The sequence below is a fragment of the Cheilinus undulatus genome, linkage group 18 (assembly GCF_018320785.1).
Source record: "Cheilinus undulatus linkage group 18, ASM1832078v1, whole genome shotgun sequence".
Classification (NCBI taxonomy): domain Eukaryota; kingdom Metazoa; phylum Chordata; class Actinopteri; order Labriformes; family Labridae; genus Cheilinus; species Cheilinus undulatus.
In genome coordinates, this window is record NC_054882.1 from 13,419,758 (window position 1) to 13,563,936 (window position 144,179).

Genomic DNA, 144,179 nt, shown 5'->3' on the forward strand with positions numbered 1-144,179 from the left:
GCTCTAATAGAAAAGCAGGGTTACAATGAAGCATTGGTTGAGTCTATGATAACATTCACCAGCCACAGAGGCAAGTTAGCGTCACGCTGGTACCCACCACGGCTGAAATCCACCCACATTTAGCCAGATAGTGTCAAGCCCTGCATTTATAATTATAATCTTATCAAATGTCAGTGTATGTGCTCATTTATCAAGGTCATTGTTATCCAGGGCTTGATCCAAACAGGGACAACTGGATTTGGTTGAGCTCAGCTCTAAAACTGACCAGGGAAAGAGAGAAATCAGAAACGTTCAGCACTGCAGCCCCACTCTCCAAAGTTCCTGGGCCTTTGGATCGTACGACCCCCTGAGCAGAGGCTTGTCAAGGGGGAAATTTTCAATCCCAAAATCTAATTTAGACCCTGGTTCCTGCAGTCGAAAAGCACAGAGCTTCCTAGTTCCCGGGGGAAATTCCTGCTGTCCAAAAGCACCTTTTGATGTAAACCATACACTTAACAAACATCTATTTCACCTCTGCTTCAGGGCCCCTTGGTGCATGAGGCCTACAGCCAAACACAGCACATAGAAAGGTTTAATGGTACAGTATTTAGCAGCTGCTTTAATCAGGAACATGAACCTTAAGTGCTGGACTAATATGTTCTCTTCATTTGTGTGCAGTCTGATGAGGCAGAGGGCGGAGCAGTTTCTGATGATGATTTCCAGAACGAGTCTGTGTTCCTGCTGAAAACCACAACAGCAGAAAGACGGCGAGGGCAACGAGACAAAGCCAAGGTGTGTGCAGTCAGTCCGTATTTTAGCCCACACATCTGATGATTTATGTGTGATGCTCTCTAAATTTAAATACACACACTGCTGTTTGTCTACTTCAAGAAAAACAATCTGTTCAGGCCATTTTATCTCTCCCTGAAAAACACCACCTTCCACCAAACAACAGAAAAATGTCATGTCTATAAATATCTGTCACAAACACCTTCAGCATCTGTCAAACTTGACATTATCCATCATTCCCATCTCAGCACGCCACAAGCCGAAAAGGGCGCCAGTTCCTGGACGACGAAGCAGAGCTGTCAGAGGAGGAGGAGGGAGCAGATGTGTCATCTGATGAAGATGACGGAGATGAGCAGAACCGCTCTCTGGAGGGCTTTGTGGTCGATAATTCGCACTTTTCCCAGGGACTAAATGGTACAGTGTTATTTCTAAGAAGTGTGTTTGGTTGGATATGAAATAGGTGTTCCATTTACACCACCTGTTGTTTCTGGTTGTCAGATTCTGAGATGTGCGGTGTTTACTTGAAGTCAGTGAGGAGCCCTGCTGTCCAGGGCAAGTTTAAAATGTCCTACAGAAATCATCACAACATGGACATTTTTTCTCAGGTTTGAACTTTTCAAATTTGAGCCATAAAACAACAAATACAAAGAATTTTATCTGGGCATTATTAAATCCACCCCATCTTTCTTTGACCCCAGGTGCCTGAGATGGATGAAACGTACGCAGAGGACAGCTTTGTGGTTGGGAGCGAGGTGGAGGAGGTGGAGAGCAGTGAAGAAGACCCAGAGGACATCCAGCTCATCCCTGAGGACTCGTACGTGGATGGACGGAGGCAGTACGCCACCAGACGGCGTGTTTTTATTCACAAAGCCAGAGCCAGAGTTAAGACTGCTGCTCAGTCTGCACCGGTGCAGAGGGCTGAGGTGAAAACCAAACGCTCCAGAGTCATACGCATTCAGGATTCTAGTGAGGAGGAGTTGGAAGAAGTTGGTGGAAAGAAAAGTTGTGTAGCAGAAGAGGATACTGCTGCCACCTTGTGGCCAAAGACTGTGCAGCAGGAGACAAGCAGACCTCAGGAGACGGAGCAGCAGAAGCCCTCCTCCTCCTCGTCTTTCACCATAGCATCAAAGGTGTCAATGCTGAGCAAAAGAATAAAGAGCTCCATGACTGCACAGGAGCAAAATGAGAGGTAAAAAAAACCTGAAAGGTAGCACTTAAATAAATAATTCAACCTTTCAAAATGTCCATCTTCCTGTTTTGCAATGTAGATGCATGCAGATAGATGATTGCATTTCTTCTGACACTTTTTATTCTTTTATGCAACAAATAATAGCACTAGAGAAAATGTAGAGAAAATGTACCTTAACCTCAGGTATTGAGCTAAGTTGTGTTTGTATCCCTCCAAACTCTGCTGGATCGCTGATGATTCATAGCAGTAGCACATGCATTGTTTATATCTTAGGAACCATAAGATGCATCTCTGTGGAGTATATTGTGATCAGAAGCTTACCTTTTTGCTGGTTTATGGAAAGTCCTTGGCATTTAAATCCCTTTCAAAACATTTTTAATCCAGGCCCAAATCATGGTGTTGTTCAGAGCTTGCTAAATCTATGATAATACGACTATTTATTATGGTTTTCGCAATGAAAAACTTAGGAGTGTTGCTATCAATCCTCCATTTTGACACAGAAAGTGAGAGATAAATTCTGAGCCTGTTGGCCAGCCAAAGGTCAACAAGAGACAAGATAGTCATCAGCAAGTTTGGAACGAAAAACAGTTTTTTTATATGGCCCAGATAATGAAAAGAGGAATTCCATGCACAGTTTCTGCACTAGAGTATCACACGTGTGTAAAATTTGCCTTGGTTTTATGGAGATAAATTACATTGTTGGTTTCTGTTGTGTTCGTTAGCAAGTTGTCATTTTTCCTCCTGACAGACAAAGCCTCTAGGAGCTAAATGCACTTGTGAAAGGTCTTAGTCATTGTTGATTTGGTATTCAGTTCGAGATTCAATTTAAAGTGTAAGTGAACACCCAGCTCAGAATTAACTCCACCCACTTCAAGATTTCAAAACATGCACAGAAAGTGAGCAGTTTGGTACTGAGAGGAGGGAGGGGAAAATGTGTTTCTTTTTTTTTTGTTGTTTTTTTTTAAGGACAGGGTTTCTCAGATGAAGTGGAGGTGACAGCGACTCCCCTTGCCAGAAAGTGACACAGAGTCCTGCATCACTGCTGGCTCAGAGTGATTTTTTGAGGTGGAGGATTTTTCCCCTCATGAGTCCCCTGAAGCAGGCTGTGGAGAGGTGGTGGACCATGGTGGTCCTGAGCACTACCTATTTAGGCTGTTGGCTCCAGCACCAGTGTTACTAAAGCCGGAGCTCTCGAAGCTGAAGCAGTACAGGTGTAGGCAGGAGAGGATGGGAGTGGTCCCTGAATGGTAAAGTCAGTTAGAGGTCGTAACATTCTACCTTTCATATAGAGTTTGTGGCGTAGAAACCTCCTATCGTTAGGTTTCCACATCACATAAGCACCGCCTTTTCAGAAAAGAATTTTCAAAGCAGATGTCTGTTTGAGCTGATTAAAAGTCATAAAATGCAGATTTTTATCAGTTTGGTGTAAATGTCAGCATTAACACCAGCATTGATGTGTTTTATCATAATTCAGTCAGATACCTGAGTGTACAGCTGAAAAAAATGTTAAAGTATTCACAACTTCTTTAAGTTTTGTTCGTGTTCTTTCTGGTCATGTTACTCTTGAAAAATGTATCTGACATCCTTGCAGCACACAGATTCTGTTAGTCCAGGTTGTCCTGAAAAATAGATGTCTAGAACTTGATTGTGCCTGACAGGGTCATGATTCTACATGCATTTTTGCATAAAGACAGTCAAAAATAGCAAAGACTGGTGTGGGAATTCAAAGGTTAAAGGTCTCAGTGCTTCTGGGAATATTTTAAGATTCCAAATTAGAAGCTGCATTCAAAGATCGGCAGCACTAACACATCTTTGTATTTTTTATTTTTCCGCAGGTCTCGCCAGAGGATTGAAAATCAGCATTTGCTCTCTGATGAACTCGATTTTGCAGAACCAGAGTCTGAGTTATCCTCAAAGAAACAACCAGAGGTACAGATAACAAACACACAAGGCTTTGGGTCCTATAATCTGGGTAAAACTTATTAGAAAGGAGTCATGAAAACCTGAGGAAGAAGTCATCAAAAAAACGTCAGACACAAAACAGTTTATTCCTGGGAGAAAATTTCAGTCAAAGCATAATGAAATAGGGGTGGGAACTGTAGGGGAACTTCTGTAATGAATGGAACTAAATTATATGATAAGATAATAAATTTAAGGTTTTTTTAGTTTAAAGTCAGTACTCAAGAGATGGAATAATTGTATTAGAAGAGTCAGGAAGGCAATGTTTTTCTATATCTAAATTCTTTATCCACCCTTATTAAGAAGTGTAGAAATATATCCTAACAAATAGGAATAAAATAAGGCAGGAATGAAATATAAGACTGTTGTTTTCCTTTGTCCAGGCCTTTCCTTCCAACTTCTCTGTACCTCAGACATCCACAGCCCAGGACCCCTCCATCAGTGAGTCTTCTCCTCCTCATGGTCCTGTGAGCATCCTGGCTGACAGTCGCTGCATCGGCAGCGGAGTGGAGCTGATGGGCTGCCTTCGCCACCGTCACGCAGCCACGGTCCACATCTGCTCCCTGGATGGCTCCTACTTCATTGTCAGCAACCGCATGGCTGCAGAGAGGCACAGCCAATCAGATTTGGCCTCGATGCAGAACAGAAAGCGATTGGCTGAGAGAGTGAACAGTTTGCAGGGATTGTTTGAGCGGGTCTGTCTGATTGTGGAGAAGGACAGGAGTAAACCAGGTCAGTCATTTATCAGTAAACCTCATCCATGGCTCTGCCTCTCTGAGACTTAGTTTGATTTGTCTTGAGAGAGTAAATTAAGTATTTTGTGTTCTTTGTAACTGTTTTATCTCTGTTTAAGGTGAGGCAGCACGTCCCTTCCAGCGAACGCGTCTCTACGACAACACTTTGACAGCGCTGGTGCGAACAGGGGTGCGTTTGCTGTGGAGTAACGGCCCTGAGGAGAGCGCTGGCCTCCTGGCAGACCTGGCCCGGCTGGAGCAGCGTAAAGGTCAGGGCATCACTGTACCTTTGGAGGTCAAAGGTCAGCACAGACAGCAGACCCTGCAGCTGTACTCCAGTCTGCCTTCAGTCAACTACGCCCACGCCCTCAACATGAGCCACAACTTCAGCTCCATCGCTCAGCTCATTAACAGGTAGAGTGTTTGTCATGGTAGAACTAACCAACCTTTTTCACTTATAATTGTTTTAATTGACCCAAAATAATAAACCTACATACACTTTTTCTTGCTGAGAGATGTATTCATAAACTATCCATTATTAAGACAGTGTATTAGGGCAACTCTAAAAATAAAAACAATAAAGAGGATCTGCTAATCTTTCAAGTTTCCAAAAGTTAGGAGAGAAAAAACTGGAAATTTTTTAGCCTTTAAAGTGGTAAGTTTCTGTGGACCTAATCTTCACATTATTGAGATTATAAAGTTAAAAATCGCTGATTGCATGGAAGAAAATCAGACCAGGTGAAGCCGATTTCTCTGCACAAGTCTTGCAGTTGAGAGCATTATCAATAATACTTTTTCCTGGGACTGACAAAGAAGGAACAACTTGTGATTTTAGCTCAGAATCTTTACATTAGCAATAGCATACGGACTTACTTAGCTGTGCTGTGATCTGCAGGGTAATTGTACTGTGGAGCAAATCGCTCCCTCTCTAGTCAGTTGGAGCAGCTCCACTGTCTGCACGCCAGAATCCGTAAAACTTCAAAATACAACACAATTAACAGACTCCTGTTAGTAAATCATCACTATATCAAAATTACGACTCATCCTGCAGCACAAGCAAAAGGTCATTGTGAGGTCAGAGGGTCACAGATCTACAATGGTGCCACTGATGAGGAAAAGTTAAGCTACAGAATTCAACATTAAACCACAGATTCTTTGTAGCAAACATCATCATCTCTTCCATGGTAGAAGCACAGTTCACAGTTCCCCTGTGATCTCTGCTCCCTTGTGGCTTCAGCTGATCAGGGCTGTGTTGCATTGTGCAGAGTTACAGACATGCTTCTGGTGTGTGAGGTCACTCACCTTTGGTCTGAGCAAAACCGCAGCACAGCCGAGGTTGTGGAAATGATTGGTTGGCAGATTTCTCTAGGTTATCCAACCACTGCTTACAGATTGATTTCTCGAAAATGTACAGATTTTTAACATTGTCAAGTTATGACTTGGAGTTTTTGAGTTTATATTGTCTAAATGTTTGTGTGCTCTAAAGTCAAAAGACTCCTTTAAGTACACGTTGTCTTGGATATTGGTACGTCTTCATTTACATAGCCATTCTCAACAAAATTCCAGATTATCTTTCCTCTTTTTTTAATCCTGAAGGATGGATGTGATTGTTTGACTTTCTGTAGTTTGTTGTTCCCAGAGTCCCTAAAACCCTAGTGAAGACTTTTAAATCCAAACTTTCTCATTGTCACTGTTTTAATGAATGACTTACTGTTTTCATAATTTCATTTATACTGTATGTGTTCGGGTGTATTGGCTGATGAAACTGTGGATTGCTGCCATACTTGGTCAGGTTTCCCTTGAAGAGGTCTCTGGTCTTAATGGGTCTAGCAAGGCCAAATAAAAGTTCAATATATTTAAAAAGTCATGACTTTTTAAAACTTAGGAATGTTTTTTTTCTCGTAAATGTATGTTTTAAACTCAGAAATTCTAAGTTTGCTGGCACGCCAGTAGTCAACTGGTTAAGGCACGCGCTTACGCAGGCGACCTGGGTTCGAACGCGGCCTGTGGCACTATTTCCTGCATGTCTCTCCCCGCTCTCTTCCCTGTTTCCGACTATCCACTGTCCTATCAAATAAAGGCAAAAAGGCCAAAAATAAATCTTTAAAAAAAAAAAAGAAATTCTAGGTTTGCTTTCTTGTTAACCTCAACTCTTCTCTTAAATGTCCACTTTTCATCCATAAAAATTAACAAATCCTCTTTATTTGTTATATTTTAGAGTATTTCTAATAGACCGTCCTATATTATGTTTCCAATCATGATTTTAAAAATATTTGCAGGTCTAATTTTGACGTCAGAACAGAGGGCCCTGCACTCCCCCTGAAATCTTTGGTGCCCCTCCAGGGGTTCCCAGACCCCAGGTTGGGAAGCAGTGCTCTATCCCCATGTTGTTTCATGTCGTAAAACCCCCCTCTTCTCCTCCTGCAGCTCCGTTGATGCCATACAAAAGAGCGGCAGTATGAGCAGATCCAGGGCTGAAGAGGTCTACCGCTTCCTACGTTATTCCTGTGACTCCTTCCTCATGAATGTTTCAAAATCAGGAAAAAGCTGCTAGCGGGGAAGGAGAGAAACCTGTAAGGATTTATGATGCATCTTTACATCCCCTGCTCTCCGTTTGATCTTCTTGCACAATAAAGAGAACACTAATCACCTCCATTTATGTCATATGATACCAAAGAGCTAGTGGTATGATGCTAACTGTCTATTCTTTATAGTATTCTTTTAATTGTTTAGGTGAGCAGTGTTTCCTTTAGACTCATGTTGTGGTTAAAATAGAGTCTGGGCCCATGAGAATTCAATCAATATTTGATTAAAACTTGAATAACTTATTTTTGTCAAATAATGAACACATTTGTTTACAAATCTGCCCTTAAAGAGGGTAATATGGTGACATTTTCCTTAATAAACAGTGCTATTTTTGTACATGGTTGTCTTTAGAAGTATTTTTATGTTGGAGTCTCAAACCTCTGATATTCAGTAAAAATTCCTTCAGTAACCACTAGAGGGCATTCTTTCCTGTCTGAAATGTAATCGACCAAATATAGTCAAGGGTTTCGACAGTCAGTTAAAATATATCTATGATATAAAAGGTTATATTTCACCCAGAAACTCTAAAAAAATGAGTAACAGTAATATAAAAAACACCAGAAAGCATGAGAAAAATGGCTTTTATTCACCTTCCTCTCAAAGAAATACACATTGTGCTTGCTGCTTTGAAACAAAGACCTGTATATAAAGAAGTGCAGAAAACAAAGGCACGATTAAACAATCAAAGCAGCCCTTTAAAGGGACTAATCCTCCACCGGTACGGTCAGACAAGCAGGAAAACACAGAATTGTCATTACAGTAAATCTTAGATAGTCCAAGCATGATGTGAAAAAGACAAATTCACAGTTTGTACATTGCCATGTCTTTGGACAACTTTAAAGCAGATCTGCACTTTAGACTCTACAGAGAAGTAACAGCAGCATCAGTTTGGACAGGCGTGAGAGAGGACAGCTTCACCAGCTGATAATAAACGGGCCACCTGCAGCTTTAAGCCACAAGTTTAAGAGCCTTTTTGGCATTCATGTTCAGTCTGACATCTTAAAGTTTATATTTGATAAATCATAAAGCGCTGTTAAAGATTCCCTTTGTCCTTTAAATGACAGTCCTGGGGATTATAAAGAGGGGTCCTAAAATCCTGTCCTCTCGTTTAAAATGCTGTGTGGGTCAGATTTACAGATGCAGAGGAAACAGAACCATTGGCATAAAAGCTCAAACACCTTTATGGTGCAGAACATTTGAACTCAAGAGCCTGCTGAAATTTATGTTTTTAATCAAGATGCACAAGATTTTTGCTGACACCAGATATGCTGACACAAACTCATTTTAGCCAACCTTATCACTAGGAATGGGCAGGAATACCGTATCCCGACATAGCCACAGTATTGCATTAATTACTGTCATGATGACGGTGCCGTCTAATATGTGCTTGTTTATGATAAATTCCTTAGTGGCGCTGCTAATGGAAACAGACACATATTCCTGTCTGTGTGTGAAGATGCTTTGAAAGTGATCACAGAACTCCTGTTAATGATGTCGGGCCAATTGAGAGACACAGACAGTCATGCAGCACGGCATGGTGCTGGCACAGCTCTGGCACAGTGGTGTGGTCTGCTCTGGAATTAATCTCAGTTAAACTTTCACCTCTGGCTGTAATGGGATGAAGACGTGAGTATAAAACACTTTGATTCTTCTTTTTTCTGTGATGAGTAATAATGAAGTTTACTTATATCCACAGGTGCAGCAGCAAAGCCAGACACCATTAAAACCTCTGTTTTTTTAGAACTATTAAACTTATCTTTACCCCTTTTTATGTGAAATGTAGATGAAGTTAATCACTGCTTGGTGGTTGTTTGAGGCGCTGAAGTAGTCTGTAACTTTTTAGAAGCTCTGTAGTAAACTTACGTCAGGATGGAGCTCGCCATTGAAGCACTAGCCTAATATTTAAGTCCAATACACTCCTTTTTTTATAGTAAAGCACACAAAGGGTCTCCAGTGTTAAGAGAGGCTGAGTTAATCAGAGCTGAGAGAGGAGTGGAAAATTATCACCTGGTAGAAATTTTACATTTGGGGCTTCATTCATAAATGTTCAGAGCTCAAAATGGGCCTCATTGAATGTGTGGCACCCCATAAAACCAACTATACCAGATAGTGCAGTTGTATATTTAGCTGATATATGATTTATACTGCCAATAAGTATGGCTGGTGTGTTGGCTTTAATATCGGTATACATTTTTGAATCTGCCAGTACCAATATCATGCAGATTATACTGTGCATCTCTAGTTTTAAAGAAAAATTCTTGCAGTAAACCACCTAAAAAAAAATGGTTATGGAAAGTTAGTGACTCCCCTGTATTTAACATTTTTCACTGTTCTTGTAAAAGCATGCTTGGCTTAAAACTCAAATATATTTTCAAAGGAGGCACTTCCTTTAACTCAGGGCAGAGATTCAAAACACACTGTTGCTTTAATAAAGCCCACTTTTAACAAATCATCAGTCTACACTGTAACTAAATTTTACATTAGTGGTAAAAATAAAATTCATTAAAGTAGAACTTTGATTGTAAAACTTGTGCTTAATATGACAGCATAAAGTGCTTTCTTTGGACACTGAAATGAGATCCAATCTAGAAGAATGAGAATCTGCATCCCTTTTGGTTTCAGACTGTGTGGGAACAAACCTTATTATTGAAATAAGATATAATAAATTGTTCATTTTGTTTGGCAAAGAGCTGACATCTGAGCTTGTAACCCATTACGAGGACCAAAGTGGAACAAATCTCCAGTTGTAACATCAAATCTGATTAAACTTTAGACAGTATCAGCAGATAAAAATACAGCAGCTTCCCTTTGTAACATTTGTATACCCAGTCATCACCTCAAAAAGAAAAAAAAATTATACATAAATGTGCATGCACAAGAAACACACATTTAGGCTTTCTTTGCATCTGTAACCGTTGAGTAAATCACTAAAATGCCATGTTCACATGTTATATTTCACAAATTTACTCCACTGTTGCTAGTTTGAAAAGAGAAGCATTAATGCTTATAAAAATGCCAAACTCTGCAAACTTGTTTTGGTAACTGTCAGTAAGTGTTTGAAGGTGATAATTTTGACATGGGCTTCTAACGTGCTCCACCATGACCTGAAAGCGTCACTGTTCAGTATGACACAGGAACTGTTGTAACTATTAAGTTTCCTAAATTATTTAAAAGTTAAAAACAAGAATATAAAACCAAGGACATTTAAAAATAGACCATATTTACAAGTGCAGCTTTTCTCTTAAAATATATATTATTTAAATACTACATGTGGTCACTTTGCTGACGCTCCATGGGCAGATGCTTACCTGGGATCAGTTCACCTCTGTGATTACAGAAACCTGTTAACAGACTAAGACCTGCATGAAGCTGCAAACTCCGTCTGGACTCGGTGAACCTGCAGAGGACTGTAGTAATGCTCACTGCTGCACAAATGACTGCGTCTGTGTCTGCAGAGGCTGCAGCTGCGCCTCAGAGTCCTGGATGCTGCACTCCTCTCCTTCTCGCATGTACATCAAAAACAGAGTCACTGTAGCAAACGTGGTCGCATTCACCGGAAACGCACGCAGCAATGTGGAAGTGAGTCCACGTGAGAACACCCTCCATCCTTCCTTCTTTAAGCTCTGCCTGACACAGTCCATGATGCCACTGTACTGGTTGACCCCGCCCACCCCGTCCGCCTGAAGACGCGACTTGATCACATCCACAGGGTAGGTGGAGATCCAGGAAGCGATTCCTGACATCCCACCGGCAAACAAAAGCTTTGGGATCATGTAAGGGTCTTCTGGCTCACATCCCAGAGCACGTGTCAACACGTCATAAGTGAGAAAGTACACGCCGAAACCCGGGGTCTCACGCAGCAGGGTGGTCACCATGCCACGGTTGATGCCTCGGATTCCCTCCTTATTGTAGATTCTCACCAGACAGTCCAGGGAGTTCTTGTACAGTTTCCTCTTAGACTTCTTCTCTCCAGTACCTTGCAGCTGCATGCGCGTCTTAGCGAGCTCCATCGGGCAGCAGATGACACACTGGATGGCTCCGGCGGACGCTCCGGCTAAAAACTGGTTCAGAGGCGTGTCACGGCCGAGTTTGCGCATGGCGTTCCCCTGGACACCAAAAACGATGGCGTTGATGAAGGTCAGACCCATCATTGGTGAGCCGATGCCTTTATACAGACCGAACGCCTGCAGACAGAGAGAGACTAATGAGAACACAGACATCAAAATCTTCACAAAACTGTCTTTACTCGACTGTAGCTGTCTGCCAGGAGGCCTAACAGCTGTTTCAGACTGGGTGCATGTTTGCTGTGTATCAAATGATCCTGTTAAATTAATACAAAAAATGATCTGAGAATATTTAGTCATGCCATGATCTCTGGGTTATATGATTAAAGGCAGGTGCTCGCTGATCATCTGAGTCAGCTGTTGTCTTAGTACAACAGATGAGGATAAAATTAATTAATAATGCCTATAAAGCTTGTGTTAATTTCTAAGATCATTCAGACTACCAGATTAAACTGATTTATTTATTTTGTTTCCTGAACAACCAACTGATCGGTCGGTGTGTGGGTGACCACATTTTTCTTGGGTTGACTACAGGCCTTGTTGAATCCATACAAACTGACCATATTCACAATGCTGTATTTAGGTTGGAAGCTTTCAGTTGCGAAACACAGAAGCTTCCTGGACCATCTGAGAATTGACCTGCACTTATCCAAAGTATAAAATTTCCATTATTATTCAAAAATCTTTTTTTAAGTCATTTCAAAAGTTGTTTTACAAATAAGGTATTTTCTCACCTAATAAACTTTTTTGTTTTGTTTTGATTTATGTTGCAGATCCCTACGTAGTTTGGCAGTATATTCACAGCTCCAGACTGACCTTTATTAAAACCAGCTGTGCTTGTGTAACAAGAGAGGAGAACTTCTAAGAAAGTCAGATGATTGTGTGAAACAAAGTTTTACTAGTTTTTAAGCCTTCAGGCTAACACAGGAGCATTACTGGAATGCTGAACAATGTCTATACTTAAACTTCTCAACCACAACGTCCTGTCTAGTACTCATACTCTCGTCTGTGATCCGTTTCAGTCAGTTAAAACTTGTTGATAATGAAATAGATGTTCTTTATTGGCCAATTTAACTGCTTACACTAAAATTCTTGAAAACACTGATTTTTACCACCTAAAGGATCACCATCCAGTACTTTTATGTGAAACATGATAATCCACTTGGACCAGGCACACTCCCCATAGCTCAAATGGCACCATGTCCAAAGCTTAATTTAGCCTGTGCAGTAATAAAGCCCTCTCTGACCCAGGCTAACAGAAACACACCCCCTAACGCCCCATGTTAGGAACCTGCTGGCTGATGTCTGCAGGCCTGTAACCTGATACTTTTATCAGAGCGGTGGCCATGCTTCCCATTGGCATAGAAAGCTGCAGCACATGGTGACACTACACACCTTACATAACAGCCATGGTGACCATGTCTGAGTGAATGATGTGATTAAAAGGCAGTAAAACATTAGAAGAATCTAAAGAACAAACACTTACAGACTCCTGGCGTATGATTGACTTGAAGCAGTGAAATGTCCCGCGGTACAGAGGTTTGTCCACATTTTGAACTTGTAGTCTCACCTGTTGGTGACAGAGCTTGTCTTAGAGTCAGGCAACAAAATCATAAAGACACCATAACTACAAAATACAAACAGGTTTAAAATAAAGCAGGCAGGCAACAATGGTTCTTTTCAGGGTCAAAATAAGGATGCAAAATGAGGGAGAGAAAATTAACCAAGAATGGAGTTGTACAAAAATATGTCTATGGCTCAAAACAAGACATTGGGTGAAAGGAGGGGGGAAAAAAAAAGACCTTGACCGTACTTACTAGGTCACATTTCCATGGAGAGGTTGTTTATTTCTCTCTCTCATCTACAACACAGTGACACTGCTGCTGTTAAAGACAGCTCTCCCCCAGACACCGGCTCAGGGAGAAATGACATTGAAAGCAAGGAATAAAAACGCCACAGCCTAACCATTTACTATCTCTGTGTTTATGTTAGCGTAAGCTGTAATTTCAAACAATTGAGTGCTATATTTCACTGCCATGGATGATTCAGACATGCGGACCTAGGGAATGCAGCCTTTAAAGCTAGCAGCCATACACAGAATAATTGCAGGTATCAGAGGTCATAAATGTATTTTTAAAATCTGCATTCAGTGAAAAAGTCAATTAAATTTTGACTTTATTCAGTTGCTTGTGAGTAGACTGCAAAAAAATCTATTAATTTACCTTTCAAGTAGTTAAATAACAATATAGTCTAAAAGTTTCTCTGTGAAATGTTGTTTAAAGAAACTAAAGACCTGAAATAGCCCCACTTCTTTTCCTCAAAATATCAAACATACATACCAGAAAATATGATGTATTAATGTCAGTAATAGGTTGCATATCATCAATGATGCTGTCTTTCCATCTAATGATAAAAAGGCCCAACCCTCTTGCTCACCTTTGTCATCTCTGTTCTCAGGTGACTATCTTAATCCTTATCTGGATTCAAATTCAGGCTGCAAACTGTGATTTCTAAATTACAACATTTAAGGTCAAGTGTAGGATCATTTCATTGCCTAATGTAAGTAAACAATGACCAGGACGGAGCACACTCACCTTTACAGTGTCAAACGGATGCCCGACTAAAACACCAGCAGCACCTGAAAAACACAACACCATGTTTGAATACACGGTTTAAAAACCTTTATTGCTCCTCATTTAACCTCTATTCTTAGCCTGAATTAAAAACAGCAGTAGGTTCATATACAGTACAAATGCAGTGCGGTCTTGTTTTCCACCCGGTTTATTTGGGGGTGAGTGGGACTTTTGGTCAGGTGATTCATCTCACATGGGAACAGCAAACAGGCCGTCCCCTCAGACTGATCAGCTGGTCACTGCACTGTACCCAGTGACGACAGCTGAACAGCAGCCTGTCCTTGACTCATGCAAACGAGCAAAAAATCTATTATACCACGGTTACCTTTAACTGTGTCAAGAAGCATCTAACAGACACAAACCCTCTGGACAATCTGTTTGTATTTACATGAGAGGATTTGATTTGGCATTAAAACCAGCAGGAACAGTCCCGTTTAAGATAATAATCAAGGCTTTTTAAACTACAAACAAAACCAAATGTGATATGTTCACATTTAGCAGATTTTTCCTGAAAGGCTGTTAGGTAATGTCATGGGCATATTTTCTTGGTTATCAGGGAAAATGCAGAGAATCATAGTTTTACAGTGCGTATTTCTAAACCCAAAACATACAAATATGACAAAGAAAAAACAACAACAAAAAAGTTTTTACATTACAGGTTTAGAACTTCTACAAAGATACTGCTATTAAAGGCAACAGTAGCACTATTGTAAACTTAGAGGCCTTTCTGCAGGCATTTTTGTGCAGCACTAGCACCTCTAGAACCTCTGTCTAAGAAAATAACATTATGATTTGGCATCACTTAAAAATATTTCATATGGATACAGTAACATTAATACTGACATTTAATCATGCACAGGTCCCTGATGCACTTCTTCGTTTATAGTAAAGTGATCATTTTCAACAGTTGCCAACAGGAGGCTTTTACAGGTTAAAGGTGGGAATTGCAAAGTTTCTCTGATGACCGCAGATGATGTCACAGAGTTAATCTAACCACTAGGGCTGCAACAAACCATGATTTCAATCATTGATTCATTGGATAATTATCAACTTATACTCGATGTTACCAATATAGTCGTTTTATACATCACACTTGGCAAAAGCCGCAATACATTGAGTATACTCAATAAATTGCACAGCCATAACACTCAACAGTCACAGAGTCACTCTGATGATCACTCAACAGTCACAGTGTCACTCTGATGACCACTCAACAGTCACAGTCACATTGATGGCCACTCAACAGTCACAGAGTCACTCTGATGACCACTCAACAGTCACAGTCACATTGATGGCCACTCAACAGTCACAGTGTCACTCTGATGACCACTCAACAGTCACAGTCACATTGATGGCCACTCAACAGTCACAGAGTCACTCTGATGCCCACTCAACAGTCACAGAGTCACTCTGATGCCCACTCAACAGTCACAGAGTCACTCTGATGCCCACTCAACAGTCACAGAGTCACTCTGATGCCCACTCAACAGTCACAGAGTCACTCTGATGGCCACTCAACAGTCACAGAGTCACTCTGATGCCCACTCAACAGTCACAGAGTCACTCTGATGGCCACTCAACTGTCACAGTTACTGTGCAAAATTTAAGACCATTGTTCTGCATTTATGACTACTTTATGCTTTTTAAAAGCCTTAGTTTTTTACTTAATTGACTTGCCAACTTTTAATGCTTTTAAAGACGCTGCAGACACCCTGTATGTTGATTTAAAACTTTTCTTTTCCTTATATATTTATAGCTTTGCAACTGTGATTTTTTTTTGTCAGACTTGACACTTAGATAAGTTTTTCTTTTTTTACTGAATTAAATAGAAAGAGGCCATTTGCTCTAAAATGGGGCTATTATTGGCACTTGGTGTGCTTAATTTCCTAAGGACCTGGCCTTGGACAAAGACAAAACAGCTGCTAAGATTCCCAAGGCTTTAAGGTGAGGCTTGCTGCTTCCATTCTGGCAGAAAGGCGCTATGGTGTAATCTTCAGGTGGTGACTCCCAGACCAGGAATGGTGAGGACTCTTTAACAAAGTAGACTGTCCAATAATCGGGAAAAAGATGATGCAATGTCCCCTTTTAATGCTGAATAACGAAACTTTCATTTTCCGTTAAAGGAATGAGTGCCACTCTAGTTCTTAAGAAAGTATGGTAACTCTCAGTGAGTCGCATATAAATCACCTGGAGGAAAACACCACTCCCTCTGTGAGCCACAGGTATGGAATGTAACATCACAGAGGGAACGAAGCATCCGGTATTTCAACATAACTAACGCTACAAATATAAAACAGTAGAGTCACTACTCCTACATTCTTGGTGCTTGTTATGTTGCTGAAACGTGGCAGCTGTAAACAAACCTCTAACTCTGAAGCTAGAGCTGCCTGAGGGAAACTTGCTAATGCTAGCGTCAACTTGTAAACCCTGCTAACGTTGCTAGCTAACGTCAGTGTAAGCTAACTACTTACCTCCAACGCAGCCCGCAGCGAAATCCAATGCCATTCCCTCTAAAGTCTAAAACTTAAAATGTCGAACTGACCCAGTGGCAGACAAATATAAGCCTTTGGTGTTCACTGTATTGTAAATGTAGTCCAGGACTGTCTTTATCAAGTCCAGGCTTGGTGTCCAGCCAAGCTGCCGAGCCTGTTTTTGTTGCTGATGCTGAGCAGACGTTAGAGCTCCTCTGGCTAAAGCCAATCAATAAACCAGACTGTAAAACTGGACAGTTACTCTGACAGGCGCACTGTGCTGATGTGTCCACACTCTCACTACTGGAAGTGCTCTTTCTGCCAAACCTCTGCTATTTCTGTACCGGAGGAGGAGGCGGAGGATCTGTAGAACAGAGGGGAAGAAACGTGTTTGCTCTTTTTTAAGGCAGCCCAATGGGATTAACCAGAAGGAGACAACTCCCCTAGTGGCTGCTGTCCGCCCCTCACACTCATTGGCTGCTGCCGGCTAGATCAGCCGAGGACACTTTCAAACTGTCAGTGCTCCACAGTCAAAATCAACAGTGTTATCATGGAGTCCGTCATCAGCGTGTCAGTGTCGAACTAGGATACTCGAACAGGGTGATTATTGGGAATATTTACAAGTTCACACCAAACATCACCGGGGGCTCAATAATTTGCGCTGCTCTTATTGTGAAAGGGTAAAGTTTTATGACTTGTATTTGAGTATTTTTTTTATTTTTATTTTTTTTACCCCTATCACACTTGGAAGTATCGCACTTCTTTCCTCTGGCTTCTCAAGACACACACAAAAAGACTCAGAGATGCTCTGTTTTTATATAAGAAAATATCCAATAGCAACAGCAGAATTAAACTTTAAGATTAATATGGCAAAAGGACCTACGTGAATTGGGGAGGATCTATTTCAAATATAGGATGGGCCACCAGAGATGCAGCAGCCAGACTCTTTAACTGGAAGCTATGCTGTTGTGATGGATGTGGTATGTGGTTTAGCACTGTCTTGCTGAAATAGTCCAGGTCTCTTCTAAAAGAAATGTTGTCTGGATGGGAGTATATGTTGCTCTTAAACCTCTATGCACTTTTTAAAAATGGTGATTCACATGACCACATACCAGTTTTCCATTTAGCCTCAGTCCATTTTAAATGAGCTTTGGCCCAAAAGGGACAGCAGTGTTTCTGGATCCCATCACATTTGACTTCTCTCCATGATCCAGCTTTACCTGTCATTTGAGGATGGCATGGCCAATTCTGCTGACAGACAGTGATTTCTGGAAGCCCCTGCAGTGATTTCCAGTCTCAGAATGAGCCGTTTCTGTGTCTGTGGCTTTAAATGGTAATTAGCTGTCTGAGTCCACCCCTGATCACACCCCTCTCAGAAAATGAATGCAGCACTCCTGGTACCAAAGACACTTTTATCCAAAGTTTAAGCCTTGATTGGGATTTAAACCATCAACCTCCAAGACTGTAGTCAGCAAGATAACCCACTGAGCTATCAAGCATCTCAGCTGGTGGGTTAGAGGATCAGTAGAGGAGGGTGGAACTTTCCTCCAAGTGGGGGAGGGCCAACTAAACCTAGGGGCGGGCGCTTACGCTCCTGGTGAGGTCACCAGGAGCAAAATCTGAGAACTGCTTCTCAGGACACTTTTTCTGAAAGGTAGAGAAAGAGAGGAGGAAAAGGAATGGATTTTTGTGGTACTTGAGGGGATTGTGGACAGGCCAGGGGCACATATTTGTGTTAGAAAAGCCTGAAAAAGTGATTTTTGCATAATATGTCTCCTTTAACTTTTTTGTAACTGGGGTTGGAAATTGCAGTCGCTCATTGTACTTTTTGTTCCCTCAAACCCTTACTAAGTCATATTAATTTTATCTACAAGCCAAGCATTTGCATTGAAATTTCCTGTTTATGGGACAAAAATATGATGAATGAAAAGTACACATCAGAATCTCATCTTTGGTTTAGGAGGGTTTGTGGGCCCTAGAAGTTCTTCAGATCTTAAATAGGGCTGCAGCATGCTGAAGTTTGAGAAAGGTTGTTTAGGGCTTCTCTTTAGTTTAGTTGTTTGTCTCCAGCAGACATGGCAATGGTGTGTGAATTGAGTAAAGGGCTATCCCTGGGGGCTCTGGGTTAAACTTTTACTACTATTACTTATTTATTCAAGTAGGTTGTGTAATGTTTTCGTCATTATACTTTTTTTAATGCAGGGTTTATGTTCTTTGTGACACGTTTAGGATGGTGAAGGCTTTTGTGTTTCAACAATTATAAATAAAATAAATCCCTTTTGTTTGATTTTATAAATACATGTGCAGTAGATCCCTTAAAAGCTATGTATTAACATGTGCTCAAATTCATAATAAGATTGATATCCAGTTCTTTTATTCAGGTAAAATTAAGACTTTTTAATGAACATTCTCACAAACGTGGCTGTGGTGTTGTTGGTTATTAAGCATATCTGGCAACAATACACATTTGTACTCAGCTTTGTCATTCATCTTGATGTGATCTCAGGCTGACCAGCATGACGTTGCAGCAGTGCTGCAAACACAAACTGTTTATGGAGATAAACATGTACATTTGGTGCAACATGATGCTAAGAAGTAGACTGACAATTGGCATGACGTGTGGGCAATGCAATGCTTAGTTCAACACAGACAAGTTTATCACCATTCTATACATTAAATTTGTCTCCAGTCCTGATGCAAAATGTCCCTTTTCCTGATGCAAATGACAGATTTTTGAATTTGATCATTTATTTCTTCTTGTACTGAGATTAGTGACTTAATTAACCTTGACATGTTAGCAGCTCAGTTAAGCTACAAGTTAAAATTTAAAGGCCTGGGTGTCATAAATTGCTGGACCATTTCATCGGTGACTTGTTTGCGTCGCTCTTGGTGCTGCGCAATCATTGGCTGCAGAGTTTCGATCAAAATCTTCTTCAGTTCACCAGTTAGGAGAGCTCCACTTGCATAGTCCTGCAGAGGAGGAGATATAATGTGCAGAAATGGATGGAAGAGGGTTTAGTTTTTAGATGGGAGGATGAAAAAGCAAAAAGTCAAGAAAGTAAGAAAAACAATATGTGAGGCAATTATTTTTTTCTGTCCTCTCTGCCTTTACCTCTTTTATCTTTGCCAGCTGTTCATCATCATCTAGGAAGAAGGTCAAGTACATGAAAGAAACATCAACGTCTGGGTTTCCTCCATACTTCCTGTGTTCTTCCACGGTGTCTTTTCCTCCCGAAAATGCATGTTTGTTGATCTGCATGTGTTTACAAAGGTTAAATCAGTCAGTAAAAAACAGGCATGGTAATGTGATCACAAATTATTTATGTCCAACTAATAGAAGCACCTTATTTTTGATTTGTTTTGGTGTGTCAGTGAGGAAAATGGACGAGTTGGCATCACTGGCGCTCATCTTTGTCTGTGCTCCCTGCAGGGCTGGGAAGAAGGTGGAGTGTAGCAGTGCAGGTTTGGGATAGCCGATTCTTGGAGCAACATCTCGGGTCATTCTGAAGTAGGGGTCCTGAACGAGCAAGAGGATCAACACTATTATATATATCTGAAAATATAACCTAGGTACACATGAATCTTTGTTATGCATTACAGTAATGCTGTCATGACCTGGTCAATGGCACAGGGGATGAGACACTGTATATCTTTTCTGCTTCCAAAGACGTGTGGGAAAGAATTACTGAAGGAAGGGGCGGCCTGGATTGCAGGGAAGCTGATCTTTCCTGAAGGGAGGATCAACATGAATGTCAAAAGAACTGACTTTTTTCTGTTTTACAAAGTGTAATATTTCTTCTAATCTCAAATGCAATGCAAGTAGTAATCAATGACTATTCAGTAAAATGACTGGTGCTTTTCAGGTGTCTTACCAATGCAGTCACTGTCTGTAAAGCCAAAAATGCCTTTGACCTGGTTGAATGTCACATGCTTCTGAACTTTCACAACATTCCTGTAGAATTCAGGACAGGCACTGCAAAACAAAGTGAGATTACAACATTAAAAACCTAAAAGAATTCAGACTTAAATTCAAAATTCCTAAATGTTTCTAAATCTCAAACGTGCTTTATTGGCATGAACAAATGCATCATGTTGTTGCCAAAGCAGCACAGAAAAACAATTAACCTGTTACAGTAACTAGCAATTTTAAAATACCAACTATATTACAAGTTTTTTTTTATTTATAATTTACAATTGATTTACTTTTCTTATTATATATACTACTATTTCACAACTATATATAATTTTGTTTCTATTTTCCCCGATAATATTTAAGGATTTATATTGCTCTATTTTACCCCATATAGTCAAGGTCAGAGAAGATAAACGTCTTGTTGACATCAAAGCCACATGCGATGATGTCTTTGGTGTTTTCTACAGCAAAGCGATGGCACTCTTCCAGTGTGAGATCCTTCCACAGATACTTCTCATCATCAGTCAGCTGGATCACCAGAGGGATGTCAAAAACATCCTGTAACCATCTGCAACATAGAGGTAAGTTTCAATTCTATCCTTTGTGTCAGTATTTTATTAATTTCAGCTGTACAAAGAAAGAGCTAGAACATTATTTGAAATAGTGCTTTCAGACAAAACATTTAAATCTGGTAATTGCTTATTTTTGCTAATACATTAAAGGAAGACTCACTTGGTGAAGATGAAAGGGATGAGGTGGCCGACATGCATGGCCTCTGAGGACGGACCTCTTCCAGTGTAGAGGTAAAACGACTTCTGCTTCTCATATGCATCCAGTACCTGATGCATGTCTCTGCCAGACACAGGAGAAGGAGCAATTTAAGGTACATCCTCACCAGCCTCAAAGGTTGATAATTTCATGCTGATATACGTACATTATTTAGCTTAAGGATAAATAAATGAAAGAGACATACAGGTAGAAGGAATGAAAAAAATACAAAGAGATCACTTTGATGAAAATCCTCACCTGTGTGAGAAGAAGATTCCTCTTCTTAGAAAGTGGTGTGGCCTCTGACCAGAGACTTTTTCTATTCTATCCACCAGCTCCTGGTCGATTTTACTGCTTCCGAACCTCACTAAGATAAAAGATAGTTTCGATTTTTCAGTAATAAAAATATATTTTAAATACCACATATTAATAAGTAATAAGCTAGAGGAAGTACGTTTCCCACTTTGGCTATTTAATTGAAAGCCACACTTGAAGCCAGTTTATTTCTTGCCTATGAGTTTGTCGTAATCCACTCCCTTGGCGTTGGTGGTGGAAACGTTCCATGGGTCGACTGTGTCTTCATCGTCAGCGCCGTCTTCTGCAGGCCCGTTGTCAGGGGCCACAGAGTTTTCTGAGGGTGGACAGCCTGCTTTGTAATCCTGACCCGTCATCTGTTTGTAGTCTACTTTCAGCTTTAGCAGCAACTTGACAGCAGCCTCAACTTCAGCCTGGAGAACCAAAACAATTCTGTCAGACACATGCTGAAACTTCCAACACCAACAAAATTAGCTGGGACTGTGGATGCTTTACATGGTATAAATTTTCAATAGTAAATGTACCTACATTGGAAAACCATTAACTCAGATAGTTTTGATTTCAGCTGGTATATGAGATGCAGGTGAATGTTTTGTTTTTACCAGGAAGGCATTAGGTTTTCCTGAGCTAAGAAAATACAAGGAGAATGCCAACTGTTTATAAGAAACTCATGTTGGACAAACACTAAAGAAACTGTATTTTTTGATGGACAGTGACATGTTTTAATCAGTGTTCAGTTTGATTTTGAGTTTATTTGTTAACTGACAAGAGCAAATCATCGCTACATAGATAAAACACAGTCTCAATGATACCCTTCCTACTGAGCAGTGAGGGATAGATTTTTCTGTAGAGAGTTGATGGGAAATTTGAATATACGTTTTGATACCACGGCACCCCTGGAGAGGCCAGAAGACACCCTGGTAGAGAGAGGATGTACTAAGGTACTAGCAAAAATTTAAATACCTGTATACCAAAACTACAAATAAAGAGTAGGAAGAACTGGCTGTGAGACTGCAGGGTATTTTGGGGAGGTCTATGTATCCAAAACATTAAACAACTATAGCATCTACTGCCTTTTAAGTGTTCAACTTCTTACCTTCTCAGCTTTAGCTGTTTTCAAGGCTCTGACTGTGTCTCCTTGTGCTGTCAGTTTCTCATAAAGCTCCACTGGACTCTTGGCTCCTTCTCCCTGACAGTCTGTCATTGTCTTCACTGGCTATGAAGTAACAAGAAACACGTTTAAATATCGTTACTGAACAAATATCTAACACTAATAAAGGTAACGTGTTATGAATATCATCAAGTATGTAGATGTATGAGGCTTTGTCTACTTTAAAATGACTGTATCATCTCTGAACTCAGTTCTACAGAATCCCATATGTGAGCAATTCACAGCTACCGTTAACTTATCAGAGCTTCTGAGCTAGCTAAACCTCTGATATTTTATATTTAACCCTCACTTCTGACTTTAATCAAAAAGAAGAAACAGTGTTATGAGTTAAATTCAGTTAAAGAGATGCTGATGTAAATAATGAGTAAATACAGGCTGAAGCTAGCATACCGTGTAGGTTTCCTCACAGCTGACAGCTCCCTCATTCAACTTGCATCAGCTTGTGTGATTTTGTGTTTGGGTCATTTCCTTCCCTAGCAAACAGACTCTCTCAACAGTTCCGCTATGGAGAAACCCAAGCAAAACGCCATCCTAGGGAGCCTTTCAGATTCTAAATATTATCTTTACAACATTATGACAATTTCGCAAGGAACATAAATCAAATTTATCATAAACTTAAATATTTAAAACGATAGATATTGGAAGAGAGGGACCGCCGTTTCAGTTCCTACTGTGTACCTTCAAAATAAAAGCTTTTGCACTTCGAAAGGGTACGGCTAGAAATGGTAAAAGGAAACATTTGTTTTATTCTGAAGGCTTCCACTAGCTCCGGTGATGTGCGGGATTTTGGACCTGAAGTGTAAGTGTTTACTCGCTCAGTAGTTGGATAATCAAAGTTTAACCAAATTTCAGGTAAAATGGTGAATTGTGGAGTCCCTAGCTGGTCTTTGCTTTCTTCCTGGGATGTGTTAGTTTCGAGGCTGAGCGTAAACTATCGACGTTAGCTTATTTTGCTGTAAAGTAAGCTAACAAATAATGACAGCGTTATTCTTTTCAGTTAAACGCTGAATTAGACACATTTATAGGAATATTGTTACGTGTGATAACTATAGGCCTATAGCCTTAGCCTGCATCCTGTCCAAAGTTCTGTGGATATTGTTTGAAATATGAAATTGTTGGAGAGGTTATAACTTTACTATTTTGATAATCATATTGGTTATAAGCATGGGACGTGCGAATATGGCATGATTATATATCACAACAAAATAACATTCACACTTTCCAGCATGACTTGCCCGTGATACCTCCTCCAATATAACAACTTAATTTGTATAACATCTGTAAAAGCAAGATTTTGATAAGGGCTTTGACATGTGCAGAAGCAAACAGAAAAACAAAACATAAGCTCATAACAATAAATTGATTATCTTGCCTCTCAGCTGAGGTACAGTTAATGCTAATCTGCATTTGAGGACCTGACTGCAATGTCACACAACTTTGAAGAGGACTGTGGATACATGTTGTGTCTGATATACCACCTTACCCAGAATTAAAGAACTGAAAAGACATAATTGAGTGCTGACCTGTCGGTTTTCTTGTGGGTCTTTTTTGGTCCATGCACTGTAAGAAATTGGATTATTAGAGTGTGTTCCTTTTTTCTTTGTTTGTGGGCAAAAAAGGAGCTATGCATTTGTGGGGTGAGTAGCAGTATGTTGGTTGCACCCTTGAAAATGTGCTAAATCTTCTCTGCCAGTGCTAAAAAGCTTGTTTTTCTGTTGCTACTGACTCTTGTTTTGAGCTTCTGGTATCCTCAGAAGCTGCCTGATTGTCATCATTGGAGGTCATCTCAGTGAAGAGATAGGGAGATGAAATTCTACAACCATGGGACTCGGCAGTCCCATATCTCCACAGTCTGGGACTGGACTCTATGCTCCAAGATTATGTAGCTGGCCCCCACATAACAGGGTTTGTCAGAGACTACCTGCCAGCAGTCCTGACCTCAACCCCATTGAACACTTGAGGGATCAGCTTGGGTGTGCTGTTGGTGCCAGAGTGACCAACACAGCCACACTGGCTGACTGGTGACAAATGCTGGTTGAAGGATGGGATGCCATCCCACAGCAGTGTGTGACCAGGCTGATGACCAGCATGAGGAGGAGGTGCCAGGCTGTTGTGGCTGTGTATGGTTCTTCCGAACACTACTAATGCTCCTGTTGGTTAAATAAATACATTATTTGAGTGCCAGTATGTCTTGTTTCTTCAGAATTCATTCACCCAGTCCGTCAAACAACACCAGACAAAAGTCAATGGCAGAATGAGCTGTTTTGCAGAGAAGACTTGACAAATTTTTCATGGGTGCAACCTACATACTTAGCTCTGCTGCTCATCCCACAAATGCATGTTCCTTACAAATGTCTCTCCAATTAAAAGGGAAATAAACAAGATTTCCAACGGTGTGAAATTTATTGCAAAGAACCATTATTACAACAAAGAAATAATCCACCAAACACTAATTTCCTTACTTTCTGTGCTAGGTTTATAAGAAATCAACCTGCAAAGACTACCAGTAGCCTGTAATGATCTGCTAAGGTTAATTACTGAAGAGACCAAGATAGTGTAGTGTGTGTGAATTGTTTGTAACTGCACAAGTTTATACTCTACTTGCTGTACCATGTATTATAAAGTTTTTTTTATATACTGGCATATTTAAATTACAGCGTGTATTGTACCTTTATACAACATTACCTTTTATATGTTGCCTTTTTATCTGGAGCTCAAGTCTGCAATAAAGTTTGAATTTAATTGGATTAAGTTAATTACTTAAGTGACTTTACTCTGTGAGAAGTCACAATGTGGACATTACTGTTAACTATAATTATTTTCAGTGTAAAGTGTTGGCAGTTAAATGGAGTTTCAGTGGTAGCTCACCTCCATAATTGACACAAAGCTTGCATTTCCTCCAAAAAATGATCTTCCTGTCAGCTCTCATTGAAAATAATGAGCCTATAGTAAAGATAGACAGATAGACAGATTTCTACCACAGTCATCTCCACTGTTTCATGAGGTGGTATTTACATTTTTTAAGCATTACTTGCAGCAAATCCCTCCAGATTTATGAACCTGTGATGGAGCTGTGGTACATTAGGTGCACAACTGTGTGCCACCACTAGATGTCCCCATTGTACCTGTCATTGAAAAAGCATGCCAGCATCTCACCTTCTGCCTTTATTTTCAAACAGAGCTCCATCATATGAAGATGTCTTCACTAGTGGCCTATGATGACTCAGAATCTGGGGAGGATTCTCCTGATCAGACAGAGGAGGGAGCATCTGATTCTGCCCAGGCTGGACCATTTAAACTAAAAGAAGAAGTTAGTGTGTGTTGTCCCTCTGGAGTAACACCCAGTTCTCACAGCTTCACACCTGAGTCTGACACTTCAGTTCTGGTACATCATGGAAATACCTCCAAAAGAAATAGCTGGTCTCTACGGCCGCAGAACTATTTTGAGTTGGACAGAAAATACTGCAGTGACAAGACAGCTCGAGAAAACCCTTCTAAAGATACTGCAGCTCATCTGAGTGTCCCTGTGAATCAGGGGAAGATCTCAGCGTTGCAGGATGTTCCTCTCATGCCACAAAGCTTTGGCGGTGATGGTTTAAAACCATCAAAAAGACATCAAACACTCCCCTCTGGTGTTAGACCGTACATCCCCAAGAGACAGAGACTTGCCACTTCAGTAGAGACAGTGAACCCAGAGTCCCCAGCAGATCAAGTCCAAGGGAATCAGACCAGGGAAAGCCAAATTCTCTCTGAAGTGTCGGCTAGAGTAAAGCCGTATCTCTCTCACAAGCCTGGAGCAGCAGGGATACCGAGGAGGCTTCTGATGAGCCTGGGAGGCCACCAGGGCCCAGTCAACACAGTTCAGTGGTGTCCTGCGCCTCATATCAGTCATCTGCTGCTGTCTGCCTCCATGGACAAGACTTTTAAGGTATTAATAGCTTTAGTAAAACTACTTTAAAATTTAATGCACATTGGAAGGGAGGGTTTAATAGTTTCTTTGGTGCAGTACTTCAGAATTCTTTTAAAAACTTCATTATTCTAAACCAACTGATGCAGTCTACTTTATGCCACAGTTCTGATGTTTTTCCTTTATTGAAGATTTTGTCTTCTTTCTGTAGCTGACTGTTCCATAGACGCAATAGTCTGGAACGGGGAAATCCATTTATCAGTATAGTTTCCAGCCAGATGCTTCAGGGAGGTCTGAGGGGATAATCGCTTACCTGACATTCAGTGTAATTGGCACGGCGTTACAGGCGGTGAGATAATATCTGTCCTGCTGCCTCACCTTATAAATGTACCACAAACCACTTTCCTGAGAATCATATCTGTCACTGTCAGTTGAATGTATGTCAGGACCCTTGGGATGTGGTATCTTTCTCCCTCTCTCTAGCTCAGTTTCTCTCTGTCTTTCAGAAATCCCCCTGCCCCCGCTGCTTTTCTATATTTCTCTCCAAGAAAACAATCCCTCATTTTTAGGCAGTAAAGGTTAAGTCATGCAGGTGCCTGCCAGTGACTAAATATTTAAATCCCGGTGCGAAACACCAAGTACCCAAACATATATCCTAAGAGGACTGAATAATTGATCATTTAAATATGCATGAGATCATCTGCATAAGCATACAATGCAGCCTCCTCCTTTGGCACCTGGAGCAGAGGTTTGGAGCAGATGGTAGAAGGCAGTAGAGGAGAAGACTTGTTTGTGTTGTTTCTTTTCTCTCCACCTAAGACTTTGTGGCAAATAGAGAGACAAGTAAAAGAAATACCCATAAATATACACATCTTTTGAGCCTTGTTACGGCACTTTTTTCTCAATGGGCCATTTTTTCCCCACCTAAAAGTTGATACAGTCATGGATGAAAGTATTGGCACCCCTGGAATTTTTCCAGAAAATACACCACTTCTCCCAAAAATTGTTGCAATTACAAATGTTTTTGGTATACAAATGTTTATTTCATTTATGTGCATTGGAACACCGGACAAATTTGTTGGCACCCTCAACTTAATATTTGGTTGCACACCCTTGGGACAAAATAACTGAAACCAATCACTTCCTATAACCATCAACAAGCTTCTTACACCTCTCAACTGGAATTTTGGACCACTCTTCTTTTGTAAACTGCTCCAGGTCTCTCCGATCTGAAGGGTGCTTCTTGCAACAGCAATTTTGAGATCTCTCCATAGGTGTTCAACAGGATTTAGATCCGGACTCATTGCTGGCCACTTCAGCGCTTTGTCTCCAACCATTTCTTGGTGCTTTTTGAGGTATGTTTTGGGTCATTGTCCTGCCGGAACACCCATGACCTCTGATGCAGACCGAGCTTTCTGACACTAGATCCTACATTGTGGCCCAAATTTTTTTGATAGTCGCCAGATTTCATGATTCCTTGCACACAGTGCGAGGAATTTGTAAATTTGTGTGGAAGTTGACTGAGGATGTTTATTCACCATTCCAACTATCCTGTATTGCATTCTTTTGTCTATTTTTCTCTTCCATCCATAGAGATGTGCTACTCTAACTTTACACAGCACTTTAAATGCAATTAGACCAAGTGGAGTAAAACAGACAAATTTACACTGCGTTCCAAATTATCATGCAAATGATATTTTTTTTCAGATTTTTCTAAATAGTTGATGCAAATGACAGTCAGTATAATTTTCAAGTCATCAACCATTAGAGCTAATTCAAATTTTATTGAACAAACCTCCCAATGAGAACTTTTTTTTAAATAAAAAACTCAATGTACTGTTCCACATTATTATGCACAACAGCATTTCAGAACATTTTATAGGTCGTAAAGAACTTAAAATGGTCATTTGTTGAATTTGCAGCATTAGGAGGTCATACTTGCTGAAATCAAAAGCTATTTCAATCAAAAACATCTTAACAGGCCAAGCTACATGTTAACATAGGACCCCTTCTTTGATATCACCCTCACAATTCTTCATTCATCCATTGAACTTGTGAGTTTTTGGTGAGTTTCTGCTTGAATTTCTGTGAGAGATGTCAGAATAGCCTGCCACCTTCTTGTCAGAATTTGTCAGTCAACTAAAGATAAATGCAGCAATGTTACCCGTCACGTGTAAATAATAAAGCCTAACCTTGGATTGAACTGTGCATAAATGTTTGTATAAAAACACAAAGGGTGGAAACCATCAGTTATTTGTAGAAACTGACTTTCAGAACATGTGCCTTATTTTTTATATTTTTGCTTTGGATGTTTATGTTACTGTTATGTTAGACATAGGCTGTGTCTCTTTGTGTTAAGCATAGATTCTAACCTATACTTTATCTTCTTGTCTCAGTAGAGGTATAATTATATTCTACAGGGCTTCCTAGTTCAGAGAAATCCCCTCTATTTACTGGGGCTTGTTTATATTCTTGTTGGATGATGGCTGTCATTGAATATTGATGCTGTCTGACATATTCTACACCCATATCAATTAATTCTTCAGTGCTCATACACTTTAACTGCAGCTCTTCTCCGTGTTAAAGACAGACAGGCGACACACTCTGTCAAGTCTAAAACACTTTCCTCTCGTGTTTCCTCACTGACACCCTTCAGGCTCTCCGCCTCCTCTCCCTCCATCCTGTCTGCTGGTTCCTCTGAGGCTCTCGTCCTTACACTATTATTATTCGGGCCTGTTTGCAGCTGTTGTCGCCATGGCTACGGCAGGTGTAAGGCAGCAGTTTTAAGTTGATAACACGAATACCAATTTAGTTTTAATTACCGAGAGTCATTTAGGAAGAAGATTACCCCAATGAGTCATCGGCGAGGATCCGCTCTGCGTGTCTGTTAAGTGGCCGGTGAAATTAAAGGGGATGCAAATAAACAAGCGCTCATTTCCACCCAAGCTCAGGTCTCGCATTGTACCGGATTATTGCAATTGTGTGAGTTGAATGGAGTTGTTATGGAGGAATATCATTAACGCTGGTATTCATTGGAGACAAGGCTTAAAGGAAACATGCCACTTTGTTGGACTTGTTCTGCAGAAATCTGTGAAAATGTGAAGTTTTGTGTCTGTAGATGCACAGATGCTCGCTCATGTTACCTTGAGATGGCAGTGTTTCCTAAACCTAACAGAGAAGTGGCTGTGGTGTAATAAACAGCTATATTCTTAATAGATGGTTCACCCTAGTATTACGTTTTTAGCAATTAAAGTGTCACTCTGTCTCTTTTTTTCTCCACTTTCTTCCCAGGCCTGAAGGCATCTCTGAAATTCTGTTTGTTAAACCAACGCCAGTGTATTGATATGTCACTCTCTCCCTCGTCCATCCCTCTCTCCTCTGTCTGCCTCCTCCTGTGGGAGGCATGCTACAGAACTTCCCCATGTGTTTGAAATGCAGTATGTAGGAGTCATCTTTAATAATGAAACACAGACAGAGGGATCTGCAGGGCCCCACAGAACTTCAAAGTTCCTCTGTGGCCGAGGCATTGCTGGAGATGCAAAAAAAGTCTTCATCATTAGTGTAATGTGCCAGACCACCCACCAGATTTCAGGCAGAGCTTCTGGGAGAATTTGACTTTTACCATTCCTTATCAAAAAATTAAACTGTCTCTCAGTTTTTTAACAAAAACAAATAAAAAGCTTGTCGCAATAATAAGCAGCCTGTTAATCTGTTGCAAACCCAACAGATTAACAGTTCTTTATATTTCCCCGTCTCCTTTCTGCAGGGATGGAGAAGGTACATGACTACTGTACTCAAGTAAAAGTACAGTTTCTCAGGTTAAATTTACTTAAGTAAAAGTGCTGGTCTATAAATCTACTCTAATAAAAGTCAAATGTATTTATGTTAAAGTTTACTCTAAGTACTGTGTAGATACTAGGACTGAACGATTTGGGAAAATAGTCTAATTGCATGTTTTTTTCCAATATTGCATTTGTGATTTGACATGCAGTTATGTTTTTAAGTTCCTCCTCTTTCAGCATACACAAGCAATAAATCATTCCATCTTAACCAATACAATATAAGATAGATTCAACTGTAGGCGAGACCTGTATGTTAGAATGGTATATCATGATGCATGAATCAGTAGGAATTGCATGTCTTTATTAATCTACTTCAATCACGGTCAGAAACTGACTTCTGTTTAACTAACAGCCTTCTAACCAATCATGATCACTACTAGGACTGGACAATTAAAAAGAAATTGCTGACTGTGATTATTTTGACTCATACTGCAGATGCAGTGTGAATTGCTGTGTTGAAGTCAAGAAGCTTATTATTTTATTCTCATTTTTGAATAAAGAAGTAGGATTTCTTTGCAAACTTTTTGAGACTGGAAACAAAAGCAAGATACTTGTGCTCTAAAGAAAGGATAAGCACTCAGGGAAGAAGTCCCTTCATCCAAACAGTTTTCACACCGTTCAGGGTCGGGTGGGGAGGTGGAGCCTATCCCAGCTGTCTTTGGCTAAGAGACAGGGAGACTGGTTGCCGGTCAATCACAGGGCTGACTTCTAGAGATAAAACAACCGGGTATGCTCACTCTCACAGCCAGTTAAGAGTTACCAGTTACCCTAACGAGCCTGTCTTTGGTAGTGGGAGGAAGCTGGAGTACCCAGAGAGACCCTTAAGACAGACAGGGCTCTGTGCCGTTCCAGTTTCTGAACCTAAATTTGAACTGGCTGGCGTGTTCAAACCAGGAAGAAATTAGTCCTGAGCCTCAAAAGTTGGTTCTCAACTGGAACCAAAAATAGTTGTTTCTTTCTTTGGAACCGTGACATCATCAGGGGGCATATCTCATTCTAGGTTGTGAAGATGAGAAAGAAAAAAAGAAAAAGTGGTCTAGTGAGGAGACAAAATGTTTGGTTGTGATTTGGGCATCGACAGAATCCCAGGTGAAGCTGGAGAGTAGAACAAAGAAGAGTAGCTATATGCTGAACTTGCAGAAAAGATGAGAAAGGCTGGGTTCACCTGAACACCAGACCAAGTGATTAATAAACTCAAGAAACTGAAGAAGGAGTTCTGGGACGGCATGAAAGACTTGCACAAAATTGGAACTGAACGTGGTGATACATGTCCATCATGTACTCCCACTTTTGTTTTGCTTAAACTGGTGTGAACATGGGCTGGTTCGCCAGAAAGCACCAAGGTTCCGAGTCTCCAGAATGGAGCCAGAGCCAGGACCAGAACCATGTCTGTCTGAAAACACCCAGAGAGAACCCATGCATGCGAACCAGGAACCTTCTTGCTGTGAGACAATGTTTGCATGACATGTATAGCTTAAAATCTCTGCTGCAAAACTTCAACTCCTACCATTTGAATTTGAAGAACGTATTTTGATTTAATCTAAATGTCAATTAATTGCCCAGACTTAGCAGCTAAAGCATGAACTTTCCTTGTTGGCAATGACAACATGAGAATATGGATCTCCAACTAGGTTTTTAGGTAAAGCCACACCTTTAAATGAAGTAAAATACAACTGTTGCAGGTAGTGATAAGGAATTATTCTCTCTGTATGGGCTTTTGTGGAGTGAAAAGAGGTGGAAAAAGGTACAAGAGTATAGTACTCCAGTTAAAAGGGCAGTTACTCTGGGTAAAAGAGTAGAGAAGTAAAAGTGCTGATTTAAAAAAGACTTTGACTACTGTAAGTAAATGTCATACTTTGCTCCTCTGCCTTTCTAGCCTTTATTCACACCATAATATCACATTTTAAAGCATTAGATTTTTTTCATGGTAGTCTCAGCAGAACAGAACACTGCTGGGTGCTTTCCTCTCCTGCTTTGTTTATAATCACTGAAACCTTTGACAATATAAAACCATTAAACCTGTTAGAGCTAGGGGGATTGATTTATAGGCACACTTAAAGGTAATTAGGTTGATTAAATAATTATGAAGTGTGTTTTTGTGTTAAGATACACTAATAGACTTGATTTGTATACATATTACACCAAATTATCTAGCGGCAATTTACTAAGTAATCGGTTTGGTTTCGCTACAATTAAATTCACATGGCCTGGATTATATCTTTCTTAGCTGTTGAGAGGGTGCAGAGCTTCTAAAGTCCTCTTACAGAGGTGTTGGAGCGTGTGCACAGGCGTAAAATGACTTTTCTTGCTGCAGTCTAGTTGTGTTTGTGACTTTGGCTTTGATTGGATATGCTCATGTCTGGCAGGTGTGGGATGCTGCAGAGAGCGGGCGATGCCTAGGGGTTTACAGCTGCCATTTGGGAGCTGTGCGAGATGCCTGTTGGACCCCCTGCGGGCAACACCTCCTCACTGGCTCATTTGACAACATGGCTGTGATCACGGACGTGGAGACGGGTGAGCTGTTACACCTATACGGATGAACATGGTGTCACAGAAAAAAAAATACCAAGATAGTTGAATTTAAACTGCATTAAATTCACTTTACGAAACTCTGTTTAAGATATTAAACACATTTTTATAAACTTTTTATAGTTTTAGGTTATAGTTTTTGAGATTCCTAAAAGCCAAAAATCCCCTTGTGAACCAAAACAGTGTTCCAAAGCAGAACAAAGACATCACTTCAGGTTACAATATGATTTCCAGTTTTTCCAGTATTTTTTCTCTTGGTGGCTCTTTGGTAGCATATCTCAAAATAAATGTCAGTTCTTCCATATTATAGATTTCCTGAATTATTTACTTCCATTCAGAAGCTGAATCAGTTTTATCGGCCAAGTATGCTTATGCAGCAAGGAAATTAAGTCTGACTAGCTTTGATCTCAATGTATAGGTATTAAACATAAATAAAAAAAGAGTATAACTGAAAACGCATCAAAAATAAAGATTTAAATACGTACAAGCTCCTGTTGGCATTATTCAAGTTTATATAACTCAGTGTGCATTGATGGTATGGTTGCAAGATGTGCAAAAAGTGCAAGGATGCTGAGTAGACCTAGATCAGAGTTTAAAACATGCAAGCATGTTGGCAGATTTTTATGGGATTGATAAGATAATGAAAGATAGCTGATTAGTGCAAATGTGCATATGAGGTGGGGTATTCTACACAGAGAGCTTGCAGTATTTGAGAATGATAAATAAATGAAATTAAATTAGCCTAGAAATTAGTACAGTGTGTAGTGTGAAATTAGAGCAAATATGCATTAAAAGTGATGCTTTACCACAGTGATTTAAGTTACAGTTATTAGATTTATCAGTGCAAATATGCATAAGGAGTGAGGCTTTTGCTGCAGTGATTTAAGTCACAGTCAATAGATTTATTAGTGGAAATTAGCATAAGAAGTGATGCTTTACCACATTAATTTAAGTTACAGTTAATAGATTTATTAGTGCAAATATGCATATGAAGTAAGGCCTTTGCCACAGTGATTTAATTTACAGTAAATAGAATAATAAGTGCAAATATGCATAAGGAATGAGGCCTTTACCACAGTGGTTTAAGTTACAGTTAATGAATTTATTAGTGCAAATATGTATAAGGATTGAGACTTTTACCACAGTGATTTAAGTTACAGTTACAACAAATCCCACGAACTTCTACTTTTTGGCATTGTCTTCATTCTTATGTTAACTTATTTGTTTGTTGGCAGCAGTTTTGCATTTATCATTGTGTTATTTGGCTGCGTTTCTATTGGTTGGTTGACGTAAGTTGTAGCAGCAGAGCCAGGACTAAATTTATGGCCATGATTTGTCATCTTTGGGGTGGGAAAGCAGCAAAATCACACTGTTGATACCAGTCTTTAGGCACCAGCACTGTTAAAAAGTATTGATTTAGCACTGATATAAGAAAAAACTCATATGATACCCAATCCTAGTTCTACACCTATTCTATAAATAGCCAATGTGCCTCTATCTCCCTATAGTCGTGTCCCATTTCAGAAAAGAGCTTCGAAATCTACATTTCTAAAGTGAATACATTACAAATGGTTAACCATCCCATTTCAAATATTCTTACAAGAAATGCAGCCTTCATTTCCCTTATTTAACTGAAACAAGCTGCATTTCCTTCAAGCCTGTGGTATCATAAAATCCACTGAGGTCCAGACACTTTTGGAATTTGCATTTTATCTGTGTCAGCTCATAAAGTTGCTCCGTTTAAAAGTTCGCACCAATTTTAAAAGAAAAGCAATCCATTACTCTGTCATAATGTGCCAAGCAGTTTGCATAATACAAATAACAAAAACCTCACCACTTTGCAGTGACGTTTTCCTTCGCTGCATTGTTTTCCTGAAATCCTAAAAACCTGCAGTGTAAACAAACAGAGACATAGGTGGGAAGTAAATCCTCTAGATTAAGTTTCATGGGCGCTTTGTACACCTCCAGCAAAATTAACTTTGAGCCAAATCTGCCGGATCATTGTGTTTGCTGGCTCTTTCGTTTGACCACACAAAGCATTCTGAAGGTGACATTAAGAAAAGATCAATAGTTTGGTTTGCTTTGGGAAATGCCTTTTCTCTCTGGATTATTGCACATTCAGCAAGCACAGGAGAAAAGTTGAAGAAAAGTCATGATGACATTCTGAATCAGGATTGTTTAGGAAATCACTTCCTCCTTCTGAAATGATTATTAAACTGGTAAATACCTTTCTCTAAGGCTGAAATTCTGTCGGTAAGAATCTGCAGAAAAGCAGTGATTTTGGCTCTGATTTAGGATATTCAAAAGTCACTGAGAATAATCTAGTTAGCATTTTTGTCCATGCACCAGTGCTCATATGAGCAGAAAAATACCTCAACAGAGAAAGCCAACAAACAATAGACATAGTTTTGAAGCCCCTGTGGCAACAACATCTCCAGGGTCAACGCATTGCTGTGATGACTTGCTGCCGTTTGCACTTCCCCTCTCAGCGTGTCTGTCAATACTGCCAATAAAGCCTACGGATAATAGCTTGGCCAGCCCATTATACACACAGGCAGCTCCAGGAAGGGGATCAATAATGGATACATCACCACGGGAGCAGCCACCGTGACCTTACACCGGAAACGTCACAAACCACAACCATAAACAAACAAATGTTTACTTTGGGCTTGTTCTTCTGCAGCCTGCAGCAGCCGGCCTTGGGGCTGGAGGACTTCAAACTGCCAGCTTTGAAATCATGTAAAAACTCATCCAACATTATTACTGTTTATTTTCATAACTATTATTATTTGAGGATTCATTTAATGTCTTATCTGAGGATGAGGAATCTGCAGATGTGGGGGATGCACTGCTTTGGCTGCATGAGATGACAAAAATGTAATTTAGCTAAATGTTAATTTGGGAGTTGGGAATTCTTACCCAGTTATGCACAGTTGTTGTGGAATTTAACATCATAAGCCTCATTTGTATTTCTGTGGCCAATCTGCATCCTAGCCAGGGTCTACGCCTTCATAAGCACTTCCGTGCAGGGAGGTCTACTGGCAACCAGTCCAGGGTGTACCCCGCCCCTCTCCCGATGCCCTGAACGGGATAAGCCGTGTAGAAAATCAATGGATGGATGGATTATTTGCAGATACCTCAAGAGCCCCTTTTAAACGTTTGTAAAGTAGCAAAATTAAGAACATAATTGTGCTGCTATGCACTGTAAAGACTTGGCCCTGGAGAAAGTTTGTTGAACTAGAAGTTGCTATGAGAGTGGGCTCTCTGATTGGTCAGTCAGAAGACCAATCAGCAAGCCAACAAGGTGTCAGTTTGCATAGAAGAAAAGAGAAGAGACATTGAAAGATATGGAATGTGGGAACGATTGGCAGCGATACCATAAGGTTGTAAACGCAAGTAGTACGATGCTTCTCAGTGGACCAATCACAGGGCTCGTTTGGCATATGCTTACATTTTTAAAGGGGCTGCTTGCCAGGCGACTGTGTGGGTACAGGGCTACACTAACCTATCAATGCAGAACATTAATCAGACTGTACACCTTAGCATCCTGCACTGACACCAGTCAGTCATTTTCAAGAATCAACAGAAGGAGCTGAGCTTCATGATTTTATTCTTAATTTAGATACAGACTGTTACAGTATGCCTTAGAGGATTTATACCATAGACTAATAAAGAAAATTACCTTTTTGAAAAGCTTCCAACATTCATGCAGCATATATGTCCATATTAAGGCCCACTAAGAGTGATGGGAAACTGAGGGATTGCTGCATCAGATGGTGAATGTGATCTTTCTGATCTTGACAGTAATGCACAGCCTCTTAATCTGAACAAGTAAAGCAGCAAGATCCATTCTGTTCAGTCTCTCTAAAGAGGAATGTGCCGGCACTTTAAGGAAAAGCGAGAGCCTGTGGGACATCTGACCCTGTATTTCTCCTCGGGATAACCTAAGCAAATGCTGCACCAATTGGTATGTTTAAAGAGAAATGGAATAATAGAGGAGCCTATGCATTCAAATTGCTGTATGCATAGAAGCCCATTTTCTCTGCCCACCTTTGCTGTTGTTCCTGTGTCCAATTTAATTTGTACAATCTTATATCCACTCCCAGCGGGGCATGCACAGGCAGGCTGTCACAGCTGAATAGCAATAGCAGGAGGAGAGAAGGATATAGGGAAGGGAGAGCAGGTTAAGAGGCGTAATGCAGAGGGGGGTGAGGGAGAATGTGAGAGAAAGAAATGAAAAGAGGCAGAATAAATTCAGAGAAAAGGAAACAGAGAGAGGCTGGAGTCAGGGAGTGGAATAAATGAATTTCATCTGGAGGGCATTAGTGTGAAGTGGCGGCTGTTGTCCGGCTCTTTCTTGCTGTCCTTGGAAAGGCTGATTGGCAGAGGAAAATATGCCTGAATACCTGCAGGCTGCCACAGGCTGATGATGCCCGTTGGTGTGCATGTGTATGCAGAGCTTGAGTTTTCTGCCCAGATCCTTCTGGCACTTAAAGAAAGGAGATTGTTCCTGCTCTGCAAAACCCAATAAGACACGAAGACAGTGCTGGGACCTGAGAGGGCTTTGGTATCACTCTTCCACCTTGCTCTGTCCTTGCAACAGAATATTTGATAAATGTAGTCGGCACGACTTGGCAGCTTTGGCAAAGTTGGAAATGGAGTTTCACCTTATTACAGTTGGGTGTTTTTTTAAGGAATAAACCTCATGTGCCAGTGATTATACATTAGTTAATACTGCTCATCCTTTGGAGGGCTACTGAGGGCTAAAGTCAATCCTAGCTGACACTGTGCACCAGTCAATCACAAGGCTGACACTTGGAGTCAGACTGACACTCTGCTCACAGTCACACAGACAGCAATTTAGAGTTTGTGTTAGAAGTGCAAGGACAAAATAATGAGTCACACTGGGTTATAGAGAGTGGAGTTTGTCCCATGGAAAAAAGAAAGCTTTAAAAATTACACAACAGTAAATACAGTACTATTTGTCCCCCTTTCTGGTTTCAGTGAGTGTCTTTCTCATGTCTGTGGAGGAATGTTGGCCCACTCTTCTCTGCAGAAATGTTTCAATTCAGCCACACTGGAGGGTTTTCCAGCATGAATGGCCTGTTTAAGGTCATGCCACAGCATCTCAATCAGCTCTAAGTCCAGACTTTGACTAGGCCAATACAAAATCTTCATTTAGTTTTTTTTTGTCCATTCAGAGGTGGACTTGCTGGTGTGTTTGGATCATTGTCCTGCTCCATAACCCAAGTGTGCTTGAGCTTGAGGTCATGAGCTGATGGCAGGACATTCTCCTTTAGAATTTTCTGGTAGAGTGCAGAATCCATGGTTCCAAGTCCAGGTCCTGTAGCAAAGCAGCCCCAGCCATCACACTGTAGGTCAGCTTCTTATTGGAAATGCTGTGTTTGTTTAGCTCCAGATTGAATGGGATGCACACGTTGCAGAAAGTTCAACTTTTTTCTGGTCGGTCTGCAGAATACTTTCCTAAAAGTCTTGGGTCTCATCAGGATGTTTTTAGTCAAATGTGAGACGAGCCTTTGTCTTCTTTTTGGTCAGCAGTGGTTTTTTTGCCTTGGAACTCTCCCATGATGCCATTTTTTCTCAGTATCTTTCTTGTTGTGGAGTCATGAACTCTGACCTTAACTCAGTCAAGTGAGGCCTGCAGGTCTTTAGATGTTGTTCTGGGCTCTTTTGGGACCTCCTGGATGACTCGTCCACGCACCCTTGGAGTCACTTTGGTAGGCCGGCTACTCTTGAGATGGTTCACCACAGTTCCAAGTTTTCCCAGTCTGTGGGTAATGGCTCTCACTGAGTCCAAAAGCCTGAGAAATGTCTATGTAACCCTTTACCTTTAGATGGCAATGGCTTTGTTTCTCATCTGTTCTTGAATTTCTTTAGATGGCAGCATGATGTGTTGGAGATCTTTCAGCCTACTTCACTTTGTGAAGTAATCAGGTCTGGGTGTGGAAAGTCAAACTACACTGAACTTTTGTAAAAAATGAAGCTATCCCAGTATGGTAATTCTGCAGTAGCTGGCATATTGCAAGATAGGGATGCATGATGCAAATTATTTTTATTATTCAGTGTTGAAGATTTTATGCCAGCAATTTGCTCATGTATATATCTCATAGGTAAGGACAATAATATATTGCCGCATCTATATTTTGTCTCATCCCTAGTTGGCATTGATGATAATTAGGAGACTTTTAAGATTATACTTAGAGAAATATATTTCCTATAAAGTTTTAGTCAAACCTGCAACATACAAACACAGCTGTACAATCTTCTGTCCAGTTGATTGTAGGGTATTTTCTGTCGCTTATTCTATCCCTTATACATTCTGGGATGTAACCAGTACAGTGTGGCAGTATATACAAACTAAATAATCCCAGCACACCAAGGGAGGATGCATGCAGCGCTGCACACACAGTAGTGCCACCAGCGAACACATATCTGCATTTTGACCTACTTTGGAAGCTTCTCTTCACAGAAGCAACCAGCCACATCACCTTCTCAACAACAGATCCCTTTAAAGATACGGCCTAGATCATTCTGTGATGACTCTTATACTCCTAAATTTGTAAAATGCACAAGTGAAAGTGGTCATCTATGACAGTAAGTCAATGATAGATTTATAAGTTTGATATTTAACTGGGATAATTTCATCCATAAGTATTAAAGAGAGGTTGGGATGTGTTCCAAGACATGCTTTACGTGTTTTCGGGGAAATATTTTCATCTCCATTTATTACACTTTCTAATGAGTGAATGTCAGCAGTATTAAGTGGAGTTAACAACACTTGTGTGTATCAGCAGCCTTCGGTGGGAAAACAGGAGTGATAACCGGAGCCCACTTGTGCTGACTTTTACTCTAATTTATGCTGTTTTTGTAACGGCAGGATGCTAATTGAACACTCAAAAAGACTCTAGCCTTGATTTTTCAAGGTAAATGTGCCATTAAAATGCATAAACACCGTCTTAGTATAGCTAGGTTTGACTTTGTGTGAGAGGTTTGTTTGTGTGTGGATGCTTGACAAACAGCAGGCAGACTAAAATTAATAAAACAAGGTCAACTAATTTTCAAAGCTAATATCTTTTTTTCTAGGCTTCCCTCAACAGCAGCAGTTGTAATGGAGTTTGTTTCGGCTCGTACTTCCTGCCTCGTCAAAGGGATCCCATAGTACCAGCTTTTTTCACAGTGAATATCCACACACATTAGCACATTTATAATAAGGCATGATACTGAAAAGGTATAATATTGGTGTCCCAGTGTGGCGCTCCACTATCAGACATGCACACTCAGATCGCATAAACCCCCGTATTACCTCTGTAGCTACCTCTGATATAGGCACAAAGGTGGAATCACATTTAAATTTAAGGCAAAACATAATTAGATATCAACATTCTGTGATTCTAGTGAAAATAATTCTTGTGTAAATTTCTTATAATATAGCATATAGTACATTTCCCCCAGTATTGTTTTTCTGCAAAGTTTACCTTAAAATTTGCAAAACTGTTCAGAGCAACAGCACTTTAAACCTCAGGTGTGAAAGGACCACATTATACAAGAAGCAGGTTGGACCAAGCACTGACTGATATACATGTGCAAGCATGGCAAAAGGAAGTTTTGTCCAAAGATCATATTACAACCTGCAGTTCACATTTAACAGTTTGACTTTTGGGATGGCCGTAGTGTGATGCGCTCATATACTTGCGCATCTAAAAAGCATGTCCTTTGTATTACAGGCTAGTTATTTGACAGATCATCATTAACAGGATTTAATGATATTGAACTTTTAGAGTATCTTCACACACAGTGGTGCTGCTGCTGGAAAGGAACAGACATTATTAGCCCTCTCATGACCATTGTTGTAAAACTTTTGGACCATAAATCATAGCCACTTACTTTTCTTTCCTCTGAAGCCTTCTGTTGCACCGTTCTAATGATGCTATCCATGCCTTTGTAGGTCTTACAGAGACTTTTCTAGCGAGTCTGGAACTTGGGTGATATTCCAGGGTCATTAGAGGTTAAATCCACACCAGTGACTCTGATTTTGAACATCTTTTTATCCTTTTTTTTTTCAATCCATTTTGGGTAGTTTCTTCCCCTAGCTTAGCATTAGCCACTATACTTAGTGCCCAAAATGGATGTCACAACCAATGGCAGGCATTTGTCAAGTCATCCTTTGCCAAACAGTGCATGTGTATTCAATTTAGAAAAAGCACAGACTTTTTTGTAAAAATGTGAATATTCTTTTTCACTTTTTGGTCCCCAAGAGATGGGAGAATAGGTATGGCACATTTATAGTTTCATAATTTTTTTTTTTAATTCCAGTGACATTAATGCAGCACACATATTCTTAAATCTCTGGTTGTCCTGAAGAAAATGATGCTTAGGGCTTGACTGTGCACCACAGGGTTGATGTTTACAAGCTTTTTAAGAGGAAAGTCCAGGAGATACAAAATGGTTGGAAAAATTAGGGCTCAAAGGGTTAAAGCATTTATTATAAACATTTGCTTTTTATACAGCACTGTCTTCATGATAGTAATTAAAGAATTACCTCGGCTATTTTTAAATACCCCAGGATACCATATTACCACTCATCCCAAGAGCAAATGACCCTGTCTACATAGCCGTATAGCCTAGCTTCTTTGCTGGCTGGTCTCTCCTTAAAGGACCCACATCTCCTGTAGCTAAAACACTTATTTTTGACAAGTGCCTCATACAACCCCACAGTCATACCAAAGCATCCCTTTAAGACTTGAATCTCTGTGTTCAGTGTCCAAGAAAGTACACAAAAAGTTTTTAAAAAACTTCATGGACTCAGGATTCAGCAGTTTCAAGTTCCCTCCTCTTCCTGTTTATCAGGGCAAAACACTTTCTTTAAATGTGGAACATCTTTAAAACATCAAACAAGCAGCAAACATGGGTTATTAAGCATATTTCCAGAGTATCTTTGGGGATACTGCTTAGTAAAACTGGATTCTGTGTTGCTAACCTTTGCTTATGCTGCAGTGACAGCGCCTGGCTTTGGTGGACCCTGTAATGAGGCAGACTCTTTATTTCATCCCAGCTCCCCTTTGCTCTTAGGAGCTCATTCCCACTCTCCCAATCATCCATAATGTCCTCTACTCGTAGTCATCCGCTGCGTGTCAGCTCTGCAACGTGATCGCGGTCCTTTCAGGACTACAAAGTACACTACGGTGAGGGAGGGAAGGATCACTGCTGTCTCCCCTTATCTCCCCTCTCAGGAAGGCTAATTAATCTTGCTTAATTAAAACATGACGAGGCCCTATTTATTACGCGCAGAGTGTTGATTTCTCATCGTCTTGCCAAACATGAGTTTAAAATCTCGATGACAGATCTTTTTTACATCGCCATGGGTAAGCCAATTAAGCAGGAAGTGTGAGCCTGACAAAATTGGCTGTTAAAACTTTGGATCAATGCAACTCAGGAGCGTGCCGGTCCACCATTAAGGGAGTGAAGGTCCGTTTCTGCAGCTTTGACTCATTCCTGTTTCCAAAAATACTGCAAAGGAAGACTTTGCAACACTGGTGTAATGAAGTGCAGTTTTGTTTTGGGTCTTACGCTGTTTTGTGATGAAGTCTTTGTTGTTTGTTCGATGAATTAATGAGAAGCCGTTGAACCCGGAGGTGCTCTGCTTTGCATAGCCTTTGACAGAGCTGCTGGCTCACGGTCTGGCTTTGTTCCTCGTGGAGCCGCCTTCATCGTTATCCCAGGAAACTAATTTTTGGTAGCACCCCGTCAGGCTTAATTATATTTAAGCCCCTCAGTGTTTTTGTTTTCTTTTTAAGTATGACATTTTTTAATTGATTTAGATAAAGCTGCCTCGAGCCAAAACAATGTTTTTATATTCTGTTTCCTCTCCTCCTGCATCACATTGCTCTTAAAAGTTGAGATTATCTTTTTGTCTTGACGAATGTTTAAATCAGACTTATATGTCTGATCAGGCCCATCCAAGGAATAGGCTGGGCGCATGGAAAACTGAGAGAATGGGCCATTCCCAGCTGTGATTTATTGATGATGTCAATCATATATGATCAGTTTTATTGGTGCTGGTGTCCTCCAAACAGTACCTGGTCATGGAGCTGAAAAGAAAGTCAAACTTTTATTGGTTATGATGTTGGAATTATTTACTTGTGCTACTTTTTAACCTGTTTCCCCACTTTCTCCATACATTATTGACACTACTTTTTGCCCCATTTTGCCCAATTTTGGAATTTTTTTTTGCCCTCTATTTGGAACTATTTGCCTTCTTTCACCTTTTGCTATTTTTTTGTCAATTTTTTTTTGCAGATTTTTGTCTTTTCATCCTTTTTTTGCCACGTTTTCTCCATTTATGCCATTTTTACCAATTTTTGCAACTTTCTTACACATTTTAGCCATTTTTGCCCTTTATTGCCTATTTATGCCTCTTCTTTTTGTCACTTTTCACCCATTTTTGCCCCATTTTGCTCAATTTGGCCACCTTTTCAAGCTCTTTAAACACATTTTTTCCCACATTATAACCATCTTTGTAATGGTTTTGCATTTTTCTTGCACATTTTTATGTATTTTGCCATTTTGCCACTTTCCGCCCATTTTTACACTATAGTTTTGCCAATTTTTGAATAAATAAAAATAATTTTTTAGTGCTTATTATTCAGGTTATATCATCATTATATCTTTATCACTCCTTAACTTTAGAGTAACCATGATTTTTCTCACCTCTGTTGGCCCCTCTGTTTGCTGGGCCCCAGAAAGCTCTCCCCCTTATCCCCCCTTATGTACAGACTTGTGTTTGATGGGCCTGAGAACATTTCTGGGAAATATCTCTGCAACCTACCACAAAACAACCTGTGCAAGCTGACAGATTTCTGGTCAGTTCCATCATTAGAGGATGGGAAGGAGACAGATATGACAGATGTTGATTTATTCTGGGGCTATGACTGATAAAAATCCAAAATGTTTTAAGAAGCAGTGGGTGGTCTGGAGCGGGAAAGCTTTTTTAGTGACAGAAAGATCAGAAAGTGACAGATGTAGCCTGCAAACAACATCAGGACCAGAGATGATCACAGAAAGCTTCTCATCCTTTTACTTTAACCATCCCTGCACACTGAGCTGGAAATACTGTATTTGGAGGTGACTTTGAGCCAGATTTACTGGATCTAGGGCTGGTTTTAAAAACAAAGGAAACCACACAATTTAATTATCCACAATGTTTACTACACAGAAAGCTAAGTGGAACCTCAGAGTCTGCTTACTTCAAAAATGAAAGAAAGGTTTCAGCTGAATTTGCATCTCAGGGAAAGTGAAGCTAGAAATTTTACATTTAGAGAAGTAAAGCATGTCCTAACAAGCTTTCAATGTAGCTCAAACTACAACAACTTGTTCCTATTTGTTAGTTGAACAATTCCAAGGCATCTTCTCTGTTCAAATGAAAGTTTTAAGAAAACATGCAACACATTTAGCTCCTTTTATCCTGAAAAATCCATTTATAATCACTTAGTTTAGAAAAAGTCCTTAAAATCATAAAAATATGTCAATTCTGAGTGTATTTTTATGCTTCGGACAGATGTAGCATCAGTAGGAGTGTTTCTAACTTGCCAGAGATTAAACAGCAGTAAGGCGATTTCTCTGCCAGCTCTGGCGACTCAGGGAAAAGCTGGGACCCAGAGAGGAAAGAAACCAGCCAGGGGTCAGGACACAAGTTTCTTAGAGCTGAGTTTGCAACAAACTCTGATGAAAACACTGCAGCCACCTGCAGAGGCAGCCTAGAAGCGTAGCTGTGTCTGTATTTGGTGCATCACAAATAAAAGCAGCGCTTTCAAGAAGTGCTTTATATCTTCTACATCTGTTCTGCATATGAAGGATCTTTTTTTATAGCCACTGTGGGGAGAATTCAGTCAGTTATTAAGCATAATGAATTAACATTGTAGTTTCTGTGTGACATATGAAAGCAACCAAGACCATCAGGGGCAAGGCTGAATCTTTCCTTATAGATATTTTAATGTGTATAGAGTCTGCTGCAACATACAAGCAGGACAAGTAGATTTACACAACCCCACAAAATCACCTTTGTTTACATTTTTGACAGTTGGAGATCATTTATTGTCCAAAGGGGCGACAAAATTGTCACAAACTAAAAACAACTCACAGGAACGGCTTAAGTAAGGCATGTAATGGCAAGTAAGTCCTCCTGAAGGCACCATTAGGCAGGATTGAGGATTGACACAACCCTGGTCATGCTCTGGATTTCTTTGCATATTACCAGGGGCATGGGAAAATAATCCATTGAATTAACAACAAAGTCCAAAGTTGTTCACTAAAGTCGTCTCGATTTGTTAAGGCCAGTTTGACCAAAGATTCAGGATGATGAGTTGAAATTTGCATTTGCCTGTAACCGCTATTCTGCAAAATTCTAAATGTAACAGTTCAAATTGCTGCAACTGGAGGGGACTATATCTATAGCAATGTTTCTCTGAGCTTCAGTTTTCACTTTTGATGCCTGTAGTTACATAAAAGTGTACAGTATAAATGAGGACAGTCATAGTGTTTAATTGCTATGGTTGCAACGCTGCAAAAAAAGTGGATCCACCCATGGGTGCTACAGCGGAATACCAGGGTGCTTACGCCAGTGTATGCAGTGGGTTTATGCCAAAGAAATCCTCTCTATCTCCCAGTTCTCACTTTCACTGTTCAGAGCCTGGCTCTCAACCTGTAGATCGGGACCCGAAAGTGGTTTGCAAAACCATCTTCAGTAGTTTGTGGATATGTGCCAGCAAAAAAGTGGTATGAAGCCGATAAAGTGCTCTTGATACCAGAGAAAAAACAGTAAATTTTAATTACTGATGACTGGTTCATGTGAAGATAAACTGTTAATCAAAAAATCATTTTGTCTGAAAAATGTTAGAAAATAAAGAAAAAAAAGGCCAGTTTTTACAAATCAGAGCCAAAGCCGGTTTTCTCAAAAGTTATCCTTTGTGTTCTTTTGTAAAAGCATTCGATTCTCACACAAAGTTTTTCCTTGACAATTTCTCTGGCTTGCAGAGTACTGTAGATCTAGACCTACTTGAAAATATCCCACACAGTTGACACTGATAAACTGTAACTGTTGTTAGAGATGAATCAACCAGTCTGTCAATATTTGCAGTGCCAATTTATGACAAATGTTTCTCTAGACACAAAGAAAAAGAAAGACTGGATCATCCTCTCTGTTAGTTGCCTAGGCCTACCACAGATTCACTGAGCATTTACCACTCAGCAACATTAGACAACGTTACAGGGCCAAGGAGCACGATCTTTATCAGGTAGAAACCTGAAGTAGAACCAGACAACAACTTTAGGCAGAACCAATATCCTGTTGACTGGACAGAAACCTGGAGTAGAACCAGAGTCATGTTGAACAAGCAGAAACTTGCAGTGGAACCAGACTCTTGTGAAAAAGGCAGAGACCTAGACAAAACTAGACTACTTTATTACAGGTAGAAACCTCAAGCTAACTAACCAGATTAATTTTCATAAAGGCAGAGACCTGGAGAAAAACAAGACCCCTGTTAAATAGACAAAACCCAGAGCAGGACCAGACTTATGTAAAATGGACAGAAACCTGGAACAAAACTGAACTCAAATTAAACTGGGCAGAATTCTGAAACAGAACCATACTAATGTTAAAAAGGAAGAAACCTGGAGCATAACCGACCCATGTTAAACAGGCAAATCTAACAAATCTTGACATTTTGAGTAGACTTAGACTTGTGTTGAAAAGAAACAGACTCATGCCTAACAGGCAGAAACCTTTAAGTCATTTTAATAAGCAGGAACCCTGAGCAGAACCAGACTGATATTGAACAGGCAGAAACCATTGGAAGAAACAGACTCATGTTGAACAGGCAGAAACCATGGGCAAAGCCAGACTCATGTTGAACAGGCAGAAACCATGGGCAGAACCAGACTCACGTTGAACAGGCAGAAACTCTGGGCAGGACCACACCCAAGTTGAACAGGCAGAAACAATTGGCAGAACCAGACTTATGTTGAACAGGCAGAAACCACGGTAGGAACCAGACTCATGTGGAACAGGCAGAAACCACGGTAGGAACCAGACTCATGTGGAACAGGCAGAAACCATGAGCAGAACCAGACTCATGTTGAACAGGCAGAAACTATGGGCAGAACCACACTCATGTTGAACAGGCCGAAACCATGGGCAGAGCCAGACTTATGTTGAATAGGCAGAAACCATGGGCAGAGCCAGACTTATGTTGAATAGGCAGAAACCACGGGCAGAGCCAGACTCAAGTTGAACATGCAGAAACTATGGGCAGAACCAGACTCATGTTGAACAGGCAGAAACTCTGGGCAGAACTAGACTCATGTTGATCAGGCAGAAACCATGGGCAGAACCAGACTCAAGTTTAACATGCAGAAACTATGGGCAGAACCAGACTCATGTTGAACAGGCAGAAACTATGGGCAGAACCAGACTCATGTTGAACAGGCAGAAACCATGGGCAGAACCAGACTCATGATGAACAGCTATCTGCAGAATCTGTGTTGAGGTATGAGAGGATAGATGGAGCTTCAGAAGGAGACAAACAGAGACAACCACATCAATCCTCAACAATAACATTTTTGGTTGCAATGCCAGTAGTTAGACATAATTTAAGGTAAAAGCAGCATGCTGTTGGGACAAAAGGTTTTTTATTTTTTTGATATGTCAGGGAATAAATTAAAACTCATAACATGAAACTGTTTAGAAGCCTTGAATTGAAAGGACAAAAGAAGGAAGCATTGATCTTGTGTCTTTCTCTCCTTGTTATTCCTTCCTTTCTGCAGGACAGCAGGTGGTAAAACTTGACAACCAGTTCAAGGTGATGTGTGTGGTCCTGCATCCCAGCAACCCTGAGGTGTTCCTGTGTGGAGGTTATAGTTCTGTGGTCAAAGCCTGGGACTCCCGCAGCTGCAAGGTCAAACTTATTAACCTCCTCAGAGTAGATTTATCGTTTTTATTAACTCTGGTTCACCAGCTGCCGTTTGACCTTTTATAAATCTAAAGGCAGGTAGGCGTAAAAACACATGCTCCTCATCCACAACCACCCCCCACCTACACTCTGACAGTTTGACACTTGTTCAAACAAGGTAGTTTAGATTTCTTCAAGCACCAGACCCATGCTTTATTACAATGAAAGGCTTATATTGCTGCATGCATAGAGGTAATACTGCAGATTTTCTTTAGATATTTTAATTTGACTTAAAAATCATCCTACTGAAGCTGCAGCCTAATATTGCTATTGAATTTAATGAACTGTTTCATATGATAATCGCGCTCTTTTCCTCAAAATCTAAAGGGCTCAAATGTAACATTTCCCCGACGGTTTACTAAATGGTTTTCCCTGCAGGGTGTCACATTTAATACAGCAGGGATTGCTTCTTCCACTAGGTGTCAATACTAGTTTCAGAGTGAGCGTACACCAAACCTCAGCAAATAGGCTTTTAATGCTCAGGTTCCTGGCTGCCTGTCAGCTGTAGCCCTGGGCTGTGTGTTTCTCGCTTCAGGGTGAAATTACTCCACAAGATAAAAAAGGCCAAGACCCACAGGCACAGTATTAACACACCAGTCTGAAGTCTTTCCATATAGACTCATTAGGTTGTTCTGGATGCAAAAGATTGGTCAATTATTTTCAAACTCAAAGTCAGTGTTAAAAGTTTGGTCGCAGTTACAAATCAGAACGAGAGCAGTCAGTGTAGCTGTTAGGGGCTAAAGGTTAATTTGCCAGTGGAATGAAGCTGCTGTCTTTACTATAGCTCCCTAATGATCCTAATCTTAGTTGTGCAAACTTTATTTAGGGCTAGAGTTTACTTTTTGCTTTGTTTTTCAGTGTCTGGGGGGGTAAACTTTTAAAGTTTTAGGAACTCTGTGCATAAACAGTACCTTTTTTCATCGTCAGTTTCAGAGCACTTTTCTGCAGCACTTAGTATCTGTAAGGTTGTTTTTAAAACTTTAACTGTTTTGGATTGGCTCTGTAAGCCCATGTTAATTTTGACAGCTATTTTTGGTCTTAGTCTTAAGGAAAAATTTTCTTTAGTTTTACGCAAATTTTTATCATTTCTACTGTCTATTGTTTTAGTCAGTGAAAACTAAAAACATCTTAGTCCATAAAAATTAATGAAATCAAAATTAGTAGTCAAAAACATTTAATCTCTTTGCCTGAATCTGGTGTCAAATCCTATATGTATATTCTCTGCACTCTGCCAAACCTGGAATCCTTGCTTTTATTAGCTGAGAGGCATAGTGGCATGACAGCCACTATCGGCTCATATTGAAAGCAAATAGCCTGATATTTACAGCAGATATAGGCTGATATTTACAGCAAAAAATATAGGCTGATATTTACAGCAAATGTAGGCTGATATTTACAGCAAATCAAGGCTGATATTAACAGCAAATATAGGCTAATATTTTCAGAAAATATAGGCTGATATTAGAAGCAAATATAGGCTGAAATTAACAGCAAATATAGGCTAATATTTTCTGCAAATATAGGCTGATATTAATAGCAAATATAGGCTAATATTTTCAGCGAATATAGGCTGATATTAACAGCAAATGTAGGCTGATATTCACAACAAATATAGATTGATATTTACAGCAAATATAGGCTAATATTTTCAGCAAATATAGGCTAATATTTACAGTAAAAATTGGCTGATATTTACAGCAAAATTGGCTGATATTTACAGCGAATATAGACTGATATTTTTAGCAATTGTAGGCTGATAATTACAGCAAATATAGGCTGATATTTACAGCACATATAGGTTGATATTTACAGAATATTTAGGCTGATATTTACAGCAAATATAGGCTTACATTTACAGCAAATGTAGGCTAATATTTACAGCTTAAATAAGTCAATATTAACAACCCCTTTTTGTTGATTTTTTCAACTGATTTAGGCTGATAATTCCAGATTTTTTTACTTTTATTTACTGCTTATTAATGCTGATATTTGCAGCCACCAAAGGCTAATACAGCTGATATGAGCAGATTTTTAAAGCCAATATAAGTTAATATTTACAGCGAATCTAGACAGATATTTACAACCAATGTAGGCTGAGACTTATATTTATGGCTGATATTTATGATGAATGTTGGCCCATATTTACAGCTGATGTTGGCCGATTTTTACAGCCAATATAGGTCAATATCTACAGGTCATCGGCCATTATTTACAACTGATATAGGCTGATGTTTGCAGCCTATCATGGCTGCTGATTCTGATAATTTACTTTTCAATCTAATAGCTGTAGATGCTGTTATCATGCCAGTCATATTGTGCACCCCTATTCTCTAATACTTAAATCTTTATTAAATGTTTCAATGTAGTATTATTTTAAAAGTTTTTTATATTTTTAAACAGTGACTTTTTCTATATAAGGTGACTGAGAAAATGTCCTTTATGCTTTTGCATTTGGCAGGGCTTAATTCCTTAATGCTTCTTGTATTGTGTTTCTGTGTCTGTGTGGGCATGTGTTTCCAGGTGGTAAAAATGTACAAAGCAGGGATCCAGCAGACCTTGGACATCCTGTTTCTCAGAGGTGGTGTAGATTTTATAACAAGCTCTGACTGTGTGAGCAGGGACTCTGCAGACCGCACCCTCATCGCGTGGGACTACCAGACCACAGCCAAGGTCTCCAACCAGATCTACCATGTAAGATGCAAGATAAAACCTGTGTGTGAACCTGAATACCAGCCCCTCTAATCAGCAAAATGTTGAAACTATTTATTTAATTTGGAAGAGTGAGCTGGTGCTGGGTGCTTTCATGATGAATAAACATTCACCACTGAATCAGTTTTTTTGTTCTTAAATCAAGCTTGTACTGTAAAGTAATGGAAGTTTAAGAGGTCTTATAGATTCTTCATACTGAAGTATGCAGGCAAAGATAGATGGTATAACTGAAATAGCATGTTTTATGTGTAATAATCATAAAATATGAAAATCCTCCTGTGGCATCGTCCACCTGCTGCACATGTGAATATGGCACTTATAAATCTCTTGGTCTAGTTGACATGCAGCAAACATCATCAGTAACAGAAAGAAAAGGTCACATAATTAATTAATTTCCCCTCTGAATTTGTTACCCTCCTCTCATTTGGCCACCAGGAGCGGTACACGTGCCCGAGCCTCGCTCTCCACCCAGTGGAGGAATCTTTCATAGCCCAGACCAATGGGAACTACATGGCGATGTTCTCCTCGCAGCAGCCCTACAGAATGAACAAGAGGCGGCGGTACGAAGGACACAAGGTCATTAACGACTGTGGCCCCAGGGGTAGGCCGCGTTGGAGGGGTTACACAGGCCTCATCAATACAGAATGTACACTCACACAACCAACTTCAACATGCACACAAAGGCAGTGAAATAAACCTATACACAAAGGGGAAATGCTCTTTGAATACTAACCAACACAAAGTAGATCCATAGCCTGCAGTGTTTCCTCTTCAGGCACCCCCCATCCCCAAACAAACACACAAACCACAATACAATATTTCCACTGTGGGAGTTAATGAGAGCACAACATGAATGTCTAATATCACAGGAATCATTCTGATCTGCCACACTTGCTTGTTGATTTAAGAAAAGGACAGAAAAATAACAGGTTGCTTACATCCCAGGTCCTCTATATTTCCATTTCTTTGGCCCTGAGGTTCAAAACGCAACGGTCAAATCAACAACACAGAAAACAACAATACAGGAGAGAACAGAATGTTCCAGCAAACACAAGGACATTACATACCTGAACCTTTCTGATGTTTTCTTTACTGCATGGAGAGAAACACTTCAAATAGAGCAGATGTCTAAGAAAACAGTCACTGTGTAGAGAAATGGTTACTGTGAAGTACAGTGTTTTACTGTAGCCTCATAGAAAGAGCCCCTTTTTTAGAAGGCCGACTATTGTTATCAAAAACACTTGGAAACAAAACAGTTATTTTTCAAAGTTCAACTTGATATAAAACTTATGTATTCTGTACAGTGCTGTGAAAGGCTTTTGCCCTCTTCCTGATTTCTTATTTTTTTGCATATTTGTAACACATGTTTCAAATCATCCAACTAGTTTTGATATTAGACAGAGATAACCTGATTAAATACAAAAGTCAGTTTTTTTGATGTTTTCATTTATCAAGGGAAAAAGCCATCCAAACCTATCTGGCCCTGTGTGAAAAAGTCTGAAAAGCTATCCTTGGCAGTCCAGATTTTGACCAGGTCACTCCAAAACTGGGGGAGTGAAATATAGAAAAAGAGAAAACTGGGAGATGCAAAAAGAGAGACGAGGGACTTGTAGAAAGAGAAGAGAGGGAGATGCAGAAAGAAAGGAGGGCAATGCAGAAGAGATATGAGGGAGATGCAGAAGGAGAAAATGAGGGTGATGCAGAAAGAGAGATGAGTGAGATGCAGATAGAGAGACAAGGAAAATGCAGAAAGCAAAAATGAAGAATATGCAGAAAGACTGATGAGGGAGAAGCAGAAAGAGAAAAGGAAAATGCAAAAAGAGAAATGAGGGAGCTGCAGAAAGAGACAAGGAAAATGCAAAAAGAGAGATTAGGGACTTTTACAAAGAGAAGAGAGAGAGATGCAGAAAGAAAGATGAGGGAGGTGCAGAAGAGGTATGAGGGAGATGCAGAAGGAGAAAACAAGGGAGATGCAGAAAGAGAGATGGGCAAGATGCAGAAATAGAGAAGGAAAATGCGGACAGCAAAATGAGGGAGATGCAGAAAGAGAGATGAGGAAGATGCAGAAAAGGAGAAGAGAGAGACAGAAAAAGAAAACAGATGCAAAGGAGAAAACAGGAAGATACAGACAGAGAGATGAGGAAAATGCAGAAAGCAAAAACAAGGGAGATGCAGAGAGACAAAGGAGATGCAGAAAGAGAGACAAGGGAGATGCAGAAAGAAAACAGGAAGATGCAGATAGAGAGACGAGGAAAATACAGAAAGCAAAAACGAGGGAGATGCAGAAAGAGAGACGAGGGAGAGGCAAAAAGGGAGACAAGGGAGATGCAGAAAGAGAGAAAACAGTAATGATGCAGCATGTCATGACTGAAGTTTTAATCAGAGCTTCAATTCTTTTTCATGAGTTGAAATGCAATAAAAATGTTGAAAATTTTTCATCCTACGACAACCACCTCACTCTGTATAGCATTTGATCGCCCACCGTTGAATCCTTGTGGATTCAGTGAAAACCCATGATATTTTAGCTCTAATCCACAGTTGTATTCTTTTAGCCCTTCAGGTGCTCCGTTTAACCACAGTCTCATCAGAACAAATCCACTGACACAGTTGGAGGTTAAGTGTGGTGCTCAGGGCCATCCAGTTGGTTATAATGAGGAAGAGGCTGCATTGCTCTTTCACTTCTTAAGCTCAGATCTGTCATGCTCTTCTGATTATTGAATTAGCAAATATGCTTTTTAAAGCAGACCAGTCTGTAATCAGCTGTATCACAACCAGTTATTATGCTGATATTTATAATGTGTACATTAATCCAGTTTTCAGTGAAAGGTTAATGCATTATAGCTAATGTATCTGCTGTGTTTTCTAGGTGGAAGGATACGCAGTGCAGTGTGAATTCTCTCATGATGGAACAATCCTAGCCTCAGGGAGCTCCACTGGCTCTGCTCACTTCTACGACTACCACAACGCACGAACGCTGCACACTCTCCAAGCCCACAGCCATCCGTGTTTGTGCGTGTCCCAGCATCCCGTTCTACCTGCTACTGCGGCCACCTGTGACTGGGCTGGAGAGATCAAGGTCTGGCACTGAAGACTCTGAGTAGACGAGTAAATATAGACTCAAAAATTAGAAGATGAAAAGATAACAGTTTTACTGTAATCTCATGCACACATCAGTAATCATCTCGTAGGAGAGTGATATTCTGGTAAAACACTGGAAACCAGCTCATCTGCTGAAGAACTAAAAACCTTTTACACTTTGTATCCTGTGTTGCTTTTATTATATTAATAATCACCCATAATTTCTAAATCATTGCTATGAACTCACTGGCAGAAGACAACAGTAACTTTTGGCCTATTTTTTCATTGTTTTCTCATCCTGAATCGGAGAAAGTTGCAGAGCTGGAGATGAAAGGAGGTTTATTTGCAGTTCAAAGAATGAATCGTTGTAATGAGTTTCATCTGAAGTGGCAGGCGAAGGGAATGGATTTTATCTTCACACAAGACCTTTTGCTTTTAAAATCAGGTTTCCACCCCAAAACCTGCTACATTCATCATCGTCACTATTATGATGTTGAGTTTATTTTTGACGCAAAAGAAGGAAATCACTTTGGGCGTTTTCTAATAACTGGTATTTTTCATTTCACACTTTGCACCTGCATCACTCTCCTCTTTGCCTTTTCTGGTTCGCACTGGCTCTGATATGACATTTCCTTTCACACTGACAGCTTAGAGCTTCACAGAGAAACAACAAGAGGAGAGCAGACATCTGTCAAAACATTGCCAGGTCCTTTCAAAAGCCTGCCAGTCAACAACAGAGGTGAAGTGCACACAGATGCCTCTGATCTTTATTCTGTATTTAGTGGAACAGGACTAAAATACACTTTTCTGTTTGGTTCTAAAGAATATTCTGTAGGCAGAATACTTTTTAGCCTTGTGGGTTATTTATACTGCTGTTAATAATAGTTAAATTGACAGTGATTCTGTCTGCCATGACACACTAAGGGTTTGCTACTCTGTTGTTCGACTAAAGCTACTGCTTTTTCATAGCCCTTATTTGTTCTTAGAGAGAAGCAAGAAGGACAGAAGATTAACATCACAAATTTGGCTTAAAAAATCAAAGGCTGAGAGCTTTTAAAACTATTTAACAGGTGCACTGTATGGACAGAAGTATTCCTCCACACCTGTTAATTATAGGATCTATCAGACCTGTTTCCACAGGTGCATAAAATCATCACCTAGCCATGCAGTCTCTATTTACAAACTTTTTTTTTATCCTCTCTGTCGCTGAGAGGAGGATCAGGAGAGGAGGGTGGGACCTTCTTGGAAGTGGGGAGGGTCAACCAAACCTGGGGGCGGTAGTAACTCCCCACATGACACCATGAGGGGAAAATCTGAGAACAGCTTGTTTCAGCACACATTTTCTGAAAGGTGGAGAAAGGGGGTCTGATTCCTGGGGAGATTGTGGACAGGGCAGGGGCACATTTTTGCTATAAAGGCCTGAAAAAGTGTATTTTGCATAGCATGTGACTTTTAAATAAATAAATAATTGAGGAGTGGCCTAATTGAATATGTTTTTTTTTAAATTACAATATTCACTCACTCTGAAACTAATAAAAACTAAACTAAGAAGCATTTTTGCAAAATATAGACTAAACAACACTAACAAATAAGCAGTAAAAACTGATTAAAACTAAACTAAAGTTGAACACAAAAGTGAAAATGAAATAAAAAATGTATGAAAAATCTGAAACTATTACTTACTTTTGGACCTGCTGAATCTATAAATCCCTTAAATAGAAACTGTCTGACAAAGTAGGGTAGACTTAAAGATCACCAACACACCATGGCACCACCTAAACAAATTCAAGAACAGATGAGAAACAAAGTCACTGACATCTATCAGTCTGGAAAGGGTTAAAAAGACATTTCTTAGGCTTTGGGACTTGATGAGAGTCATTATCCACGAATAGAGAAAATTTGGAACAGTGGTAAACCTTCCCAGGAGTGGTTTGCCTACCAAATGACTCCAAAAGCACATGGATGACTCATCCAGGAGGTCCCAAAAGAACCCAAAACAACATCTAAAGACCTGCAGGCCTCACTTGACTGGATTAAAACAATTCTGCAAAGAAGAGTGGGCCAAAATTCCCCCACAGAGATGTGAAAGACTCATGTCAAGTTATCAGAAATGCTTGCTTGCAGTTGTTGCTGCCAAGGCTGGAAGAACCAGTTGTTAGGTTTAGGTTTCAATGACTTTTTCACACACGATCAGGTAGGTCTGGATGGTTTTTTCCCTTGATAAATAAATCACCATTTAAAAACTGACTTTTTTATTTACTCAGGTTATCTTTGTCTAATATTGAAATATGTTTGATGATCTGAAATGTTTAAGTACAAAATATATGCAAAAGAAAAAAAAAATCAGGAAAGGGGAAAATACTTTTTCACACCTCTGTAGGGGGCAAACACGACCTTTAAATAAATGGTCCTTGACGTATTTCCCAACACCCATCTTTATTAAGTAAATAAACATACAACAAAATATATAACCATGCATCAGACAGACACACGTTTGGACATTTAGACAGCTGGCCTGTTGTTCCTGGACAGAGCTGGAGGTAGGACAGGACAGAACCACTTAAGTCTCTTCATTCAGGGTCAAAACATTCGATAAATATATCATTAACTCAAACTGGATTAAAAAGTCATAACATTTGTTTATGCAGTATTTAGTATATCTCTTTTATACATTATTTATGCCTCTTTAAAAATACCTTTTATCCCCTTCATCCCTGTACATTAGTTTTAAATGAAACTTTTTCAACTCTTTATATACTTCTACATTAAACCAAATAAGAATAGGATTAGAGAATAATGTGTTTTATGGGGCAGTTTCACCTTCAATAACAGGACCAGGTCAGAAAGCAGTGATCTATTTTTAAAATCAGTAAAAACCAAATAGATCTGCAGGAACGGGACAGGTAGAAGCATTGCTTCCCAGAAAAATCCATACAGGACCTCTGCAGGGAAAAGCTGAGTTCTCATTATTTCGCTTGTCCTGGGTGCCGTTCCTCTCAGATCTATAGCCACCTACTGTGTGTAGAAAGAAACTCTTGGAGACTGAGCAAGTCAAAGAATGCAAAACTGTCTTCACAAACAAAAACACAGGGTCTAATTGTCACCACCAGGGCAGCACGTCATCGCCACTCTCTATGAGTATAAACACAGGCGTTGACTTTTTCACAGTGTTTTCTCTAATTGAGCATGCTGGTATGAAACAACACACTGACTGTACATGTTTGGTTTCTTTCTACCTTACAAGTACACTTTTTTTATGAACTTTTGTGCATACTTTGCACAAGTTTCAGCTCGTCTGAAAGGAGGATGTTCCAATTAATCCTCCAGAAAAGATCCTGGACTTTCTGGTTTACGGTATGTGCTAGTTGATTTTCTCTCAGGGTGGAGGTTTGGCTGAGTTTGACAGATTTTTAGACAGGGATTAAGCTTTTTTGACTGTATTTAATTTGAATGGAGACCTTCACTTACATAGAAGTGTTAGAACAGACTTAATCCTTTGTGAATAAGATAGATGTGTGCCATGTCTGACAGGAAGAACATTTGCTGTAGCAGTAGTGTACATTTGTAGTAACAATAGTGAAGATATACATACAGTATTTACAACGTTGTTAAGGCAATTTCACAAGTGTCCTGGTAGGAGAGAGACTACTGTGCAGAACAGGCTGAGATTAAATCGGCTCATTTTCATACAAAAATAAGAAAAAAAAACATTTGCAGCTGTCTGTAATCATTCACAAGAAGAGTAGCCAGATTTTTAGCTGTATAATTTAACGGGTGAAGAATGTATTTGTTTAATTGTTTATATATTTACAATCCAAATTCCAAAAATGTTGGGGGACTGTGTAAAATGTAAATTAAAAACAGCATTCAATGATTGTCATATCTCATAAATCCATATTTGATTCACAATAGAACATAAACAACACATAATATATTAAAACTAAGACACTTTACCATTGGTAAAATGTCTCTGTTTATACATCTGATATGTTGTTTGCTGTCTATTTTGAATAACATATGGATTTATGAGATTTGACCATCATCAACTTCTGTTTTTATTTATATTTTACACAGCGCCCCAAATTTTTTGGAATTTGGGCCATTTATTCAAGTGCCCAAAATTTCCACTTACAAAACCTAGCCCCAATTTTTTCAGCGCTGTAAATGCAAAGATGTTTGCATTTGCAATATCTGCAAACATCAACTTTTTTATTTAATAATTTTAAATGATTGGACATTTTCTAAACTGATTTCTCTTCAGGGAGTAGTGGTGGGTTCTGAACCAAGACCAGCTGAGAACCACTGGTTTAGATGGAACATTTGATTGGGGACTGGGGTTTTCATGGGTACATTTTAGAAACAGGACAAAATGTGGGACTTTTTCTTTTTGCACCACTGATAAATGAGGGTCCTGGCATGTAAAAGTTTCCAATTGTGGGGTCTGAGGTCTAACACCAGTAAGGAACTATTAACACAATTGTACCTCTTACTGTAAAGAATACATTGATTTTAAATACAGTATACACTTTATTTAAGACTCTTATTTAGCCAATGAATGAAAGCACTGTTTGTTAGTGCCGTTTGAAGATATTGTCCCCCTGTGAAACAGTTTAGCTGCAAATGTGTGTTTTTACATCGTCTTAATATGCATTATAAAGCATGCATTTGGTTAAGAGAAAGTAGAGGATAAATAAATCTTTTTAACAGCTTGCAGTCAGCAGGGTCCACTATACATAATGGATAAACTCCCTCCCAAACGTGTGATTAAGTCACCCCACTGAACACGCTTTATCCCATTATCTATACTGTGTATTATAGCGCAGGAGTTAATGGTGTTTGCTGGTTTTACTAACAGTACTCGACACTGAAAAAAAGAGTTAATAGCACAGTAAATTCATGTAGCCGGGTGTGTGTTGTATGTCTAATAAACTGTGGCTCTAAATAATCATAACAAAACATACTGAATAGCTGGTTTCAGGTAGCTCCACCTGTGCATGACATACAATATAAAAAGTGATGCAGACTGCATGAAACATGCCTTGGCAAAGAGATACATAAAACAACATCATAATACCCCATTACACCAAGCATGTGTGCTGCAGGAAACTTGTGAGACAAACGGTACAGCACAGTACAGCAAGTTAGGAATCATCATGCATAAAATGAAAAGCTTGCTTCTGCCACTCAGTTCAGCAGCGTACCATAGAGCTGTGCCTTTGTCAAACTGTCCTTTCTCGTCAGTCCCGTGCTGCCAAATTTTTGGTATCTTGGAGACGTCTTCTTTGGGAGTGCAGGGCCGACGCTGACGGCAGAGCTGGAGCTGGGGCGAGGCCTTACACTGGGCCTCGGGCTTGGGTAGTGTTGAAGGCTTGAGGCTTCGAGGGAGCTTTGGCGTAGGGACTCTGGCGAACTGTCCGCACTCAGATTCACATAGTCCTTCTTGGCGCTGCTTGATGCTGTTGCTCCTCCAGCGCTCTCCTTCTCCTTTGAGCTCCCTGAGAGATACAGACTGCACTCTGAGTCTTGACTGTCATCTTTAGCTCTGTACAGCATCGACGTTTTCTCCTGCTTGCGATGCTCCATTGGTTTGCGGCTGGACGAAGGGGAGCCCAAGTCGAAGCACTGGTCCAGCACACGACTGTGGAAGACGTCATCTCCTTCTTGGAAGCTGCTGTAGAGGTTTCCCTTGACCTTAGTGGAAGGGCCCATGGCAAAGTGGTGCTCAGAAAAACTGTATGGAGAAGCCCGGCCTGTGATGTTACGGTAAGAAAAGGTATTGATGTCTTCTACACTGAGCTGTCTCCAGCGGCTGCTTAGGTCGTCTTCAGGCACCCCGATGTCACCTTGACTGTCCAGAGTCCCTCCTCGAGCCTGGCCGAGTCCAGTTGTTGACCCCATGCTGTGAGAGGAAGCCAGGCGAGGCGTGCTGGAATGGTACGGTTCACTGAAGCATGACGCCGTCCTCGTGTATCCTGGTGAGGCGCCTTTCTGCGGACTCTTGGAGGTCGACATGTGCTGGATGCTCAGGGACTTTGGAAAGCTTGGGCTGTCTTTATCATAAGAGGATGTGCTTTTGCGCCCATAGTCCCCACTGCTCCCATCTCGCCACTCCATGTAGAGACCCTGGTGGGAAGAAGATAATGTGCTGCTGGCGGTGGGTCCACAACCACCACTTACTCCTCCCTTGTCATCAGATGCAAGGCTGAAGCTAGAGTACGTGCTAGAGGCAGGGAGGCTACCCGTACCAAACTCATCGTGGTGGAAGGAGGATGGAGGCTCATGGTGGGAGAAGCTTCCAGAATGGTAGGCCTCCTCGTCAGGGTTACTGTCTGTGGAATTCTGAGCATGAAGCTGGAGCAGGTTGGTGCCATGGAGATCGACGCTCTGCCTGCGCTCTGAATCTTGCCATCGCTCGGGGCAGTAGAGGGCCGTATCGCTGCAGTACAGGTCGGATGTTTTGTACGTGATGCGGCGATTAAGGTGATCTGTACTTCCTGTTCCTGTGAGAAAGTCTCCATCCTGTGGCTGCGGGCTTGGTGAGCGTGTCACAGGGCAACTGTTTCCTGGTTCAGGCTTTTCCAGGACCTTGGCAATTATGGCTGTGGGTATGGCATCAGAGTAGTTTGAGTGGGAAACAGCCATGGGGGCTCCGCTACCTCGGTTATGTTTCTCCATGTGGGAACTGATACGTTCCTGGAAGTCCAGAGGAAGCTAAGACAAGGAAAGACGAAGAGTCAAAATTAAGGTGGGAAATAAACACAGAAAAAGATTTTTGGACTCAAACAAGGCCATCCTACCTCTGAGATATTTTTATAAAATAAGCTTACTCTCCTGTGGCAATGTCAAAGATATTACAACCCCAGGAGAGCGGCTTGTTCCTCTGATAACAGTTATTGACTGTGTGTTTGGGTAATAAAGTAAATGCTCTTGTTGTCAATATATATAATCTTTGGTAGATGCTGAAGCCAGAAGGAAATATGGACAACCAACGATCCGCTTGTAAATTTGCCATGAGCAAACGGGAAAATATTCTGTAGACCGACCACACAAAAAAAACTTTTTGGGAGGTGTGCGTCCCATTTCATCTGGAGTAAAACTAACACAGCATTTCATCAAAAGAACATCAGATCAACAGTCAAACATGGCGGTGGTAGTGTGATGGTCTGGGGCTGCTTTGCTGCTTCAGGACCTGGACTTGGAACCATAAATTCTGCTTTCTACCAGAAAATCATGAAGGTGAATGTCCAGCCATCAGTTCGTGACCTCAAGCTCAAGCCCACTTGAGTTATGCAGCAGGACAATTATCCTAAACACACCAGCAAGTCCACCTCTGAATGGACAAAAAAAACCTAAATGAAGGTTTTGACATGGTCTAGTCCAAGTCTTGACTTAGAGCTGATTGAGATGCTGTGGCATGACCTTAAACAGGCTGTTCATGCTAGAAAACCCTCCAATGGGACTGAATTAAAACATTTCTGCAGAGAAGAGTGGGCCAAAATTTTGTCACAGCGATATGACAGATGAGAAACAAAGTCATTGACATCTATCAGTCTGGAAAGGATTGCATTGCCATTTCTAAGGCTTTGGGACTCAGTGAGAGCCATTATCCACAAATGGGGAAAACTTGGAACAGTGATGAACCTTCTCAGAAGTTTTCGGCCTACCAAAATGACTCCAAGAGCGCCATCCAGGAGGTTCCAGAAGAACCCAGAACAACAACTAAAGACCTGCAGGACTCACTTGACTCAGTTAAGGCTGTTTATGCGGGAAAACCGTACGATGTGGCTGAATCAAAACAATTCTGCAAAGAAGAGTGGGCCAAAATTCCTCTACAGCGATGTAAAAGACTCATGTCAAGTTATCAGAAATGCAAGATGGAACAACCACGTAGGTTTGGATGTTTTTGTTCCCTTCATAAATGAAATGATCATTTAAAAACTCTTCCTCTTTTCAATTATATTCTAAGCTTTGCACCAAAGGTATTTTAGGACCATTCCTCAAGGACTTTCATCTATTGCTGTGGTTTGGAAAGTAATTCATCTTTGCTAAGTTCACACAGTCTAGACCACTTGGTGTATCTCAGGGGGACTGCACTACTTGGCCCACCTAATGAATTTGTCAGAAAACTGCTGAATGTAAGATTAATTATTTATTTGTTTGCCTGTCTTTACCCAAGACCCTGTCATTCACTTTCCTATGTTTTATTTCATTTCATTATCTGAATTTATTTTCTAAAACTATCAAAAAGAGGGTAAATCTTGAGCTGTTTGTCCTGTCTTTTATATCATCTTCTCTATCTCTGTTCCTCCTCATACACAGGCAGACAGACCTATAATCTGCTGGACTGGTTCATGTTTGAGGAAAACTGTTCCCATCAATTACAGACTGGTTCTTTGTGCCAATTAAAGATGGTCAGGGTCAGTAGGAACTGTTCCTGCCACTCTGATTCCTCTCTTTTCTTAATCCTTTCATCTGCCTCCTCTTGCTCCACTGCCTTCTCAACCAAAGACTTTTCATTCCCCTCTCTCTCTCAGTCTTTTTTCACTGTCTCTTTATTCTGTCTACCATCAAACACATATCAGCTCCACAGGGAACAGCTTAGAATCAAATTAAACCAGTGCTCCAGGTCTCCAGCTGGGAATAGGGGAAAAAAAGATAAAATACTGACTTGGCTTTGTTAAGAAATAGAAGCTCGGCTCGGCATAAAATAACCTGCATCTTTTAAGTCAGGGCTATTTTTAGCAGCAGCTGCCATTCCCAGAGGGAATAGAGATGGAAAGTAGGTGAGGCTGTGTGAGGGGGATAATATACAGTGTGCTCCGAGTAAGCTAGCTCAGCGTTAGCTGTTATCTCAGGCAGATCTTAATTAAGAGTCACACAGTTTAGCAGTTTCAGTCCACGTGAGGCATGCATGTGGACCCGCTATGCACCATTTAAAGAATAAGGTGTCTAATGGGGGATAATTGAACCAGCGCTTATTATTTAATCATCCTCAACTGCTCTTAAAACCCTTTTTCCTCAAAATATTTCACTTATTCAAGAGATTTTAAATTTTCATGTTTCACAAGCTTTCTTCAACTTGCAGTAACACAGACTAACTTTTTAAAGAATGAAAACGTATTAAAAATGAATGCCTTTATTTATAAGCCATAAAGAGAAACTCTTGTTCATTGACTGCTGATATGCTGCCTTTATAGACACAGCTACCTTTGCCTGTTAACTTGAACTCATCACCTAGTTCACTATAAATCATAAATGGCAGATGTGCAATGATACTGTTAAAAATGGATCTTTAGTCTTATTGGTTTAGCTCAGCTAGAGAACGTGATGTGCTATGCTCAGAGGCTAAAGTTCTTAACATGTTAGCTGCAGGTTTAACTCATGAATTAACCCTTTGATGCACGTCTACTCGACTCTCTTCTCTCTGTTTCCTGTGTCTCCTCAGCTGTCCCATCAATCTCTTATATATTAGTATGCACAATATTATCTGCATGGTATTGTAGACTCAGATATAAGCTTGAAGATAATTAATTAGTTTCAGCAGTTATGACAATTTTTGCTGACATTTACAACCAATATCTTAGCTATACATTTCAGCCTATATCGGATAAAATATCAGCCTATTTCTGATGTCTATATTGGCCTATATGGCATGTAAATATTGGCCTATATCTGATATAAAATAATGGCCTTATATGATGTATAAATCAGCCTATATTGGGTGTAAATATTGGTTTATATCAGATGTGAATATTGGCCTGTATTGTATGCCAATAATCGCCTATGTCTGGTATAACTATTGGCCAGTATTGGATGTAATATCAGCCTAGAACTGGTGTAAATGTCAGCCAATATTGGATTCAAATAATGGGCAATATCTGATGTAAATATTGGCCTAAATCAGATGTAAATATCTGCCTAAAATTGGTGTGAATACTGGCTAATATCAGATGTATGTAGCCTATTGGATGTAAATATTGGCCTATATCAGATGTAAATATTGGCCAATATCAGATGTATATATTGGCCTTTATCAGATGTTATATTCAGCCTACATTTGATGTAATAATTGGCATGTATCTAATGTAAATACTGGCCTATATCAGATGTAAATGTTGGTCTATATCAGATGTAAATATTGGTCTGTATCAGATGTAAATATGGGCCTATATCAGATATAAATATTGGCCTATATCAGATGTAAATATTGGCCAATACCAGATGTATATATTGGCCTTTATCAGATGTTATATTCAGCCTATATTAGATGTAATGATTGGCCTGTGTCTAATGTAAATACCGGCCTATATCAGATGTGAATATCGGTCTATATCAGATGTAAATATTGGTCTGTATCAGATGTAAATATTGGTCTATATCAGATGTAAATATTGGTCTATATCAGATGTAAATATTGGCCTGTACCAGATGTAAATATTGGTCTATATCAGATGTAAATATTGGTCTATATCAGATGTAAATACTGGCCTATATCAGATGTAAATATTGGTCTATATCAGATGTAATAAATTGGCTATATCAAATGTAATATTTAAGCCTATACTGGATGTAATAATTGGCCTGTATTGGATGTTAAGCTCAGTTTCTATTGGATGTTAGTATTAACCTTAGTCAGCCATAATTTATTTCCAATTGTAATGAAATCTACTTCAGTTTATTTTTTTAAATTTTTTTTTCACAGATGCTCAAAATCAAAGACTAAAGCTTCATTTGCTTGTCAGTGGATTCTGAACCAGCTGATGGTCTGTGAGAAGAATTAAATTAAAGGAGCAGAATGTTTGGAGGTGGCTAAAGTATAATTACAGTACTGTCTATTTTAAAACTGTTGGACATGTCTGAGTCCGTTAGCTGTTGTAAATCCAAACCCTCCTCTTTTTCATCTGTTAGACTCTTTGTTAAGCCTTTACTCTCATCTCTGTGATTGTTACCTCACTCACTAATGAGTGGAGAACTTTTCTTCTTGTGTGCATCAGGTGTCTCAGGCCAACCTTTCTTTCATTCATTCATTCATTATGCAGCAGCAGGATGCAGACAGATGGCACCTCAGACTGCAGACTTTCATCAATCTGAATGAAAAGGCCATGAGCACTGTGACTCTGTCCTATTATGAAAACCTCGCACAGAGGCTTTTAATGTTAAAGCCACACAATGCTGTCTCTATTACAAGAAAAACGCAGCATAATGGCTCATATGTACTCTTAATATGTACACAGAAGGTTCATAAAGGATGGTGGCTATCCATGAGGCTGTACTGAGGAGAAGTTTACCGATATTCACCACCTGCTCTGAATTCATTTTAATTCATTTGTATTAGAAATGTTCTTGATATCTAAACCTGCCTTTCAGATGTTCCTGTAAACCTTGTTTCTGAAGAGCTTATTTCTGCACAGATATAATCAGAACTGTTGATGTAATCATTGGGCAGCGTTGGGGAGCAGCAGTGTTGGGGAGCTCACCTCCGACATCTTGTGTGCTCTGTAGTGAGACTTGGAGCACTGCAGCAGCTGGGCTGCCAGGTTGCAGTCTTTCCTGTACAGGTCCTGTAGGAGACAGAGAGAAGTATCTTCAATCACTTGATTCAATCCATAAAAATCTCATTCATTTTGGCAGAGTTAGCTTTTGGCCATGAGGGGATTTTGTTTTAGTACCCCGGGGAAAAATCTATCACACTTTAGATGTCAGCCCTCTAATTGTGGGGTAATTATTTTTTAATTATGGGGGGATAAGTACACATTTTTCATTATATATGCATTGTTGGTGTGTTACTACAGTAACAACAACTCTAATATTTATCAGTAAGAGTTACTGATACATGAATCATGGGGAATATAAACAAGAAGTTGTGCATGACCGGGATGACATTTTCATAGAGAATGGAGTGTTAGGTTTTAATAAGAGGGGTGTACATCCAAAGTGTGCAAAAACATCAGGTTATTAAAAATCTGGCAAAAAGGTGAATTTGTGCATGTTTCCACAAACTACTGTTTGAGACTACTCATGAAAAAAAGTAAAAAACATGGCAGAAGAAGAAGGCTCAATGCCATGTAGAATTATGGTCGATATCTGAGAAGAAGGGATGTGCAGGATGAACAGGTTAGATGACTAAAATCAGATCTTTAGGTAGATGGTACCAGATTACTTGTTGGTTATACTAATGATTTATATTTTTATCAGTTCAGGCCCAAACCACTCCCACCCTGTTTACCAATGACAGCTCTGATCCCCTCTTAAATAAATGGGGTTTAATTTGGACTGTTTTCTGGGTGTTTTCTTGGCTCTAGACTAGTCAACTGAATGCAGATATTTAAAAATTCTTTTATTTCCCTGTACTTGATTTATCTAGTAATATTAATATCAATGCATGCAATGCAGCAATGTCAGATATCATAGCTAGCCACAATGTCAGGATGCATAAGGTTCAAGAAACTAAGACAACTTTTTTTTGGAAAAGAATAGAATAATTGTGAAAAGATACCAATAAATGTGTGAAAAGTGAAAAAAAAATGGTTAAAATAGTTTAAAAAGGAGGCATCAATGGGTAAAGTGGTAAAATGGGGCATAAAGCAGAAAAAAATGGGCCAAAAACATGAAAAGTGGCAAAAATGGATGAAAGTAGCAAAAAAAGTGGCAAAAATTGGCATTAAGTTGCAGAAATGGGTTAAAAATAGCAAAAAAAACCAAACAAACTGCAAAACAGTGGGATAAATGGGCAAAAAGGGGCATAAAGTGGCAAGAACCGGAAAAACGTGGCATAAAAGGGTAAAAATGGTTAAAAAAAATTGTATAAAATGGATAAAAATTGACAAACAGTGGCCAGAAAAAGGCAGACTTGCAAAAAGATGTGGCAAAAATGGGTGAAAAGGGAAAAAATGGTGACAAAAACTGCCAACAAAACAATGCAAAAATGGTCAAAAAGAGGCATAGAAGGGTAAAAATGGATACAAATGGGTGAAAGTGGCAAAAAAAAAAAGGGTCAGAAATTGACATAAGTTGCAAAAATGGGGCAAAAAGCAGCAAGAAATGGGCAAGAATGTACGAATAGCTGCTAAAATAGGCAGACTAGCAAAAAGATGTGGCAAAAAATGATTGAAGGCAAAAAAAAAATTTGGCAAAAATGGGCATAAACTTGCATTCAAGGGTAAAAACGGTGACAATGTGGCATTAAATAGGCAAAAAGTGGAAAAAATGGGCCAAAAAATGACAAACAGTGAGTTAAATAGGCAGACATGCAAATATGAATAAATCATTCCAACATCATAACCCAATTGTAGCCTGACACACCTTGCAGCTCCAACATGAGGAAACTGTTAGCCAGGATGCTAGCACCAATGCTACTGATCCAACACACATGCATTGATATCATCAATAAATCAGAACTGTGGAGGGCCTATTCTATCAGTTTATCAGGGCGTTAGCTAATTCTGGGGGCAGGCCAGGGTACACCTGAGACCAAGCCAAAATCTGGATGCGCACAAGATCCTTATCTATAGAAAATATCCTCCTTATAACATGTGACAGTAACTGAAGTTTTTGTGTAGTTGTAGTTATGCATTGCTGTACAAATCCCAAATTCAAAACTGATGAAGAAAGAAACAAACTTCAGCTGATGAAGGCCTGTGGGTCCTGCCTAAAACACCTACACTTATACGTACATACTGCTCTGCTGTGGACAAGCTCTAATCAGAGACGTCATACTTTATTCCTTAAGTGTGCCTTAAGTTGCATTTCCTCCTTTCTTTTCAATGATACATCAAGTCTAGGTGTAAAAACCTGTTTGCACATAAAAACTAAATCTGGAGCAGCCTTTTGGACGAGGCTTCGTTGATTTAGTGACCTGCCATATCGAAGCAGAGAGTCCATCAGTTGAAGCTGGTAGAGCTAAATAACTCAGCATGTAGTTTTCACCTTTACAGCATCATTTTAAGATGAACATCACCTTTAATGCCTCCTTTTCCTGCACTCTAAAGTCTGAGATGTTCATGCTATAGAAGTGTGCATTCTCTTTACTGCAGCCACCTGCTAAGTAAAGCTCCTGCAGTCTTATTATATCTCTCTGTGCTTACTTTCTATAATGGATGTGGATTTTAATTTTCACTCAAATTTCAGAACACAATGAAATAGCCGCCTACTGCTGCAGCAGATGGACGTTTGTATTGTCATCTGTGTGTTCCTGAATGCACGTGCATGGGCGGTAAGCTGGTTTAGCCGCCGTTCTTCTCCCTCCTCTCCTCCATGAAAGCCATCCACTTATAAAGGTCAGCTCTCTCTGCAGCGGGGCCTCCCTGTGTCACTATCACACCATAGCCCTGACAACGCCTCCCCTCGTATCAGAGACTTCCCTCTGACAGTTTGTAGTTAACGGAGACGCTCTCTGAATCTCTCCATGTCTCCCTGTCATCGTCACCAGGGGACAGCCGGGCTCGCTGTAGTTTTCTAGACACACTTTAAATAGACCTTGGAGACCTCAGTGATGTCTTAGTTAATATGGGCTGTAGTGTTTCTCCTGGGAGCGTTAGCTGTAGAATGGTGCAGACCTACAGTATATATCATATGGGCTTTCCCCTGGCATTCCTGTCTTTATTACTAAAATCTGTCTTGTTGCTGGGTTCCTTTCTCTCTAAATACTGATTAAAACACAGAAGAATGCTGTTTTCACACATGCTCAATCTGAAAATTTCAGGACAGACTGCCTCTGAACATGAGCGTCGTCAGCCCTGCCTGCTTGCTGGTGAATGTTCCAGAATGTTTTCCTGCATTCACACATCCGCTCATCAGATTTCAGGCTGATATTTTACTGGGCTGGGCGTAATTTTCTCCCCTGCTTCTCCTTAGGATCTCTTTGCATTTTTCTGCAGCCATAGAGATGCACCAGGCAACTGGCTGGTAACTGGAAGTGGCCGTTTTTCAGCCTGTTTGGCTGTAATCAATGACTGGTCGGTCATCATAAATATATCCAATTCTGAGCCAGTTTCAGTCCAACACACAGGAGCTCCACGCTTCATAGCATGCACAGAAAAGCCACACACATGAATCGATGGCAGTGTGGATGTGTGTACTGTACTGGGATGGGATTCAATAAATCAAGAGATCACATCTTTAGTTGGGGAGCAGGCAACAGCAACACAGCAGGTCCCTTTTTCAGCCTAGGAGACCTGGTTTATGTTAGCCAATCATAAAATACCCCGAACTGTGGATGCTGATTAAAACCACAAGAAGCTCCGCTACCATGTGTGGATTTGAGATGCATGCACAATATTGGGTTTTGCAGATATTTAAAAATGTATTTATTTCCCTGTGCTATATTTATCTAGTGATATCAATATCAATGCATACAGTGATGAGAAAGTAATGTCAGACATCATAGTGAGGGCACAGTGTCAGGATGCACAAGGATGAAGACACTAGGACAACTTTTTTTGGAAAAGAATAGAATAATTGTGAAAAGGTACAAAAAAAAGGGTAAAAAGTGGAAAAAAAGGTTCAAATAGTTTTTAAAAAGGAGGCATGAATGGGTTAAAAGTGGTAAAATAGGGCATAAAGTGGCATGAAGTGGGAAAAATGGGCCCAAGACATGAACAGTGGCAAAATTCATTATAGTGGCAAAAACCAGCAAAAAAGTGTCATAAATGAACAAAAAGAGGAATAAAGTGGCAAGAACTTGCAGAGACATGGCATAAAAGGGTAAAATGGTTAAAAAATGGCATAAAATGGACAAACATTGACAAACAGTGGCCAAAAAGAGCAAACTTGCAAAAAGATGTGGCAAAAATGGGTGAAAAGGGCAAAAAGGTGGCAAAAACTGGCAACAAAACAATGCAAAAAGAGGCATAAAAGGGTAAAAATTGATACAAAGTTGCAAAAATTGGTGAAGGTGGCAAAAATGGGCAAAAAGCAGCAATGTTATTCATTAAATAAACATGCAGCTTTTTTTTGTTTGTTTGTTTTTCTTTCCTTTTTTTGGGGTAGCGATTTGTCAATGAAGAAACTGGCGCGTCCTGAGGCGAGACCAGTTGAGAACCACTGATTTTAATCACTAGTTATTCATTGGTTTTACAGCTGACAACTGGATGATGGTTAGAAAACCTCCGGTTCGGCGGAGGGCGTGGCGCCTACGTAAGCACAGTTGCACCCTGGGAGACAGAGTATGTGCTCGCTGCAAAGACACACAATGGCTGAGCACTCTCGTTTGAGCTTGAAATAGCAGCATTATTTTTCCCTCCTGAAGGAGACAAAGCCAAGGAAAGAAAACTTCGTCCATCGCCAAGAACAATAATTCTAACCCCACGAAGCACCAAGCTAAAAAATGCACTTCAGCTAAACTAAACTTGGCATAAAAAGTAAGTAAATTAAAGTTTGGTCGATTATTTCTTTGTTGTATGAATGCTTCTTGGCAATAAATCCTATTGCGTTATAAAGCCTGTTAATGTTCCCTTTAAATGGAGCCACATTTTGACCCTATGATCCAACTGCTATAGGCAGAATCTGGACTCATTTCTGAACATACAGTTCCTCCACATGTTCAGGTTCTAGTGCACATCTTGTTAACACCAGGGCAAATGGGGCCTGATGCTGGATGACAGATCTGGCAAATTTTTCATGGACCAACTCACATACTGTACTCTGCTGGTCATCCGACAAATGCATGCTCCTTACAAATGCGGCTCCATTTGAAAGGGAAATAAACAGGCTTTACAACGGTATAAAATCTATTGCAAAGTAGCATTGCTACAAGAAAGAAATAATCTACCAAACATATTCATCTACTTTTGTGATTGAACATTTTATTTCATAAAGCTTGTTTTTTTTTTTTTTTTTACCTTCAACCTGGTGTGGCATCCTTCATATGCACTGTCTCTTGTGTTTTGAGCCTCAATTATTTCATTCTAAGAAGCCATTTCATACAGTCATTGTTCTTTTTCATCTACTGTGGTGCTTTCTTCTCTCTTGGAGCCTTTTCTGCCCGGGCTCCCTGTCTCTTAGGCCCATGTCGGCCTTCTCAGTAACCCATCCGAACCCACTGCAGACTGCATGGTTGTATAAGTTAAGAGTACCACACGTATAATACAGTTTATTCAGCAAAAACAGATTTGTTTTCCTGTCAGAGTGTGACATATTTGAGTGGTTATTTACTTGTCCCAGTAAATTCAGAGCTTGCCCTCTGGAGGAAATGCCGGCCAGGCTGCTGACTCTGATGGAAAAATCCTCTTCCCACTCAGACTGAACCCTGACTCCAATCATTCTGGCCAGATCTGGGGGATTCTTGAAACACTCCATAGCTCCAAAGTGCTGAAAACTACCATTGACCCGAGAGAGAAGATCTTACCTAACCTTGTCCCCCCGGTTGAAATGCGAGCCAAATCACTTCAAAGAAAATGAGGCAGCAGATTGCCACATGCCCTGAGCTCAGACCCACGCAGGCCTGGCTCCAAGCTCTGGCAGACATGAGGATGCCCATTGATTTCAGAATAATCGTTATGAAATACCCCCGCTGCTTCAAGTTTAATCCTTGATCTGCTGCGGCTCCTTTAGGCACAAATATCCAGGACAAATCTTAGAACTGCATCGGGCTTAAAGCCGTAGTTTGTTCACAAAGAACTGGAAAAGGAGGACAACTTCCTGAAGAGTTGTCGTTTCGCTCTCGCAGGCCAACTGCTAACAAGGCGGGATTACTGACCAGACAAGGAGAGAAACCACCCCAGGGCCCCAGATCTCTGCAGTCCCTATCGCCTCAGGCTGCTGCTTAATTTGTTGGCCTGCAGGCGAATTGTAAATTGCCCAAAAGGAGAGTCATGACGCCAAAGCATATGTGCACATAGGTGCCAGTGGGAGTAAGGACATTCAGCTACTCACATTGTCCTCTCTCAGCTTATTAATGGTGATCTTCGCCTCCATGAGGTGGTTGTTGAGGACGATGATTTCCCGGCTGAGGGCCCTCTTCTCCTCTTCATGGTGGTGAGACTGCAGCAAAAGAGAGGGAGGGGGAAAAGACGATAGAGTTAGACAGAGTAGACGATAAGGAGAAGGGCAGGAAGTACAGGGGTGAGAGGAAAGGGTCAAGCGTTGAGATAACAGAAATATGAAGGAGCCAAAGTTGGAGGAGCAACAGAAGAAAAACAAGATGATAGGAGAGGAGGGAAGAAAAATGAGAGGAAGAGGCTCGTAAGTCACTATCAGCGTGAAGCCGGTGCCAACAGCAGGTCTTAATTAAAAGAAGATTACACTTGCCAGTGCTCATATCATATCAATTACTCTGGGAGAGAAGGATAGAAGAGGAGGAGGGGAAGGAGAGAGAAAAAAAAAATAGAGAGAAAGACAAATGAAATGCCTGCTCTATTTTCAGTGATTACTGTCAAAGAAATGCTCAATGACTGTGCTGGATGGACTTTAAGCCCCTCTAACAGCAGCACCTAATGATGTTCCTGTCTGCTCTCAGTCCTGCTCCTCTGAGGATGAGCCATGCTGATTTAGAGCACAATACGAGATGGCCAGTTACCTTACTCAAAGACCTCGATCAGCTGAGCAAATTCATGCTCCCACAGCGGATAAACCCATTTTAATTCATAAAGTTCTGCACTAAGGATCAACTCTGGATTTTATCCACTGGCCACAGTCTTTCTGGTAAATGCAGAAACATAAAGAACATGTCTTTGCTCCATGACTCCACAGCTGATTACATCCTGATGCCCTAGTAGTTGTGAGGAAAGTGAAAGTGCAGATGTTCAGGGCCGAGTCAACAGGTCATGTGCCTTTTACAGCTGTGATTCCCAAAGTGGGGATCAGGTGTCCCAGCCAAATAGGGGCTGTGAGATGTCAAAGAAGAATTCAGAATTATTTCAAATAATAGATTTTACTGATTACTGACAAAATATCTGCATTAAGCTTCTAAGATCCTGCATGCACATATGAGGACATTACATTCTGACTGTCCCACAACATACTTTAGCAATACTTTGTACTATTAGAGTTAGAGAATTATCTAGACTGTCTATTGATGTTTTAGTAATTCACTTGAAATATTGGGAGAATTTGCACTGAAAATTTCAGGGGTTTCCATGGATAATTTTGGGATTATTTCTTGAAAATTTTCTTGGAATTTTATGCATATTTTTGGTATATTATTTTGTATAGTTTGAAGTTTTATTATAAGCTTTATTGCAGTTAAATTTTTGAGTATTTTTTTATGTTTGGGGGATTTAGGATATTGGTCATTTTTGTCTTAATTAAGGAAATGTATCTGTTTTCTGTAGGGAATTTTATTTGAATTTTTAGGTACGCTCATGGAAACTTTGGAAATTTATTTTTTAATTTTTGGAATTTAATTGGGAATTCTCAGAAGAATTTTTTGGCATGTAGGGGAGAATTTTCAGTTCTTTTTCATGAAACCTTGGAAATTTATTTTCTGGGAAATTTGCTTTTGGGTTTGGAGGATTTTTTTGATCATTTTCAGGAATTAAAATGTAATCTTTATTTAAAATTTAGGCTGTATAATAAAGTTTAGTTGAAACATTTGAAGAATACTTAAAGAAATTTGGGGCACTTAAAATTGGAAATTAAAAAAATTAGATGATTTTTTTTTATAGTTTCTTTGAAATTTTGGGGAATTTGTGTTGATATTGGACATACATTTTTTTATTTGAAAAAATGAATTCCTGATAAAGACACGGCTTATCTTTTCAAACTTATCAGGTCCTAATAAAACCAAGTAAGTGAAAGAAACTAAAAATGCAGGTCTTAGGAGGTTAAATGAGTTCAATTTACAACCCTAATTCCAAAAAAAGTTGGGGCGCTGTGCCAAATGTAAATAAAAACAAGGTCAATGGTTTTCAAATCTCATAAGCCCATATTTTATACACAATAGAACATTAACAACATATCAGATGTTGAAACTGAGACATTTTAACATTTCATGAAAAATATGAGCTCATTTTGAATTTAATTTAATTCAAACCCTTTTGTATATCAAGATAATCATCAAAAAATAAAGCTCAGTGTTAGTTCATGCAGCATATGGTAGTCATACACCAAGTTGTGATCAGCTGATGGCCAGCTGATCCCAATTTTCACCTCCCAGCTCCGCAGCCAATCACAGCTCTTCCTCTCAACACAGTGGTATAAATATGATGTCCTTCTCACTAGTCCCTGCTGGCATTAATGCTGTTGCACCACACTACTACTGCTGCTGGATAAGCTTAACCTCCTCCACCCCAGCTTCCTCTTTTATAGCATGAAGCTCATTGCATTCTCATATTCAGATCCATGCTGCTATGGATTAATTGTTTTTGAACTGATTTTATTGTGTTTAGTATGCACTGTCATAAATGTACCCATATGGGGGTTTCTAGCCACACGCTTCCAAGTCAAAGCATGCTGCTGACTAACTCAGGGAACATCTTTACAGCAGAGCCTTCTCCACCAAGTAAAACTGTAGATCCATTTTACATATCTCTCTGCATTGAGATTGCCAACAATGATAACAAGCCACGTTTTTCCAGTGAGGGAGATGCTGGCCCACACCATAACGCAGCATTCAGCATTACATTCTTCACATCTTGTCCACAGTTTTAACGGTCCGACTGCCGTCGACAGAATCTGAACATAACCTCCCTCCACATGTTCAGGTTTCAGTCCACGTGTTGCTGATAGCAGTGCAAACCAGCCTGATGGTGAAGGGCAGATTTGGCAAATTTTTCATAGGTGCAACCCACATACTCAGCTCTGCTGTTCATCCCACAAATGCATGTTCCTTACAAATTTGGCTTCAATTAAAGGGATATAAACAGTACAGATTTATTGCCAAGAAGTATTGTTACAACAAAGAAATAATCTACCAAACACTAATCTACTTACTGTTAGTGCCAAGTTTACATAGTTTGTAAACTATAGTTAAGATTGCAGTAGCTGGTTCCATTGCTCTTTTTTTCTCATTCTCTCTTTCTCTATGTCACACGTGGACATAAATGTGAGACTTGCCACGCAGCCTCCTTTGATAAATGGCACAGCTTGAAGCAGCGTCTTGGCGCCCTACCCCTCTCTCCTCTAATCTCAATAGCGGTGATTGTTTTAAAATACAGGGGTGCACAGCCAATCTAATAGGTGGCAATTAATGTCAGCTAAAGCATTGATATTTAAATCTAATTCTGGTAGGGTCTCATTAATCTGCTGTTGAGACCTGTAGCTGCTCAGCGTCTTTTCTCTACAACATTACTGCAGACTTTTTTCATATTCTATTATACTGAGGAAGAGGATGACTATATGGAGACACTTAAAAGCTTGGATGTTAGATTTAGAGAAAGGACCACTGTCTTTAGTGCTATAACAGAAAGTCTTGTTGAACAGGAAGTACTTGGCTCCATCATTCTGATGTTAAAACTGACACGCTGTCACTTTGTGAAGTGGGTTCTGCCTACGTGTTAGCACAACAAGTGCAGCATCTGTGCCGCTTCATTATCATTCATCTGAAGTTGTGTTGTTGTTATCTACGTGATGAAGGTCGCTCCAGTTTTTCTCTCTCCTTTAAGCTTGGTTAATTCTCCTCCAACTCCTGAGGGAAATATCTGACTGGTCAGCTGCTAACTGCTCCTCTATGTCCACCAACCAATCGATAAATGTGTCTGTACCTTTAGGTGCTGAGCAGGTTGTGGGCACTGAAAGGAGACAGACTTTTTCATGTATTTTTATGTTGTATTTTAGCATTTACTCAAAAAAGATGAAGAAGATACTACATCCAAAAACTACACATGAAAACAATATTTATTAGAGCAGTGCCGCTTCAATATCAACAAACTGTTTCTGTCTTGTTGTTACTGTAATCCTGAAGTCAAACAGGCATGAACAAACTTAATATCTCATCCTTCTACATCAAATATCCCTCTTGTAAACAATGTAATTCAAACTTGGAGTGATATATTTCAGACAGATTTTTGTGGCAAAATGCACGAAAAAGTTTTCTACAGTTTCAAAAGAAGCTTTTATTTTGAAGTTCTCTTCTCCCACTGTAGACACTAACTTTTATGTATCCTGTTGTCTTTTGTGTCTTTTTGCAAAATGACACACTTGCCAAGGGATTAAACGCACAAAGCCCAGTTCCAATAAAGTTGAGATATTGTGTAAAATTTAAACAAAAACAGAAGTGATTTTCAAACTCTTTTAAACATTGTGTGTTTAAAGCACATTGATGCTATATTTAAAGTTCAAACTGACTGTATTTGTTGCTTCTAAAGAAATATGCACAACAAATTTTATGTCTGCAACATGTTCCAAAAAAACTGGGACAGACAAAAGAAAAGAGAAATCTCTGCAAGCATTAAAATCCAGCATCATTCTGATGGATGTTACAACAAGTTTAGGAAAGCTTCAGAAAACCAGTCTGTTAAGACAGTATGTCACTGTAAATGTCAGGTAAAATTCTGTCATGCAAAGCAAAAGCCATATCTTGTACTGTGTGTGTAATACTCCTTTAGAAAAATGCACTATAACCTTATCACCAATATATTTGCACATTTGCACAGTTTCTCCTTTTTTTGGACCTTTATACATAATTCTATGATGTTTATATTGTATTTAATATTTTCATTTTGCAACTGTATTTTTTTCTAATACTTTTATAGATCACATATTATGCAAAATACATCTTTTCGGCCTTTTCTGGCAAAAATATATGCCCCTGGCCTGTCCACAGTCCCCCCAAAATCAGAAAAATCCATTCCCTCTCCCCTCTCTTTCTCCAGCTTTCAGAAAATGTGTGCTGAAACAAGCCATTCTAAGATTTTCCCCCCATGATGTCATGTGGGGAGTTAGCAGCGCCCCCAGGTTCGATTGGCCCTCCCTGTTTGGAGGAAAGTTGCGCTTTCCTCTCCTGATCCATCAGGAGAGCCACATGCATTAAGCCAAATCCATTTCCTGAGAGGGGCGGAGTCAGACAGCTCAGTAATATTTAAAGCCACAGACACAGAAACAGCTCATTCTGAGCAGGGCTGAAACATAGGGGCTTTTAGATGTGCAAAAATCCATTACTTGAGTGTTTTTTCAGCAACAAACTTCACAGGAATGCTTTGGGGACCTCTGAGACCAATATAAACTTGTCTTAAAGGGGTCAAATATGTTACCTTTAAGTTTATTGCCTTTTTATGTATGCCTAATAATAGTTTTATCAACCTCTTAATATTTCTTAGTAACCTTTTAATACTTTTTATTAGCCTCTTGATGTTTTTGTTATCCTCTCAATATTTTTATTAGCCTTTAATAATTTTTATTAGCCTCAACACTTTTGATCAACCTCTTAATATTTCTTACTAGCATCTTAATATTTTTATTAGCCTTATTTGTTTTGCAACAAACACAAAGTCAAATTGTTTGTTTTTAAAAATTTACTTTGCAATAAAACTTAATTCTGATTCAGACTCTGACATAACAACATCCAGAAGCCCCGCCCACTTCTCTGGGCCTGAGGTGAGCCTGACCAAAAGTGGAAAAGTGTGGTGTGGTCTGATGAGTCCACATTTCCAGTTGTTTTTAGAAAATAATAGCCGTCCGGTCCTCCAGGTAAAAGAGGGAAAGGATCATCTGGATTGTTATTCACGTAAAGCTCAAAAACCAGCATCTGTGATAGCGTGGGGTATATTAGTGCCTATGGCATGGGTAACTTGCACATCTGTGGATGCATCATCAACACTGAGAGGTATAGACTTTGGAGAAACATATGCTTTCATCCAAGCAAAGTCTTTTGAAGGGACAATCCTGCTTATTTCAGCAGGACAAAGACTCATTTGGCACTAGTTACAACAGCATGGCTTCACAGTAAAGGAGGGGATACAGGCTTGCATGCAGTCCTGACCTGTCTCCCATTGAAAATGTATGGCGCACTATGAAGTGCAGAATGGGACAGTGGAAACCCTGAGCTGCATGCATCGAGTTCAGAATGTGTGCAGATTTCCAGAAAACACATTCTAGTTGATGATTTTGAACATTGAATTTCTTGCCTTTGTGCTGTATTTATCTGACTGCAAAAAGATTGTTGTATTCTGTTTTTATTCACATTTACACAACATCCCAACTTTTTTGGCGTTGTGCTTTGTAAAAATGAACAGAGAGAAATCTTGATAGGCTTGATGTGCTGAACATGATCTCGTGCTGTATTTTGGAGAGAGAGGAAAGGAAGTGTAATTTTAATTACAGGCTAGCAGAAGAATCCCAGCTGTGCACACTGATTTTTCTCTATCTCCTCTAGTCACACTGTTGGATACACAGCCTGTCACTGAGACGCTCTTATCAGTTGGTGCCACACAGAACAGCATCAAGGAAAATTAATATGCAAATTTGGACTATCATATCTTAAGAAGATTGACCCAGTGGAGGAGGAGGGATATTGTTTCTCATCACAAAGCCGCTCCGAGGCACCGTGCCGCCCTCCTTTTTGTCTTTCGACCAAAGTTTCCACTAATTACTCGACCATGATGATCGGACGCACATTAAAACCTGACTTAGCTAACAAAAGGTCAATCCTCCCCTCTATAATGCAGACACATGATGAAATAAAACAGCAGCCAAACAAAGCCTGTAGAGCTGCCTTCAATTATTGATCAGAAGGATTTGTTGAATTGAGTGCACAGTATACAAAAAGTAAAAAGTGTCGTTTTTTTCTCAGACTACCCCCAATTTGTTTTACGTATTCCGTTGGAGATTCTGCCTCTCCTCTGGACAACAAATAAAGACAGAATCCCATGAGATGCAATTACTGCAGACTGCAGTTCACAGAGGAGAGCAGAAAACTGCAGTCCAGTTAAATACGGTCTTATTTTTACGGTGGGGGAAAAAGAGCAGGAACAAATTAGATTTTCTAACCTCATTAAAGGGGATTTTCAAATGCGTACACCAAAGATAACCACCTCACTGAACAAGACAGACTATAAATCTGTGGTGAGAGATTTCAAACAACAGGAAAAATCTCTAACAGACAGGGACGGATAGGAGGAAATCTCCCAAAGTGATTCCTGTCCAGATCTACTTCCAATTTGACATCAGCAATATTGAAATAAAACCCCCTCTGGCTATAGCTGATGGAGATAAAGGAGACCTCAGAGCAAAGCCGATTCATGTGGCCTCTGGAATTTCCTCACATCACCTGCAATTTTTCTTTTAGGATGTGTTTTTGTTTTGTTTTTATTTTGTCCCTTTTACTTTACTGAAGCCTAAAAAGCATTTACACTGTTGGGAAATCAAACCCAGAAGACTGAGAAAATAGGCAAACACTGTTTCTGTGTGCTGCCAACAGTTAAAAGATAAGCTGTTACGCTGTTATCCTTAAAAGAAAAAATCAACAAATCCCATGACAGCAGCAAACTTTGCCAGTTAAAATAAAATACTACCTTTTTCTCTCCTCGTCAGGCCTCTTGTCTGGGTCCTGGGGAGTTTTTACTGCTAAAATATCCTAAAAACATTATTTAACTGACAAAAACGTTGACTAATCTTTTCATTATGAATAAATTATATAAATCCTATCATTTATAATCTTTCATATCATCATATAAGAGGAAACAATGCACCCTAAAATTCTGAATACACATCTCCCTGGTATGATTTATAAGTCCAAACGTGCAGGTTTCGTGCAGCTGTATCTCTCTTTTTTCACCATCTGTTTTTGGTGAACGAGTGTGTACATCTATTAGCTGTTATACGGTAGCTGAGCTCTCAGCCTGCAGTAATGTGATGTGATGTTGTGAGACAAACTCACAGCCCCTGAGCCGCTCTGCTCTTCTCTGCCTGTCACTTTTCTTCACTGAGGAGTGTTTTCAGTCAAACCAGCACTTCACAAGGTTTAGTTACGCCAGTATAGGATTATGACCTAACAAGGGAGAAAAGCAGATAAAAAGTTTGGCTTGCGTTGTAATGTGTACTTGCCAGTGATGGGAATAACAGCGTTAAAATAAAGGCGTTACTAACGGCGTTATTTTTTCAGTAATGGGTAATCTAACTTATTACTATTTCCATCGTTACAACGCCGTTACCGTTACCAGCAATAAAATGGGGCGTGTTATAAACTAAAGCTACTCATTGAAGCTCTCGTCATCCGATTTGGCTCTCAGCCACAGGAGCTGCAAAATGGTTTATTTTTTTTCTTTGGTGAGGGAGGAGGGAGGGGCAAGACAACTACAGAAGTCATGATGATTGGCTAAGGTAGAGTAAGCTTTCATGGTAAGCCAATCAGAGGCAGTGTTCGGTTTACACACGCACACAGCAGCCACACACACCCAAACTAGCAGAGGTAATGCTGTGTTCCATTTACCTCAGAGGTCGGAAGTCGGAGCTGGGAATGACGTCACACCGGAGTTGGTGGCGTTCCAGTAAACAAGTCAAAAAACCAAGATATTGTAACGTTTAGCCGTTGTTAGCTGTTGTTAGCTATACCAGTTGAAAACAACGCATAACACGGTATTTTACACATACAAACACCATAGCACCATGTCTACAGATAGACATTGGACAGTACTACATATACCACTTATTTAATTTCACAAAAACAAAACAGAAGTGCTAACAAATAAAACGTTATGAGAACTTTATTACTGTTGATGCATGATGCAGCCATCTTGGATTATGACGTTGTGGTCAAGTCGGGATTGGTGAGGGTTGTCCGACTTTCTGAGTCGGAAATCCAACTTCAGGGGGTGTTCCAGGTGAAATTTCCAGCTGGGAACTTGGAAATTCTGACTTCCCAGTACAACTGGAACGTAGCATAAGCAGCAGCACTGGCGCGTCTGGGGGGAAAGTTGGCGTTTTCAAAGTGGAAGTACAGACACTACTTTATTCTCCTTGAAGTAAAAGGCAAGAATGTACATGTGAAGTGTACATTATGTCCCAGAGCGAAGTGTTTGTCCATGTCCGTTGTAAGCAACTCTAATCTAATGAAGCATCTCTCAATGGCATGCACTTCTACAAAACTAGTGGCCAAAAACACCGTTGTTGATGTAACCGAGCGATCTGGGCTGTGCCTAAACTGTATATACATACATATATATATATATATATATATATATATATATATATATATATATATATATATATTGCATTGCACTTCCTCCTTTTCCTTCAAAATAAAGGTCTACTGGAAACCGCCAGTTTATTAACAGGACACTGAATTTCCTTACAGCAACAAAATAGCTTACATTGGCACTGTTGATGATAGCAGGCCAGGTGTGGCTAACGTAAGCTCAGAGCTATGTCGTCCAAGCAGCTAAAGCTGGATTTTTCTGCTCCAGCTTCACAAAAACTTGTGACACAGTCTGATCTGAATGGAATGATGGGCAGGTAGACTATGAGTGAGAGTTAAAAGCACTTAACTGTTGTATTGTTATATTGTTACACTGTATTTGTGCGATGAAGAAGATACTTGAAGTACAGTATGTCTACCAGTTGTGGCCTGTTGAGGTGTAATAAATATTAAAAGTTCTGTGTAAGTACCTGTCTATGCAATTCTACTCTATGCAACTGGCTTGTGAAACCTGCTTAGAAAAAAATCCAAACTCTGAGACATATTTAAACTCAAAAAAAGTGACGCAATAGTTACTTTCCCTGGTAACTAGTTACTTTTATAGTAGAGTAATTCAGTTACTAACTCAGTTATTTTTTGGGAGAAGTAACTAGTAAATATAACTAAATACTTTTTAAAAGTAATTTAAAAGTAACCACCAGTGTTGGTGTTACACGGCACAAAGTAACCATGTTACTGTAACGGCATTACATATGTCTGTAACGCAGCAGGGATGAAAGTAACTTTTTCATCTGCCTGTCACTGTGGCTGATGGATTCAAACATCTAGCCAAGCATTCTTTTCCAGCCACTCTATTTAAACATGCAGCATTATTTAATGAGGTATAATGTAAAAAGTAAGGCTATCTAATAAGAGAGAATTACTACAAAAGTAATTCACTGTCTCTCATTTTTAACCCCAATTATCCTCAATCCACCATGCAAACATCTGTTGTGCTTACTACAAAGGCTCTGTATATTCATAGGCATTTCCCTGCATTTTAGGTTTAAGAGTTGCATCGATTTAATATTTCTTTGTGCAATTTCTGCAGTTTCAAGTCAAAATTCAGGCTTTGTTTTTTTTTTTTAATTTTAAGTAAATTTTGGAGATATGTTGCATGTTTTGGGGAATTTCACTGGACATTTGTAAAATTATTTTTTATCTTTATTAATTTTCATTTCTATTTGTTAATTCTTTCAAATTTTATTTTGTAGTTTTTGAATTTTTTTGGGGTGGATGTGTCCATTAACTGTTTTTTTTTAACCAATTTTATGAAAATTTCAGGGAATTTGTTTGGGGAATTTTTTTCCCTAATTTTCCAGTTTTTTTTTTTTTTTTTTTTTTTTTTTAATTTTGAGGAATTTATTATGTTTTCCCAAAACATGTGGGGGAGCAGAATGTTTATGCTTGATGATAAAGTTTCACTGAAAATTGTGGAATTTGAAGAAATTTTGGGCAATTTTTTGGAATACCTTAAAGATATGTTTAAGAAGTTTAACATAAACTCCAGTAGATTTCTTTGAAATTTGTGTGGATTTTCTTAAGGAAAATTTCCACTAAATTCAGAACTTTTAGTGTAAATTCTGTCAATGCTTTGCCTTAACAAGTCCATTATCATCAAAATGAGTGCCCTGTCCCTATCTCAATGACTGACACCTTTCTGACAAAAAATAAACCCAACAACTGACCAATTGGTTGACATTCAACTAAAACATCTGCTTGAAAACTGATCAAGGTCTTTATCTTCTGCAGAAAGAAGACTGTGAAGAGATTTTGTGGACACAATTTTTAGTCAAAACTACTTCTTGTCCACAGACAAGACTGAAATTTTAAACTGATCAGGTCCTTCTGATCCCAAATAAGTGGAATAAACTAAAATGTATTCCAAATAAAAGCTCAGGTCTCTGCAGTACGTACCATCATGTGCACTGAAATAAATGGGGTTGGCAATCATGCCTTTGGTGAATTTAGTAAGAATAAAATAATTGATATAGTCCTGTAGAGTGTGACACCACTAGTCTCTTAGTCACTGGGCCAGCTGTCCTTCTGCTCCACAAAGAATGATGGGTAAATAATGAGGCGTGCTACACCTGCTGCTCTGACTCTGGTGGTATTTTCCCGTGTGTTATTCTCATACAAGAGTTATGCTTTGTGACAGCAGTGTTAATGGGCTAATTAGTGCACCACAGGCCTTGTTACAGCACATACAGAGAGGTTCAGAGCACCACATTTATACACAGGCTCATGAGCATCTTCACGTGCCCCGACCGCCGCAGCTATTATTCAGCCGACACCTTTTACAATGGTTAACACGAGGAAGAAACCGTTATTTTTCCTTGGCAATCTATCTACCGGTTTCACATGGGCTCAGACTTCCATAACTCGCCTCTGTTCTCCATTTATCCTGTTTAGATTTAGTCGTCAGTTGCTCTGTTAATCACTGGTCCAATGTTGCCATGCATGATAAAATAAGCAACTTAAAAGCATTGATCCTGAATCAGATATTATTGATCATCTTAATGTTTTTTGTATAGAAGCTTGGCCAAGAAAGAAACAATCAGAGACCCCAGAGATTAGACGGTGCCGCTGAACAAACACATAAATAATTCTGATGGATTCTGACGGATCGTAGATAGATGCTGCCAATTTGTGGAGACGCTTTGTGTGGAGCTCACACTGAATCATTTTTCATTATTGATTATTCTATTGATCAAACTTTCAGTTGAAATATGAATTACTTAGTCAATGGACTGTGACAAAATGCTGACAAATGTCCAACATAGATCCTGTTTTCAGCCCCTCTAACACTTCACTACTGCATGTGTGGGACATTCACCTTGTTGTCTTAAAACCATTTCTGTGTAGCTTTCTCTGTATGCTTCAGCTCATTGTCTTACTGGAAAATAAATCTTCTCCCAAGCTGTAGTTCACTGTTAGACTGATAAAGATTGTCCTCCAGGATTTTTCTATATTTTGCTGTATTCATTTTACTCTCTACCTTTAGAAGTCTTCCAAGGCCAACTGCTGAGAAGCATCCACACAGCATGATGCTGCCACCACCATGCTTCACAGTGGGGATGGTGTTGCTTGGAGTGTTCTTTTGTCTTCATGGTGTAATGGTAGCCAGGGATACTAATTAACCAGCAACTGGATCTTCCAAACACAGGTGTCTTTATTCTACAATCACTAAGACACATTCACTGCACTCAGGTGATCTCCATCTCACTAATTGTGAGACTGCTACCATCAGCTGACTGGACCTTTGTTGGATTAAGTCAGTCACTTAAAAGGGGTGAATATTTATTAAAATCACTCAGAGAAAAACAACAGTGTTGGCAGGTATTCTTTCATCATTTACAGCCTCGACTACTGCAACAGCAACCCTTACAATACACCTTCTCAGTCCTCACCCACACCATCTCCTGTGAACACATCACCCTGTCCTTAAAAATCTCCACTCCCCTATCGCATCCAATTCAAAATCCTGCTCCTTACACACAAAGCCCTTAGTCACCAGTCCCCTTCCTATCTCACTGACCTCCTTCACCGTCACACTCAATCCTGTAGTCTCCATTATTGTAACACCAATGCCCTCTCTCCATCACTCAGGACCAAGTAGCAAACCTGGGGGGGGTCAGATCTTTCTCTATAGCAGACCCCTCCATCTGGAACTCACTCCACCCCTGCAAACTCACTGCTCACAACTCAGCTTTTTAAACAAGCCTTACTAGATGATTTTGTTTTCATGTTGATACTGTATATTCATTTTAACTAATGAACTGTATCTTTGAGTATTTGAATAGGGCTTTACAAATAAAATTCATCATTAAACAAATATTTTCAAGCCCACCCCTCATCTCTTACATTACACTAAGGCACACACACTCACACTATATGGACCAAAGTACTCAGCACACATTATTCCAGTATTGGATATTCCAGTAAACTATCAGTGATATTATTAGAAAGTGGAAGAGTTTAGGAACAGCAGCAACTCAGCCACGAAGCAGAAAATCATGTTAAATTGTGGGAGTGGGGTGTGTAAATGTCTCCAGGACTCTGCTGATTTCATAGCTGAAGAGCTCTGAACTTCCACTGGCATTGATGTAAACACTAAAACTGTGCAGCAGGAACTTCACGAATATGTTACCATGGCTGAGCAGCTTCATGCAAGCCTCATATCACCAAATCCAAATGCCAAGTGTTAGATGGGGAGGTGTAAAACACACAGACACTGCAGTGGAAGCCAGGCCTTCTGGTCCAACATCAGTGCCTGACTCCATAAATGCTCTTTATCTTATCTTGTCTGCAAAAGGAAGACCGTATGTGACAACAAACTAGAGGATGTATCTAGAAGCTAACCTTTCAAATCATATGGATCACAGGTTCCATGTCTGTCATCAGTAGGATCCATGTTGCAAAGCTTCAAGCTGAAACAATTGTTCCCTTTCTAAGAATGACCGGATCTATCAGCATCATTGGAGGAGAAAGAGTCAGTAGCTACAGGTGTGGTTTAGTTGAAGCGACTGCAATCTTTAGATAATGGCAACCAATTAGGACATTAGCAGGAATGACCTGGTCTTTACTGCAGCCCACTCAAAGGTCACAGGTCCTACTTTGGGACTCACTGCTTTTAAGAAACTGAGAAAAAACACATTGAAAAATATATATCTGGCAAAAATGTTACGTGTCATGTTATACCTCATATTTTTGATTGTACAGCTGGTCATGTTTCATCAGTAGGATCAGTAAAAGACTCCTCAGTCATGTGCAGAATCAATGTGGAGGACTTAAAGCTCAGCATTCCACTGGGCAGTGCAAAGAGCTTCATTTACAATCTCACATCAATAAAGTACAATAACAGCCGTGGCCTGGGGCTCCCAACAGAGCAGAAAGTCATTTGTCAAGAGGTTGAGGAGACAGTGAAATGATTAAGAGCTACAGATTCAGATTGACAGCAGATTGGACTGAAGTGATTACATGAGAGCAGAGAAGTGAACAGAGGAGATTTGTTCTCTTTAAAAACGTTTCAACTACACAGAGTAATAGCAGCTCTTTGAATAAAGGAGTAATGCCAGGTCAGTATGTTAAGGGGTATGTAGGAGTATTTTAAGTAAAGATGAACATTTCATGGGGGATAGAAAACATAAAGGTCAAACCAGCGTTCAAGTTTGAGTCCAACCCAAGGCGCTTTACCTCATGCTCTTCTCCACTCAGTCATCCCTGTTTCTTTCTGACTCTCAGTCCTTTATAATAAATAAAAAGCTTCAAATATAAGCTTTTAAAGGAGAACTCATTTACATATTGTCTTGTTTGGGAATAATATATTTCATATTGCTGTTTTTAAAAACAATAATGCATTAAAGTGCACATTATTTTTAATGTTTTAGCTGCATTAGTGTTCCATTATACTGCATTTAAATTGATGTGTTGAACATGTTTTCTTTTCAGCTTTTTCTTAACCTTGAGAGGATCTGAAACATAAGTGACCAAACAGATTAAATGGATTATAAAGTACAATATAAACTAAATGCAGTGGTGTTCAAATGAAATGCTCATATTAAAGTGAAGTATGAGTGTCTCAAATTGTATTTTCTGAGTATTTCATTTCTTTTACTTCCTGCCTTAAAATCTGAGGTTATTGATGGCAGGACTGTGTTTAGTGTTGACACGTCCTGATGAAGTGGACATTACCCCTGTTAGGGGGTCAATCAATGAGAAGCCCTTGATTTCCTGCCAAATCCAGGGTGCCTGTCAGCCGTTAGTTAGACTCTACAGAGGATTAAGAGGAGCAGCAACTTTCAACACCATGGACAGCTCCATTACAACTGGAGAGATACAGCATTCAACAGAACTGTGAATCTACTGATGTTATAACAGAAATAAGTTAATTATTTAAATTAAAAATGGCCTGTTTTTGGTGAGTATTTGCATGCGTGTGTTGCTGCATGTAAACATGCACTGTTGCTGTTAAAGGATTGGCAGAAGTTAGATGATTTTACCCATAATTGACGTACTGTACACATGCAACAAGTGATTTTTCCTCTTTGGTCTTTATTGCTAATTTGACTTAAGGATTTCTTCAAAGGAGCAATCATTGATCCTGTTCATGTATTTTCTGTGACAGGGCCTGTGGAACAAATAACTTCAGTATCAGCCTACGCTATTCAAGAACCTTTGTTCCCAGTACTGTCCAGCTCCTCCACTCCTCCTAACCAGTTGAAACCGTTCTCTCTTTGCACTACAGCCATTCTTGGCTTTCAAATTTTACCGTATTTATCCAGCTTGTTTCATATATTTAAATGCTATTACTGTCAATATCTGACAACTTTATTTAAAAAAGTCTGTTTATAGTTTTCATTGTTGTATATAGACTACATACACTCTTATAGCATAACTGCCGCAGTCATTTTTTGGCCCAACTGTGATATCTGCCTAACTTTACTCTCCTGAACTTACTGTTACAGTATAAATAAAAAATCCTACGTTTTTCTCCAAATTCTTTTTCTTCGTTCTTTTTCTTCCTGAAAAAAGGCAATTTTGCTATGAGGCCAACAATATATATTGTATTATGTTAAAAAAAACACAGTTTCTTCTATATACTTGTATTTGCAGTTGTGTTATTTTGTTAAGACATCTGCTCTTTGCTTTTTTTTTTAATGCTGCTGCTCGAAATGCCTTGATTTCACTTTTTTTGGTATCACATTTGACGCGTTAGGCATCTCGGCAATTGATAATCCACTGGAGGACATTTTTTATAATTTATCAGATTGTATACAAAAGATTATTGAGGAAATTAATGATCATGTTGACTGGACAGAGGTGTCACAAAACTGTGTATCAAATATGATACGATTGGCATTAAAGAGTTAATGCAGTAATATAGCATTTTATTTGTATAGCACTTTTTAAAACAAGGTTTTACAAAGTGCCTCTATATGTAGAAAAACAAAGCAGTAGAACCCAAACAAGAGAGAAAGACAGCGAAGCAACATTAAGTGAACACTAAAGGTAAAAAACATGTTAAACCCAGACAACATGAGACATTATTAGAACTAAAGCATCCGAAGACATCATAAGAACCTAGATAACCCATGACATCACCAGAACTGAGACAACATGAGACGTCATAAGAACCCATGAGTACCCGGCCAACACAGAAACCCAGCAACAAAAAACCTGAGACCAATGGGACTGAAGATTTTTAAAAAGAAAAGAAAAGAAAAGCAGAAAGAACTAAAAACATGAAGAGATGTAAAATTATTAAGGCAAAATAAATACTAGGCCATTTTTGCATGGAAAGGGGTGTTTTTTCCTCCAGATAACTACATAATGGCTCAGCATCTCTGCACACCGATGCGTATGCGGTGATTGGCCAGCAACACAATATGGGGAGGATTAAAGCTGTGCCTTTTTTCCTTTCAGGTGTGTTTCAACAAAGTCCAGTTGTTTTCCGGCTCTGTCACTTTCTCTTATGAGCTCATAGTAAATGGAACGCATTCAACTCGGGTGCGATGTCATTCCCAGCTCTGTCATCAGACTTTCAAGGTAAACATAATGCAGCAGTGTCCCTTAATGATGACTCAGTGCAATATTTTGTGATTTTGTTGAAAATATGTACATATTTATGATCATTTCATGGCACCAGCTTGGAACCAGAACACCAAGAGGTCTTCTGAGAGGGTTCCAGGACAATTGGAGCAACGGTGTGGGGTGCAAATCAAAACAGACAGACACACCACTAATTACAGAAGTAAGATTTCCCAGCCCTACCCATAATGACTATATGTTGAGATGATTGTTACCTTGCCTAATAGTAAAAACGCCTACATCAACTCATGCAGTCTGTATGATATATTGAGAGAAACAACAGGGTTACTCCACAAACAAATGTGTGCAAATATGTGTTTTCTGCTTGCACCAGCACTGTTTCAGAAGAGTCTGAAAGATTCCATCTGAAACAGTCTCACAGACACCGGGCTGTAACTAGTTCATTCCTGACATATTAATGTGATTATATTTCTGAGGTGAAGACGAATTATGTATGATTTCATCCATACAGGCAGGTTCATCTGCAGAGCTGTTTATCAGATCAAACAGTCTCCCGTTTGATGCTCTTAGAGTATAAATACATCAATGCCATCACAAAGTGAATCCGTGGAGGTGTTCATCTCTTGATTGCTCTTTATGCAGTTGTTTTATTCTTCACAGTTTTAGCCTGACCTTGCTTGTTCCAAGCCTCTCAGAACTTTTAATTACGTGTCTCATTTGATTGGAGCTGCCTTTATCGCTGCCTGCCTGTCTGGTCTGTCTTCTACAAAGGAACATATTCCCCCCTTGAAATGCCATTGCATGACATGACATCAAAAGAAATGGCAATCCCAATGAGGCCTGCGTCTTTAAAAAAATTCCCATACTGTCTCCTGCCATGAAGACCGATTTGCTACACTAAGGCTCTGCGCGAGACAGACGGCCCCTTTGAAAAGGCCGACCGTTTTCAGAATCACTTTTACATGACGAGAATAAGATGATGCAATGTGAGCTGTAATGGAGGAATGATCCATGATGGGGCCGACATTTCAGGCTCTCTGTCTTTTCACGGTACGACAAAGCAAGAAGGATTACGTTGACCCATCACAAATAATAGGCAGCAAATACCGCAGGACAGATGCTGTTGTAAATGGCTGTCTTCTGAGTATACAGTACTGGATGTCATGTCTGCAGTGATTTATTTCAATTTGCACGCTTCACTGGTACACCACCTCGCATGAGTTCACAGAAAATTCATCCAGTAAGTCTCCATTATCTTCTGCACATCAAAAAATATCTATTCATGGTAACACCTGCCTCCTTTAAAGGGTCAGTTCACACAAATAAAAATGTAGACACGGTGATGTCTAACAGAGATGGGTAAAAGTGATGAATAATGGATCACAACTAGAACACATATCTCATCTTTTTTGGATCTTTTCAGTGTTTTTATCTCCTGGTGTATTTAAGAAAGTCAGTCAATCAGTCAAACCTTATTTATAGAACCTTTCGGTCAAATTCAACTGCAGTTCAAAGGACCTAACAAGAGAGTGAAAACTTTATCGGCTCAGTGTAGAATGTTAAAAAGACTTGTATAATTACCAGAACAGTCCTCTCCATTTCATCACTGCTAATTCTTAACATACTGTCATCATTATTACTGACATTATAGTGTCCATGAAAATAAGTTTAGGGCTCCTCCAACAGACCAAAGACATGCCTGTTAGGATAACTGGTGAAAAAGTGCCTGTATTGTGAATTTGAGCATGCCTGGTCCAGAGTGTACCCTGTCTCTCATCCAGTGACAGCTGGAATTGGCTTCAGCCCCCCACGACCCCTAACAGGATAAGTGGTATAGATACTGGATGGATTTATGACCAGGACAGCCATAAATTTATCTGATCTGTTATTATTGCTCTGCCTGTTTTCTCATTCTATGCATCTACCTTTTCTCCTTGTCTTGACCTCCCCCTTCACTTCCATTCTCTCTTTCTGCATCATCTTATTTTTATGCATCTTCCTGTTGCCTTTACTGCACCTCTTTTTTTCCTGCACATCCTGCTGCTCTCTTCCAGGATGTTCTTCTTTCTTTTCCTACATTCTCTTTTCTCTTTCTGCATCTCCCCTTTTCTATTTTTGCATCTACCTCTCTTCTCTTTCTGCCTCTCCCTCTTGCCTTTTTCGTGTTTGTGCACCTTCTTTTTCTCTCTTCATGCACGTACTGCATCTCCTTTCTTTTCTGTATATACCTCCTCTCCTTCCTGCATCTCCCTCACCCTCTTGACTTTTTCCTCTTCTCTTTTTCTGCATCTCCCTGTTTTTATTTTCTGCATCTCACCCCCTCCCTCCTCTGCATCTCCATCTCTCTTTTTTGCATTCCCCTTGTCTCTCTCTGTTCACTTGTCTGCATCTCCCTCTTCTTTTTCCTTAGATCTCTCTTTTGTCTTTTCTGCATCTCCCTCCATCTCTTGACAACCTTGATGTAACTTCAGCAGATGTGGTTCAGCATGAGTCTGGTTCGGCTTGGGTCCTTCTGCTTGTCAAAAGGAAGTTTATCCACACCACTTTAACTCTGCTGAATCTTACTAAGTACTGAGCTCATGGTAGATTAATGTTGGGTTTTTATAAATAATATGACAAAGAGAACATTATGAATTGGTGTTATTGAAAGACTACTGCTCACTGATGTAGAGTCACTAAAAACAACGACAAAATACAAGATGAAAGTTAAAGTAATAGCAGTTATGAATGGATAAACGCAGAACAAGTTCAACTGTTGATATCAGAACACTAGAACTAACACCTGGGGGTTATATGCCGCTGTGATGATACAGATGTCAGACAGTGAAAGTAAAAGCTGGGTCCAGAAGAAGGACCAGCAGACATTTGAGGCTTCGCTCTGTGATGGGTATTCATCTTTGAGTCAGTGTGGATGATTGCGCAAAGTTTCAAGAAAATCCCTCAAAAGGTTCTTAAGATACTGTGTTCACGCCTCCAGGTGGTCACATGACTGAAAGCTATGAATTGCCATGGTGACTCTGTCACTGTGATGACAAGACATGGGCTGTTACAAAAATGAGCATTAAGGATTTCTCTGGCTTTGATACTGTTGGAAATATTTGTGAATTGTAAGTAATGAACTAAGAAATACTAGCATTAGTCATTTTTTAAATTAATGTAGACATTGCAGGACAAAAGCTCTACTGTTTGTACTTTTGAACAAATTATTGGTGAATTCTGGAGTTCATCAGGCCATCAGTTGTAGGGTTTCCAGGAGAGACAGGGCTGTTTCTAGCTTTTTGGGGGGCCCTAGTCTGCCAAACCAGGATGGAGAGATTCCTAATCCATCAGATGGTCCATGAATGTGCACCAGTCTATTCCACTTCACAAGCAAAACAGGCTACAGCCATGATAACCTCTCATATCAAATTATTTATGGTCTTTACCTAGATGTTTTTCTATGGGCAGAGCTAACAGTCATATATAGCAGTGTTTCACAACCATTTTCCCTTAAAGCCCCCCCCATATGTACCAAACAAAAGTGGAGCCCCCCCAGGACCCAAGAGAGATGAAAAAGTGACACAGTGCCATCAAAATTCAACATAGATTGTAATTGTTTCACTGATAAATCCCAATAAAGGCCTATGCATGCTTTTCTTATCAAAAGACCTTTGTATAAACTACTTAATACGTGCTTTATCATGGTTTTAGTCAATATTTACAAATCTATTTTTGGCAGCTTCAAGGCAGACAAAGCCTCACAAACCCCCCCAAGGTCTTTCGCGCAAGAGGCCGGTGCCATTATAGGGGAAGAGTGTGGATACTGCTAAAGCATCAGTTTTATCAGAACTTGACGACATTTCTTCGTTTAAAGAAGAACAAAGAACAGCAGTGAGATGTTTCCTTTTAAAAAAATGACTAAAGTCGTGTATTGACATGCCTACAGTTGCTATGGTTCATGTTATGCAGTATTCTATGGATTGGCGCAGCTCGACAGCGGCTACGTCACATGTTTTGTTGCTCTGATTGGCCCGTAAAGATATGACAGACAGAACATTCATTTAATAACCCTCCAAGTTTTTTTTAAAGCCTCTGCCCTTTCCCAAACGCTGTGTATGAGAGGTTTTCCAGATGGATGCGTGAAACAAATCCATCTGGCTTATCAGGTTAATAATAACGCTGTTTGCCATCCAAACACTATAAAAATTCTGTGTTAAATAATCAACACAATTCCTGGGTTGCAAGGGTTGGGTTGTATTTCTGTGTTAATTTTCAGAACTTAACCCATTTTCTGGCTGAAAGGGTAATTCCAATTTCTGGGTTGCTTGAGTTATTTATATTTCTGGGTTAACACCCCATCGCTCAAAATTTTCCAAAAACCATGGGTGAGACTGTCAGTGCATCTGTTGACCCCGGCGGGTAATACTTCCATCACAACTTCCACATGTAGCAAAGCCAATGCTTTGCCTCAGTGTGTCTCCATCCCACCAGGGAGGGAGTGATCGGACCGGCTCACCATCTGGGTCCAGGAATGGACTCTTCACTGTTGGGGGACGGGGCTAATGGTGAAAGGGTGAAATGTGTTTTTTGGGTGCTTTTCTAGTTTCATTTTGTGGCAAGCAGTGATGACGAATGGCTCCTAGACAAGTTGAATAACTTTAACAAGCTCTTGCGTGGGAAGCATGAGCAGCTATTATTTATGCTCAACCTCAGATACACTCACATACAGACAGGGTGGTCTGCAACATTGACCCCCTCACTCATGGTGTCACACAAATGCTTCTCACTAAAAACACAAACTAATAAACTAAACATACACAATTACAACTTTGCAATGAACATGACCATTAAACAAATTATGCATGTTTAGTTTATTAGTTCATGTTTTTAGTGAGCAGTGTTTTTTGACATGTGATACCATGAGTGAGGGGGTCAATGTTGCAGACCACCCTGTCCGTGTGGGACTGTATCTGTGGTACAGAACAAATGAGAGTGGCTTGTGCTTTCTGTGCGAAAAACTGTCCAACTCATTTAACTTGTCTGGGAGTCATCCCTCATCTCTGCTCACCACAAAATAAAACTAAAGAAGCACCAGAAAATGCAGACTACCCCTCTATCTCCCAACCCAACATTCTGTGTTAAATAATCCAGAACTCTAGTTAATATACCAAACTATTGGGTTGGCTATTCAACCCATTACTCTTGGTTAAATGAGTAACACATTTTTCCTGCTTAAATTAACACCAGGAAAGTGCTGGTCACTTTTTACCCTGAGGTTGGGTTAAAAACAACACATAATGGGTTGTTTTTAACACAGGAGTTTTTAGTGTGTATTCTCACTAACAGGAATGATTGGTACCTGTCAATCATTCCCATCCTACCTGTTGGTGAGTTCAACAACTTTGACTTAATTATGCCCCAAAAACACAAGCCACAGCCTATCATTGCAGCTCATTTTATTCTTATATCCTACATTTCTTTTTGTGTATAAGGGATGAAGACAGGTCATTTTAATTCTCTCCAGATGAGGCTGAACGTTCAGCTTTGGGCCCCCCTAGTGGCTTGTGGGACCCATTTGCATCTTCCACATATAGCTAGAAACGGCTCTGGCTATAGATGCCCTTTAGTTAACCCTTACAGGTCCACTGGCTATTTTGCCATTTTGTTGATTTTCTTTTGACAAAATAAAGCGCTCAGAAAATATAAACCATGCTCATGTTTGGTATAATCTTTTTCAGCGCTACCTGAACTTAATAAAATGAAAACTATATTTTTTAAAAGTTAAATTTACTGTATTAGATATAGGGCCTCCAAAAAACACAACACCTCATAAATATGACTTTTTAAAAATTATTTAACACAATGCAGTCATTTTTAAAAAGAAATTACAATATGCTGAAATTATGAAAAAATACCAGTGCCAGTCCTGTGCAGCATGTCCACTGTCCCCTATGTGTAACATTGATTTTTACATCAAATTAAGACAATTATATTTCCTGTTTTCTTGGCTTATTGACATCAAATAAAAACTGAAAGAAAGCTTAAAGATCATACTTTTCACACAGCGATTGCAATGCAAATCATGGCTTTGTTTTCATGCTGTCATGTGACAAAAGTAGCGCATGATGAAATCACGCCAGCGTGATTGTGGATCCCTTGAACAGTGAGAGTAAGTCTCCTCTAAACTAGTGCACCCTGTCCTAGTTTTTATGCTAAGCTAAGCTAACTATCTGCTGACTCTGTGTTCATACTTCACATACAGATATGAGACTGATATCAATCAATAACCAATAACCTCTCAGTCCTCTTCCATTAGAGAGCGTGCTGGTGAAAAGAGCCTCATGTGTCAGACCTCTGATGAGATTACGATCCACTTTAATCAAGATACAGTAAGTCAGTGCGGCTCATCTTCTGCTCTGATTCTGGCTGATAAATCCTAAAAGCAGAAGCTAAGAGGCTGAATTCTCTGAACCTGATTTGATTGGACAGCTGCTGCTGAGTTGACCAGAACAGCAGTTAGCAGTAATAGTTTTCTAACAGAGTTGCGCAGCAGGTAAGAGCAATTACTTTGGACATTGATTGCGCTCCCTAGTCTTTGATCATGTAATTGCTTTGAGAGCGATGAAAGCACCTCTGCTGCTAAACAGGTGTGCTCCAATCGATGATGGTAGATTTCTCATTTCTTAGACAAGAGCGAGACAGAGCGGGGGGAGTAAATGTCATCATCACTCGTACATTATCTGGTTTTATAAGAGAAAGTTGGACATTATACCATCCATCGTAATTGCTGTGTTTGTGGATCTGAAGAGCGTATTTATTTGTGTTTGTCTCTCTTCCTGCCTCTCGGCTTTTAACTCCAGTCTGGCTCTTTTCCAGTTATTTTCCTTCTAAAAGAAGTCGAGGGCGGTTTTAAACACTTAATACAATCATTGATCTATGCTTGAGTATGTGGGTGCAGATTAGAGTACATTACACACATTTGGCCGGTGCTGTAGTCTGTTGAGAGTGAATAAATCTACAGAGAAACACTTTCAAAGAGGGAGGAGAGCTTTTCAAGCCTGAAAGCAAATCTGCTGCATTAGCAACGTGCTAATCTCTAAGTGCAGATTCTACATAAAATTTAGGAGTTCGCTTTTAAGCATGGGAAGTGTTTTTGTTTCTGTTTATAGTTCAGCTGTTTTTGACTAGTTCACTTCAGCAGGCTTTGGTGTATGCAGAAGCAGAGTCAATTTTGTTAGTGAAAAAAAAGAACAAAATCTTCATTAACAACTTTTATATCTAAAAGTAAGATGAGACAATGACTGACTAAAAATATATCTTTGATCATGTAAAAACTCTGACAGAGATATTGGTCAGGTGATTTGACTATGATGCATGTGGTGTAAAATCAGTGTGCTAAAGTAGTCTAGTAGTCAAGATATATTAGTTCTGTTATCCAGCTTTCCACCAAATAATAGAAAATTAGACCCATTTATGTGTTACTCAATATGAAACAGTGAAGACTTGGAATATCCCACCATCTACAGTCCATAATATCATCAAAAGATTCAGAGAATCTGAGGAAATCGGGAGAATCAAGACTGAAGGGGCCCTCAGGGGGGGCACTGCATTAAAAATAGAAACGATTCTGTTCTGGAAATCACTGCATGGGCTCAGGAACACTTCCAGAAATCATTGCCTATCAACACAGTTGGCTGTGCCATCCACAAATGACAGTTAAAGCTGGGATCATGGAGAGAGGAAGCCAACATAGAAAACTGTTCTGTGGTCACCTTAGTCAAAATTTGAAATTCCTTTTGAAAACCACAGACGCCGTGTCCGGTGGACCAAGAGGAGAGGGACCATTCAGCTTGTTATCCTGACTCTATTTTAAAGCCTGCATCTCTGATGGTATGGGGTTGCATTAGTGCCTATGGTGTGGGCAGCTTACACATCTGGAAAGGAACTATCAGTGCTGAAAAGCAGATCGAGGTTTTGGAGTAATATATGCTCCCATCCAGACAACGTCTCTTTCAGGGAAGGCCTTAACTATTTCAGCAAGACAATGCTAAACCACATACCACATCCATTACAACAGCAGCATGGCTTCACAGTAGAAGAGTCCAGGTCCTGAACTGGTCAGTGAGGAAGACCGAGGACTGTTGGGTAGCATAACTCCTACATCAGACAAGAATGGGACAACATTCCTCTCCCAAAACTCCATCAACTGGTCTCCTCACTTCCCAGACGTTTACAGACTGTTGTTAAAAGAAGAGGGGAATGCTACACAATGGTAAACATGGCTCTGTCCCTACTTTTTTGAGATGTGTTGCTGCCATCAAAGTTGAAATGAGCTGATATGTTGTTTGTGTTCTATTGTGAATAAAATATGGGTTTATCAGATTTGACAATCATTGACTTCTGTTTTTATTTACATTTTACCCAGTATCCCAGCTTTTTTGGAACTAGGTTATAATTGCAAGGTTTCCTCAGGGTTGCTTAACATCTGTTTCTTGTATAAAACAATAAAGATAAAGCTTAAAATAATTATTAGACTCAAAATAACTCATAGTTAGGGTTATCAGCTAAAGCCTGCATTGAGCAGTCATTTTAAAGGGGTCTTCTATAAAGTTTTGGGTCATGTTCGGATCATTTTAGTGCTGTTCTGCCTCACTAAAACAGACATAATATTCACATTCAAGAATATTATTTAAAGTAAAAATTAATAGTTCTAAAATCCACCACTTTTTACATCAATAACTGTAAGTGATATTTTCTTTTCACTTCTTTTCCAATGTGACCTAATCTGACTGAATTTTAAGTATTTTTCTCTTGGATTTCACTAAAAGCAGTACTGACTGAACCAGTAAATAGTATACTCCACAAAGAGCAGAGCTGAGGTCACGCTGGCTGCCAAGATATCAACTTTTTCTTGGCTGTTAATGTTTAACAACTTGTGTAATTTGAGAAGGAGAAGTAAACTGTAAGTGAAGGTTGCTAAGTAACTACAGGACTTTTCTTGAATAAATGATTCAAGTTCAAGCGTTGGGTCACAAGCTGTTCAGCTGTTTGTGTGTGTGTGTGTGTGTGGCTGAGTTCACAAATTCTCTTCACCTTTATACATGTTTTATGAGAGTCTCAGTGAGAACCCAGTGGTAAAGACACCAGTAGGATTCCGCTGATAGCAATACAAACAAGCACAGGACTGTGGAAATGTGATTGCTCAGAGGGTGGAACTGGAAATATACTGACACCATGGAGCGAGCTGTGGTCCTGAGGATGGATACGTCTGAGGGATGCTTGTTTAAATCTCTGACTCTGACGGTGGGAAAACACAAATTTCATTAAAGCGAGTCTAAGAAGCAATACAAGAGAGAAGTACCAAAGGCAGGATAGTTAAGAATGATTTTACCCTCCAAAATCTGCTTTGAAGACAATCGGAGGTGTCCAAACATGAAATTTTACATATGTTGTATACACATATTCTCTATTTAGAATCAGAAATCCTGTTGTTTGGTAGAAACATGGACAACAACCAAGCATGCACTCTGAACACAGAACTGAACAGAAAGCAAGCTAACTGATGGAGGAAGCACATCAAACCCCGCCATCATGACGATAGCAAATGTGAAGCATGAAACTGGGATAAGGAAGAAATAGATTTATGGCAACCACATGAGTTTTCATACAATGTGAAACTATCACAATTAGAAACAAAAGGCTTTGATGGCATTTATGAAACTTCACTGGTACCCTTCTAAAAGTTGTTTTTAATACTGTACAATACTGAAAGGCAGCAAATTGTTTTTAATTTTCAATGAACAATAAATATCACCCATTTCCATCATGTACCCAACTTATACCTAAATAAACAATGGAGGACTTCAGAGGCAGGAGAGGGACCAAAGTGGGAAACCATATTCATATTCACATATATTTATACTGTTGCCAATTTTGATTTAAAACAAACAAACAGTGCTCTAAACAGAGTTCCTTGGCAATCTGTGCCATGTGTCACCACTTCATCATCCTCAAAGTAACGCTTCTGTTATGAATGAGGGCAACTGCACTGAAGTCAAAGAAATTAAGCTAAGTGTCCCTGCAGGACACAGTGGTCATGCACCCAGCCATTATCAGCTGACCCCAATAATCCCTTCCCAACCCCCACAGCCAATCACAGCGCTTTCTCTCAACACAGCGGTCCATTTAAAGATGATGTTTCACTAATCCCTGCTTCATCAATGCTGATGCACCTGCGCTGCTGCTGGCAAAGCTTCACTTCCTCCACCCCAGCCACCTCCTTTATAGCCTGTTGCACCCTCATACTCAGATTCATGCTAATATGGATAAATTGCTTTGGAACCAATTTAATTTCATTTAATATGCATTGCATAAATGTATCTATCTAGCTATGCACTCCTTGGAAAGTCAAAGCATGCTTTTTGACTAACCCAGGGTCTAGGGTATAGACTTTATTATAGTAATAATGATTAACACTGGTCTTTATCATAATAGGCCAGAGTACGGTCTAGATCTGCCCTCTTTGTAAAGTGCCTTGAGATAACTTTGGTTATGAATTGGTGCTGTTCAAACAATGATTGATTGATTGATTGTCATTGTATACTATCGTATTATATCTTGCCATGTTCTGTTGTTTTGCATCGTATCATATCATATTATTTTGTACTGGATCGTATCCTGTCCTTTCTTGTCTTGTCATGCTATGTTGTGTTGTGTTGTACCATATTTGATCATATCCTGAGTTACCCTATATTCCATTCAGGAGAGTTATAAAAACATAAAAGCCTTTCTTCTAGCTGCTGAGAAAGTGAAAGTCAGGAAAAAGGTTGCTGAATTATAAGAAACAAACATTTTAAGACCAAGGTTTTTGTTGGATCATCAGTTAAGCTCTTTTGTTATTGACATTCGGGTTAAAACTGCAAAAACCTCGTCAGGAGTCTCTTACCGTCCTCTGCATTTTGTCCTCCAAATCCTGGTTGATCCTCTGAAGAGCCGCATAGCTGCTCTGGATCCTAAAACAACAGGAACAGAATTAAGGCCTGTTAAAAAATGCAAATCACGGCATGTGATGACTCAAAAATATTTTACTTTTCACAGAGCTAAACAAGCAGCAGTAATCTCCACATAAATTTAGACAGAGAAATAAATAAATTATGAGATCAGGGCACTGACGGAGGACGCTCGGAGGGGATTTGTGGGATATTTTAAGTTCTGACTTGGATTTGAAGATCACTCAGGATAAAAATCTGCTGAGCCAAAACACAGAAAAAGGAGTGATGTGTTTAGCACCACAGGAGGAGAAAAAAATATGATGTGATCATAAAAACTTTAATCCTTGAATATTTTATGATAAGAAATCTGTAAACATGCATAAGCAGACACGGAGCATCTGCTAACCAACATGATAATCTCCTTTATTTTCTGTGTTTCTCTCTAACCTTGTCCTCTTTTTCATCTCTCACATCTTTATTGATGTTTCTCAGACTTTGAGTGCATTAGTGAGCGTAATGGAACAGGGCCCTGTCTCTCTGTTTGTTAACTTGTTTTATCATGTGGGCTCTCAGCTCAGTAGCACATCCTCACATTAGCTCTCAGACCTCACACAGTGTTTATAGAGCGGCATTTATGCCTCCATTAGGCAGAGCGGCAGACAACAGCAAAGACAAATCATAAAGAGATTTAAGAGGGGAAGCAGAGAGAGGTTAACAGGATGAAGTATGGAGAAAATCAGGCAGGACTTCCTCTTCTTTCCTCTTAATATTCAGTTACAGCTAAACACAGTGTGTTAGGACATACGCCAGTTATCACTCATGAAAAAGTTTGTATATTTCCTGACCAGACAGGTGGCTGTACTCTCTGCTGCCCAAGTTCCCAAGTTTCCTGCCAGGAAAAAAGTTCCAGTAAGAGTCACAAGTTGAAATGAATAAAGTCGAACATGGATGGAATTTTAAGTTTCCGTCCTTGGATGACAGAATTGGCTCATTTATGATCCCAGCATCTTGAGAAAACAGAAATAGCCAATTAGGTAGATAAGTCCAGAAATCTGCAGTGTGTTACCTGACAAGAAAATCAATGAAGATCCTTTAAAACCCTGGAGTACAGAGAGTTTAACGTCGACGATATCAGAATATTGGTTAAAGTTTAGGTTAGGGAAAGAAAATAAATAAAATAAATGAGCGTTTTTTTTATATTCAGTAAGAACTTACTTTATATTTAGGTAAGTGCAGTGGTTCTCAACTGGTAGGTCGGGACCCAAAAGTGGGTCGCAAAGCCCTTTTCAGTGGGTCACGGATGTGTGCCTGGTAAGAAATTGTGCCAAATTGTCTATGAGACTCTATAAAACATGCATGTTTTGTTTTATTTCATTGTTTTGTTACACCATTTGTACTGTCTTAGGCCCAAGCTCTACTATTTTTTTATCAAATACATCTGATTGACCTAAAAGTTCCCCAAAATTTGGGTTGCAATTCTCCTTGAGGATTTGATGTTGGGTCCAGTGACTCAACCAGTTAAGAACCACTGCTTGAGTGCATGAAGATGTGCTCAGTGGCATGAAGGCAAAGATTTATTTACGTGGAGAACCGCCGTGTCTCTGTTTCCTCTGTGTGTCTTACACATAATCTAAAAATCCCACTCTGCAAGAAGAAGAAAATGTTTTTGACAATTATTGGCACTTGACCCTCATTCTTACAATATTATCTAACATTAATTAGTACACCTGGTGTCTGTGGGGACCCAAGCAATACGTATTTTGCAGTACTTTTGATTTTTGTGATTACTTCTTTTTAATTCAAGTAGTTGTTTCCCACTAAAGTATCATGCAACACGCCAAAAAACGTTGCGCTGTGCAGGTAGACTGTTTTGTATCTCCATTGCATGGATGTATATTTTACATTTGTCTGGGACACCTCCCATAGTAAGTGTTTGGGAAGTGCAGGACTTCTTCAGAAGGTGATTGGATGAACATTCTGTCTGTCATGATCATTACAGGCCAATCAGAGCGAGAAGACAAAATGAGGTAGTAGAGATGTGCAGCTATGGTAACCTGAACTCTATAGACAAACACTGTCATAGTTTATGAGCAGTGGGACGTGTTGATGGATAAAACTCATGCTGAGGCCAGTTGGGAGAAGTGCAGTAACATCTTCTGTGCCAAGAAATTTTTTCAGTATGGCTCTTTGCTCTGGTTTTAATAAAGAAATGTGGTCCAGTTCCCTAAAACTGCTGCTACATCTGAGCTAAATGCTACTGCTGTTGATTGGTTAGATCTATTTACAGACCTCGCACAATCGCTTCAGATTAAACTTTGCAAAGCCTCAGCCTGATGACGGATTAAGTTTTCTCAATGTTCCCACACACCTTTGTGAAAAGTCATTTAATGCATTCCTAAAAAGTCTCACACACCTGCGTAGCTTCTCGGTGAACTTCTCCAGCTCCTCCTGGGCCCGCCGCAGCTCCGTCTCCAGGTACTGCCGGGTAGAATCGAACTCGGTCTCCACCATCTCTAGTTTGTGGGTGGTGTAGGACAGGCGCTTACGGAGGTCTTCCTTGTGGTCGTGGTAGGAGCTGAAGACCCAGCAGAGAGAGTTTAGACAAGAAACAATCACAGAGAGGATGTTTTATCAAAGTTTTCCAGAGAACGAAAAGAGAGAGGAAGAGAAGGTAATGGAGTAAAAAGTAAAGTGTGTTTGTGTGAAAGGAGGGGATGAAGTGCAGCAGAGGTGTAATTCATTTGGAGGGAGAGAGGTCCAGAGCAGGGGGAGCAGGGGAGGCCGATAGGGAGGAGGAGATGGATGGAGGAGGAATACTAATCATTTCCAATTCACATCCAGGGAGAAAAGCTGGGAAAAGGAGCTCCCACTGGTGTAATGGTGAATTCCATTACACAACAGCCTCATTGAATCTCTGAGAGAACAGGAAAGGATTTTTAGCCTCCAGACAAAGACTGTGTGTGATTCATGGAAGAAGAGGTGAAAATATAGAGAGGGCAATGGCTTTGTGTGCAAGTGGGCTTGAAAATGGGGGGAAAGAGGCAGAAAGAGTGGAGAAGTAGTGTGAAAGAGAGTGAATGAGAGGCCCTAAAAGCAGCCTTTTCAACAACACACCGGGCTGAGGGTGCTCATTTGGTTGCTGGTTTGATTGCGGGGGGTGAAAACGCACAGACAGGACCGGCTGAGGGGATGGATGCAGTAATGAAAGGCTGGAGATGGGGGAGCGGGGATGGAGTGCGCTCCGGGGGATTTAGCATTTTGCCAGACTGATAGATACTTGGCTCACGGAGAGGTTCGATGGCTCGGCGCTGCCAACCAGCAGGCGCACTGAGAGCACCTCCAAGTTCACCTCGGCCCACAGCCTCAGAGAGGAAGCTGGCAGGGAAGGAGGGAAGATGGTGTCCATACAAAGACTTAGACACTGTGCTGTGTCAATACAAGGATGGAGAACTCATTGCTGCTTCTTTCTTTCTGTCTCCTGCTTCTTCTTTTCTACATTTTCCTCATTGCATTTTTCTGTATAGTTGCCTTTTTTTCCTGCAACTTCTTTTTTTTGTTTCTCCCTCTTGTCTCCTTGTGTATCCCCCTCTACTATTTTTTTCTGCATCCCCCTTTTCTCTCTTTCTGCATGTCCTTTTTCTCTTTTTCTGGATGCACATTTTTTTCTGCATCTTCCTTTTCTCTTTTTTCTCCATCTCTCCTTTTTCATTCCGCCTGAATTTCCCTCTTCTTTCTGCATCTCCTTCCTCTTTTTTCTGACACCCCCCTCTCCTCCTGTTCGCCTCATGCTTCTTTCCCTTTACAACACCATTCACAGTTTGGACAGATGACAGATGTGTCTGGTTCTGCTCAAGTTTCTGCTTGCTTAAGGGGAGATTGTCCTCCACTGTAACTTTGCTCTCTGTTTTTAGTGCTGACATTAAGGTGGAAAAATGTTAGGTCTTTATAAATAATATAACAGAGAGTATGGGCTAGACCTGCCCCCTATGTAGAGTGTCTTGAGATAAGGGCCATTGTCCTTTAAAGCAGTGGTTCTCAACCTTGGGGTCGGGACCCCCTTTGGGGTCCTGAGACACTGAGAGGGGGTCTCTAGATGCTCTAAAAAAAAAAAAAAGAAAGAATATTTTTAAATTACACTGTTGCCACATGACACAAATTTAGCCAAATTTTAACCCATTTTCATCATTTTCCCACCAATTTTAACACTTTTGCAAGTTGAAAACCTACTTTTTCCCATTTTAAACCCTTTCCACCACTTTTTATCCCTGTTTTTGCCACTTCTAAACCAATTCTTGCGACTTAAGCCTAATGTTGCCTCTGTTTAACCATTATTGCCACTTTTAACCCCATTTTACCAGTTTTTACACCCAGTTTTTCCCATTTTAACCACACTTCACTATCTAGTATGCCTATTTTTGCCAGTTCAACCAATTTCTGCTAATATCTGCCTTTTTTTTCCTTTCTCAGTTAACACTTTTTTTCACAGTTTATATAAATTTTTCATCCCATCTCACCAAAATACCACCCATTTATGCCTGTTTGAAGCCTTTTCAGATACTTTTTAACTCCCTTTTACTGCTATTTATGACAATTTTTACTTTTTTGTTGTTTTTTGTTTAAATTTTAATCTGATTTTTGCCACTTCTTACCCATTTCTTCTACTTTAAAAATCCAATTTCACCTCCTTTCCCACCATTTTTTGCCATTATTAACACATTTTTTTCTCTTTTTTTAACCCATTTTTTAAATTTTTTTTTAACGGAAGGGATTTACATTTTTCAGAGGCTATGTACTACACAAATGATGAAAAAGATATTTGTTTCTTTGATAAGAGTGGTTATTTTTAAGGTTAAATATAAAGTATGGATATCACAGCCTAACTTTACAGTGGACCATGATTTTGCTGACCTCCATGGGTCCCCAGTTAGGTCTGAGCCCCAGAAAGCCCCCCCAATTCTGCACATGACAGTTCTTGAATGTGCATGGCTGTGTTCAACCACCTTTTGGTACAGTGGGGGTCCCTGATCTCTGGCATCTTTATTTTGGGGGTTGCAGGCTGAAAAGGTTGAGAACCGCTGCTTTAAAGGCTTCTTTCTGTTCCTTTGCCTTTTTTCTGTACATACCAATAAAGTTTTTCCCTTTTGAACAGTGTTCTGGGTGAAAAGGCCTCGGTATCAGCTCACAGTAACAGTTGAGCTTTTGAAACACAACAGTGCTTGTCACAGTAACGTTCTCTAACAGAGCAATCAAAATCAGGAACTGGAGGAAACTCTGATATCAACTTTGACAACTGTGGAGGAGACACTGATCTGATTCGTCTTTTTGAAGGCTCAGTTTCCAGGTCTAACCCCTCAAAACCACATCAGCATGTGCACTACAATTTGTCTTTTTCATAGTTTTTCTCCATCTAAAGGCAAGGGTCCTTGGCTGCTGTTTCCGAAGCAGCCCAAAGCCCAGAACAGGTGGATTTGTGAGATACCAGATCATAAGATCTCACTGAATTAAAGAGAGTAATACACAAACAACATGTGACTTTTTCTTTCCAAGGCTGACTTCAGTCCACATGGTGCCTGTTTTGATATAAAGCCGATATAGCGAAGGGAGAAGCGATCAGTATTCTGTACGTGGTATTTCAGTTTGACATTGAACAGATGCTCCATGCGTTCCTGTGTCTGACTTCCTGTCTGGGTGATCTGCTCAGTTTAGATTGATGCATGCTGGAAAATAGACTTGGCGTGTATTTTGAGCAGAACGGAGCTGAGAGGCGCTTCTGGAACGCGACAGGGACGGACTGCAGTACCTGCTGTCAAAACACAAGCACTGACCAGAGAGAGAGAGAGAGAGGGAGAGGGATTAGGTCCAGATGGAACGCAGCGTACATGGAGAGTGTGGAGATAGAGGTGATGCTGAAGGGCCGACATAACTCCTTTACAATACTCTGACATTTTCTTGGTATAATCTCTTAAATAAAGCAAATATTTAGCATAGAAAATGTCACTAGTATAAAGCAGAAGTGCTGTGAACGTATCAGGAAATGGATGTGGAGTGATGGATGTGGCTCGCCTGATCCTCAGCTGAGAGGAGGATCAGGAGAGGAGGGCGGAATTTTCTTCCAAGCGGGGAGGACCAACCAAACCTGGGGGTGGAGCTAACTCCCTACATGACATCATGTGAGGAAAATCTGAGAACGGTTTGTTTTAGCACACATTTACTGAAAAGCGGGGAAAGACAGAGGGAGAGGGAATGGATTCTTTTTATTCTTGGGGGGATTGTGGACAGGCCAGGGGCACATATTTTTGCTAGAAAAGCCTGAAAAGTATATTTTGCATAATATGTAACATTGAAGTTGTAGCTTTAATATGAATATCAACCATGGAACATGATAGATAAGAACAAGATTCACAGCCATGTAACTGAGACTCTTTAAAGTGTATCAAGCTTTAGTTGGGTTCTGATGTTAAAAGTATTTACTCATGCTACTTTTAACCCCTCTTCATCACAGTTTCTGCCATTTTCCCCCACATTTTTAACCTATTTGATTCATTTTTGCCTCTTTTAACCACTTCTTGCCTTTTGTTGCTCATTTTGCCACTTTTAATTTTTTTTTTTGCTATTTTCAACTCCTTTTCACTACTCTAGCAACCCATTTTTGCCACTTTTCACCACTTTTTCCTGTATTTTTTTACTTCTTCTTTTGCAATTATTTTATCATGTTTGTTACCTTCACATCCTAAGACCCTGTGTACACATATGAGGACTTTACTTTCTGGCTTTCCCACAGTATAACATAGTAATACTTTGTACTATTAGAATTAGAAAATTGTCTGGACTGTCCATTGATATTTTAACAATTCACTTGAAATATTGAGAGAATATGCACTGAAAATTTGAGGGATTTCCATGGATAATTTTGGGATTATTTTTGAAAATTATCATGGATTTTGGGGACAATTTCATTAAAAATCTTTTTCTTTGTAATTTTAAGGTATGCTCATGGAAACTTGAGAAATTGCTTTTTTAATTTTGGGAATTTGATTGGGAAGTGGGATATCCTTTGATATTTCTTGGATGTAATGACATTTTCAGAAGAATTTTTGGCATGTAAGGGAATTTTTAAAGTTTTTTTTCATGGAACCTTGGGAATGTATTTGTTTTGTGGAATTTGCTTTGGGATTTGGGGGATTTCTGGAAATTTTTTTAGGAAATTTAATTTAATTTTAATTAAAATTTAGGCTTTATATAATAAAGTTTAGTTGAAACATTTGCAGAATACTTGAAGAAATGTGGGGTTATTTTAATGGGAAATTCATAAAAATATGATTAAAGATTGTTTTTGGTAGTTTCTTTGGAAACTTTTGTTGATATTTGACATTTTTTATATATTTAAAAAAAGTTAATTCCTATTAAAGATGTGGCTGAGCTTTTCAGGTCCTAATTATACCAAACAAGCGGAGGACACTAAGAATGCATTCCAAAGAAAAGCTCAGGTCTCTGGACGTTAAAGTTATTTCAGTTCCTTTTACTCTATTCTTCAGCATCCTGATGTTTGTGCACATCACGGCTTAGCTTTGAATTCTGACACTGCTTACATAATGGTTTAGATCAGTGTGCCCAGTCACACTGCAAACACTACAAAAACAAAAAAGGAAGTTCTGTTGAAGATGAAGACTGTTACATTTTGAAAAAGGCTGTACTGATCTCCAGCAGTGATACATATATTTTTTGTTGTTTTGATGGAGTGGTTATTATTCGGGTTAAAATAAATTAATAAAAAATGGTTATCACAGATTAACTTTACAATGAGCCATGATTTTGGTGACCCCTATGGGCCCCCATCTGTCTGGGCCCCAGAACGCCCTCCCCTTTATCCCTCCCTCTGGGCAGCCTTAATCACAGACGAGATATTTATACTCATTATTGCTGTTCTCCGCCATGAATCAGGATTTTTAGTCACTTTTAGCCATTTTACAACACACTACAAGTTAATTGTTTCAATATGTCTGATAGGATTTACTGAACTAACTTCACTGCCTTTTTGGGGAAAATCAAACTTTTGTGATGTAATGTTATTCTCTCTAAACCGTCCCTTATTTGCAATCATGATACCTGTAATCACGGAAATAATGGGATTAGTTAATAAGGACTGAAACCTGACAACCTTTGTCATCAGCATGGATGGGAAGTGTGACCTATGATGTAAAAATGCTTGGAGTTGAAAGGTGCTTTACAAGTCCATTTAGCATGTACCATTTATCTAAATGAGAGGTAAATAGGGGTGGGGAAGACTTATGTTTTATTACTAATGGTGCCCCAACGAAGACTTAAACCAACCACATGCTCATGATCTCTATCTGGCAGCACTGATGTATTCTAGGCATATAAATGAAATGTTTTTAAGCGGAGCTCTTGCTATGAAACCAAGCAAAAATATCTCCCTCTTTCTTTGCTGAATGATGCTTTATTAAATGTTTGCTCAATAGATAGATGATTCATTGAAGACTCTTGTCTCCATTCTGCTGAGGCATGCAGGTTCAACCCACTCGGCTCGCCTGGCGCTACAACAAAACGAAATCTTTACAACCTCTCGGCTGCCTAACAGCTGCTAGTGATGTTGTAAAATCACATGGCAGAGAGCCAGAGAGCTATTGTAAGTACATGTGAAAATGGCTCAGGGCTCTCACCACTGTGTAATGCCAGTTTAATTAACTCTGAGCTCACAGCCATTGATTATGTTTTTTAGGGTAGCACGTTTCTTTCCTCAATAACCGGATGACTTCTGTTGGTAAAAGGCAGCATAGCGTTGATGTTGATGTCAGCAGACAGGAGAGGTGGAGATGAATGATGGGGGAGAATAGATGCTACTTTCTGTTTTTAATGGCTTTTTAATGGTTGTGACCTACGAAACAGAATCCATTTCCATTAGTGAAATGAATGAAATGGATTCCATAATTATGAGGCTGATGTTCAAAGTTTAAAAACACACCTCGGGATGACTCATCTTACCTTCTTTTCTGATGTTTGCAACCATTTCTCTGTGTTTTCAGGGCAGTTTTGCCAATATATATCTTTTTCATATTTTTCTCTCTGCCCCGGCTTTCATGTGTGTGTAGTTTTTTCCTCTCTGCTGCTGCTGCGTCTTTTTGCTTCTGCTGCTGCTGGTTGGCCGAATGTCGGAGCCAAGTTTGAACTCTAACCACAAACCAACAGTCAAAGCTCTAAGTCTTGCCTGGGGAGGCAGATAGGAGTTGGCTATCTGTGATGACCCTGGCAAGAGAGCAGAGAAAAAACAGCTTTGAAGCGGCACAGATTTAGCAGCACATTTACTTCTGTTGACTCTCCAAAAACACAGATTTAGTACGCTTTCAGAAAATGAGCCACTTAGGTACGGCTGGAAAATCGATTTAAAAAGTTATGTTAATGATCTTATAAAGTGTACAATGCTTTCAACTCTGCAACTCCAAACTGTGCACTTCAACTAGAAGATCAATGCATACAAACTTTTATTTTCCTTTGAATCTATAATCCTAAATCCCATTTGAATATCTGTGTAAAACAACAGGGATGTTGTAACAGAATTAAAATGACTGATTACATAACTTTCCTCATGCAGCAGATGAGTCTGCTAAATGTGATGTTAGTAATAGTAACTAGTAATATCCAGAATCAAAACCATGTTTTAACAATAGCTGTGTGCTGTCTTTTAAAAGATCTCTCCATCCCTTTAGGTCTCATTCCCCTGCACTCACACGTGCAGACTCCTATTCCAAAATAGTTGGGATGCTGTTTAAAATGTGAATAAAACCAGAACACAGTGATTTACAAATCATTTTAACCTATATTCAGTTAAATACAGCAAAAGACAAGATACTGAATGTTCAAACAGGTGCATTTCATTTTTTTTAATACACACAAACCCTGAATTTGATGTCTGAAACATATTCCACTAAAGCTGGGACATGATCTTGTTTACCACTGTTTTGCAGATCCTCTTCTCCTAACACTGTAAGTGTCTCAGGAGTGAAGACGCCACTATTACTTAATTATGGAAAGTTTGATTATTGATGTTTGTATCGATGTTATATGATGTTGTAACTGGTGCAGAATGTGGCTTGCCATCTGGATGGAAGCATATGCATATGTACCTCTCAGTATAATTGTTGCCTTCACAGATGTGCAATTTACCCATGCCATGTGACCTATACACCCCGACACCCCCCTGTCATGACTTGAGGCTGTTTTTCTGTCTCAGGATGAATTTCCCTCCATGCACTGCGTTCAAATGCAAAATGGCACAACAGACTACGAAAGAGGCACATAATTGTAAAAATATTTTCGGCATATTTGAAAACACAACAGTTGTGTTTTCTCAAATATTCAATCTTTAGATTGGAGTTTATTGTATTTTTGGTATGTACACATGTAAACCACACTCTAACAAACTGCTGTAAATTTACGAGTAAATTTCAATGGTAAGATCCTGTTATGTTTAAATACAGGACAACCCTGTAAAATAACGGTTTAGAACATTATTTTACTCTATTACTGCTTCAAGGAAAGAAAACAGTAATTTCTTGGGGGGTTTTTTGCATTGCATTTTGGGAACAAGAAGGTGAGAGCACATGCTTGGAAGGAGAGTGAAGTTAGAAATCACATTATCATCCAACTCCATCCTAACAATAAACAGGTGAGTGCCTTATTGTTTTGTATGTAGTACTGTAGTGGCCTATGGGAAACTTAAGTTTATAGTGATGCTTTTTTTTTTACAACCAAATGTTTTGATATTTATTGTTTGTGTTACAATCTTCTTAGACAGCAATGCTTGAAGCAGACTGCTGTTGTCAGTCCTAAACCAACTTATTTTTGTTTTGTTATTTTAGTGTTTTAAGTAGAATAGAAGTTTTAAGTTATTCTCTATGTTATGAGCAAGTTTGATGATCCTAAGAACCATCAAACTCATTAAAAACCCAATATATGAACGGATTAAAATTGGCCAGTTTTTGTTAAATTTTGAAGAGTTGACCTTTTTGCAGAAGGTTTTGGCATGACAGCAGTAATACTTAATACATACCTGTATGTATGTTCAATTTTAATAAAGAGACATGGTTTGAGAAGACACTTTAGATTAGGTTTAGAAAAATAAATATATATTGTCAATTTTGCTACAAGGAAATGAATTAACAGCAAGGTGTAGTATTTTGCTACAATTCACAGTAAAAATCTGTAAATATACCTCTTAAGAAAAAGTGTAAATAAATGGTAAAAAACTGCTAATCTTTTCAACAACATTTTCCTGTAAAGGTTTAAAATAACAGCTTTTAGCTGTATTTATAAAAAACAGTAACTAACTGTAAATTTCAGCAACAGCACCATACCGTTAATTTTACAGTAACTCTGCCCCAAAGATCCAGCCCCGTCCACAATACATCCTTGGGCATCATGTGATGTCCTCCCATCTCCTCATGCGGTTAGAAGGAGAGGGGCCCAGCTGCAGACCTCCAGTGTCATTCAGCTTAACAGCTCCTCCAACGTGAAGCGGAGGCCACCTCCACTCGGGTTTTAACAGCGTTGACCCATACCCACATCACAAAATACTGTGATTTTTTTTTTTAAGGGATAAATTCAAATCGGTTACTAAAAGCTTGTTCAGGTTCTGGTCCATTGTGAACTGTCAGGCCATGACTTCAGTTCCTTATTCCAGCCATCATTTCCCTCAAACATTCCTTATAACCAGACCCCATGTCCACTTAGCTAGGGTTCATGCCTCATTTTTTTTAGAACTGTTACTGTTGAGCATTTATTGTCATGCACTAGATCCTCAGTTTGACAAGTATGCAAAAGTGTAAAAGATCCTCTTGTCATTGTTAAGTATGACAAAAGGGGCCAAAGCTTTATTGTTACCTCTGATGACTCCCTGTTAATCGACAATGTGTGATGATGAACAGCAATTAAGTGTTGTCTCGTTTCTTAAGGGAAGGTTTTCACCCCTGACCCTAACCACCCTTTTTCTAGGGGCAAGGGGAAGGGTTAAGGGGTAGATATGGGATTGGTTCTCACTCCACCACAGATTAGAGCGACTGCCTTTCAGGAGTGCTCCTTTTTATATCCAATCATAGTACTATCACTTACACTTTCCTGTGGAATGTTCCAGGTGTTTTACACATGTTCCATGCTTTTTTTAACATGCTGAAGGCATCAAATTTCAGAATGTGTGTGTATTTCCCCAAAAATATGAAAATTTCTCACATCAAACATTAAAATATCTTGTCTTTGTGCTGTGTTCAATTGGATATAAGTTGAAAAGGATTTGCAAATCGATGTGTCGCGTTTTTATTCACATTTAACACAATGTCCAAGCTTTTTAGGAATTTGAGTTTGTTTATTTCAGCTGTATGCAATGCCTATTTGTGATGCATTGTGCAACAGTTAAAGGCATGCAGTCTTAAAGGTTCTAATATGCTGCATGCATATATGCAGCCCTTACATGTGTCCAGTGCCACCATTGATATCAGGTTTTTTACAAGAGGGAATAACCTGCAGCCATGGCACCATGATGAGGTTATTACAGGGTGGTTTAACTGTGGTGAGATTGCACCAAAGGCTCAGGTGTACAATGCATGGTGCACCACATAGCTTCTTGAACTACAATGCCAGTATATTTTACACTATTGCAGGTTAAAGTTTGAAATGAATCAGCTGAGAAGTGAGTTTCTATGGAGTATAAGCATTTGCTTTTGTTTTCCAGTGACTGTACCTCTGATAACACCTGATGTCAGCGAGGATTCAAAAGTCTGTGTTCTGAAAAATGAAGAGCAATTGTTTCAAAAGCGACTCCTTCCAGCAGTGTGGGATGTTCAAGAAATGAAGCACTCACCAGCTATAGAAACAGGAATGATACCACTATATATATATATATATACTTTAAATTGGAGTGCAAACATTTCCCTAAGTCCATATATTCCCTTTAAAACTCTCCATGTTTTTCCTCCTGAGAGCAGAGTAAGCATAAGTGCATAAATAGAGCCTTGGCCTGCCAGCAGCAGAACTTTATCAGTCCCTGCAGGGAGGCTGGATAGTTCAACCACAAACTGGAATGAATCTTTAGCAGCCTGCCACCATTTCTAATGGCACTACCACTTATTATTTTTAATCTCTCTACAACACCGGCTCAGGAAACAATGGCATTTTCTGGAAACACTGTCGCTATAGCTGTTTTCTTATCGGCCAGTCACAGAGGGAGAGCGTGAGACGTGGCAGACAGAAATAGTTGCTGAATTAGTGAGAAAGTGGGATTGAAAAGAACCCCCGCCACACACAAACATAAACACACACCTGCCTGCGGTACATATGAAGCACTGTACCCTCACACTGTATCGCAGCACCTCCCACAGGGGGATAAACAGCAGATCTGGGTGCCTCAGGTGTTGTTTGGCAAGGTAAACACCATCCACATGAAGAAACTCATCCAAGTCCTCAGAGAACCTCATGATGGGCTTACCGCTGCTTCGACTCTGCAGTAAAAAAACTCCAAACAGCAAAAGATATGCAAATCAAGCATGATATCCTCTATTCCATGTAGTCTCAAAGGTATAAAGACAGTGAGGATGGAAACACAACTAAACCCTGTTTACCTGAAAACTTTCCCCATGTGTTACAACTTGTCAGAACGATCAGACAATGCACACAACAGGGAGAACAACAAATGACTTTAGTAATGCTGCAGATTCAAATCTTCAGTTTCCACCTCCCTTCAGTTTTCCTCTTGGATTAGAGTGGCTCCAGCGTGCTAGCTTAATTTATAGAAGGATAAAAACATGATTGCAAATACACTAAAGGTCACAGCCAGCCAACCAGAATCCATCATAGATCTACAACCTGCAGCCCTTATGGTGCCTGCAGGTTGATTTACAGGTAATGAAGAACAGGAGGAGTGCGCTCCAGCTACTGTCTGCCAGATATACTATTCACAGTGACCAGATGAGGATATTAAACTTTAATGGTGAGGTGCCATCAATCCATTAAATGAGTGGCTCACAGAGACACAAGCACCTCGTATACTGTAAACACTACAGCTCTATGTGCCAGCTTAGAGGCTATAGCTCTGCAGGTGGGAGGTTTGTTGCTTTGGACAGTAGTCTTATTGCTTATGATGGCATTTTGCTAGCTAAGAGAGGCACTGAGATACAGGAGCATTGGTGCAAAGACTCTAAGATGGCAAAGAAACAAAAAGATGATGTTATTGATGACTTCAAATGAAAATCAAACTTAAAGGAATGTTTCCGTATTTTTGAAGTTGGGCTGTATGAGGTAGGTAGCAGTAGTGATTTCAGTGAGCATTGCTCCTTTAAGAAGGACTCACTGGTTGTACCGGCCAGGAAGCTAGGCTATACAGCATTATAGATGGGTACATGTTCTCTGTGGAATTTAGCAAGTTTATAGCAAAAATGAGCCACAAAACAATGTTGGCTCAAACGTATACACTGTCAAACATTTTTGAAGCATTTTCTTTTTTACCCAGAAAGCCTCTGTGTTTTTGCCTCTATTTTGCAATGCAAGAGCATGGAAGCCTGCATTGCAAAATAGTGGCAAAACACAGGCTTTCTGGGTAAAAAAAATAAAATGCCTGAAAAATGTTATGACAGTGCATACGGTGTGCTTTGACCCATTTTTACCCCAAATTTGCTACATCCTGCACAGAAACTGTATCCACCTGTCACAAAGTATAGCCTAGCTTCCTTGCCTTCTTAAAGGAGCCATAATCACTGAAATCACTGCAGCTAATGCCAATACTACTGCTTAAAAATACTGAAACTTCTCTTTAAGATCTAGTCCTTAAAAAGAGCCCCAACTGGCCTGTATAGAACTGCTTCATCAGGGTGCAAAGTAGGGGTGGTGGAAATAACCATTTCTATGAAAGATCGTGATGCAGACGAGGATGAACCTGCATCCATGCAGAGGCAGCTCATATTTGATAGAGACAGATGCAATCGATGGCTATTTTTTTCCTTTTGTCTTCAACTGCCTTCCAATCAGGTGAAGTCATGAGCTTAACCTCTAATCCAATCACCATTCAGCATCATATCGACTGAGCTAGCTTGCTGCTCCCCCAGACAACTATGCTGGCTTCTATTTAATAACAATAATTTTAGTAATAATGATAATAATAATAATAATAATAATAATAATAAATACTACTACTACTACTACTACTAATAATAATAATAATAATAATACCAATAATGATAATGATAATCTTTACTTAGACCAGAAAATCGTAGAGGGCAAGCCATCATTTAAAACAATGTCCAGCAAATAAAATAACAAAAAAAAGCATGATTTACAAAAAATATATAAGATAAATCAAACATGTTTTAAAACTCTAAAAGCACTGTAATATGTTTTTAAAAAATCAAATCAATCAGAAATGGAATAACAAAGTCAATGAAAACAGATGCCATTAGAGGCTAAGATGTTAATAATAAAGGATCTGAAATGCCCCAATGAGACCAGGTTTTTTTTAATGTGAACTGTAATGGGTTCCAAGTGGACTGCAAAGAAGCTTAAAGCAGATCTACCGAGCTCAGAATGACCCGAGGAACCTGAAGTCTAAGCCGGTCATTAAAACGGGTGTTACGAGCTTTGTAATTGAACATGAAGTATGCAGTCCAAGACAAACAAAATCAAAAAATAAAATCAACTTATTTCAATCTCCTTAGCAGAAGAGAAGCATATATATATTTGATAGCATCTGGATGCCTTCCAGGATGCTTAGTAACTTATTATATGGAGCCTAGCTGACGCCTAGGCAGCTAAAGACATGGTAGGGACATGTTAATGTCATCCAGGCTTTTATACTGCCTACCTGACAGGCAGCCCATACACAGAGGCTGTAGTTCTTGATGCACTATTTATGGGATCAATTTCCCATCCTGGTGCTGTTTAATGCATGTCTTCCCTCACTCTCTCAAAACTAACATTTTCAGTAAATTTGCAAAACTTTATACTATGATCAGATATCTGCAAGACTTATATTCTGTTCAGCTTTATCAATAAAGACTTAGCTGTGTCCAAATTCAGGGGCTGCGTCCTTGTGAGGGTGTATATGAAGACTACTGTATATAGGCCATCCTATTTAGATCTATATTAAGAATAATGGCAAAAAGGCCCCTGAAACATCTCTAAAAAATCCCCTCCAGCATTCAGGCCCCCTGTTTGGAAACACTTTGGTTTCCCACAGAAATACAACAATAGACAGAGACAAGTGAACAACAAAAGTGGACATTATTCAGTGGGATCAGGTACGTCGCTGACGACATGCCTGACTTATTAATGCATCTGAAACGACACCACATGAATGTTAACATCACTACAACTAGGACAAAAGACACCGCAGAGCAAACAAAGCTCTGTTTGGCATTTAAACAGCCTTTTCTCAGCAGGCCATTAGAAAAAAGCCACTGGCATTTTTAAAGGAGTGGATCTGGAGCCACGTCAGTGAGAGAACACGGGATTTAAACAGAGGTTAGCAGTAATGCAGCCCTAAAAGTCCTTCTTATCCATGTTTCAGCCATAAAATAAAGTCATACCAGCTTTTTATGAACATGCAAAAGCTGCTGTTGTGCACAGCCTGTTCAGCTGTGGCCTGTCCCATTGAGATGACATTCACTACACACTCTATGGGTTTTAAAGTTTTCCTTATGACCCAGTGATGATATTTAGTCTCGTCTGCATGACTTTCACCATGAAGCTCTGCACTACAACATTATAAAAGCATCTTCAACCCTGAGCGTCACAGAGGAAAAGAGGGAAAAACAATGACTATGAGGATAAAAGAGCAGAAAAACAGCACCATTTAATGTGAAACATTTAATTTCACAGCCTCTAAACAAGACTCCCTCCCATATGAAGCATTGTCTTACTGAAAAAGTTATTTTCCTTCATTTGACCCTACAGGCAGTTCATTTTATTCAGAAACCTACTTCTTCAATCAGTCTAGCTAACCAGAGAATCATGTAATTATCTAAATTTCCATGTTTCTAGCCTCTCTTGACTCATTCAGACAAATTAACTCGGTTAGCTGATTATAATTTTTTACACATGCTGGGCAAAACTGCACAATTAGACCCCCCGATGTAAAAAGCCAGAGTTATTACTTCAGATGCATCCTAAGTAAGACCAGACTCAAACTGCTTTCAGACCAAAAGAGACCGAGCTGAAGGAAAAGTGGTGATAATTAGCATCATGATTTCAGATTTTTTTAATGTTTCTCCCATGGTTTGATCTACCACAGTGGTTGAAGCTTGAGAGCAAGGCGTCATGTTTTCCTCTGATGCAAGGCCCCAGAAATATGACAGTCTCTTGTGCACACTCCAGTACCAGCGGCCAAAAAAAAAAGAAAAAAACGCTCTGTGGATTAAGTCACCAGAGCGATCCTGATGACTAGTCAACACAGCTCTCTGCCTGAAGACGCGAGCTGTAACGGAGGAGAGACCCAGGCGCTGTTTATAAGTTTCTATCTACATATCAAAGGAAATCACCCTTAAGAGGGTAAAAGGAAGAACTCATTGGCCTATAAACTAGAGGAACTTTCAAACTTCCTCTAAATAAACACCTGAAGTACTGGGCTTTAATCTGAAAGTGTTGTAGAAGACATTTGCTTGATTCGCTCAGATTTACTAGTGATCACTTCTTGTGATTTAATTAGAAAAGTGAAATTCCCAAACATTCATCTCATACTAAGTGAAACATTTCAAGACTTTTTTAGGGTAAAGCTTACAAAGTAATCTGTTAGATCAGGGGTGTCAGACTCAATCACAGCAGGTCCAATCAGGGAGCCTGACAGGGTTAACATTTAACCATAAACTGTCAGACTTATTTTACCCAGTAATGAATTATGGGGGGAAAAACTAATGATAAATGATTTAGAGAGAAAATGTATTGTTAGTAGTTTATTAATTCTAGCAAAAGGTAGAGTAAGTGGTTACTGAAATGTAAAAAGCTACATGTTGTCCTCTCTCTCTGTTTCCTTCTGTGTGTGTGGAGATGAACCCTGAGTAGCGTCATCCCCCCCTCCCCTCCTACTTTTATTCTACTGCATTCGATTGGTCAATCACAGTACACACCGACTCAGCTAACGCTCTCTGCATTCTTTGCCGTTACTGGGCGAAGGAAGACAACACTACAAGAAAAGGGCAAAAACCTCTCCTCTGCACAAGACAAGCTGTCGGTGTGGCTCTGTGCTCTGGTTTTAACAAGAACAGCGGCCCAGGTCGTAGTAAACTGCAGCGGTCCTACTTAGGGTGGTCATTTCCACATCACACATCCACACTTTGCAGCACTTAGTGAAGCAAGAATAATTGCAACAAATAGGATTCTAGTGTATTCAATACAATTTTGTCCATGATACTGATGGTATCATGATACAGTGATTCTGAGATACTCCATTCATTGAAGGACCACCCCTGGCCAAAGTGAGGCACTAAGCAGACTCTGATATGAGGCCCCCCAACACTGTAACACCCCACCCCCCCACCCCCCCACCCCCAGACCACCATTGCTCCAACATACTCATTTAACAATATTTATGCAAAATTATTAATCAATTATTAATTATTTAATTGTTAGTAAAGTCTTTGCAAATAAGCCTGAGTTAGATGCATATAAAAGACATTCTTAGTTGCAATTGAGTCATTATCAAGGACAACACACCAAAAACTACCACAGACCTGTCTCTTTCAACAAAACTAATTCTTATCTCGAAAAAAGTCACAAAAATTATCATTGATTTTAATGATCATATTCCTTGTTGCAGTAATCAGGATATTTTTAATTTCTGTCTAAATAAAAAATTGTCACTATGGGTTAATTATTTTCATCATAACATTAATCCCATTTTATTAGCTATCTGTTTTATTGGGATCTTCTTCTCAAAATAAAACTGATATAAACCAGAGGATCTTGGCCCCCTTACACCCCCTCACACACACACCTGCACATCTCTCCTTCCCTCACACACAGCAGCTTATCCTTTTGCTCCTTTCTCTTCCTCTCTATGTTTCTGCTTCAGTGTTATCATCTTTTGTTAAATCACCTTAAAATACAGTCTTTATTTGTTTTCACCCACGATCTGATTTTAAACAGATGATCTGCATGAGGAAGTTTGACAAAGTCAATTAATTCCTGATCAGAACCAGCGTGGAACTTTATCATAAACTCACAAACTAAACAATGGTAGAAGATGACGTTTGACAAGAGAGGTTGCAGAATAACAGGTGAATTTACAGGACAGACGTGATGAAAGTTTCTGTGCAGCAAGAAGCCTATCAGGAGAGAGAGGGAGAGCCAGCGGACACTGCGCTCATTTCACTGATCATGGATGGCTCCGATCTCCAAAACAGATATCTTTAGGGTTAACTTACTAATGTGTGATGGTAAAGTTTATGTTTGGTCAATGTTGTATATACGTTGTATATTTAACATACAAACACTGACTGATGTGCAGAGAAAGAGAGCAATGGACAATATGCTGTTATGTGCATAATTCTGACTTTAATTCTGAAGAATTCTGACTTGAATCTCAGAATTTTGACCTTTTCTTCACAAGTAAAAAAGAAAAATTGCATCTCATTTTTTTCAGTGGCCCTAATCCTCGTCTGTAGGCTCAACATCTGAGATAAAAAGTCAAATTAAATAGTTCAAAGGTCAAACCAAGAAATAAACAGTCAAAAAGTCAAATATATGCAATAGAAAGTTAAAACCACAAGTCAAAATATGAGATAAAACTTGAAATAATAAGTCTTAAAGGATCAAGACATGAGATCAAAGTCAAAATCTTGAGTTTAAAACATACAAATATTAGTTTTGATTATAAATTGGCAGAGTTCATGGCACATACAGTGCAGTTTCATTCAGCAGAAGTGCTTGGAACTCTGATAAAGCTCAGATTATGTGCTGTAGTGAGGATTCCCCAAACATTTGACCCAAGTCATACAGATAAAAGGCAATGCTACCAAATACTATGGAGATAAACTTGTGGTTTCAACTGTGTGTCCAAATAAATCCCGAAGAGGGAACATCCCTTTGTTTCAGAACAGCTTCCTCAGGTGTTAAAGCACCCGTAGAGCCCTGACCACAATGTTTCTGCTGATGCCAACCCCAGTTTAGAACCAGAGAGTAAATATATTTGAGATCAGTGTCAGATTTTGTGGCTATGATTCTGTTTTCCACCACAGAAAGCTCTTGGGGATAAATTATCAGATAATAAATAAATTCCTCCCGCTAGGCTATGACTCATCAATCCTTCCTTCAGCTCCTTCACGTCTCCTTGGCCCTTTGAACAGCACGTCTGTCATAGTGACAAACTTTCATTTGTGTGAGTGTGAGAGACCCGCGCGTGTATGCCTAACAAGCTTGAGAGGGAAACAGCGAGCGTTCAATCAATTTTGACAATTTGTAGGCACATTTCACAGCACTCCTGATCAGATCAGATCACATCAGGGGGGCGCGGCAGGGGGATCTTTCACTCATCGCTCCGCGGGGTGTTTGTTGTGCAGCTCAAGGCTGATGTGTGTTTTTTGGTGTTTATCCTCAAAAGGAAGGATCATTTTTCAGTGAATATTGTAATAAAAAGCTTCAACTTGCCTTGGTTTGACAATTCAAGGATGGAAAACATCGCTTTAGCTTCAGCTAAGCTTTGAAAAAAAAGCATTTTCATACTGAATATTGAATGTAGGACCCCCATCCCTTAGCTATAAAATGCTTCCTGCATGATTAGAAGGAATAGTCAAAGTAAAAAGGGCCCTTAATGTTTGTTTCTCTTGCCTGCTGCTGCTGCTGCTTTAAGGTAGGAGTTAATACGGCAGTAAAACAAACCATTAAATGTCTTTGGTTGACAGTCTCCATGATCACACATTAGCGAGTCAGTACCATCTCACTGCAGAATGTCTTTAAGCTAAGTGATATAAAAACCACTTTGCCTGGATGGAAATGCTGTAGATGGATCTAATGCTGGAGCCGCTTTAAAGACACATCCTGTACTTCAAACAGGAGTTAAATTACAGCCCCATCTGTACGATACCGTTGCCAAATCACACCGGCTTCAGTGTGTGATACTGGCAGCACATAGCTCCTCATAGCCCAATAAAAACATTCTTTATTATGCTGCACGGTCCAATATATCTCAGCAATGTCTGGATCATCTGTCAAAGCACAACACACAGGAAGGGACTGGATCTGAGCAGTGCATCATGGGGATGACTGAGCAACAGGTTTAATGGTCAGCTTTGGTGTGGTAAAACCAATAACACAAACTTTATGTTCTCCTACTAGCCAGTGAAGGACTACATTATGATAATAATTAGAAAATCTTTATTACGACCCTGAGGGATTGTTCAAAACTCATCACATTTACACCTGTATGCAGTGGTGGACTCAGGCTTTCTGAGGGGCAGGGGCTAAAGATAAAAAAGGCACCAGCTGCATGGCAAAAAGCACCCATATGTAGTCCAGCTTTTAAGAATAAAGCACTCTATGAGACATATTGTCTCCACCAGCACTCCCTCTATCCAAAAAGTGCCTTTCAGATGTCTGAAAAGGCTATGTCCCAATTCAGGAGCTGTATACTTCAGAGGACACATTTCATGACTGAGTCCCCAGCAGTGCATCAAGCTTTCGCATCTTGAAGGCAGATAAATCTGTCTTTCCTTCCCTCACCAACAAAGTCTGTAAATCTCACACATATTCAAAGCTCATCTTAAGTTTACGGTTAAATTTGTCATTCACGACTATTCCCCTCTTAGTGGACTTCTGCTAACTTTAGTAATGACTAAATCTGATGTCAACAAGTGGCGAGGACATCAAATTTTGCAAAATCTGGACGCTTATTTAGCTAAGTTGGTAGAGCAGGTGCCCATGAAAAAAAAGGGTGCAGTCCTTAATGTGCTGGTTGCAGTTTTGAATCCCAGTCCTGGCGCATATTTCTTCAGCTATCAAATCGAATAAAGGCAAAAGCTCAAAAATGTTTTTATAAGCTAAGAAAAAAATTGCAAAATTGTACACTGTGTTCAAATGCCCAAAAGACAAATATTCTCTCCAGCACTGGTCCTATTATATGTTCAGCATGATTAAGATGATTGCTTAGTCCCAATTCAGGAGCTGCATCCTTGAGAGGACACATATAAAGTCACAGAGGTTTTTGAAGGCTGTCCCATTTCCAAGGCTTCTTCAAATACTACCTAAAAATGTTTCCTCTTTTACAGCACTGATCTCCAACACAGTACTTCCTAAGACTAAGTGCACACCAATTCAAATGTGCTAGTAGACATGTGCCGAAGTAATATAACTGCTAGCAGTACTGATGGCTTCATGTTCTAATGCAGGTCATATTTAATTTTACTGTTACTCTTGGCTGAAGGAGCTTAAAAGAGGACCATAGGCCACATCTGGCCCCTGAACCATAGTTTGGACATCCCTTATGTAACTTGGTTGGGTCAACTTGGACCTGACAATCGCAGCTCCAAAATCAAATTTCAGTGGTTTATGGAATGCAGAGTTTAAAAAAAAAGTGACAAAGGGAAAAGGGAATCCTTCAAAGACTATGTTGTCTCATTTGAGTCCAGCCTGAGCAGTTTCAGCAGGCTATGTAGGCTTCACAGGATGCTGCTTCTGAATTGGGACACAGCTATAGAGGATTTCCTTTGCAGGTATGGCTAAAGAAATGTAGCAACAGATGCATTATGGGGCAGATGAATCCGATTATCTGACCTGCCTCTCATCAGTCAACACAAATGTTTTGAAAATGTTTTTTTTTTTTCCTGTGTTCAAGCAGGTAAAGTTTTCACTAATAACTAAGTGAATTGGCTCATATAAATCTCCATATTTCTCTTTTAAAGTTCCTTTAGATCACTCTTATTGGATCACAGGTCTGTATGATGTAATCTCTCTGTAATTGACTGAAGGCACTCTGCAGAAACAAGCTGGAAAAATTGACTACATAAAAAAATGCAGTTTAGCAACGTGTTTTGGAGAATCTAAGAACTTTTTTCAATTCTGATAAAAGACAAAAGCACTGGAACTTTCTTGGTATATAATCAGGTCTCAAATGACTGATGTTTGTAAAATTTGCAGCTTCAGTTTAATCCTTTGTCTCTTTGAATTTGCAATCCTCATCCATTGGGAAAAAGAAAGAGATACTCTATTATCAATAAAGAGAAGATATTTCTTCAGATTGCAGATGATGTTGGGGTCTCAGAAATGACAGAACCTCTAGTTTAGCTGGATCTCGTCTGATGTTATAAGCCAATTAAGAACTCAAGTGACTGCAAATACGGGGGCTTTTCAGTCAGTGTGAGATGGCCTTGGGCGAAAAACACCAACTCCATCTTTTTTTTCTGCTTAAAAAGCTGTCAGTGAAGCTCATAAATTAATGTGAAAGTATAAAATAATGTGTACTAGAAATGTCTTCTGGAATGAGAATAAGCCCCAAAGAAAGAGCTTTAAATCACAATTCCTTTTTTCTAGTCAGTGGGCTTTTAAAGAACTCTTCCTCTGAACAATGAGCCAAAGACAGAATGAGATTATATACAAGAGGGATTTCAAGCATGGACAATGGCAGTACTTCTAAACCACTTGGTTCATTCAGATTTATTTCTTTTGTAAATAAAATCCATCATTTCTTTTAACATTCTGGACATGCCTTTAACGTTAGTGAAAGGGGATTTTTTAAACACATGTTGAAAGTTAATAAAGCTTTAGAGTGGGTTTTTGGTGGAAAAGTAAAAAAAAAAAAGATAAAATACCTTCTGGGAGAAAACTTGAATAAAAAATAGACTTAAAGCTCCCATTAAGAACTTTAATCTTGAGTCAATTTTGGCACCCTCTTGTGGGTAGAATAGGATTTATCTCTCAGCTGATCTTGTATACTGTAAGGAGCGATGCAAGTATTTCAGGCTATTTATAGTCTGATTTCCCCCTTGACTAAAGACATCAAAAGTCACATTATCCAATGGGTCTATCTTGTCAGACATTCCAGTCATGTGAGGTGTGTTAAGAGGGATTTTACCCTCCCAAAATTAAGGTTATTGTGATTGGCTTTTTTAACTGCTTTTAACGTTTTAACATATACTATGGAATTATTTTGTGAAAGTTTAACAGAAGAAGAGTAAACAATTTATTACTGCCCAATCCTAATCAGAAATCCTGGAGGGAACACTGAGGACAACTAGCCAGCCCTCTGTGGATTGTCTTAAGGAACAGGATCTCCCATGAGGGAGCGAGCTGACTGCGGGAGGAAGCACAACAAACACAGCCACAGCAACAACAGTAAAAGTGACTCAAAGTTAGGAAGATTTCAGAACAGACGCAACAACACCTGAGTGTTTATACAACATATACTGTAAAACACAATCCATCTGACAAAGAGGAGATAGAGCTAAAGTAGCTAACAGGTAGCTAGTTTACTTTATACGTTTTAACCAAAGTACAAATATTGCTCATTAATGCAGGGAAATTGTAGTTCAAAAATGAATTGAAATGCTTAGATATACAACAACATTTTTTGCTTGGCTGGCAGGCTAAGGGGGCCCTGTGTAATTTTATTTCTTGCGGCCCAAATCGCTGCCTATGCCTCTCGCCAAATCCAAGCCACCTGCTGCAGTGGCAGCAGCCATTGCTTTATAAACCCCCTTGTAGCCACTGTCTCGTTCTCCTTAAATGCCACTGCCACCTCCTTCTAACCTCCCTCAGTGGTCCAACTGAGTGCAGCTGCTGCTGTTGAAGTATTTTGGACCAAAGGAATGTCTGCTGGCTCTCCTTGAATTGTACTTTAGCAACGAAATTTCATGGTTGTACTCACATATGTTGCATGGCCGGGGCCACATAGTGGCAGGGTTGACGGTTTGACAGAGGGGGGTCATTAGTTAGGCTATAGTTTTGCTTTATTAATGATCAGCGTGTTACCTTTAAAGAAAGAATGACAATGTCTCTGAAGAGGGAAAAATCAAGATGTACTTCCTATCCATAGGGGGTGCCATAATAATGTAAGGCAGAGCAGCTGTAGGACTGCCGTAGTAAGCGGGCTCAGGTAATAGTGTGTCTGGGTGCAGATGTGCTGCTGTGATTGAGAAGCACTGAGTCAGCTGTGAGGATTGCACATGGACATTTCTCTGGACTCAGGCTAGATGAAGAGGTACTGTAGGAATGAACTTTCAAATGTGTGCTGGGGGGATGAGAGCTGCATAGTTTGATCACATGCCATTCATATGTAGGCTGCACGGGTACGGGGCCACTTGGGGGAAGTTGGGATTGCAGTCTTTTGCAAGAGGATCTGGTTGCAGACATCTATAGTGGGGCGTATGGCTGAGGACCTCCAGAATAGGGTGGCCTTGACTGTGAGGCGGGAAGTGACGTACGTTACCCCAGCTGGAACCAAAATGACGCACTGAATGATGTTCATTTTTCACTCGCTGTCAGAGGTTACTGTAAGTGGCTATCTTTCTGAATTTCATGAATAAAATTTTTTTTAGAGGGGGGTAAATGTAAATTTAATACACCACAAACTAAGGAAAATCCAAAAGGGGTTAGGGTGAGGCACTGGAAGTTGAGTTAAGGGTAAGGGCAAGGGAGTAAAATTAAGAACAACACACCACAGACTAAGGAAAAACCCAACAAAGGTTAGAACGTCTTTTGTGTCCTAGCTGAATCGATCTGTGATATTTTTCATGTTTGTGGCTACCATGATTATTGATTATTGTTTTGTCTGTGTTATGGTTGTAAGGGAGGGTCAGGCAGAACAGAGTAAAGGGAAGACTTATGCCATTGTTTCTATTGTTAATGCTTCTGTGAACCCACTCATCTCTAAAGACGGCATGATTTGATTGATAAATGATTAATAAAACTGTAGTGATAATCCTTTCTTGATTTTGTGCTGACTTGTGTGCATGACTGAGGGGAACCTGCATGGACTTTATAATGTTTTCAGATGCTTGTGCATACAATGATTCTCCTTTAATTTGTTTATATTAAGCAGATTCTAATAGGTAGATAATGCATTATAGTACAGGATTTATTCAAATCTGCTTTATCAGTGTTCAAAGTTATAAAGCACTCACTTAAATTTTCGCAAACTCATGCTGAAGCAGGTAGTGAGAAGAGAGAACCTTTCTGTCATGAAAAGCTTTCAGTGCTGTTCCTCAGTCTTTATTTGATAAAGAAATGTGGTTGAGTCCTGATAAAAAACAAAAATGCTGCTATACAATAGCCACATCCAAGCTAATCACAACACTGGCAGCAGCCATTGCTATATTCTCCCAGTGCAGCCAAACCACAGCTGTAGTTATCACCTCCATCTCCTTTAACAATTCACATTGGTTAGATCTGTTTTCAGGCCTGGTACAGTCGTTTCAGATAGGAGCTTTGATGGATGGATTTTCCTGATGATAGACGTGGAATCTGGATAATTCATCTTCTTTGCAAGGATATAAGATTCAAGAATGTTTTAGCGTGTGCCAGACCTTAGGAGTTTATTAAAGCATTGACATGCAATTCACACTGAATCTTTGTCATGGAATAGAAAAATAAATGATTGAATTATCGACTAGTTTCACTTCCACACAGTGGCAGTGTTGACAGACATTTTTCACAGCCATTGAATTAAGTCATCCTCTCTTTGATTGATCTGGTTTATAGCTCATAAAGAGGCTTCAAGGTTTCAGACTGTTTCGTAACCAGCTCTGAACTCCTCACAGGAGCTTCAGACTATCAGGTGAAATGAAGTTCACAAATGCTTCCCTTCTCATCAAGAAAAACAACAGAGCCCTCCTCTTAAATCTAATTTCTTATTTGGCCAACGGCATCAGAGTGAGCTCTCTTTAAAGTACAGAGCTACACTCAGATTAACAGAGCTGATAACATTTCTATGTCTCATATTGTTTGGTCCACGGCCTCTCCTGTCTGCGTTTCCTGACAGAAGAGGAAAATATTATGTCTGCAGAGCCACGCAGTGCTGCAGGACAAGACTGCTCTTCATTGTGTGTTCTTCACCTTTATCACCTCTTCAACAAACAACAATAGTCAGACAGAGAGAATAGGGAGAAGGAGGAGAGGTGTGTATTTGTGTGCTAAGACCCCCGGCTGAGTGGAGATTTCTTCATTGTTAAAATTCTGTGAAAGAGAATGAGTTCAGACCTCACTTAGGTTGCCACGACAACACAGTCGTGACACACCTGAGCTCCCGGCCTGGTGGAGGACAAGAGATCACCGCACAGACGATATAACACTGTGTAGACTCAGACAAGACGGGAACTGGAGGATGCTTCTAAATAATTAATGGTTAATACTCATATACTTTTAGCGATCAGTTTATTAGGTACACCTGCTCATTAACCCAATTATCTCATCAGCTAGAAACCAATGCATTTAGACATTTAGACATTGTGAATCTGCTGAAGCTCAAACTGAGTATCAGAATATAGAAGATGATTTAAATGGCTTTGTTGGTGCCAGACAGGCCTGTCTGAGTCTTTCACAAACTGCTGATCTACTGGGATTTTCACACACTATCATCTCCAGGGTTTACAGAGAATGATCGGAAAAAGAGAAAATATCCAGAGAGCAGCAGTTCTCTGAGCCAAAATGCTTTGTTGATGGCAGAAGTCCGAGGAGAATGACCGGACTGGTTTGAGCTGAAAGACAGCAGTAAGTCAAATAACCACCAAGGAATAGAGAATCTCTGAACACACAACACGTCAGAAGGACTACAGCAGCAGAAGACCACACCAGGTGTCCCTCCTGTCAGCTAAGAACTGGAAACGGAAGGTATAAGTCACACGGACAATAGGAGATTGGAAAAACATTGCCTGGTCTGATGGGTCTTGATTTCAGCTACGAAATTCAAATAGTCGGGTCAGATTTTGGTGTAACCCGGGGGTTTTCAAAGTGTGGGGAAGTGAGATTTATTCCATGGACCCTAACTCCCAGAAAAATTAAGATCAAAAAAGCGGAAAAACTACATTGTCAACCATATGCTGTGTTTCCATTACTCTTAGAAATGTGCAAAATCTTAATAGTGCAATAAAAACTGGTAATATAAACGCCTGAATTTCGAAAACCTCTCAAATATAGCTAAAAAGTTTTTCAGATGTTTTTATATAGAAATATATCGCAAAAGTGCACTTTTTCCACAATTCCAATTCACAAGATGTAACCTGTGGTGTCACATGACGAGTTCAGTCATAACATGGCGCGGTGCCTGTGGAAAGAAGAGGAGACGAGACTTTTCTGAACATCACACTCATGCGCTTAATTGGGCTTTTGCCATACGTACGGATTTTGCCTCTGAGCTATCATCCGTTGCCTTCGTCTTTTGTTCAAAATTGTTAAGGCAACCGCTGTAGATGTAATCATAACCGTACCAACACACAACAGGTTTTGAGCGTCCGGCTTTCTTTCAGCGGAGATTTTACAAAAATTGCACAGCTCATGCCCAGAACTCCTGTCAATGGAAACACATTCAAGGCGCAATTGTACTTAGTCAAAATTGAAGTTTTATTTTGCTGAAAAAACCTGTAATGATTCATCCTTAAACATTTGTATTTTAAACATTTTGATATTTTTGATACTTATGTCTTTAAGCATCCATCTTACCCAGGCAATCAGTTATTTGGTTTCAGTAATGATCTTATGGTCAATACTACCTCATTATAATGCTCTGCACTCTAATTTAGTGGGAATTATGAGTTTGCATCTATTTACTTGATGCAGGATTACATAACTGTTGATCATCTTCCACCTTCAGCCTTGCCTGATCGTTATTGGTGCCGAAAACCTGCAATCACAGTGGCTGTTTTAGTGTTTCTGCCACTAAATGTCTGTTATCTTCAGTGACCAGAATTTGTTTTACTTCCTGTCTGAAAATTCCCATGCTTTGGTCCCTGGACTTAGTCCTTTGTCTCAATGTGACCCTCCTTTAGTAGTCAACTCTATGGTTTAGTCTCTATAGTAACTATAAATCTGTTCATTTTACCCCCACACAGTCTGTACTCTGCGTTCATTTTGTCAGTTTTTCCTCCGTTCTCTCAAAGCTTCCGGATAGTGACCAAATGAAGCAGTACCACCACCAATCTTGGGGGCAGTGTTGAGCAATGCAGCCTGCAATTCAACCCAGAGAAGCAACATACCACAAAGCAGAAAAATTTTGACAAAAGGCAGAACTTAATCAGGCTTTCTGAGGAAATATCGCTGAATACTGAGAGTTTACTTTTTAAAACTGGAGCCGTCCTATGGAGGGAGGTGGTGATTTCTACGAGGTCTAAATAATAGTTCCATAAACATAATTATTGATTTAACTGCATGCTTTACAAAAAACCACACCTGTAACTCAAAGTGGCAGCTCCCTGTCTCTCATTTAGTGTGAGGCAGGCAGGTGTGTGACACTTACATCATTGCTGTGGCCTTAAAACATGTGCAAATTTCCAGACAAAGTCCCCAAAATATCCATGAAGATTTCATAGCAAATGCTCACAATATTTCAGTCAAATTACATAAACTTCACTGGGCATTCCGGACAATCGTCTCAAAAGTTTCAATTGCAGGAATTAGAATGATACAGTAGGAAAGCCAAAATGTAAGGTACTCAGGGTATTTACATCATGATAAAGTACCACAAAATAAAACCAATCTGATAAAATGCCTTTATAACAGTGTTGAGTATACTTAGAGGTTCTCAGCTTTAATAAATGGTAAAGGCATTCTTGGAAGGACAGAAAGCGTATGTATCTTCTTACATGAAGTAAATGTGATCACCCCCACCCCACCTGCTAGATTGAGGTGAATTTCCTAACTATTTCCTTCTATATTCTCTCATTGGCTAACCCCAACTCCCGCGGACAACTTACTAGGGGTCAACTGGAAAAAATGTTGTAAAGTCAGGGCAAAAATATTGACTGTTTTCATTTATGCATGTGGCTAGTTTAAGTTTTTCTTGAAATTTCACTGCTTTTGCACACAGATTTAGCGGAAACGGTCAGCATTAGCATCTAGCTGCTCCTCATCACAGCCTCAGAGCTGCAAACAGCCGATACCTTTGATTTGTAAATTTGACATTGCAGGATTAGTAAAATGCATCTCACAAGTAGCAGCAAATAATGCTTAAATTATGAAAAGTCCTCTGGTTGAACATCAGCATTAACAGTTAGATTCTACGAAGTTATGGTTTTGGCCAGGTCTCATAGCCAGAGAGGAAATACAACCCAACCACAGCAGCGGGAAAAACAATAATTGGCTCTCCACTGAATTTGTGTTCCGTGAAGCCGTCGCCTCATCACTGTTGTCTGGTGCCAGAAAAATGCCTGAAGCAGCCTTGTGGTGAGATTCAGTGCCAGCAAGGTAAAAACTGAGACTAAGACACTGATAAAGGAAATGTGAATGCAAAACAGCTCAAGCATCAGCAGGATGACTGTGTGGATTATGGGATTCTGACACTCATTAAATTAGGTCAAAGCTTAACTATGCTAAGCTTGATTTGGATCTTTCTTTGGTTTAATAATTGTCACAACAAATGGAATACACTGTACCTTCCTGCATAATAGGATCATTTTTCCACAAGTTTTAGCCGCAGGGCTTCAGAGCTGACTTTTTAACTAACCTTTCAATACATCAAATAGAAATATTTCTGTTTGATATTGTACAAATTAAACATTAAAATCAAGATCAACAGAGTCAGGAGATGGGACACTGAGATACTGACCTGTCAGTATAATAGGTGTTAATGTAAAGTGTGTGGTGTGATAAAACATTTACCAGCTAACAGGTAAGGATGCACCAATACAACTTTTCAGACCAAGTACAAGAGCAAACATTTTGGCAGAAGTAAAGTTACTTTGGTTAAGGGAGGTTTACCCTTACAAACAGGTTGGGTCCAGTGTTGCCAACTCCTCAGTGAGGAAAGTAACTATTGGCTGTCCTAAAAGTCACCAGAAATCGCTAAATGACGTCATCATCTTATTTGCATAATTGTCCGTCTGCATTTAATTGTAATGGATGCTGTAGGAGAGAGGAATAATGTCATGAGAGACAAAAGTGAGTAAAAAAGGCCCTTAATATGTGTAGAACTACAAATGAACCTGCTTCTGTTGATACTTGTTTTTATAACGTCACAATTCCAACCCTCCTCCTTTATCTGGGCTTAGGGCTGGCAAAAATGACTCAAGAGATACTCTGGCAGAGTTACTTTAATATTTATTTTTAGTTTAATATCCTGTTTATTAATCTATTTTTCTTAGAAGTTTAGTTTTCTTACATTTGCTTCAGTTTTAAACCTTATGCTCCACTTAATGCTTTGGGCGCCAGAGTTTTTTCAAGAAAATATTCAATTTTGATATCAAGATTTCAAAAGGCTGTAGCTTGACGGTGGTTAGAGATAAAGGCATACCATAAATGAGAAAAATCTTCAGTATGACCCAAAGTTTGTGATGGGAGTAAATTCACTCATCTAATTTGCATATTCTGACAACACCAGGCGGCCCTTCACCACCATTGGCTGTGCGCACGGCTTCTAACGTGGCTGCCCCTACCTCCGCGGTGTTTTTCACTCCCTATCTCTGTCACTATTCGCGGTGTTTTGACCACTCGATATCTCCACCATGTCTCCTCCCTCCCCGGCCATGGTGAGGCAAAGCATCAGCCTTAGTATGTGCTGCTTGTGGACTATCATGGCGTACGGACATGCTGTCGGTGCTCGCACCATCAGTCTCACCCATGGTTTCACCAGATGACTGAACGTCATGTCAGAGGGTGAATATTCCTCTATTCCTCCTGGCATTGTGAGTTTTCTCACTACAATTCACTCTCTTTCTCTCTGTTGCGCTCCGACTACAACCGCTAGTACCGCTTCCTTGTCTCCTCGACCGGGGATGCATCTTTTAAAACTCTCTCTCTCTCCAAAACTTTGAATAGAAACACACCTACAAATGCTGCTGGGATTGAAGTTACTCATGTCCACCATCTCCTGGTGTAAAGTAGTTACAACATTAGGCACCATATTTGCAGATAGAGCCTGTTTAATTCAGCAATGTTGCTTGTTGCAATTTTGAGACTTTGGTGCTTAAAGGGTTAAAATCCTACAACAAATCCCAGTGAAACATTAACATTTTTAATCATAACATTTCTAATGATTTTTTGTATACAGTCTTCATTAACAATCTAAATGAACCAAAAAGAGACAAAAGAAAAAACTGACAAAAAAACAGGACAAGTTTCCAGTAACACCAAACAAGTCACTAGATTTTTCGCTAGTCGCTTTTTTGAAAAAGAGTCGCCAAAGGGGTCTGAAAACTCGCTAAATATAGCGACAAAGTCGCTAAGTTGGCAACACTGTTCAGGTCAAATTTTGACATTTGACCCCTAAAAAATGCCCTAAATGTCTGTCTTTTTGCCTGAAAGTGGATGACTAAAGTGACCAAAAAATACACAAAAATGACAATATTTTATACTTCTGCACAGGTGCTACACATTTGTGTACACCGAGGCTGTTTCAGGTCAAATTTGACCCATATCTGTTGAGATGGATCTTAGATCTGAGACTGTACAGGCCATGGTTGTTTGTATTTTTTATGGGATGGTGGTGACAGAGTTGAAGGGGGACCTCGAAACTGCCACAAGAACTGCCTGTCCTGCAGACCTCCTAGTGTTGCCAAGCCAGATGTTAGAAGGCCAGAGTAGAGCAGTCTAGTACAGAGCTAAGAGGCTAGCTAACAAACTTGTTTTTAATGTAAACAGTGATGTAGTATCAACAGAATAAACCTTGTGGGGTGAGAGACTGAGAGATGATGAGCTACTCATGAGCAAGCCTGTTCTATTAAATGGCTCTTTTACGGTAGCTGTGGTAGCTAGCTGCTGTTTGAGTCCCAGTTTCCTTTCCTCCAGTCTTTTTCGTCATTTAATGCACATTTAAAAAGCTGAACTGGCACCAAATGAAGAGCCGTTTAGGAGCCTTGGGCTGTGGGTATTTACAGATACAGATATCATGCTGATAATATCGTGAATCCCTAGTCACATGATCTAAGCATGTCATTCTGCCAATTCTGGGCTGTTTCATGAGAACCAAAATTGTGAGTTTTCTCATTTTTGTGATGATTACGCATCAAAATCAAATATCCTCTTCAGGCTACAGGTAATCACAGATACACCAGCATGATGCTCGAGGCAGACGTTTTTTCTTAAATACAAGTAGGGGGTGCCCCAAGGAAAAAAAGGCTGAGAACTACTGCCATAGAGGACACCTGTGCAACACTGGAAAAAAAAATGCTAAAAAAGCCATAAGCTACTTGGTTCATTTTCAGTGAGATCACCTGAGTATCTTTGTGGTTAAATAGCTGATAACTGCTTATCAGCTTTACTTATTAATAACCGTGGATGGTTAAATATTTCACTGTAAATGTCAAACATTCTGTCTGCCACTGCTTCCTAATGTAAACTATGTAACGTAGCTTTAAGAAGATGCAGCCTGCATTTCTTTGCAGCAATGTGGAACAGATTGTACATAAATGTCATTCTTATCTCTTCGTGCAACATTGAACTCTTCTAAAAGCTACATCCTTACATTTCTGATTATCATACAAGCTACAGAAGGTAACTTCAGAGATGGCTTCTTACAGGATCCTGTCCCTCTACATCAGTTCTGCACAGCGACTCAGCTCAGCACTGCAGAGCACAAAGAGCTAGAAAGGGCCATGATGACAAAATGACTCCTTTGAAGAAGGAATCCTGAGCTTTTCACCTTCAAGCCTTTTCTCTTTATCATCACAGCACAGATTGGACATCTGGAAATCCACCACGCACTACACTGCAGGAGGGTCTCTGAGATTATGTGCATGTAGGATGAACATACAGGGGCAATGCATGGCCCTCCAGGGTGCAATGAAGTATTTATTGAGGTGTAATGGGTGCAAGAGGTGCACAGCTGTACCTCTTAAGGATGCTATGTGTTGTTTAGTATGTTGACACTCGCTGTCTTATGGAAGCATGTGCTTTATTGCAGCCTGTCACACAGCAGAGGCTGCATCAACAAATTATTGTTGATATAATAGCTGCAGCGTTCGAACCATGACCCTGAACAAGAGAAGCTAATGCATCAATAAACTCCAACACAGAAAAAGAATCCATCAGAGCTTCAAAAGCCTCAGTGACATCAAGTTAACACCTATGTGTTGAAGAGCTTTATCCTCCTTATTTTATATGTGACATTAAAATGTCACACATGCTGCTCCTCTGACATACATTACATAGACTTAGACACTTAAAGCTCACTGTATGTGTGCTCCAGAGGCTTATGTTGACCAGCTGAGCCTGTCCTGATGGCTTTGACAGAGCTTTAGAAATGCTGTGTGGCAGACAGGCGTATCTCCAATAGCCCAGGGAGTGACGAGGGTGGTGAGGTGGGAAGTCAAAGAGAGAAGGAGCTTTAAGACTTGGACATGTGATTCACAGCAGTCTAAATCCAAGAATACAGATACATGTGCACAGTCAAAGACAAAGCCAACCCCTTGGGTGCGCTCTGAGGCAGATCCCTCATCAACCTCCTCCAGATGCCTGCGGTCCACCCTACCAAGCGGCTCCTGCATGAATCTGTGATCTCATTGTCTCAGAGATAATTAGACAGAAGAACGAGAGAGAGTGGAGCAGGGAAACTGCTGCAGGCTAACCTGAAGGGAGCAGTCGCGTAGCATCTGCTTTTTATATACTACGTGCTTAGCTTGGAGAAAGAACAAACAGAGACTCTTTAGGCATTTTCCTCAAAGTCAGACTGAAGCCCAGTGGGCTGCCGGTGTCTCCTAGGGGCTGTTCCGGGGGGCAAAGTGGATCTTTGGTAGATAAAGCTGATGAAGGTAAGCTGAAACATTTGTAGAGAGCTAATTAAGTCACAACAAGTCCACAGAAGCAACTTTTTTCACGATTGCTTCAATCACTTCAGCTCTCTGTGCCTTAAAATCCCTCTTTTATCCTTGGATTATAGAAAAATGATTCATAAAGCAGCTGTGATAGGAAATCTTACATACCCTTACAAGATGACACACAAAAAAATCTTTGCAATCCTTAGACTCACTGAAACGCTGACAAATTGAGGTGCAAGTTAAAATTTAGGGATGTATATAGTTTTCCTGTGTGTGTGCAGGTATGTCAAACTTAAAGACAGTGTCCCTTTTAAAGAATATAATGTGCACACAAGGCTTTCAATTTCACCTTGACAGCACTTCTTCTTCTTTAGCTTTTTCTCTGTCTAACTGACAGAGCCCTCTAAGGTGATAATAAAATATAAAGAACAAGGTTTACAGCAGTCTATGAAATTCTGAAGCTACTTGAGACTTACCATAAAGTTTATTTTAATTTGAAGTTGTAAATCTCAGCAAACCTTTTTTATGGTGTTGAAATTCTCACCCTTTGTCCTTTCCAAACTGTATTCAAGATTTGAAGAAAGGGAATTTTTAAATATTTTGGAGAGCACAAGGATCTTAATTTAACTGGCATTGATCTGATTCAGTTTACAAGTGAAGAACAAAACAGCCCGTGGTAAAATGCTTTGGCTCCCTGACAAGAACCAGGAAAAACACACAGTGTGCTGCTGGAGTTTGGCGTATCTGATTATTGACTGCATTTAAAGACTTTTGTGCTCTTTTCTTTTGGAGTTTGGCAGTTAGAACAAACAGAAAAATTCAGTAAAGTTTTGGTTTCACCTTTGTTATGGATCTTTGTTGAGTTGGGCTTTGAAAAGGACTTATTATGGTTTATATTTTTGGCCCGACACATTGCATTTATGGGATTTTTGCACACAAAGATTGCCTGTAATAGAGCACAGGACACTAAATTCTGATTTATTGCTAATTTGAAATACTAATGCAGTAATAACCGTAAAATCTAGAATAAAAGTCTGTTTTTTGGAATCCTCCAAGGGGAAATAAGGTTTAAGCCATCCTCCTGAATCCACAAAATGCAGTTTCAGTGCAGTTGTGTAATTTTCAATGATGATTTTGTCGACTAAATGTCTGACTAATATGTCTGTTAACAAACCTTTTTTCCCTTGAAAAGGACAAGACTAAGGCCCTCTTCGCATGGGATTAGTATTACCCGGGGACCTCAGGTAATTTGTAATAATCACATGGGACGTTGTGTTTTTAATCTTGTACAAATCAACCATGTCTGTAAATTACCGCCCATGTTTCAGCTCACAGAGGTCAATAGGTTATTCCACTCCCGTGGTAAGCATCACTGTAATTTAGGGTGGTAATTATGCTTTTTTAATGGTCTGTGCAGCTTTTCATATACAGTGACGGAGATTGTTTACAAAGTTTTAACACATATAAGTGAAAAATAGTTCTCTTTCAGTTAATTTCAGCTTATATGTAAGAATATCTTTATTTTTCCTGAACATATTTATTGAAATTCTGCTGTCCAAATGTGTGTGCACCACTGCTCTCTCCGTACACACAGCGCTTCTGCTCTGCTTCCCACAGCTTGTCTTTGAAGGTGCTTGATCTTAGATCAGGATTTTTTAGCCGTACATTTAACGCAAAACACAGTTTACTTTTTGAAATGTGTTGATCAACATTCAGTGGTTAGGCTGCAACAGCTGATCTGTGAGGAGGGTTGTTGTAGATGCATAATGATCCCAGATTTACAGAGCACAGAATAACATCAGCAGTATCATATATATGATATCTAGTGATGCACTCAAGACCACACTATCTGAGACCAAGACTTGCCCGAGACCAGAATGCACTCAGACCAAGACAAGACCAAGTCTTTTTGGGGTTGAGACCGAGTCAAGACCAAGACAAGCCAAGACCGAGACCAAGACTAAGATCATAAAAATCCATTTTAAAAAGCCATGACGAAGTTGAACATTTAAAGAGCATTCTCTCTTTAATTGTAGCTTTCTTTTTAATAAATTTGATAGATAAAACCAAGGTATCTGCAACTCATTCAAAGCACAACATCCAAAAATCTCAAATCTTAACAAATTTGTTCAACTAACTTTTTGTTAAAAATAAAAAAAATCCTTGTACTATGCATTTAAAAGCAACTGACAAGTCTGGAATTATTTTAAATGTCTGAAAATGAGATGTCTATCTAGATTTGTCAGGTGAATGAGGCCTAATGTAAGTGTTTGGAGGTATTTCTGACTAGAAATAAGATAAGGTAAGATAAGGTTTTTGCAGGTGTAGCTCTTTGTTGTTTTAGCGAGTGCTTCTCCTTATTACCAATGAATGAAGTCAAAGAATAGCATATCAGTGCTATATATATATGTAGTGCTTAACAAATTTATTAGACCACCCTAACCCGAACCAAAGTAAGGTTTATGCCACAGCTGCCCGAAATTAACAGCATTGGTAATTATCAAAATCATTTTTTATGTTTCTGCAATGGTTAATACACCAATATGTAGAAGCTCTTTACCCAAATGATATTTTTAATGCTAAAATATAATTGTTATTGTTATCCTTGAATTTTCAAATTTACTGATTTACAAAAAAACCCTGAAAAAATAGTAAAGCACATTAATATTTCTTGATTAATATGTCAAATTATAGTTATTTACTTGCATTCCTGAAAAGAAAAATGAGTTTTAGTGGTTGAATGTTATGCTTGATTAATTTGACTTCTCAGAGAAGCCCAGTGAGCCGGCTCAAATTTGGGTGAATTCAGTTTGAAATCCCTCATTCCTGTTCAAAATGGTAAAACGTGGAGAGCTGACTGAAAATGAAAGAGTCCGCATTAAAGCACTTCATGATGCTGGATGGTCTTTGAGACAAATATGACAGGTGGTCTAATAAAACTGTTAAACACTGTATATATATAGTGCTTAACAAATTTATTAGACCACCTGTCTCAGAGACCAACCAATGCTGTTAATTTAGGGCAGCTGTGGCATAAACCTTACTTTGGGTGGTCATCTAATAAATTTGTTAATCACTGTATATATATATAGATAGATAGATAGATAGATAGATAGATAGATAGATAGATAGAGAGAGCGAGAGAGAGAGACTTTGGCACATGTTGTCGCATGGAACCTCTGGTTAACAGTCTGTTTAGGACACATGCAGGAAATGTCCACTACAGAACCTGATGTTCACAACAATGCATTTCTTATATGAATTTCAGAAATAAAAGTTCACAAAGTTCACCCTCATGTTTTCCTTTAGAAATAAATCATCAATTCTTGTACATCATAGACATTCACACTTATTCCAACATGGGATAAGTGTGAATGTCTGTGACGTCAGAGGGTAATTCACTAATTGTCACAGGTCTAGAGGTTATTCTAGTCTTGTGGGAATAGAACTTTAAACTGTCAAAAACTCTGAGGAACAGTAACAACTGGATTGACTTAAAGAGAAGAACGGTGCTGAGTCTGCCAGTCTGATCTGAGTCATTATGTATTCCAGTCTTAGCACTTTATACTAGTGTGTAAGTCACCCTAGTACTGTATATAAGCTGACACCAACTTTTTAGATGTAAAGTTATTAAAAAACAGCTTATTTAAAGGACTTTATGGTACACAGCAGTGTCCATCTATGCTTTCATTATCTTTATTGTCTGTCTTGTCCGGGGTCATTGGGACTGAAGCTTTCATTAGGCAAAAAGTGGCCTATCCTAGATAAAAATTCACTCTTACTTTCATACCTATGGACAATTTCTATTCACCAATTAACCTAACAAGCACAGACTCTTTTAGGAGAGGTAGAAGATCCTAAAATCTCTTCTCAAAATCAGAATAATTCTAACAAGAGAAAAAGTCCCACCATGTATTTAAAAGTTTGACAGAAATCTTGCTTATTTTACATTTACATTCTAGCAAGCAAAAGCTTGAATTTTTAATGATTATTCTGTGTCAAAATTCACTATAGATTAAGGGAAACCCCAGAAGACAATTATTCAAAAGGTAGGATCAGTTTTAATGAAATATTTATTTTAGGCCCTTTTATCTGGCAGACGAGTCATTGAAGTGTTAGAAATGGACATGCATGCATGACTGCAAAAATGTTATGTGTAGAGATACAGTGCAACAAGTCCTGCAATCATAACATTGTAGATTTAACATTTTAATGGTATTAGTGTTAGGATTGAATACTTGCAAGGAACTTTACATTTAATGATTTATAAAGGACTTGAACATCTGACAGGTCTGAAGAACCCAGACTACATGGAAAGAACCCATGCATGCATGGAGGGAGCATTTAAACCACCCACAGAAACATCCCGCCAGACCAGAATTTGAACCAGGAGCCTTGCTGTGAGGCAGCAGCGCCGACCGCTGCACCACCATATCAGTGTGTCCCCGAAATCTACCCAACTTCACAGTCCGATTATTGCTTTTTCACTGAATAATTAGGCTCATCTTATTGCACAGGATATCTGAAACTCACCTTAAAGTTTCCCTGAGGACAGCACCTTATCCGAGCTGCTGTTTACTTTACAGTAATTATGTAAGAGGAAGCAGGTATCATCTATTAAAACCCTTCTTACTTGCTGCAGGTGAGGGCTGGAGGTGAAAGTAATTAACTTCAAGATGCTGTGATCAGAATGTGCTGATATGACCATTTTTAGGCTTACAGAATAACACTCCATAATGATTTCTACAATATGGCTGTTTTCTCAACTTATGCGAAGCATAACTTTACAGATTTGCCCTTTTCGCTCCCATGTTTTAATCTACACAAGGTAAGTTTGTTTTAATGAGAACAACTTTGTCTCTCATGATGTGCTTGTTCTTAATAATTGCCTCTCTGTGGTATCATCCTGCACAGCCAATGAGGATGAGAGTTAATTGAAGGCTGTGAAAACATTTGGTGCCTCATTATTCTCATGCCAGTAAAAACCTGAATGGCAGCTGAACTGACAGAGCAAAGAAAGAGAGACAAAACCCACCCACAGGTTTACTACCAACTAAACCAAACAGTCTTTAACACACTCACTGACTTTGCTGCAGAGATTACGGCAACAAAAAGAGACATATTACTCAAACACGCTGCACAGCATTTATTCAAATTTTCCCAACATGCACTGTTGAATGCACACAGTGCTGTACCCAACCCCTCTGTAAAAGCCCTCAGCCTATGCAACACATGGACAGAACATCAAATCTACTCACTATAATCATTATCTCTAAGTGTAGCAAAGCAGCATCTTAGAGCAGCTAATAAAAGCAGACACAGGCATGCACTTGTCTTTTCTTGCCTTACCGTTTATGTGCTTTTCGCCTCATTTTCAGCAGATACAATCTCAATATTCATGTGCCTGTGCATCCCCTCAGAGCAGCATGCATTGAGAAAAAGCCTCCTCTAATTCTGACTAGAGACAGGCTGGTAGGCAGAGAGAGAGAGGAGGAGGAGAGAGAGAGAGGGAGCTGAATGAAGCAGGAGGAGGTGTGTGGGAAGAGGAGGGGTTACGGGAGTGATGGAGAGAAGAAGAGGAAGGAGGAGAGAGAGAGGTGTGGTGTTGGTGTCAGTGCTGGGAGGTAAGAAAGTGAAAGTGGCTAACCTTGTGTCATGCTGCACCTCTCCGTCAGACTCCTGGCAGGGGAGAAAAAAAAAAAAAACAGGGTAAAATGATTAGATTTATTTATCAAGCACATTTATCCGACAACACTGCTTGCTGCCACGGCACGCTGTGGAGAGCCTCTTATCTGCTGTTTAACGAGCTCCCAGAGTGTCTGTCCCTGCAAACAAATATATCCATTATTTCTGGCTCTCTAGCACACGTGCTATGTCAGAACAGAGAGCATTTAGTGAACGAAGGAGGAGGGAGAGAGACAGAGCAAGAAATGACAGATTAACGGTGCTAAAGAAAACGCTGTGTGCTGCAGAAATGGAGAGAAAGTGCCCAAGGCTGAGAGGCGGACGTTCATACTGTAGCCAGTCGATGAAAGGGAACACAAAAGATGAATGACAGACAATGGAAAGTTCTAGAAGAGCTAACCAGAGTAATCCCATGAAAGCCAATCTAAAGCTCAATGTTTTCAACTTGTTCGTCTTCTTTTTGAGGGGCCGGACAAGAAGATAGACAAACATAACTGTGTTTAATAGGAAGTTAGCACCAGCAACACGCTAAGCAGCTGTTAGCTTAGCGTAAACACTAAGCAGGCTTTATTTATGATAGAGACTGTATCTCTGAACTTTACTGAATGCAGCATTATTTTCTTGGGAGGAGAATTTCAGTGAGTTTGTAAGAGTGTTGTGTGCAGCGTAGCTGGTTCCGTAACCACTTACAAAACTAAGCTAACTGACTTGTTTTTAGCTTTGACCCCAACTTCCCGTACTCCTCCTGCGCTGCATTGTGGATGTGCAGCAAAATTTGGCTTTTCACATTCTGCAGCAGTTATATTTTTTTTTGTCCACCGGGTTGAGCAAACCCATTTTTGATGTCTTGTGCGTTTGCATATTGTGTATTTCATATCCAAAGCAGAATAAACTAATTTATTTATCCTCAAATACAACTAACCGCAATTTCCACATATTGTGGCTGCGCCAAAATCCGCTGGCGAATCGTTCCCTCAATCAGTGCAGTTCCAGTGCCCACACTCCAGTCAGGCATGGGGGAGTCCTTGAATAGAAAAGTACTGAGGAGCCAGGGCATGGAGAGATTGTATGTGGGGAGGAGAATTTTGTAGTTGATCCAGGACCTGATAGGGAGCCAGTGAAGGTGGATGAGGGTCGGAGTGATGTGTTGCCAGGGTCTAGTGTGGGTGACAAGTCTAGTAGCAGAGTTTTGGATAAACTGGAGCCTGTCCAGGGATTTGCTGGGTACCCCGGACAGGACTCCATTGCAGCAGTCTAGGCAAGAGGTTATAAAGGTGTGAACGAGGGTTTCTGCCACAGGGTCCAGAAGTGATGGTTGGAGCCTGGAGATGTTCTTGAGGAGATAGAAAGTGAACTTGGTCACAGACTTCATGTGGGGCTGGAAAGAGAGGGTGGAGTCCAGGATGATGCCCAGGTTTCGGACCTTGGAGGATGGACAGATGGAGGTCCCATCCACACATACTGGAAGGGATGACAAATTAACCCCAAAAAGGTAAAATAATCCACTGTTGATAAACTATTCCTGCGTGAACTCCCAGTTCTCCCATGATCTCTACGCTGCAGCGTAGTGTGTTAAATCCCAATCCCAATATTGGGAAAAATACTTGCAATTAGATTATTTTCCCAAATTGTTAAGGCCTAGTTTGGATCGGTCTGCTCTATGATGGTTTCGCTGCAGCTTGTACAGAATGGACCACGTGCACATCTCAAACAGAGTGATGTTGTGGTTCTGGGATGTGATGGAGACAGATCGGAACATGTTCAGTGGAACTGCAAGACTGGCTATAAAGGAAGTATGTAGAATTTGGGGATAAATAGACATGGGACGAAGTAAAAATAGGGAAACAGGACAGAGAAAATAAACAGCCAAATCCAAACGTACTATTATGATATGAAAATGTACAGTGCCGTGAAAAAGTATTAACCACTTCCCAGATCTTTTATTTTTACATATTTGTCACACTTAAATGTTTAAGATAATCAAATAGATTCTAATATATATATATATTCGTCAATATTCTTTTAAAGTACATAATAATTATACTTGATTGTGTTGTAGTGGAAAATATATTATATTTTGTTCCCCCATTTTTGTTTGATGAGTTTTATTACTTTTTCTGACACCAAAATACCACATCTAAATATTAAACTGTTCTAATAGACGATGGGCAAGGAGGTAGAATAAAACAAGCAAGATAAAAAGAAAGTTAATCAAATCAATTCATACAAGACCTACAATATAAAACATCTACATTAAGGTGACACTGCACTCCACTAAGTTATGCCATATCACGTCTTCATGTGTGAAAATAGAGATGAATTGGAGAGCAGGCTCTTGTTTGCATACATTTGTGTTTGTGCCACATGAATAATGCATGACAGGAATTTCACGAGAGCGTTTACCATTTACATTTTCACTTGGGCTTAATTCTTTGGTGCAGAACCAATTTCTCCATGCATCTCCCAGACCACAGTAGAAATAGCAGAGCAGCAGAGGTCCAACATAAATGAAAGATAATTTGACATTTCAGTGAGAAAAACCCCCTCTCTAAATCAGGTTCATGTTTAAAGTGAGAAAGTTTCTAGATCGCAGATGATGTTGCAGCATGCGGCTCCTGCCGCAGCAGGTGAGTGTGGGCTTAGATTTGACTGCAGATCCATTCAGCCTCAGGACTCTTAGATGTGGAGTTGTAATGAAGGTAACAGGTACACAGAGTGGACGTAGAGAAAATGCAGTGTTGGTGAGAAGGTGTATGCTGTGTGTAGGTGTTACAAATAGTGCCAGTGATACAGCGGGATGACTCATGCAGCTACTGAATGAGACAACACGCAGTAATCTCCTCTGTCCATCCCGTTATCCCAGCATCCCTCAGTGTGGGGAGGGCAAGCCAAGAGAGGGAAGAGGAGGAGTAGTAGATTGGCATTCCTGAAAGGCATCACTGAATGGTAATCTGATGCTGCAGCTACTACCAAGCAGTCAGTCCATCAGTGATGATAATAGACAATCAGTAATGTCAATGCTATAAAAGAGGTGACTGCACCAATAGCATTAGCTGCTGGTTATATTAAATGCATATTAAATACATGTTTTTATCATGATATGAGGTCATGGAATGGTTCAGTACCCTAGAATTGTTAATATATGTAAAATAAAATACCTGAATTCTCTTTTGCCTGTATAAAGCATGGATGTAGTCTCAGTGACGTCACCTATTGGTTTCTGAGGCTGATTTTGAAGCCCAAAGATGGCGGTTGCCTCATGAAAACTCTGTCTCAAAGCAGCCTTTATTCTGCCTAGCAACAGACAAAGGGAGAGCTGAGGCTAAAACTGCTACAACCAACCCACCTGTCAGTCAGATCCCCTTACAGTGACACTATACAAAATAGCTTTTTGGAATAAAATCCTGCTGTATTTTACAATCTCGATTCTTAAAAAGTTGGGGTGCTGTATCAAAAGTAAATACAAAGAGACACAATAGAACATAAACAACATATCAGATGTTGAAACTGAGACATTTTACCATTTCATTAAAATAATTAGCTAAAAGAAAAAAGTAGGGACAGAGCCATGTTTACCATTTTATAGCATCCCCTCTTCTTATAAGTATTTAAACGTCCAGGAAGCGAGAAGACCATTTGATGGGAGAGAACTATTGTCCCATTCTTGTCTGATTTAGGATTCAACAATCCTGGGTCTTCTTTACAGGCCAGCTCAGTACCTGGACTCTTCTCCTGTGAAGCCATGCTGTTGTGATGGATGTGGTATGTGGTTTAGCATTGTCTTGCTGGAATAGTCAAGGCCTTCCCTGAAAGAGACGTTGTCTGGATGGGAGCATATGTTGCTCTTAAACCTCTATTTACTTTTCAGCATTAATAGTGCCTTTCCAGCTGTGTAAGCTGCCCACACCATGGGCACTAATGCACCCCCATACCATCAGCGATGTAGGCTTTAGAACTGAGCCAGGATAACAGGCTGGATGGTCCCTCTCCACTTTGATCCACAGGACACAGCATCTGTGGTTACCAAAAAATATGACCACAGAACAGATTCCCATTTAGCCTCAGTCCATTTTAAATGAGCTCTGGTCCAGAGAAGACGACAGTGTTTCTGGATCCTGTTCACATATGGCTTCTTCTGTCATGATCCAGCTTTAACTGTCAGTTGTGGATGGCATGGCCAACTGTGTTGACAGACAGTGATTTCTGGATGTGTTCCTGAGCCCATGCAGTGATTCCCAGTACAGAATCATTACTGTTTTTAATGCAGTGGCCCCTGAGGGCCCCTTTAGCCTTGTCCCTTTCTCACAGAGATTTCTGTGGATCCTCTGAATCTTTTGATGATATTATGGACTGTAGATGGTGGGCTATCCAAAGCCTGCACAATTTTT

The 144,179-nt window shown here is 39.7% G+C and overlaps 5 protein-coding genes across 8 annotated transcripts in view; 2 read left to right on the plus strand and 3 right to left on the minus strand.

The window, feature by feature from the left end:
• fancm (FA complementation group M) overlaps positions 1–7,510 on the plus strand; it is a 70,293-nt gene extending 62,783 nt beyond the window's left edge. The window contains exons 17-24 of the mRNA XM_041812534.1: positions 658–771; positions 1,017–1,182; positions 1,267–1,373; positions 1,467–1,957; positions 3,793–3,886; positions 4,300–4,648; positions 4,770–5,064; positions 7,078–7,510. Of these exons, the coding sequence (XP_041668468.1) occupies positions 658–771; positions 1,017–1,182; positions 1,267–1,373; positions 1,467–1,957; positions 3,793–3,886; positions 4,300–4,648; positions 4,770–5,064; positions 7,078–7,204 (1,743 nt within the window). The 3' untranslated portion in view covers positions 7,205–7,510. The remainder of the gene's footprint in view (positions 1–657; positions 772–1,016; positions 1,183–1,266; positions 1,374–1,466; positions 1,958–3,792; positions 3,887–4,299; positions 4,649–4,769; positions 5,065–7,077) is intronic.
• Positions 7,511–7,801: 291 nt separating this feature from the next.
• LOC121526238 (mitochondrial basic amino acids transporter) lies at positions 7,802–16,799 on the minus strand. The gene is made up of 4 exons (XM_041812720.1): positions 16,405–16,799; positions 13,895–13,938; positions 12,787–12,870; positions 7,802–11,420 (listed from the first exon to the last, which is right to left on the minus strand). The coding sequence occupies exons 1-4, from the start codon at positions 16,436–16,438 to the stop codon at positions 10,656–10,658; spliced, it is 927 nt and encodes a 308-aa protein (XP_041668654.1). The 5' UTR covers positions 16,439–16,799; the 3' UTR covers positions 7,802–10,655.
• A 1,957-nt stretch (positions 16,800–18,756) lies between these two features.
• On the minus strand, positions 18,757–23,016 carry LOC121526254 (tryptophan--tRNA ligase, cytoplasmic). Of its 2 annotated transcripts, none has more exons than XM_041812751.1 (11): positions 22,962–23,016; positions 22,497–22,616; positions 21,597–21,813; positions 21,344–21,452; positions 21,050–21,169; positions 20,703–20,885; positions 20,277–20,377; positions 20,020–20,132; positions 19,748–19,921; positions 19,517–19,657; positions 18,757–19,374 (listed from the first exon to the last, which is right to left on the minus strand). In XM_041812751.1, exons 2-11 carry the CDS (start codon positions 22,602–22,604, stop codon positions 19,216–19,218), a joined length of 1,425 nt encoding a protein of 474 aa, XP_041668685.1. In that variant the 5' UTR covers positions 22,605–22,616; positions 22,962–23,016; the 3' UTR covers positions 18,757–19,215. The 2 variants fall into 2 exon arrangements, with proteins under 2 accessions (XP_041668685.1, XP_041668686.1); XM_041812752.1 differs by having other exon boundaries at positions 22,497–22,612; positions 22,962–22,982.
• A 315-nt stretch (positions 23,017–23,331) lies between these two features.
• wdr25 (WD repeat domain 25) lies at positions 23,332–54,911 on the plus strand. 3 transcript variants are annotated; one of them, XM_041812137.1, is made up of 7 exons: positions 23,332–23,370; positions 25,751–26,499; positions 32,687–32,834; positions 47,688–47,818; positions 50,393–50,563; positions 51,017–51,157; positions 53,448–54,911. In XM_041812137.1, the coding sequence occupies exons 2-7, from the start codon at positions 25,762–25,764 to the stop codon at positions 53,667–53,669; spliced, it is 1,551 nt and encodes a 516-aa protein (XP_041668071.1). In that variant the 5' UTR covers positions 23,332–23,370; positions 25,751–25,761; the 3' UTR covers positions 53,670–54,911. The 3 variants fall into 3 exon arrangements, with proteins under 3 accessions (XP_041668071.1, XP_041668073.1, XP_041668072.1); XM_041812139.1 differs by having other exon boundaries at positions 51,017–51,141; positions 53,448–53,638; XM_041812138.1 differs by having other exon boundaries at positions 51,017–51,182; positions 53,448–53,612.
• A 3,534-nt stretch (positions 54,912–58,445) lies between these two features.
• Positions 58,446–108,312, minus strand: LOC121526395 (brain-enriched guanylate kinase-associated protein). Its single transcript, XM_041812970.1, has 6 exons — positions 108,230–108,312; positions 101,640–101,801; positions 99,181–99,247; positions 71,531–71,638; positions 65,137–65,220; positions 58,446–60,370 (listed from the first exon to the last, which is right to left on the minus strand). The coding sequence occupies exons 1-6, from the start codon at positions 108,298–108,300 to the stop codon at positions 58,844–58,846; spliced, it is 2,019 nt and encodes a 672-aa protein (XP_041668904.1). The 5' UTR covers positions 108,301–108,312; the 3' UTR covers positions 58,446–58,843.
• Positions 108,313–144,179: the final 35,867 nt, after the last annotated feature.

Coding starts and splice junctions, on each gene's coding strand:
- LOC121526238 (XM_041812720.1), bottom strand. CDS start 16,438: ATGGCATTGGATTTCGCTGCGGGCTGCGTTGGAG. Junction 13,939..16,404: donor CGCTGCGGGCTGCGTTGGAG/GTAAGTAGTTAG, acceptor TGTGTTTTTCAG/GTGCTGCTGGTGTTTTAGTC. Junction 11,421..12,786: donor CAATCATACGCCAGGAGTCT/GTAAGTGTTTGT, acceptor CTCTGTCTGCAG/GCGTTCGGTCTGTATAAAGG.
- LOC121526254 (XM_041812751.1), bottom strand. CDS start 22,604: ATGACAGACTGTCAGGGAGAAGGAGCCAAGAGTCCAGTGGAGCTTTAT. Junction 21,170..21,343: donor GGAATCTTCTTCTCACACAG/GTGAGGATTTTC, acceptor TGTGTCTGGCAG/AGACATGCATCAGGTACTGG. Junction 19,922..20,019: donor TCCCCTGTGCCATTGACCAG/GTCATGACAGCA, acceptor TTGCTCGTTCAG/GACCCCTACTTCAGAATGAC.
- wdr25 (XM_041812137.1), top strand. CDS start 25,762: ATGAAGATGTCTTCACTAGTGGCCTATGATGACTCAGAATCTGGGGAG. Junction 50,564..51,016: donor TCTCCAACCAGATCTACCAT/GTAAGATGCAAG, acceptor TTTGGCCACCAG/GAGCGGTACACGTGCCCGAG. Junction 51,158..53,447: donor GGCGGTACGAAGGACACAAG/GTCATTAACGAC, acceptor TGTGTTTTCTAG/GTGGAAGGATACGCAGTGCA.
- LOC121526395 (XM_041812970.1), bottom strand. CDS start 108,300: ATGAAAAAGATATATATTGGCAAAACTGCCCTGAAAACACAGAGAAAT. Junction 101,802..108,229: donor TGCAAACATCAGAAAAGAAG/GTAAGATGAGTC, acceptor CTGGGTCTTCAG/CTCCTACCACGACCACAAGG. Junction 65,221..71,530: donor ATAAGCTGAGAGAGGACAAT/GTGAGTAGCTGA, acceptor TGTCTCCTACAG/GACCTGTACAGGAAAGACTG.